Source organism: Hippoglossus stenolepis, chromosome 5 (assembly GCF_022539355.2).
Source record: "Hippoglossus stenolepis isolate QCI-W04-F060 chromosome 5, HSTE1.2, whole genome shotgun sequence".
NCBI classification, from domain to species: domain Eukaryota; kingdom Metazoa; phylum Chordata; class Actinopteri; order Pleuronectiformes; family Pleuronectidae; genus Hippoglossus; species Hippoglossus stenolepis.
In genome coordinates, this window is record NC_061487.1 from 8,268,945 (window position 1) to 8,411,494 (window position 142,550).

Here is a 142,550-nt window from a genome sequence, read left to right on the forward strand (position 1 = left end):
TACAGTACACAAGTTTTCTCCCACAGTCCAAAGACAATTGAATTGACAACACTAAATGGCCTTTATAGGTTTGTCCAAGGTGTTGTACCCCACCTACTGCCTGATGTCAGCTTGGATAGGCTCCAGGGTACTCATGACCCTCAAGGGATAAGCAGTTTAGCTAATGGATAGATAGTGCGTTATCCTTTTAGCAGACAGAGAATTTACGGGCTGAATTAGCAGGGTTTGATTCGAGTCACGAACACTGCACAGTAACCTCTCTGAGAAAATACAAAAATAACCTCTCTTATCACCACAAACTCTCCTGACATCTTTGTCTGTGTCCTCTATGTGTGTGTCACCGTTTTTCTTTTACTTCTGTGTCTGTTGCATTTTGGAAGCATCGTCAACCCTCCCAATCGCTCGCTGTGAAACCAGCGGGGATCCCCTGCTGTGCACTGACATTTTTTTTGTGGGGTAGTAAATTATATTAAATTAACTGTCACATCTTCTACATAGAATTATTAAATTCATAGAGAACTAGATTTTGTCAAGTAAAAAAACATGTACACATTTTATTCAAGTAATAAATGAACTGTGTGGGAAGAGTAAGTTTTACTATAGATTTGCACGTAGTATTTAAATATTTTATAGTCACTGCACATAAACCGAGATATAGAAAATATTTTTTGATCTGAAAGTGTTCATAGCACGTTTGAATCTGCGCATGCACCTTTGTACACAAAGATTTCCCGCGAATTCAGCATTGGAGCAGAGACGGTTCGAACAGTGATTTTCACGGAGGAGCTGCACCGGCTGGATTCTCTCTCTGTAATGTGAGTTATTGCCTTTCTGTTTCAGACATGTGATTGCTTGACCTAGCATACGTTTTAACTAACTAGAGGCATAAAGGTTGCCAAAGAAAGGGGACTTTATGAGGAGAGGAAATATTGTTAGCTAACTTCTATGGTGGCTAGCCGTGTTCCTGCGGAAAAAAATCACCTGGCCAAGTCAACGTAAGGGTCTGTGGGTCTGTCTGTCCATCTGTCTGTCTGTTCTTCCCGTCTGTCTGTCTGTTCATCCATCCATCCGTCTGTCCGTCTGTCCGTCCCGTCCATCTGTCCTACTGTTTATCTGCGTCTCAGATACACGCACACTCTCCCATGTGATGCAAATACTGCCCAAATCCTCACACTCAGTAGCTTCTGTTCACGCTCCATCCTTCCATACATGGCTCTTGCCCCATGTGCTCAAATCACTGCACTTTGCACATGTATGATCTTGTGTTTTCACTTGACAGTTCATTGTGTATGATTAACAGTTAACACAATATTAATCTGTTCACAGAACCAAAGCATTGAAATGAGATGCAAAGTTGTTGTCTTTAGCCTCATACTGTACCTTGGCAAAAAAGAAGAGGAACTTTTTGAAGATTGCCTGGTAGGTAAAGCATGTAAAAAAAAAATATATTTTATGGTTTAAAATGTTAAAGAGTAACTAAACCCGAGAGACTGCGATGAAGTGCCTCTACCCTGGAAATTAATCACAAAAGTTAAACATGCTCTGGGGTTACAAAGCCATAGGGCCAGCTTATTGTAAAATATTTTTGACTCAATTATTATATTGTAATTTATTGATTGATTCATTTTTTCCAAATAGTATTTTCTTACTTTTTTCTTGTACATTGTATGCAGATGGTCAGCCGCTGTGACACAATCCTAAAGATCCTGCTCGGTTATGGGGCTGATGGAGAGGATCTAGTGAATGTATCCATCCTTCCTGAAGGCAAGGAGATATTGCTAGGATGCAATCTCAGCTGCTGGTACAGTAGACCCATACTCAGTTTTCCTTCTTGCAAATGACTGTAATCACTACTTGCAAAGACACCGTCGGCTCCATCAGACCCTCCGCTCACATACACCAGCTCGTCTTTAAATTGACACATCAACTTGCATTGTCCTCCTTCCCTTTTGACACAACAAAAGACTGTGTTGGATGTGGTCAAATATATCCAGGACTTTGATATGGTTAACTTAGAAAACTATTTAGCTGTTTGTAAGATGCATCAATATGAATGTACAATTTCCATGACCTGTCTATATCAGTGGTGTATGAATGTTTTGTTGATTAATGCCTGCATGCCACTGTTACAATTATGTTTATGGCTGCTAAGATTTCACTTGTTTATAAAAATGGCTCCAATCTTTGGGGGACATGTTTGTCTTTCAAAACAATTTTACTGAAGGCCCCTTTTTAAATGAATAACTTTTTAATAAAATAAATAGTCTAATAGTATTTTTGTTGTGTGATTTGTTGTAACATTTATCAAAATATAATTCTGAAATGCAATATTTACATAATTATAGTGAGTGAAATAACTTTGTACAATAAACTCTACTAATGTACTTCATAACAAACATTGCAAGATTAACTTAATATTTTGAGTACAGCAATGTTCCTCTCTGAAAAAATTTAATTAACTTTACCTAATTATTTTAAATAAATATAACTTATAACTAAAAAACAATCAAGTAACATTTACTTAATATCTTCACAAATGTTGGGTTTAGGGTTAAGTACATTTTACTTGACACTGGCAATGAGTTGTACCTGATATTACAGCAGTAAACTTTACTTAGGAAATGCTAGCTAAGTTATTTCTTTCAGTGTGTGCACACGTCGACTTCTCTTGGATTTCTACAGACTTTATACTAGGAGGCCAGAATGTGATGTGATCAGCCAACAGGTTTTTATTCCAGTGACAAAGGGAATAGAAACGAGAAAGAGGGAGGGTAGATGTTCTTGTATCTTTGTGAAAGTATGTCTTAACTCTCAAACAGTCCATTGAAAAAGTGAGGACCGGCCAAAATGTCCTCACTCTGTAGGGTCTATGCTTAAATGGTCCTCACAAACATATAAATACAAGTACACACATATACACAGTCCCACGATCCTGTTAATTGGAGCGTAAAAACAATATCATCAGTTACTTTGATAAATACTTTTAAGCTATTTAATTACACGGAATGGCAGAGCGAGGTATTAAAGACTGGAGAGAGAGGGGGTGAGAGAGATGGTGGGCTGCTCTTAGTTGTCACATGTGACAATGAGTCAACAACAAACCTATCACTGTTGTGGGCGGACATTATGCACTGAGTGAGCATCCACAGCACTGCTCTTTGTTCTATTTCTCTCTAATAACTAGGATGACACTCTATGTTCAACTACACAGTTATTAGAAATGTACACTGTTGTTGCAGATGTTGGATGTGTTTGAGCTCTTTGTGGGACAGCCAAGTTCTTTCATATTAAAAAAGTGCAAACCATTTCTTTACCGAACTAACAGTGACACTGTCATTTGGTCACAGGAGTAAAAAGGCTTCTTTAGAGGAAAACCAATTTGAAATGTACTTTAGGATGTTACAGGTGTATTTATCCTGTTGGGGCCCCTCTTACCTACATAGCAAAATTGTTGTGCCCAGATTTGGTTTACATCCTTCATCCCACACATCCCACATCCGGCCCACATACCATGAGGAATGATGGCACCTGGGTGCAGTGCTGTGCCAGTTCATACTTTAAAAGAGCTAGTTTAAAGTTCAGTTCATGCAGATGAAAGTTCATAGTTCCAAAAACGAACAAGTTCACGTTCATTTGTTCATTTATGTTTATTTTTTATTGGGATGATTATGGTTTAGATGGCAAACTTACCATCATGTATTTAGTTATTAATCGATGGTGTTGGATCATGAATCTGTCGCTTTAATACTGAGTCCTGGCTGTGTGTGTCATGTCTCATGTTGTACTGAGAACAAAATGTTGACGACTCATTTTTCATGATGTTTAAATCCAGCCTCATAAACTCTGGAGCGAATCAAACAAACACTAATTAAACACAGTGTTGGTGTTACCACTTAAGGTTCACATCCAGATTACACCTTGCCTAGAGTACTGCTTGTTTGTCCAAAAGGGCCCACACTAGCTTTGGGATATTTGGGCCACATTTCCTATTTTACAAGTGGGCTACTTTAGGCACACATCCATTTTGTGCGGGCCACAAGATGGCCAGAAGTGCTGCATCATTGCTTGAAGTGACCCTATCCTATCTGGCTGCCATTGAAATGTGATTTTGATAGTTTGGGTCCAACAATGATTTCTAAGGATTTTGGTGAGTCCCTCATCGTTTCTAGTGCCAGCATTAGTACAAAATGTGACAATTTTAGTTGTCATCATTTTTGGTGGCATTAGCAACTGTCTCACGTGATTTGCTTTGCTCCTGCGTATGAGCCTGTACAGAATAAGCGGTGATGTTATGTACCTTTCCCCACCTTTATTGAGACATATAGCGGGACATTACATTTGCATTGTCATGATGTACCTGATGGAGTCCACATCTAGTTAAAAGTGAAGTTCATTCCTATCTATACCCCCCTATATTATTACTATCTTTTTCCATACAGTCAGGAATAACAATCTGACATAGTTTTATGTGCTTTTTTCCTGTGTCTTGTTTAGTCTATCAGATTTGACATAGAGAGGTAGCTTATATCCTCACATCATTGACGATTGGCTGACAACATATGTCTTTATTAAGCGCTCTGTGGTGTGGTGCATAATACACACACACACAGACAGACACACACACACACACACACACACACACACACACACACACACACACACACAGGCACGCACGCACACAGACAGATAGACCTGCTCCTCTCTCTCTCTGCTCATAGAAGCAGTGCACCCACCCACACCGCCTCGGCAGTGAATGAGTTAGTGCTGGTGCAGTGTGAGTGTGGTGCGCCCCTCCCTGGTTGGAGCTGGTTGTCTGCAGACGGATGTTGCCGCATCCCGGCGCGTTGCATGCGCTTCGCTCCGCCAGCAGGTTGCGTTCAAATGTGCCATATCTCCTCCACTGTGCTCCCGTCTCTGCCTGACGCACACGCACCGCCGACGCTGCTCTCGGGGCTTCTCTAGACACACAACTCTCCGGGAAAGTGGCTCATCATCCTCATCGGTACGTAACCTGTTCATGAGATACACAGCTCCAACTGTGTCATGTATGTTCTACTCTCCTTTTTCAATCCCGCGGAGTGGATGGCGACCGTATGTTTCTTCAGTGGGCTGATGCGTATTTTGGTTGTTTATTCCCAGCTCTGATTTCTCTCTTTCCGCACAGACCAGACTTTTCCACCTAAAACCACTGACTGTCGGTCGCTTTTCTTTTTGTTGCGTAATATCATCCAAGCATCCAACATCCAGGCAACGAAGCATTTACTTTTATGCGCAGTGTGTTGTTGATGGCGTGTAGTGGAAAGGGACATGTCTGGAAGAAATTAGGGCATGAGACAGCATAAACTCCTTAAACAATCAGTCCTTTTAAATCGACCATGACATAAGAAGAGGCACGTAAGGTTCAGTCAGGGGATTTGAGTGAGTCCGTTCTTTATCCATGTAACGGGATTAATGAAGGTGATCGAACAGTACGCGCATGATTAGCGTGTTTTCACTGTTGTATTGCACTGTATACACGAGCCTACAGATCAGTTGCAAATTTGCATGAGCTTTTATAGTTATAACTGCAGCCTATACTTTTATTAAAACAAATATTATATACTTAAATTATTATTATTATTATATGAGTCTTATTCAAAGGTTGTTGTGCTGATGCAAGGACACAGGATTGGTTCCAAAAATGAGCCCTTTTTTGCTCAGTCATGGTGAGTGGATCTGGATAAATCTGAGGAGTATAATAAATGCAGGTGATGCAGATGAACCCAGTGCCCCTGCAGACATGGCATAGTGTCATTGCTATGGTTTCCATTTGGCGTAGATGGTAATGTAATGGGATAAAGTCAGTCTCAGGCTGTGTTTTGGTTCAGAGGAGGACAAATGACTGTGCAGGTTCAGGTTTGAGTGTGCAAAGAGGTGGTGAGGGAGCAGAGACAGTGATTGTGTGTGTGTGGGTGGTGGGCTCTATGTGTTTTGGTTACAGTAGAACCGGTCGTCATTTCAATAGATAGATCTGTGTTTCTGATGATTCATTCATGCCACAGATGTTGCTGTTGGTGTGTTGAGGTGCAACCAACCGTGTGTGTGTGTGTGTAGTGGGCTGTCTGTGAGATGAAATGGCAAAAAGCCCTTTATTTTTCAATATCAGTAAATTTTCATCCTGTGTTATTGAGTTATTTGCATGTAATAGACTGCTCCAGTTTCCTGTATGAGCCAGGTACTGTGTGCGTGTGCGTGTGTGTGTGTGTGTGTGTGTGTGTGTGTGTGTGTGTGTGTGTGTGTGTGTGTGTACACAGGATTATTTCGGCTCTTGTAATATAAACTCTGATTGTACATGGCCGTTTCTCCATTATTATTCTTTTGCATACTAATCTCAATTTTAATTTTGGGGTAAAACTGAGCAATCAGTTATTTAGTCCAGTGTTACAAAATATTTCCTCTGATGTGCAGTTTAGATTATGGTTGGTGAAGGATGCTGCATGTCAGGCCATGACTCTACTAAAAAAAATATATATATTTTGGTATGTCCTAAAATGAGGCTCTTTGGGGGCCAGGACCTGAGTTTAACTCAGCTTAGTTGTGTACCACTGTAATAAACTGTGTGTGTTTCTGTGTAGGCCACAATTGTGAAAAAATGTCCAACTTAAATCCAGTTTATTGTCCAATTATTGGCCAAAAGCCTTGATCACCAATTGGGGCAAAGCTGGTTGTAGGATCGATGGTAAAGGTTAGAGGTAGGGTTAGCTAAAATTGCTGAGTCACAGTTTGACAACGCATTTCAACATACAGTTGGTTTCACTTCTTGGCCTGCTTCTGCTAGCTGCAGTGAGAGTGCTGAGTCACTTTTGGACATTTAATGCCCTCGATTCAGTCCTCACATTGCACACTGGCTCAAAGGTTGAACTCTAGAAAGTGTCCTTGATGATAAAGAAGCATGCTGAGAGGAATAACTGCTTATTCATTTATTAAGCTGTAATCAAGCGTGTGCACAAAACACACTAATACTATTTTCATGTTGTCTAGAATTGTTTTTAAAAGATGCATGCCATCTAACAAATAGTTTTAGTGCCCCGGGTTTACATGGACGTTCATGGCAACAAAATTACAACCATTTCTGGAAACGTGAAACTAAGTAGTTTTAAAGGTATGTCAGTGAGATTTTGGGGGCGTAGCTTTGACAAGAGGGCCAATTAGTAGTACGTTCATCCGTCCGTACCATTCCGGTACTCGATTTCTCAAGAAAGGTCAAGGTCACATGACCATGCGTTGTTTTGAACTCAATATATCAGGAATGCCCGAAGGGAATTTCATCACATCTGGTACAAATATTCACTTTGACTCAAGAATGACCTGAATAGAATTTGGTGGCCAAAGGTCAAGGTCAATGTGACATTACAAAGTACATTGTTTGCCTTTTGAATGCAATATCTCCAAAACAACTTGAGAGAATTTGGCACAAACATTCATTTTTTTTAATTAATTGATAAGTTGACTAAATGTCAGAAAGAAAAAATTCTTTGCCGGTTCCCACAGCACATTTGTTTTTGTCTGAATAGGAGTCCAAAGTCCAACAAAATTCTGTTTGCTATCATACAGGACAAATTAAAGTTGCTTTAGAATGTTGGGATGTTTGTTTTCAATAATTTATAGATTGTTAAAATTGTTGCATATTTTTGTTATATTGATGAACATATCAATCAATCATTTTAGTTGTAGTTTGGACTCAAACTGGAAACAAAATTGTTTATATATTAGAATTTTTTTAATTTTTTTTAGGAAAACTGGCGGGTCAGTTCAGGTCAGGTCTGATCTGGTGATCTGACTTTATTCCACCATTAATTCAAGCACACTGGTGATTACCACAGTTATTCGACCTATGAATAATTAGCTTCAACAGACCCAGCTGAAGTTCTCAAATCACCAACTCCCACCTACTCGAGAGGGTGCTTATTTGTTAAGCTGCAAGGATTTTGGATTTTGATGGATACAATGAACCTCGCTCACTCTCCTAGATTAGCCACTGGGCAGCTTAGCGCAGCAGAGGGGAGGTGAGTATCTTTGGAAATGATCGCAGCAGAGGTCACAGACCTCATTTAGATGAAGTTCTACAAAGCCCCTTTGTCAACTACTTTATAAAAAAGATAGACACTCTTCATTCTCCAACTCAACTCCTGAAATTACCTTTCCATCAACCACATCTGCATCCCCTACTTTATCCTCTTTTACCCTCTGTTTCCAAATGAAGTTATTACCATGGTAACCCCGGCCCAACCACCTGTCCCCTTGACCCCATCCCTTCTCACATTCTCCAGTCTATTACCCTCATTGTCTCACCCATCTTATTAACACTTACTTATCAACTGGCTGTTTCCCTAACTCTCTTAAAGAGGCATGAGTGAACCCTCTCCTCAAGAAACCCACCCTCAACCTGTCTGAAGTAAACAACTACAGACCTGTCTCTTGTCTTCCTTCAAACCTTAAAAGGCACCTTCCTTTAACCTGACCATTACCATCGACAACTCTGTGGCTGCCGCCATCCAGACCGCAAGGAACCTGGGTGCTCCTCAGCTTCCTTCACTGGTTACCAGTGGCTGCCCGTATGCACTTCTAGACACTAGTGCTTGCGTAACGTGCTGTGAACGGATTGGGTTCAGCCTACATCCAGGACATGGTTAAAACTTACACCCCAGTCTGTCCAAATCGGCTTGCTGCTCCCTCACTGCGAGGGACACCTAGCCACTCTCATGACTGTTTGCTGTCCTGTCTCCTAAATGGTTGAACGAGCTCCCCATTGACATCAGGACAGCAAAAAGACACATCTCTTCCGACTACAGTTTGGCTAAGAAGATGGTCTAAGTCAAGTTGCACTTATATGTTGCACTTACATGTAGCACTTTGTAGTTTGGCTTTTTTGAAGCTAATGTACTTACATGATTCTTGCTTCCTTGGGTTTGTACCCTCATGGTTGAACGCACCCTTACAGACACACACACACCCACACCCACACCCACACACACACACACACACACACACACACACACACACACACACACACACACACACACACACACATCCTATTAATGATGTCTCTAAATTACTTAACCACCGTTCACCGGAGAGCCTCAAAGCCTTCATGACTCTCCCAGGACTTGGCAGAGCCTGAGATGCAGAGCACTGTGATTGTTGACATACCTCATTATGCTGTATTATTAAAGTAGTAACCATCTTATTTCACTGGGTAAATGCTCACATGGGGACATGAGATGGTTTTCAAATTAGTGACCGACTCAATCATTAAAATGGAGTTGGTTGAAATCCGCTTGAACTAGTTTCTCTTGCATACCAGCTGGACTTTGAGTGATCCTCTTGGGATGTTGCCAAAGACCTGCTCTTACTAGGAAAAAAGATTTTTTTACTTTGCGCGACTTCTGAAATAAAGAGAATAGACCATAACGGTCTTTTAATTGCACATTTATTCATTGGCAAAGAAGGTCAAACAGATCTCACAGCATGCGGACATGTGAAGATGGGTAAGACAAAGAAGCATTCTCAGGCGTGCTCTTTTATGCAGAAAGAGGTGATGTATGACCATAAAAAGCAGATATGTGTGTGTGTAAAGATAAAGTATGTGTGTGTAAGAATGGAGTACGAAGTTAACCCCCAGAGGATAAGATTGGAGATGTCAGCAATGTGATTCCCAGTGGCTCCGATGTCCGGATCTCTCAGAGGCCGGTGCCTAGTAAATCTAGTGGATAAAGGTAATGATAAATCTGCCATGAGGCAGGTCACCAACGGACGTCTTGTCAGGTCACACATGGTACAGTCATCTTGTCAAACATGATATGCATAAGCACAGATAATAGTGTGGTTACGTAAGCATGCATAAGCACAGATAATACATAGTATAGTATGATTATATAATTTTCCATTACAGGACCTTAAGACTTTTTAATGTAGTCTGAACCAAAACTGGTTCGGACCATGTTCTGGACAAACGGACCAAAAGTCAGTCCGACCAAAAGAGGTGGTCTCGGTCCAGATCAAACTGAACCATGGTTAAGATCATTCATGGCAGCATGAAAACACTTTTTTTGGATAGTTTGGACTTTTGGATCAATTGCAGAGAGTGAAGACAGCATTAAACAATAGAAGAAGAAAATACACAGAAGTGGCTTGCAGGATTGCTTACAGTCTTTGCTTCTAAATTATTAGGGATTCACAATATTATCGGCTCGATAATGGGAATTTTATATTATTATTTATTTATCGGAATCGGAAATAAGCTATATAAGCTATATATATAAGGTTTGTCAGTTTTTATCAGGCTTTCAGCTATATAATAGCCTTTACTTTTAAATGCACATTATTTTATCTGAATTACTATTTTAATTCATTGACATGTCTTATTTGAGATTTCAAAATATTTAATTAAAATTCTTTTGAAGGAGAAAGTTTCCTCCTCCACCTAAAGTTGTTTGAAGTTTTCTGAAGTACTTCACAAAAAAACTAAACAAACACTCAGAACCGAGTCACAACTGTTTTTGTTCTGTTAAGAATGGAATATCAATTCATCCATATTTACTTACAATATTTTGCAATTTTACCCTCAGGTGTGCATAAACTACAGGCTATGAACTTCTTTTTAAGAAACGTGAAATTATTATCGGTATCGGCCATGTGAAGCATGTAATTATCGGTTATCGGTATTGGCTGGGAAAATCCATATCTTGCTTCCCTACAAATTATATGAGGGGTGAGGTCACACAAATAAATGCTTCTGTTAACATCTGCGTACAGATACAAATTGGAAAACTGTGTGTTAAACTGAGTGCTCAGTGCTTAGTTCCCAAACATTGTGTGATGCTGAAGTTACACCTTCACACCTGAATCTCATTGGTCAATGACAATAAAGTCGCAAAGCAGAGTCCGGTTTTAGAAGATTCCATTACCTGAAAGGTGTAATAGATTTTGAGCACAGAATTTTACAGTTTCTTGCTCAGTTCACAGATGCTCACAATAAGCCCTCATTTTTTGTCTTTGTGTATCCTCACCACTGATCTTTACAGTCTTTATTTGTTTTACAAATCTTTTCTGCAAATACACAAACTTGAATTTCTCATAAACAGGTTTAGAAAGGCTGATACTTGCAAATTACTTATTTGTTTAACAACACTTTGCCAGCTCAGGATAATTTTGACCTTAATATGAGTTATTTACCTTATACAGCAGCTGATCTGCCTAAAAATCTTTTAGGTTTATAAAGAGAATTAAGTGTCCCACTAAAGGAAGTTATGGTATTTTGGTTCTGAAACAATTTTTATCTTATTTGCTGAAATCCTCCTCACGTACTGATAGTAATCAATAAATAAAGTTGTGTGTAAAGAGAATGTAAAAAAGCTGGTGTCTGTAGCCCTTGCAGTAATGTAATAAACACGGCCAATCATTTTAGTCAGACCAAATGAAATTATTGGTTAGCATACATATCTGTCATTCACCAACCTGCCTGCCTGCGTGCACCCTGCCCATGCTCTCCCTGCACATCTGTGGAGACATACAGTGCTGAAGCAGGGATGATAGTCAGAAGTTAGCAAGCGAGAGTCACAGAGAAGTTGCAGTTGTCAGTCAGTGCACGTTCATGTGTTTTGGGGGTGTAGCTTTGATGAGAGGGCTGTTGGGAGGAGGTGGGATGTATTGGTTGCATGTTTTCAAAGTGTAGCCTGCTTTTTCTAGCTTTTTCTAGCTTTTTTTTTCTAGGATTACCAACCCTAGCTTTAACTAGATTCATTTTTGTGGTAGACTTAATAGTGAGTAGGCTACTTTTATTTATTTTTTTGGGCAATACAATTTCTCTGTATTGCCCAAATACAGAGAATGTAAAACAACATCAAAGCAGAAAATGGCTCTGAACAAGAGAATACAAAGATGGATTTGGTTGGTTAGGAAGAACCCAGTCTGGTTCTGACATGTTAACCACATAACAGAGAAGCTCAGTGTACTTTTTAACCAACACATCCCCCAATCAGCGATTTAAAAACTTTAAAAGGATTTACAAGAAATCAAAAAGAAAAAGGGGTTTTAAAATATAACACATGGAACATACTACCATACTTTGGTTCAGACTTTCATAAAACCTTGTGAACAGCCTTGCAACAGCGTCTTGATAATTGCTGCACAATTGACACATCACAGTGAATCATGTCTACTGGTGATATTTTTGTTCTAGTTACATGAAATAGAAGCAGGCACAATTCACCATCATCTGTGTATTATTTCTGTGTCTAACAAAAGAGTAGATCTAACAAAACGAGGAGGGAATCAGGGGGAACAGGTACTGAGCCCAGAGTCTCAGGACTCGCTGACAATAATGGAAAGAAAAGAGGGGAGGTTCTGCCTTGGATAATGCAGCAGTGTCTGTCTTTGCAGTTTTGTACCTCCCTGTTTGCTCTACTGCTTTAGCCAGTCCTCCCTGCTTTTACTGTGTGTGTGTGTGTGTGCGAGAGAAAATGTACAGATACATGGTATGCTGTGTTTGTATTATATTATCGTAAACAGAGACTGTCTCAACACTAAATACAGACCAATGTGACGAAACGATGTGCCCCTCCCTCCGATCCCCAAATACCCATTGCTGAGATTAGATTTTCTGTTTTTCTGAAGAAAATATAGTCCTTATAGGAGCAGAAGCCGCTCAGCCACAGTCTCTTTGTTCTGCTTGATGAGCCCACTTCTTTACAGAAGCTCTCCCTCTGATGTTTCTTTTTTTAAATACCAGTGCAACCGTGCAAACCCCATACCATTATTCTTAAACATTCCAGCACCAGCCAGTAGATCGAAATAGGGACGGAGGAGTTAAAAACCGAATGGCTTAATTTCGTTCAGTTTCTCTTCTCCTTTATGCAGCCTGGGGATAGAGAGGAATAGATGTATGAACAGAAATAGAGTAACATCATTATGCTGCAGCAGAGGAAGTCAGAATGACAAAGCAAAAAAGCAAACGGGAGAAGGAACTAAAATAGTATGACACAGTGAGAGACAGAGTGACCAAAGGAAATAACAACAATAACAGTCTGAATAAGAGCGAGACTCTGAACGACAGTAAATGACATCGACGGACAGACGGATGGACTGCACCCAGAGTGAGAGAGTAGTCACACTGCAGAGAGGCAATTGTCCTGACAGCAGCCATATTGGTCTGGAGTGTGGAGGTGAAGCCTTAGTGTCTAACGCCATTCCCCTCTCTGATGGTGCAGAGCAGCAGTAAACATTGATCCCTCCATCAGGGGCTGATCCCACAGGCCCCATCCTCCATCCCTGTGTCCACTCCGATCTGCTGACAGAGGCGTCGCCATGTAGCCAATGTGTCTGACACACCCAGGCTCTGAGGGGACTGACCTCAGTGAGCCAGGCAACGCAAGGGCAGTGTCAATGTAACCTTTTACTATTTTCATCTTTTGATACATGGAAAGAAAAATACACATTAACACAAGTAGACCTTTTATCAAACAGCTATTAGTGACACTACTATGTTTGGAGGGAGCTTTTTGTTTGTCATGTGATCCATGCTGGTTGCAGCTTTCTTTTCTGGAAATTTAGAAGTGACCAGCAGTAATTGAGCTGCAGCAAGTAAAGACCTGCTGCAGGACTCTACGGAGCCCTGAAGCTGCACCACCGCTGCTGCACAAAGAGCTGTTCACCTGTTTATTCAAAGTATTCAAAGTTTAGATGATGTGGTGCTACGTAGTCCAAGGAGGATCTTGGTTTGTTATAACTTGAGTTTTATTTTCATAGTTGGAGCCGTCAGTTATATTAACAACATACTGTTAGCATCGAATCAGTGGCTAAGATCCTCAGACACAACAGGAAGATGAAGTTCAAGAAACACCAGCAGTCAGATGATCGAACAGATTTTAAACAAATCTGTAAGTTTGCCCTTCCAAATAAAAATGACTTGTTAGATGTTAGACGTTAGACAATCATTTGGTCTATGTGGAGCCTGATTCTTTCCCAAGCTCTTAGCGAGCATTTCTCCAACAGTCTGCCTTCCCAGGGGGTTTCGCTTTTTAAATTGGAAAGTGGAACAGAAACAAGACTGTGGCTCCAGGAGACCAGAAAGCAATATTGTAAAGTTGCTGTTAGTTTTTTCACCTGTATGTACATAATAATCCACAGCTTAAATTTGTTCTTTTCTCAGGGACTGGGCCAGTCACAGGGAAATAACAATACATTTTATGATCTATTAAGAATGTTTATTTTCTAAACCTTTTGGAAGCACAGTGTACTTGAACAAAGAACAAATCGTTCATAAGTATATTAGAAGATATGTGGCTCATTTGCTCAAAGCTATAGGGCTAACATAAAACCCGGAATGACTTAAATGTGCACCTTACTGAATCAGGAACTGTGCATGGATGTAGGACATAGAACCATGGGTGGCCCTGCCCCCTTTATGGCCCCTTGATATGCCACATGTGTTTTCTGGAGATAAAACATTGAGGAGGATGTGCACAATGGAGGTCGAGAGGTGAAGTGAAGTGGATCACAACACCTCACAACAGATTAATTGATGAGAGTTGGACTGAATGAGTGTTGCTTCAGGATCCAGTAGAACAGTGTTTTACTGGATCCCTTTAATGGAGCGATGCAGTGAGTGATCTTTAGTCAAAACATGGACAAGAAAACAATGTGTGAGATGATGACGAAGCTTAACCTGAGCGCCTGCATGTTGCTGAACAAAGCAGGTTTAAAATGTGCACAGCAAATGCAAATGAGGAGGGAGACAGTATCCAATGAGGGGCCGGTGTCCATGGTAACCTGTCCTTCACTTAACCGTAATGTCATGTGAAATAACTTCACTGGCTTGTGTGCTGTGATAAAGCTGAGACAGACATTATTTTCAGAATACATGTTGAGTCCAAAAATATCTATACTAAAACAACTAAAGACTAGCTTAATGCTTCATTGATCTGTTTTATCAGTGTCAGGGTTACATTTTTCAAACATCATAGACCTTATTCTTCAAATCCTCTTGCTGACTCATAAACCTTGTGGACAGAAAAGCAGAATAAAAAAACCTCCACCATGCCAAGCTGGAATAGTCCAACTGAGCCTCAACTGCAACATACAGCATTATATAAAAGAAGCTTCTGTATATGTTTGTCTGGATCAGCATCCAAGTCACCCTCCGACTAAAGCCACAAACTGTATCTATGTGGCTGTACTTTCTGATAGGCTGTTATTACAGACCAGACTGAACCCACACGCAGGCAGTTTTAAAACCACCTTCAGCTGAGAGTAAATCCCTGAGGACCAATCTCTCTTATCCGAGAGCTGCTGCAGGAAAAAAAGGCTCCAAACAAATAGCAGTCTATCTGCGGCCAATTTACCAGCCTGTGACTTCTGATGGGCATTTTTATTTCACCTCTCCACACCCATTTTTTTTTATTCTCATGCTTGTAATTTATCTTGAGTCTTCTCTGTCAGGGGACGACAGCCTCTTCTCTCCATTCTCCTTTGTTTTGGCTGTTTCCACCTTGAGGGATTGAATATTTCGTCATTGTGCGAGGGAAGGTCACATTCACAATTATGTTTCTAAGCCCTCCTCTCGCTCGCCTGCATGTGTCTGACCCAGAGACCCTGTCCTCTATCCGTCATCGTGATGAATGAGATGTCCCTTCTTGTCAACATGTTGCTGACAGCCAGTTTGTAATCCGTGTGCCTCGCTCCTGACACCGCAAGACCTCAGAGATGTCCTCTCTTAAACAGGTGTGGGCATTTAGTATGTATGTGTGTGTGCAGGTTTCCTCCAGAAGGTGACGTTCTATATTGGACATGCACCACAATTTGCAGATCTGTCTTTCTGCACTTTCTTGCAACACATCACAGATGTTATCGTTATGATTTCCCTTCTGATCCACAGAGTCCCTCTTGCATAACTGCTCTCAGTGTCCTCTAAGGCAGTGGTTTTGAAACTCTTTCTGCGCTAGACACACCTGGATTCGTATTCATGCAAAACCCTTGTTATCATCCATTTTTACCCACCTTTCTCTCTTTTATGGGGTTAGGGTTGTTAGAGTTGCTCTCTTTCACACTGGCAGTCAGTCAAGGTCTTCGATGTGTCACTAATATTTCCCACCATCTGACAACTGCGCCAACAGTGAAAATGGGGGTTCTGAGGGTTTTTAAAAAAGATATTTTTTGGGGTAAAGAATTTACCTCTGTATTGAGAAATTTGTGCATAAAAATAACTGCTATAATAACTGCTATAATAACAATAATAATAATACATCGTATTTATATAGCGCTTTTCAAAGCTCTCAAAATCGCTGTACATGGTGAAGGATAAAAATAAGGAAACAATAAAATCTTTAATAAAATAAAAAATTATGATAGTGAGGTACTAAAAAAATTAAAACAAAATTCAAGCATGGGGTGGGGGGGTTTAGCTTGGGAAGGCAAGTCTGAAGAGGTGGGTTTTGAGGGCCTTTTTGAATGATAGCAGTGTGGAGGCATTTTTGATATGGGGTGGTAATGTGTTCAACAGAGAGGGGGCGGCGACTGAAAATGCCCTGTCACCCCAGGTTCAGCGCTTGGTCCTAGGGACCTGAAGGAGGTCCCTAGGAGGGGGCCAGGTTGTTGAAGGTCTTGTAGGTGGTGAGTAGAATCTTGAAGGTTATCCTGTAGGGCAGGAATGAGAGGGTTCGACCCCACCCTCTCATTCCTGCCTCAAAGGTTGCAGATTTGGGTGGAGGGGGTGACAATGGAGCCATCAATATTGAGTTTGAATTCCAGAATGGGGCGTGTAAGGGGCCAATAATTAGAATTTCTGATTTATTGCAGTTGAGTTTTAGAAAGTTTCTTTGCATCCATGTTTTAATGTCCATTAGGCAAGTGGTGAGGGTGGAGTGTGTGGCCGCAGTCTTGGAGGAGAAGTAGAGCTGAGTGTCGTCAGCATAGCAGTGGAACTGGAGGCCATGGTGACGGAGGATCTGCCCAAGTGGTAGCATGTAGATGATGAAGAGAAGGGGACCAAGCACCGAACCTTGGGTGACACCATGGGTGACAGGAACTGTGATGGATTTGCAGTTGTTGATTGAGATGAATTGATGTCTGTCGGAGAGGTAGGGTGGAACCAGGAGAGGCCAGTGCTAGTAATGCCGAGGGTGGTTTTGAGGCATGTGATGAGTGTGGAATAGTTAATGGTGTCAAAAGCTGAACTGAGGTCGAGTAGCAGGAGGATGCTGATGGAACCGGAGTCTGAGGATAACAATAGGTCACTTGTGATTTTGATCAGAGCAGTCTCAGTGCTGTGTTTTGTACGGAAACCAGATTGAAAGGGCTCATATAGGTTATTGGAGTCAAGGTGGGATTTGATCTGATTAGATTCTGGACTCTCCAGTGCTTTTGACAGGAAGGGCAGGTTGGAAATTGGCCGGTACTTAATGGGGGAGTCGGGGTGGGGAGAGATGTTTTGACAAGGGTGGAGGGGAATGGGTCCAAGGCGCTTGTAGAGGACTTCATACTGGCTACCACTGAGGATAGGTCAGATGAAGAGATTTCAGTGAAGGATGAGAGGGTGTGATCTGTCTGCTTGGGGGGGTCAGGTTCGGGTCCAAGTGGGGTGGGGGAGGCCAGCTGGTTGTGAATAGAGTCGATTTTATTTTGGAAGAATAAAATCTTTTGGAAGAAATGTACAATTCATTGCATTTGTCAACGGTGAAGGAGTGAGAGAGGTTGTCCATGGGTTTGAGGAGTTTGTTGATGGTGGAGAAAAGGGTTCTTGGGTTGTCACGGCCAGATTGGATTAATTAGTAAAATGCAGAGCTGGTAGTGTTGAGAGTTGGCGTCCCTTTGATTTCAGCTGGTGCAGCTCGTCAGAGAACCAGGGGGTGGAGTGGGTGAAGGAGACAGAGCTGGTTTGAATGGGAGCTAGCTGGTCCAGGCAGAGTGTGGTGTTTGTGTGAGTTGACCAGGTTGGTGGGAGAGACGTTCTGCATGAGGGTGAAGTCTGAGATCCTGTTTCTGATCAAAGTAATTCATGACTTTTGTATCAGGGCTCCAGACTAACTTTTAAAATTGGTTGCATTGACTTTCTTTTTGTCATTTAGGTGCACCAGCACAGAATATAGGTGCACCTAAAATATTTTACTGCGCCCTTTGGCACCGCAGTAATACACTTATTATACCTTTTCTTAACAGTTCCCAGATGCACTGGTAATTTCTGTATAAGGGCTGGGTTTGATTCCATTTGATTTGTTTGAATATCGATTTAGTTTAGGATATTTCAGTGTACAATCATTTTTGCCTGGATATGAAAGAAATGATTGCCCTTCATCGTAAGTTTCACTTTCTTTATTCTCCAAACTCAGATATTACTTTCCTTTTGGAAAGATGGACCAAATACTCTGTTGTAGAAATGCAATATAAATATTTCAGGAAACAGTTTTTAAAGTTTCTGTTGAAATATAGAATGTTTGGCTGTCTGTAAACCCTGTGTTCATATGACACCTTTCACTAAATGCACTGTTAAAAGTTTTTGAAAATAAGCTTAATAAGGACCTTTACATTAGAGAGAGGTTGTGCATTACAGTTCTGATCTAGAGGCTATTTGCTTTAATAAAAACATATTAATAACTCCCCTTCAAAGTAACAGTCAAAAATTGTAAATGCTCAACATTCGTTGTAAAAAGCTCATTATGCTACCAATAAAGCCGACGTGTCTGAATGTGACCTCTTGTCCTAGAGATGCAGAAAAGGACAGTTACTGTGGGTATTTATACTGTTGGACAGTGTTTGTCGTGGCCTTAAAAAGATGGTCCGACACATTTTAGTGTGATGTTTTGGCAGCATGACTTGTAGTGTGTGTGTGTGTGTGTGAGAGAGAGTGCATATTTGAACTTAGACTGCTTTCAGTGCCTCTCTGGGTCTTTAGACGTGGGAGGACTACAGGGGGAAGTACTGATGTCATGGTTGGCACGATGTGGACCGAACTCTAAGAGACAGAGACACTTTGCCAATATCCCGCTGCCCGTTTCTTTCAGCAGCTCTCAGTGCATTTTCATGCCTCTCCTCACTCAGGGTGGTCGGTAGGCTTTTCAATCTATTCTCTCTTACACTCTGTTTACTTCTTCTCCTACAGGTCTTTCAACCAACTGGTTTATTTGTCAAACTATTTGCAAATGTTACTGTAAGTCCATCAACAACTTCAACTTCAGTGTGCAGTTCTGTCTGTGTACACTCAGCTGCTTGATTTATCACACTACCATTGATTCTTCAATATTTATCCACCCAATATTGATCTGTCTGGGCTTTGGCTTCATTAAAACTATGAAATATGTATTTTAATTGATCATGTAACTGTTTTTGTGTTCTCTGGTTGTGTTAGTATGGATTTAGTTTTTATTGTAACTGCAGTTTTGGGAAAGACTTAGTAGTATACTCCCTCATACTGTATGAGGGAGTATTAGGGCAACTTTGAGGTGAAAAAATATGAGATATCAAGAGTAAAGTTTAAATATTACAAGAAAAATGTTGTAATATTATCAGTGTGTTAAAATCAGGAATGTGGAGCATCTTTTTACATAAGTAAGTACTCATTTCACGAATAACAAAATACTCATAATACAAAATACACACATAAAGACTTTGAACAGATTGAGTGAGAGGTTGTTTACTCCAAAGAAAGAACCACACAGACTCAGAGGCCTTTTTTGTGGAGGAGGAAATGTTCAGTGGTAGTCGACTGTGAGGTTATCATTGGTTACATCTGTGTGATATACAAAGGAGTTCCACAGTTTCTCAAGAAACAGTGAGGTTTTTTTTCTTTATTCTTTATTTGTAATATTATCAATATTTTCTCTTTAAATCACAATTTTATTCTCTTATTATTATGTCATTATTCTCGAAAACTCTGATTTGTTTTTGGCATGGATTTAATACTCCATGGTAATTGATATTTCAGCATTTTAAAAAATCTGATCAGGACTTTTTGGCTGATATTGATAACACAACATGACGCATGTGTTTTTGTCACAATAAATATGCATGTTAAAGAATAGGGACAAAAATATCCTGTATATTTTGTGTGTGTGTGCGTGTGCGTGTGTGCGTGCGTGCGTGCGTGCGTGTGTGTGTGTGAGAGCAAGCTGTGGGGCAACACCATGGCAGTCAGCAACAAAGACTGAACAGACTTGTGAAAGGAGCTCAGAGGCCCTTCCAGGAACACATGAAAAGGAGGTGATTGGGACGACTGGTGTTATGTGAGGTGAACTAACTCTGGATAAGTCTAGCCTTAAATACTGTGAATCTTACACACTGAAATACCTAAGAGCTCTGACTCTTTTGACACTATCCTCTCCTTCTATTCCCATTGATTTCTTCCTTTTAATGTCACAGAGAGGATGAGGGTGAGCTAATACTTCAGGCATGCGTGAAATCAGGTGAAAAGTTCTTCTGAAAAGACTGAATAAGTCCGTAAAGAGCTTGGCAACCAGTTGGCCAATGTTCTTTCTCTCTGAGTGGAAGCTATTTTAGAACACAACCTGAAGGACTGTGGACTCTGTTACATTTAAAGGTCCAGAAATGAAAATGCACTTATTGCAGAACTATGGCTGTTAATAGCATAAAGTCTTATTTCATCAGATTATCAATACTCACAAACAGGGTTTGAAGAAAGTTCAGGTTTAGGTCGGGCTGGGGTCTTGGATTCTCCTCGGTTTACCTTTGGGCAGTCTGGCTTCCCCCCACAGTCAAAAAACATGCATTTAGAGGTCATGGGTTAATTGTACTCACTTGGAGACTCTAAATTGACTGTAGGTGTGAATGTGAGTGTGAATATTTTTTTGTCTCTATATGTCAGCCCTGAGATAAGCTGGCGACCTGTCCAGGGGTGTACCCCATGTCTCACCCAATGTCGGCAGGGATTGGCTCTGGCATCCCCCTCGACCTGCAGAGAATAAGCAGTACAGATGATGAATGGATGGATGCAAACATGCATGTCTTTGTTTTTGTGTTTCATATGCAACCTTTGACTTGTGAATTCAAAAGTACAACTAAACTTGCTTAAAACTAATCTAAACTAAAACTAGACAAAGTTATTGGATCAATAACTGACAATGTAAACCCACCTGCAGCTTTAGGCCTCAGAGCGGCCCTGTGCAGTGCTCTCAGTACCCAAACAGACATAACCACGTGTTTGTTGGACGTTGATGAGTTTTCAGATGTGGCCTACTTTCTTGCAGATCTGTGGCTCAGTGTTGACCCAAAGCAAGATGGAGCTATCAGCATGCTCGCCTAGTACACAGATAACAGACTATTTATCTGCAATGATTTACCATGGTGTGTATTTGGGAGAGGGATTAGCTTGGAGGAAACCCACCACTGATGTTTCTGTGTACAGACTTAAGCTGTGACAAAAGGGACTTGAGTTTCATTTCTTAAAGATAAGATACACACCAGCTGATTCTTCTAAATCAGGATGGATTTGCAGGGGTTTGGATATTCACTGTAATCGCTCCTTACATTGCATTACATTACATTTCATTTAGCTGACGCTTTTATCCAAGGCGACTTACAATAAGTGCATTCAACCATGAGGGTACAAACCCAGAACAACAAGAACCAAGTAAGTACAATTTGCTTCAAAAAAAGCCAAACTACAAACTACTACTTTTAAATTTTAGGTGTAGTCAGAAGAGATGCGTCTTTAGTCTGTGGCGGAAGATGTATAGACTTTCTGCTGTCCTGATGTCAATGGGGAGCTCGTTCCACCATTTAGGAGCCAGTACGGTATAATGCTTGAAAATAATAATACCTGCTTAGTATTTCAGTCTTATTTAATCCACAGTATGGTCAGACTCAAGCACATCTCTAGTATTTTTCTATTGGGAACAGTAACTTATCCTCACACCCAAGACTGATTTCTTAAAACTAGACCCTGACTGATTTATCGGTTGAGCCTTTTACAGACAGAGAGTTCTCGTGAACCAAAGGGAATGAACATGATATCTCAAGTCTGCCTTTAGGTAGTTTTACAATATATTGACGGGTTGTCAACTGGACTGTAAGATGAGTTGTTTCGATTTTAGTGGTAAAAGGCCACTATGACCTATTATGAGTGTGGACATTTTTGTTGGACTTAAACTGCACTGGTTGGCGGATGCATACAACCACAGTACGGTATTTCTAGTTTATTTTTATTTACAATTATTTATTATAAAGTTTATGCTTAAACTGTGGAGTATCAAACCTCAGTTAACATCTTAAAATTATCTTTGTATATAAGGGCCACTATATAAGTTTCAGAATCTTTTCACTCCTATATATCGTAACAAGTTACTAAAAAGTATGAGAAAATCAAAATGGTGTTTACGTGGAAACAAATGCATGAACTTTCATTGTTTTTCTATCTGACATCACCGTAGTTGTTATGGATGATCAAATGTAGTTTTGAGAGAGAGGAGAGAGAGACCAGGAACACTTGTGTCCCTTATTTGTTAATATTCTGGGGTGGTCATTTGAACCATTTATTGCCATGTAAATTTTTTTGACATTTGTAAATGTTTCATCAAGATCAGTTGCTTTGTTTAATGTATTTATTACATACTTTTATGGCGGACGCTAATCAGGGTCAAATTAAACAAACAAATCAATCTTGAGGAAGTTTACTTGAGTTCATTTGACCACTTCAAATGGATAGATACTAGTTTTTTGGGCTTTTACCAGACAGATTATCAGCTAGTGGTTAGTTGCACAGAGGCTTTAACTGGCTTATCAACCCAATCATTCAGCACTGCCAAATCACAGGACCAGGATTAGCATCAGGAACTAAGACTCTGGCTTCCTGTTGCTGTTGTGAATGCCCCAGGTGCACAAGGTGTAAATTTGAATCCTGGGAATTCTTGAGATCTTTGATAAAGTTGAGATGCATTGATTTATTTTGCATGAGAAGTTTGAAAACAGTGGGTGACATTGACAAATTTAAGCATCTATGCATTTATTACAGTAAAAAACAGGTTGCAATTAAAAATTGTGTCTGCCTGCTCATTTCTTCAAAAAAGCAATCAAATATAATTAACAATCCATTATTTTTAATATATTTTTTTATTTGTGCACAATTTGACATAATAACCGTGGAGACCAGTGAAAACGCTGTGATTAAGTTGACACGTTTCAGAGTTACAGGAGCTGCATTTTAATGGTCGGCACTGCAGACTGCAGCAGTGACTCAGCAGACACTTGATGCTTTTAGACACAAACAAAAGGTTGGACTTGTAGTTTTGATGCATTGCTTTAGTGCAGTGCTGAAATGAGCATCGAGACAATCGGGTCTGTAGTGGCTCCTTTAATTTTCCATCCCACTTCACATGACTTTATCTCTGAGCTCAGACAATAGAACTGAGCCGTGGGGAAAGAATGAGCTCACATTGGGAAAATGAGATTAAGAGCGGGGTAATAACGTTTTGATGTCAGGTTCAATCAACATCTGTTGATCTAACGTGAGTATGGAGATGAGGCCTGTGGCATCAGTTCAGCTTCATTAATCAGCTCATTGCATTACTTGACTTAACTTTACCGGATTAACTTTTAACAGAAACAAGGAGTTACAGCTGCAGGACATTTAGACGACCAGTGAGTAGAAAATATTTACCAGGTGCAACAGAGTGACCGGTGTTGTTTGTACCTTGTGTGTTTGTGTGTGTTTGTCATCATTGCTAAATGTGGTCCTGGAGGCACCAACTCTTCAATGAGACAGTACTTTGGCAGGTGTTTATATGTCTGTGGGCAGATTTTATCACCATTTTAGCATCACAACTGTGAAAGATAGTTACAAAACTTTAGGTGTGCATAGCTGACTTATAACCTCAATTCAAAGATGGGTTGGTCTGATAATAATGTAGTGTTTCAGTGTTTCAATTCAGTCAGACCACTCACGTTAAAATGTTTATTACAACAGTAGAACATGTTAGTGTTTGGCGTCTTCATCATTCCCCTAGATATGATTGCATAGATATGATTAGAGTGATGAGCAAATATTTACAAACTCACGTCGGAGCCTACAGGTGGATGCTGGGGTGGTGGAGGGGCTGAAGACACCCGATGAATGTCACATGATTGGAGCAGCGCAGCTCGAGTTGGCTGCCTGAAGTAGCTCGCAAGCATCGCTCCATTGAAAGAAACCTTATTTTTTCACCTGCCATATTTCTATTTCTGCGAACCTCATTAACATTCTTCCATGTCATGTGTCAGCAATACATTTATTGCAAGTCATTTTAAATAAACTGGGCTTTAGTGCCTTATATCCAGAGGCAACACTTATGTGTCCCTGTGGAGGTAAATGCTCGGTAAGCTAGGTATATTAGGACTATGATATACCTTTCAATGGCAAACTAATTGACAGGGCTTCAATCATTGGTCAAGTCATCAGTTAGTTGATTGGCAGAAACAGCTATTTTGTTAAATGACTTTAGTTAAAGTCATTTGTAGATGAAAAATGTATCTCAAACATTGAGATTTTATGCTTCAGGGTACATCAGAAGCCTTAGACCTATACTTTTCAATGGGAATCACTGCTTTTATTTTCAATAGATAAAAATGAACTCAGCTACATACTGAATCTGTCTCCCTAGAAGCAGCTTCTGCTGTATTTTTGTTACCTATAGTCTTTAAATTCCTTAAACCATCTTCCCACCACCCGCCTGTCACTGTAAATGTGGAACATGCTATCTGGAGCAGTGCAGGGGCAGTTTTTTCCGACTTTAAAAAGAGTGTTCTCGTTTTGGGAGTTCAGACGTGGATATTTATATCAAACAGGTCAGCTGAGTAAGCTCTGTCTGACAAACGACCTTCCTTCCTCCGGGGCCTCTCAGCTATGAATGTGCAAACGACCAAAAGGGAGCCAAGAGTTCACTTCCACAACACCAAGACCCAAGTCAAGGGACTAAAGCGGAGCAGATGATGCACAGTGTCTACTCTGCCACCAAAGTTATTTTTGTCAAGAAAGTGGATCATTGCAGATGTGTGACCTTGTTTGACACAGATGCTCCTGCTGGATGACACATTACTGAACATTTCTCTGGACCAGGACATGAGATGAGACAATGACAGGACAAATTCAGGTTTAAGGGTTCAGTATAGGGTTAGGGTTAGGGTTAATAACCCAAAAAGTATAATTACAAATCTAGAAGTCAAGGACACAGAGCAATGAATGGAGCAAATTAATAAACTGGTTCACTTTGTTAATAACTTTAATATCATTATGTTTCTACTAACAGCAAAATTATCTGCAATCCTTCGAACCACTTTTTTCCTATTGTTTTATGTTGTCTCAACTTCCTGCAATTGTTCCGAAAGTCTGAACTAACCAAAAAACTGCAAACGATCTGAACCATTATTCAGTTTGATCCGGACTGAGACCATCTCTTTTGATCTTTCTAAAATTCAGAAAGTTTCAGACAAAACACTGTTGGCAAATACTAGTCTAGTCTTTTAAGCCCAAATTCAGTTTCTTTGTCTAATGCAGTGGCCTTAGTGAACTGCAGAAGTATGTCACAATGAAATGATAATGATATGTAGAGTTGTGTTGAAAATCCCAGATATATAAACAATATACAGAGTTGACTGATGTGACTAGAAGCTGAGAGTTCAGTTAGGATTGATTTAGCCCAAACAGAAAGCAGTGAGCCTAAAACAGAAGTTTGCAGAAATTAGACGCATTCAAGTAGAAATATGAACATTTTTATCTGTCTCCTTTTTTTACTGTGATTCTCAAAATGCCCTCGGCTGAATGTCTCCTCATCTGATAGGACGATGCCTCTTCTTCACTGTCTGGGATGCCAATGAAGCGAAGCCACAGGGATGAATAGTTGGGGGCAACTTGGCGGAACGTAGTCTGTATAAACAAACACATTTGGCCTGCCTGAGGATACTTTACTGTAATTTTCAGTAACAGCCTTGGTTTTTCTTACATATTGCAGAGCACAGGGTTTAAGCTGCTGGTTCCATCAACATACACGTCAACTGCAAAGCTTGTCATCCACTGAGTGCTTGAGAAATGGCAAAGAAGGTATATGTTTTGATATTTTTGTTGTGTCTACCACAGAGTTTTCTTTGTCAGCAAACAAATTTCCCTGGACCAAGGGATGTTATTTATTTAAAAAGAGCTCATCTCAGACTTCTATTAAGTAGTTAATTAATGTTGCGTTCACTTAAGAGAGTACACAAGGCTGACTGCTGTGGAGACTTGTAGTAGGTGGATATGTATTGAATCAAGCGTGTGTGACGCACTGCAGAGATTAAAACCTTGACTTAAGTCTCTGAGAAAATCCATCAGTCTTACCAGTTGACAGCTTCCTGTAGGCTGAGCACATTTATAATTTTGTCAATAAGCAACTTTAACAATGATGCAGATAAGGTAGCATATGTCATTGACCTACATAAACAAATAGCTATTAAAAGATACATTAATATGCAGATATACAATACATTTGTATGCAGCAGTGTGGCTCAAGGAATGACACAGTCCAGTCCTTAACACTTTGGCAATCCCTACAAGGTTGACATTTGTGGGTTTGAGTAAGGTTGGGTATCACTGCCTAACCGTTGCCAGAACTGATACTTTTTCCTTAAAAAAGCACAAAACTACAGTTGACGATAAGAACAGCTTTTTTATTGCTAAAGCAAACTGTAAATCGAATGCCTGTGGCGTTTTAACATGTATCAGGACATGTTGTATTGATGACACACAAATACACGCTGTGATAAAACCTTTTTTAACAGTATAGCACTGTCGCTAAAAAGTACTGTTAATGAGAATTAAGAGAAAATAAATACGTTTTATTGCTGCTGTTTTATGTCCTCAGTAGGAATGATGACTAAACACTGAGCTTTAACATTTACTCGCCTGCAACCAACTCAAGCCCTCTGCTGTGTTATCGTATCCTACATGAGCACCAAGCAGGTCTTTGATTAAAACAGACGAGGTGGGTGTGGATCCACACAATATAAAGAAATGACTCATCTATAGTCAAATCCTTATATAAGATGAATAGTTTGGACCCTTTCAAACCTAATTTTGAATATATTTCATGTGCCAAGTAGGTTAATAAAATCAGATTTCCTAACCTGAGGTTCACATTATCATTCAATAGTTCCATGCTATATGAAGCTGAATTTCTATGTCATGCTGTGCAGTTCGTCTGTACTCTTTCACTTTACCATGTCCATCACAGGGCATTAGGACAACTAAGTATTTATTTGATTGTTGATTATTTGCCAATATATATATTTTCCATAAAATACCCCAAATTTTTTAAAACTGTTTAAATTTAAATTTCCATAAACTAAAGTGACATCTTCAAATATGTTGTTAGAACATGAAGTTCATGTACAACAAAGGAGCCAATTCACAAATTTAGCATATATAACACGTTTTGTATTTATTAACAATTATAGCTTCTCTGTTATATATGAAGACATTTATAATCACACATTTTGTTTTACTATATTGACAGTCCAGATAATGACTGTCAATATTCTAAAACAAAATTATACAGCAGACACCATTTCTGGGTGCCCACTGGTGGAGTTGTAGTAGTTGTTAAGAAATACATGATAGGGTGTTAATCATTTCAGGAATTAACAAATAGTGCAGCTCTTGATCTAATATTAAATTACTCAATGTCAACACTTTTACTTGCAATTACATAAATTACATTGATTAAGAACAATTCACTGATAATGTATAACCACACCACCAGAGTCACATACAGATCTCCGCCCATTAGTTGTGTGTGGTAGTGAGAGTGAACCTGACCTGAGAGACGTCCGGCCCTCAGTGACAGTGACAGCCCTTTCAAATGCTCCTTATCGTTGAGGTCCTCTGACCTCTGGGGCCAAACAGCAGTGTTTCCGACTGACTCACTGTGTCTTTGTTGTTGTCGTATCACGTTCCAGTCTGCAGCGTTAGCGAGCAGTCACCCTGCAGGAAGCCATCAACAGCCGCTAATGCAGTCTGCTCTCCTCTGTTTCACCTGAGAAAAGCAGATTGGGAGGTCAAAGGGACACACCGTCTCTCGGGGCTTCATTCTCCTGAAAGGATTCGCACATTCATAGCTGCATGACGCCAGCGTTTCCGGCACTTGTATCGATCAGGTTGCCTCTGTGTTATCGTTTTGCACTTGTCAGCGTTTGAAGTATAAAAGAAAAACTTGCAAATCACCCCTCCCCCCGCAGCTTAGTCATGATGCTGTGAAAGTGGACGCGTCTGTGGGCAGATCTGCTGAAGCGTTAGATCCTCCTGACTGCTGCAGCTGTATTTTCATCTGAACACTAAAGGGTATCATTCCACCTCCATCCACACACCCTGCAGTCTCCTCTCTACCTCTGTGCTGCAGTTTAGTACAAATCATTGTTTTATATCTCATATTAGTGATGTAACTGCAGTGTGTCTGCAGGCCATCAAAACATGGGCGTCAGTTTCTATGGTAACATCAACAGCCACATCCTCTGATTTGTTTCATTGACGCTCTCTGAATGTTTGAGTTTTAATACATTTCATTTAGTTTTGCTTGATTTTACTGGCAACATTGATTTCTTGGATTCTCAGTTTCTTATTTATTTAGACTATTTTCATTCTCTGTTCAGACAGTCGTATCAATAAGATTAAAGAGTAAAGAAATATGTAGAAGATCAAAAATTATATAAACTTAAATGAAACAGGATTCGGTTAGCAGTCAACAACTCAGTTTAACAGGTTTTAGATTAAAACATGTTCACATATGGACAATGCCAAAGATCATCTGGCCAGTTATCCTGTGATGCTAAATAGCAAAATGTGGGAGTCATCACCTCATACCCATGTCGTACCCATTTTAAAACATAGGACAAGATGGTGCGTATCCCTTTTAAAGGTCATCCACAGTAGTTTGATGATGCAATTTCAACCACCAGCAGGGATCACCATCAGATGTTAGGGACATATCATCAGCTGTGCACCTCAGCATCATCTGGTGTTTGGGCCGTTCTCCAGTCCCTAAGTTTGTCTTTGACTCTTTGAGCAACCTTATGGTGGCTGTTGCGAGAAAACCACTGCAGCCAAGCTCCACTTGGAGAACTATTGCTTTCCAGCCTCATTGTTCTGTCTTAGATGCCATCCCTGCATTCCAAAGCCACTTCATCATAACATCTTCCAGTGCTTTTCCATATCAACGTCATCTTCGTGCTGATAAATGTCCTCACATGTGACAAAACCAGGAGTCAGCCTGCTGTTGCATTAAGTTGACTTCCCTGACTGCTCAGTAAGAGCCCAGATTCTCATGTTTATTGCTTCTCTGGTAAATCCAGTATTCTTCCAACATTTCTTGAAGTGTGAGCATCTATAGTGTCACACCTCAGCCAGGGGTATTTACATTTCCATTCCGAAACCAGAAACCATTTGCTGGAATGGTGCTTTACTGGCTTCGCATTCAATCCGAGCATGTGCTTTATAGGCCTGTGGCATTGCATCTAAGGGAATAATGAAACAATGAAATAAATATTGTTGTTTTATAGATGTCACACATTTATGAAAAGTATACATTTTTAAATAGAAGGATATATGGGTGTGTATTTTGAGCATTGTTTTCACTATTAGCATTTTCATTTTAGTAAGCGTCACAGCAAGACGGTTATGGTTCGAATCCAGGGTCGGCTGAGGTCTTTCTGTGTGGAGATTGCATGTTTGTGTTGGTTTTCTCCAGATTCTCCAGCTTCCTCCCACAGTCCAAAGACAAACTGTAGTTTCCTAAGGGCATTTTTGGACAGACCTGAGAAAAGCTGAATAGATAGCTCAGCTTTTGGTTTTCTGTGCCTATTTATTCTACTAACACTCTGTTTTTGTTGCCAGAAAATATGAAAAGCAGCGTTGGCACAAAGTGCTATGATCTGAATAGATTTGCACTGGACTGTGTAACTGAGAGAGCAGAAGAAAAAAACCGACATTTCATTTTTATGACAATGTCACTGATGGATAGTTCCCTGATAAGAGTGTGGTTGACTATAAAAAACAATCTGCTTACATTTTCCTCAGTTCCTCAGTGAAATAAATTATATTAACAATAATGTTAATATAATTTATTTCACTGAGGAGTAAGAAAGCATAAAGGGGCATGAAGGACAGTCATCCGCTACATAATGAGCACTTCTTCCTCTGACTCTGACTCTGGTGCAGAATTGTAAGCACCACTCTGATTGAGAGACACTGTAGCTGTGAAGTTTTTTTATCTTTTAATGTATGAAATTACTTTTCTTGCACCGTCTCCTGCATCTTAACTGTTGATAGTCCTTTATAATATGCCAATGTATCAGTCCCTCTGCCACCACAGCATCTGAGGCTGATTATATGATTTCTGCCAGCGATTATGACCAGATCCTAAAAAGATACCATTGGACCTCAAACTCAGGGGATGCACTGAAGAGTCAGAGATCCCACTATTATTAGACCTCTCTAATATTAGCGCCTGCATCTGTGCTGAAACAAAAGGGAATTAAAAACGTCACCTCTGAGTGGAATGAAGTGTTGATGCATAATGATGATGAATGTGTAAAAGGAGAATGGGAATGTGCTTTAAAATCGAATTCATTATGAGATATTTCCGTATGTGGTTTAGTGTTTATTTTTTCAAAGTATTGTTTTGGTTTTTTAATGTAAATCTCCTCCTGCAACACACTGCAAGTGGCACATATTTCTGTCCAGTGCGATAAGTCGTGTAAAGACAAATCCAGAAATCCAGTTTAATATCTAATATGACTGCTGAAATATTGGTCTTAACTAAGTGTGTATTGTTGTCATGGCTTAAATTTTAAACTTCAGCCAGCAGATATCCGTGACCTATTTCCTATTCCAACTTTTGTTCTTGTATTAATTTAAAAGTGGGTTGCCTGTCTCTATATAGTCATTGCCCCACATATGATAGAGAATGCAGTGTAGTGAATCTCCCTCATCACCGTCATGCCTTGATGAGGTTGGATGTTCATGAAAGAAGTTAACTGAATGTTTTTAATTCTCTCTCCTACAGGACAGAGGACTCTCTACCACAGAAGTGATGTCCTAGAGACGGTGGTGCTTGTCAACCCTTCAGAGGACACTGTTGTATCAGAGGTACATCAACATTCATATTCAGATGTATGGGACAAATCAGTGGACTGTATGTGTCAATACAATACATGATCTTCTAAGATCCCAAATGGATCCCGGTGGAAGAGATTCCTATGACCAATATTGCGCAGCAGGTGCAGTTCACTTTCTGTGGCACGAGCGCTCAGGCGCGACACTCAGACCATTGTAGAGCACACCAGGTGGCTGGTCAGCGCTGTATCTGTACCCTATATCTAACCCGATTCTCTATTAGATATTAATCACCAAATTCACCCAATATCCTTTTTGAGGAAGTATGAAACATTTTTTTTTTGTTTTGTGTACTATTGATAAATATTTCTTTGACACATTAAAGTGCATTTTCTTTTGTCAGTGACTTGTGTATTTGTCATTCTAATTCAGCATTCTTATATTTCCTTTAACTGTTGGTTGTCTCCCTCTCTCTTCTTCTGTTTGTGTCTCTGTCTCAGATCCAGTCTCTAGTCACAGACTCAGCAGGACACAAGCTTCTGGTCTTAAGTGGCCAGAGCTCAGATCACGGTGGCCTTCTCCTTCAAACCGGGGTATTCACCTACCAGAACATTTCACACGTTTTTACTGATCCTGGGGTGAGTCAAGTCCGTCGCCAAATTCTTGGGACGACATGATGAACGTTTTAAAGTTCATACTGTGAAATCATGTTTGTGGTTTAAAATAGTTCAATATGAAAGGATAAGTACATATTTTAATATATGTAAGTAATTTATTGGTTGGTCCATAGTTTTAAGGAGGAGGATTGCAAACACACAAGAGGAGCAATAATCAGAAAAAAACCTTTATACATTCTCAAATGAAATTGGTCGGTTGGTAATCTGGATCCACTGCTTTTGGAAGGAGAACCATTTTGGATATATAAATTGAACACATTCACCATGGAATGGACATTTAGATTCTAGGTTTTCTTACAGGCTAAAAATTTTTTTTATCTTGACAATAATAGCACGTTTGGAGGTTTTGTTGTTTTTTTCTATTTGACCACATGATGGTGCAACAATGAGAAAAGCAATAATAACAACGCAAAAGACACAGATGATGATTTGAATGCTGAATGATGTAATTATACTATCAGATGCTTTGTATTATGTTTATAAAGTGTTTTTCTGCTTATTACTGTTTGGCTCCTGATGAAGATGTAAACTTAAACGTTTGAGGCTTTAATTCAGCAGTATATTACATTACATTACATTTAGCTGACGCTTTTATCCAAAGCGACTTACAATAAGTGCATTCAACCATGAGGGTACAAACCTAGAACAACAAGAATCGAGAAAGTACAATTTCTTCAAAAAAGCAAAACTACAAAGTGCTATAAGTAAGTGCCATTTAAGTGCTACTAAATTGTTAGTTTAAAAATGTTATTCAAGGTATAGTCGGAAGAGGTGTGTTTTTAGTTTGCGGCGGAAGATGTGTAAACTTTCTGATGTCCGGATGTCATTGGGGAGCTCATTCCACCATTTAGGAGCCAGGACAGCAAACAGTCGTGATTTTGATGAGTGTTTAGCTTGCAGTAAGGGAGCAACAAGCCGATTGGCCGAAACAGAGCGGAGTGAACGGGCTGGGGTGTAACGTTTGACCATGTCCTGGATGTAGACTGGACCCGATCCGTTCGCAGCACGGTACGCAGGTACTAATGTTTTGAAACGGATGCGGGCAGCCACTGGTAACCAGTGAAGGGAGCGGAGGAGCGGAGTAGTGTGAGTGAATTTAGGTAGGTTAAAAACCAGTCGAGTATACTGTTGAATTAAACAAGGAGACAAGAGGAGCGCCTGTGTGCAATCCTCCTCATTCAAAGTGGTCAAAGGCTGCTAGAACCAGCTCAGATGTGATGGGGTTGAGGTGCTTCATCTTCTAAATGTTTGTTGGTCCCTTGACAAATAGAAACTGGTTCATATAGAAATGTGTCAAAAAGCAGAAGAATATTGCACAAAGAAAGACAGAAGGAGGGTTTTATTGATAATTTTTTTAATTAATCCAAGAAATTCCTTTGTTGTTGTTGTGAACACAATATGTTCCTGTCAGTATCCCTGATTGATGTGTCTGGGTGTGTCTCTCCTGCAGGTCAGTGAATTACTGGGCACAACAGCCCCCAAGCAGCGGGCTACACTCACTGTGTCCTGCCGCGGGGAGGTGGGCTGGACCTCCCTGGGACAGCAGCAGACCCTACAGGAGTTCCTGCAGTGTAAACTAAACCCTGAACCTGTTCTCCGCAAGATGGAGGGCATCACCGAGTTCACAGAGTACGTCTCTGAAACGGTCGATGTGCCTTTGCCTTTTGACCTCCTGGAGCCACCCACCTCTGGGGGCTTCCTGAAACTGTCCAAGCCATGCTGCTACATCTTTCCTGGCGGACGAGGAGACTCTGCTCTCTTTGCTGTGAATGGCTTCAACATCTTAGTGGATGGAGGCTCTGAACGAAAATCCTGCTTCTGGAAACTTGTCCGTCACTTGGACCGCATCGACTCAATTCTACTGACGCACATTGGCGCTGACAATCTCCCAGGTATCAATGGGCTTCTTCAGAGGAAGATAGCAGAACAGGAAGAGGAGCAGTCCCAAGGCTCCACCAACTACAGCGACTGGATGAAGAACCTGATCTCCCCTGAACTAGGCGTGGTCTTCTTCAATGTACCAGAGAAGCTTCGTATGCCAGAATCTAATCTCAAAGTAAAACGCAGCATCGAAGAGGCATCACTAACTCTACAGTACCTTAGCAAACTAGGAATCAAACCTGAACCTCTCTGTCGAGTGGTGAGCAACACTATTGAGCCCATTACTCTGTTCCACAAAATGGGTGTGGGCAGGTTAGACATGTATATTCTAAACCCTGTTAAAGACAGTAAAGAGATGCAGTTTCTAATGCAGAAGTGGGCTGGTAACAGCAAGGCCAAAACTGGTATTGTGCTGCCCAACGGGAAAGAGGGAGAAATATCTGTTCCCTACCTGACATCGATTACAGCCTTAGTCGTCTGGCTCCCTGCCAACCCTGCAGAAAAGATTGTCCGAGTGCTGTTCCCTGGGAATGCACCACAAAACAAGATCCTGGAGGGGCTGGAGAAATTAAAGCACCTTGACTTCTTGCGCTACCCTGTAGCCACACAAAAGGACATTGCCTCAGGAGCTCCTCCCTCTGTTATAAAACAAACCAAGTTAAAACAAAGAACAGACAGCAAGGAGAGTCTTAAATCCTCCCCGAAAACCACGGCAAAGGTTACAAAGAAAGAAACTGAAGGACAAGATGTTGTGTCAACAGCCACAGAGGTAAAGAGCGAGTCTGTGAAGGAAATTATATCAGAGAAAAAAGAAGAGAAAAAGCCAACTAAAACTATCAAATCTAAAACTGATGTTCCAGAAAAGAAGAAACTCTTGAAAGAAAAATCCTTAAAAAAGCACTCTAAGGAAAGGGTGTCAAAAATGGATGAGAAAAAGGACAAGGAAAAGAAAGAGATAAGGAAAATAAAGAAAGATGACTCAGCTAAAAAAGATGAGAAGAAAGATAGTAAATCCAAAGAGGACAAAAAGAAGGACACATCCAAACCTGAGCTGAGAAAAATTACAAAGCCTGACCTAAAACCACTGACACCAGAAGTAAGAAAGACATTACATAAAGCTAAAGTTTCGACTAAAGCCAAAACTGGGAAAGTTAAAGCAGCAAAGTCTGAACCTGCTGAACCCAAACCGCAGGAGCTGAAACCTGCAACAATCCAAGCTGAACCTAAAGAGAATGGAGCTGCTGAGGGCCTGTCTGCTCCCTCCCCACCCGAAGACCTCACCAAGGATTTCGAAGAACTGAAAAAAGCTGAGGTTGTACTTGTGTCAGCAGAACCACCAGAGAGTACTGAAGTTTCATCTGAGCAAACAGCACAAGAGAAGCAGGAAGCACAAGAAAATGTATCTGAGATTCCAGCTGGCACAAAGTCTCCTGAAAAGGAGGCAACAGCCCCAGAAGTGAAAGCTGAAATTGAGGACAAAGACAAGGAATTAACACAAGAAAGAGAATTAGAGGAGGCTCAAAAGTTTGAGGATGAGGGAGCAGCATCTCAGGATGAGGAAGAGGAAGAGGAGGAAGAAGAGGCCCCACCTGCCAAAAAGACAACAGAAGAGGAGGAGGAGGATATGGGAATAGGGGAAGAGGAGGATGAATCCAAATGGAAAGAGGCAAAGGATGATGGACTTGACAGGAAACATGAGCTTGAAGAAATGGAGAAATCAGAAACTCTCTCAGCTAAGGTTGTGACAAGAGAGGATCTGGAGATGACTCCACCCAAGGAGGAGGAAGAGGAGGAGGAGGAGGCAGGAGAGAAAGCTGAACTGGAGGAGGTGGAAGATTTAGATGTCATAGCAGATGAAGAGATCAATGTGAAACCTGAAGATGCGGTTGAAGAAGAAATGGTCACAGAAAGCAAAATTGCTGAAACCTCGACCACAGCTAAATATGAAGAAGAAGAGGAGGAAGGCTACTTGTCTCATGTTGGAGGGGCCACAGCTCCCATTACCTCGGTAGCTCAAGGGGCTGCTGCAGGTGAAGCCATGTCCTACATCCAAGATGAAACCATCCCTGGCTACTCTGAGACAGAGCAGACCATCTCTGACGAGGAGATTCATGAAGAGGCAGAGGAGAGGATACCACACCTCCAATATGATGTAGGTGCCTACGACATCTCTGTTCCAGATCAGACTGAATCATTCGTAAACATTCACGGCATGAGGGAGATGCAAGCTGCAGCTATGAGTGAAAAAGGGTTTATCCCAGCTGTGCAGGAACAAGTTTCTGTGTTCACAAACATCATGACCGCTCCTTTGGCCGAAGAGGAGCATGTGTCCTCTGCGACGTCAATCACAGAGTATGACAAAATGTCCTCCTTCCCTACTTCTATTGCTGAAGATCAATCTGTGGCATCTGTCACAGCACCTCAGGCTGATGAACCACCCAAAACATCGGATCCCCTGTCAAGCCCGACTGATGCTACACAAGGCAAAGAGCAGCCACTCTCTGCAGGAACTCTTTCACCACCTTCTTTGGAAGACGACAAACAACCCAGGTCTCCATCTGATGACGCACTGCCTCCTGCTGTAGAATTGAAGGCGCTGGATAAAGCTCATGATGCAGAGGAGGACGATGAGGAAGAAGATGAGGAGGATGAAGAAGACCAAACTCCTAATGTTGATATTTCACTTGAAAAACTCCAAGAGGGCTATGCTTCATCCCAAATATTACAGGATAAAGAGAGAGACATTGAAAAGCTAGCTGGCGCAGTGTCTCCTGTTTCAAAACCTACACAAGACATCAAACCAGTCCACCTGCCAGTCGAAGAGGAAAATATAGATGCAGTTTTACCGAAAGATATTTCATCTGTTGTTCCTACCAGACCTTTTGGATCGGACTCTGTGACCTCCGAGAGCGAGGAGCGTTGCTTCAGTCCCGATGACATAACTGTAAAAATGGCCTCACCTCCACACTCTGGTCCATCAAGTGCGGCTCCCTCTCCAATCCGTCAGTCCCCAGTGGAAGACAAGATAAAGGTTTTCCCTGGTTTGGAGTTGCAGAAGCCAGAAGAGCTCCTTGACATAGCAATTGAAGACAAAAATAAAAAGGAAGCTGAATCAGAAAAAGACACACAAAAAGCTGTTGACAAACAGATGGTAGATCAGCATCAAGTAGAAGCTGCAACATCCTTGGACAAAATATTTGACAAGGACCTTCAAAAGGTTCCGGAGATAAAGGAGACAGAAAAAGACACATCACCAGTGCAAAAAGATGAAGGCAAACAGACAGAAACAATCCCTGATGTTGCTGCATCTTTAACAGGCAGTCAGCCTCCAGTGTCAGAGAGAGACTCCTTCATCTCATTTGAACAACATGATAAAGATGGTGGTGTTGGACTCAAAGACAAAGAAACTAAAGTGCCTGTTTCAGGTAAATTGCCAGAGGGGGACAGTCATTTCATAGGTGATGATGATGATGGTGATGATGATGATGATCACGATGATCACGATGATCACGATGATCATGATGATCACGATGATAAATCTGCAGTTAAAACCATCAAGGTGGAGCATGAGAAAGAAAAGGACGACACCTCCGATGTCAAACAATTCAAGGATCAGGAGAAACACACATCTATCATTAAAGAAGATGTTTCCATCACTAAGTCTTTAATGGATGAAAAAGCAGAGAGAGAGGCAGTAACGGCCGACACATCTGATATTAAAAGTGTCAAAGAAGAGCAAACTGCAAAGGACACTGTCACCGTTGATAGACCCATTAAAGATGAGCCTCGACAAGACCACATTCCTGAAGTCAAAACTTGTAAAGCAGAAGAGATAAAAATAATTGCTTCTGAGGCCGAACAAGTTAAAGATGAGCAGAAGCAAAAAGAGGCAAAACAAGATGATGGTTTTGACTTTAAACCCAAAGGTGAGGTTAAGGAAACAGATGTTCAGAAGGACGATGTGTCTGATAGTAATATTTTGAAAGAAGAAGGGAAGAAAGAGGCAGATACATTTGATATTAGCTCTATAAAGGTTGAGGAAAAAGAGATAGAAAAGGCCAAGGCCACAGATATGAAGGAGCAAGAGGCAAAGAGGGATGATATGCCCATTATTGAGCCAAAAGATGAGGAGAAGAAAAAAGAGACAGAAACATCTGACATCAAGTTGATTGAAGATAAGAAACAGGAGAAAGAGAAGGAAAAGATCGATTTTTCTGTCGCCAAGCCCTTTACAGATGAGAAGAAGGAAAGCGAGAAAGAGTTGCATGACATCACTGTTACTAAACTCACCAAAGAAGAAATTATTGTTAAGGATGGCACATCTGCTGTTACCATGAAAGAAGAAAAGGAGCAGGAGATTTGTAAAGATGCTATCTCAACCGTTAGCCTCATCAAGGTCCAGGAAAAGGATGTGACAGTGAGTAAAGATGAGATTCTGGTTGCCAAGCCAACAACAGAGCAAGAAAAAGAGAAAGAGACAAGCAAAGATGATGTAGTTGATACTGCCGCGATAAAAGTTACCGAAGAAGAGGACAAAAATAAAATTTTAAGCAAGGAAGATGTACCTGCTGGTAAACCAACACTTGGAGAGGAAAGTAAAGATGATGCTGCTCACATCAAACTTATCACTATGGAGGAAGAGAAGTTATGTAAAGCTGATGATGATTTCTCTGCCACATCAACAAAGGTAGAAGCAAAGGAAACAGTTGAAGATGCTGTCAAACCAATCATAGGAGAAAAGGAGCAAGAGACGAGTAAAGATAAAGATGTCATTGCTGTCAAACTCGCTACGATGGAGGAAGAAGATGTAATAATTTCCACTGTCAAAACATCCGGGGACGAAACAAGCAAAAAGGCTGACATTTGTGCTGGCAAAACAGCAGAGGAAGAAAAAGAGAAAGCAGTGGATGAGGAGGAAACCTCTGAGCAAGGAGCAGTGACAATTCAGAAACACACATTACCAATTGAGGAAGAATTGTCTGAGATCAAACCCTCCATGGAGGAAGTGGGCAAATACAGTGCTGGTGTAACACCCCCCAAAGATGAGGAGAAGAAGACTGAGGTGAAAGAAGATACATCAGATGCAAAGCTTATCAAGGAAGACGTAAAAGAAACACCAAAAGAAGAAACCAAGGTGCAAGAAGAGGAAATGGAAAAAGAGAAAGAAAAGAGCAGTTTATCTGATTTGGTATCCATTAAAGAGCAGAAGGAAATGGATATTGATGATAAAAAAGAGGTGGACAAAATTGACATTCCTGACAAACAAATAATAACAGAGGCGGCTAAAGAGCAGGGTGACGTCTCTGACCACAAACCCATTTTGGAGGAACTTAAGCATAAGGAATCTGAAAAGGACATTGAGAAAGAGTCCGCTGAGCAGCCCGAGGATGTGAAGGAGAAAGAGCCATCTAAGGTTGAAACCATCGAGGAGGAAATGAAAGATGCACTCAAACAGGACAGTCGTGAAGCAGAATCCAGCAAACAGGAGACAGAACAGGAGATGTATACTTCAACATTTAGTGCCAAAGATGAGACAAAAGAAAAACATGATTATCTTTTTGAGTCAGAACCGAAGAAGGATGATACAAAAGAGGTCGATAAGACCTTGGAAGATGAGAAGACAAAAAAGGATGATATTTGTGACATTAGTGAACAGCACAAAACTTTTGGTGCTGCATCAATAGAAATGCAACAAGACCCTTCAGTAACCAAATCAAGCGAAGACCTGAAACCAGTGTCAGATTACATTTATGTGACTCCCCATTACATCCAGGAGGAGAAAAAGGAACAAGATAAAGAAGCAGAGGTCATTATTAGTCAAGAAGAGAAGATAGAAAAAGAAAAAGATGACACGCATGTTGCTGAACTGAGCAAAGAACAGAAAATGGAAAAAGAGCAAGAGAAAGATTATAGCTATGAGACTGAAGACAATAAAGATGAAAAGACCAGACCAGCAGAAGAAGAAAAGATGATTAAAGAAAAATATGTTGCTGACACAAAAATGGATGAGATCACAGAAAAAGAAAAGTTTGACTCCCCTGATGCAGATCAGACCAAAGAGGAGAAATGGGAGAGAGAGGAATTACAGGAAAAAGACAAGGACAAAACCATTAAACAACCTGCACAAACAGTATCAGGAGACGCAGTGACATCCAAGTCAGATTTCAAGCCGGTGTTTGTGGTTCAGTCCTCTGATGAAGACAGAGAAGACGAAGAGGAGGAAGACATCTGTATGGGAGGAGCTGGCTCTAGACCTTTGTCAGTGGAGCTAATGAAATCAGACCATGACATCTCCTCTGCAGATCTGCCTTCATACGAGACTGCACTGACAAGTGACCAAACTAAACCACGACCACCACAACAGATAACAGTGATCATTCCTACTCTCACAATGCAGGAGCCCTCTATTGACGAAGACGTCAAAGAGTCTGACAAAGAAGAATCCAGATTTCTACCTGAGGCAGACAAAGATGCTGTGAAAACAGACATCACACCTGCGCCTCTCGCTAAGCCTGAGTCCTCGTTTGATAGTGACACAAAGGAGGAGACGACCTTCATTCCAAAACAAGAACCAGTTTCTCATATCCCAGCTGCTAAAGCAGAACCAGTGTTAGACTTGACCGAGAAAGACCCTACGTTGTCAACAGTATCAAGCACAGACAGTCAAACCAGGAGCTGTACACTTTCGAGCACTGAGAGCCAGTCCAGTGTGGAGGAAATACCTGAACGAGAGAAACAGATTAAATCTCAGTTGAGTCCGGGAGTTAAAGCTACAGAAAAGACAAATCAACCTGAGAAACCAGGGAAGGAAGCAGAAAGGGAGATGGAAGGAGAACGAGAGGTGGCTTCTCCAGGATTTTCACGGCCTTGTGCATATTTTATGTTGGACAAAGAGGAGGCTGAGGATGCTGGACACACCGATGCTGTAAAACTAGACACTGCAAAAGTGGAGAGTGGCCAAAAAATAACCTCTGAGAAGGAGATAGGCAGTGGGGGCCTACAAGATGAAGAGCAAACCTTTGGTGCATCCAAGTATGATCCATATGAAAAGCCCATCCCAAAAGATCATGATCTAGACTCTAGAGAAGAGAGTGAAGTTTCTTTAGGTTTTGATCACACCTCAGATATTGACATTGATGATAACAGAAGAACAAGCCAGGCAGAGGCGGGAGGAGCCATGTTTCTCCTTGATGATCAGTACAAAGAAGAGCCTCTTTCATTTAGCAGAGTTGACTACAGCCCGGTGTCCCTCACAGAGAGTGAAAGGAGCAGTCACCATAGTCCAAGCACCTCCCCGAAATATGAAGACAGAGAGAAAGGCCAAGAGGAGGAGAGTGAGAGAGAGGAAAGACCAGATACTCCTTATGTTGACAAGAGCTTTTCAACCATAGACCTACAGGACAACAAAATGTCCCAAGCTGCTGAGTTTTATTCTTTCACTCCAAAAGAGGACAAACCGGAGAAATCTGAGAAAGAGAAAGAGGAAGGTGCTGCAGCAGCAATTCAACCTGGGGCAACAGGAGGAAGTGCAGCTACAGCTGTTCAATCGGCAGGCTTACCATTAAGACAAGAAGTACCCTCTCATTCATTGAAGGAGTCAGATCTTGGTACCCAAGCTTCAGCTCCTCCTGTAGCCTTTGGAGAATTCACAGAGAGGGAAAAATCCGCTGAGTCACTGAAAGTGAAAATCATGTCCTCTAATCATGAAAGAGAAGGCTCACCATCCGGTCGGCACTCACCAGCAGAAAAAGACATTTTACCTCAACTCTCACCTTTGGAGAGAATGGAAACATCCGCTGACTCAAGGGCTGCCCCTGCTACCACGTTTTTAGGACATGGAATAGACGATAATGTTCTTGCCTCTGATAACAGTCAAATTAGCAGCTCTGCCACTTGTAGATCCACGTTAGACCTCTCTGAGGGAAAGGAGAGCCTGATAGATAAACGGCTACTTGTAGAGGGGGAAGATTTTGATGATGATGATGATGATGATGAAGATGAAGATGAGGAGGAAGAAGAAGAAGAGGAAGAGGAGTTAAGTGATGTAGATATGGAAAAGGGTGCAAGAGAGCAGTCTGAAAAAGAAATATGCAGATGCAGTCCTGATGGTAGTGCCAAGTTAGCAGAAACAGAGGACTCAAATAAAAAATCTCAGTTGCCTGAATCAAGCTCCCTTAAGGAGGAAACCATGTGTAAACCAACACCTGATGGTGCCTCAGCTTCCAAAGTCATAGAGACAGACAAGCAGGATGCAAGTGAAAAAACACCATCTCCTGACACGAAACCAGTCAAAGAAGAGGATAGATCTGGTGATACAGCTACATCCAAACCTCCAGAGACAAAGAGTGAAGATGCAGCCAAAACATCTCCGTCACAGGGCCCCAGTGCTCATAAAATGGATGAAATCAGTTTTGCTACACCTGCTGCCCCAAAACTTACTGAAACAAAGAAAACAGATGATCCAGACAAAAAGCATTTATCCCCCGAACCAATCACAAAGAGAAGGTTGTCATCGTCAGAGGACATAACCTTCTCTGAAGTACTCGAGTCTTCTCCAAGCTTTATGTCAAAGGAAACTTGTCAATCAAAGTCCACAAGCAGCTCGACAGGCATCTCTTTGCAAACTGATCATTCAGAGCCCAAGCCTTCATCTAGTCCCCCCCCTCCGCTAACAAGCAGTTATGCTGATATCGGACAGAGCAGATCTGGAGGTTATTCTGAGCATTTGCACAGTGAGCACAGTCAAGCAGTACAGAAAGACGATAAGACACAAACACACAAGTTCTCAGATGACTTGTGTGTATCAAGAGACATCCAAGAACAAAGTCCAGATGAGAGGCAGACCTCAGATATCACCGCGAAACATGAGGAAACTACCTCATCAGCTTGCACATACAGCACATTAACATATTCTGCCACAACATACTCTTCCACATCTTATAGTTACTCGTCCTCAGCCTCAACTGTTGCCCCTGTTGCCCCTGTTAGCAAACAGCTTGGAGACAAAGTGGAAACTTTCACTACAATATCGAGCTCTGAAGTACCTCTACTCAAAGAGGAGCCTTCCTTCACGAAAGCATCTACAAGCTCCTGCTTTGGAGGATTTCAGAGAGATGAGTACATGGAGGTGACAATGAAACCTACAACAAAAGTGTCTTTACTCAGTCAGGTTGAAGAGACCACACCATCGTCTCCAGTCCAGTCTGCCACTGCCAAACAGACTGATGATCATATCGACTCTGCAAAGCCTGAAAGTCAAGTCACTGATAGTTTTTATACGCTAGAAACAAAGATTACAACATCCACCACAGTACCATCTCCACAGTGTGCTGAACCGGTGAAGATGTCAGAGAGCTTATCCACATTAGAGGCTCGCTTTGACTGCTCTCCCCTCCAAAGGGCTGACTCCTCTGACAGGGGGTCCCAGGGGTCAGCAGACGATGAGGAGCCTGATACACTTGAAATTGAGGACAGCACCCTACCATGTCGTATTGAATGTCAAAAAATCAAAGTGGCTGAGCAAAAAGAGACTTTTTCATCAATAACGGAGTCAAGCGTGGTAGAAAGCACCACACACTCCGCAGAGACTAAGACTGTCACAATCACCTCTACAACTGTTGTGTCTAAACCTGAAGTGGTGTCGTCAACCCATCAGACAGCCTCTGTAACTCTACTGAGTGATAGTGGAGCCAGCAAAACCGCATGTGCCATAACAGAAGTGTTCAAGACAGAAAAGGATAAAGAGAAAAGTGAGGAAAAATCTGAGTCAAAAGAGGAAAAAAGAAATGGAGCTATTACATTTGTGAAGGAGGATGCCAAGGTTAGAGTAGGAGAAACAAGTGATGGAGATCCAAAGACTGAGCAGAAAAAAGAGGAAAAGAAAGTAGAAGTAAAGACATCTAAAGACAGCACAGAAGAGAAGAATGCTACAGCTGATACAAAGATGTGTGAAAAAGCAGATGGTGGGGAGGAACGAGAGGCAGAAAGAGGAGAGGAGAGAAGCCTGTTGGATAAACCACCAGAGAGATTAGAAATTAGAAGAAAGAGTAGTATATCTGATTGGGAGCTACTACAGAAGCCTGATGACTGCCCAAGTGCCCCTCCTCCAGGATATGGTGATGATGATGATGATGAGGAAGAGGAGGTAAAGGAAGAGATGGAATGGATGGCCAGTGCCCACAGTACCTCTATATCCTCTTCAAAGGATTCTCATTACACAGAACCATCGAGTGAAGGAGCTATTAAGACTGATCGTCCCACAGACTTGAACACCGGTGCCACCTCCTTCTCTGCCTCCCCTCCAGGTTACTCCTCATGTGAGTATAAACATCGCAAAGGAGAACTCTCTCCATCGTTCATCAACCCCAGTCCTCATCAGCTCTCCAGTGACGAGGGCGAGGAGGACGGCTGCAGTGACCACTGCCAAGACGGGGACGAGGATGATCAAGAGCAGCACTCTGTGAAAAGGAGGTCGACCAAGCAGAGGCACCACCACACTCCGAGTTCCCAAGGAGACACTGGTCAGGGGGCAAATCTTTCTGGGCCCATGTCATCTGGTTTGGCTGTGACGTTAGCTGGAGAGGAAACCCCTCCCACATCAGCGAGCGAATCGCTGTCATCACAGTCGGACTCAGACGTCCCTCCAGAAACTGAGGAATGTCCATCCATAACAGCTGAAGGAAATCTGGACTCAGACGAAGATGCTGAACATCTGCCTGTGGACAAATCATCTGCATCTGGAGCTGGAGGAAGTCACCATCCTCCATCACCACGATCTGCTCAGAGGAGTCATGATCCCCTCCCCACTCCAATGAAGGACCCTCTTCCTCATCCTCCCCACCCAGATGTGTGCATGGTGGATCCAGAGGCTCTTCTTAACGACCACAGCAGCACAGAGAAGCTTCTCAAGAAGGAGCACAAGACCACCAAGGGCCTCAGAAAGGGTAAACCCAAGTCAGCCTCTCCTGCTCGTAAGGGAGAAGTCAGGAAGAGGTCCTCTACTCCAGTGAAGCAGGCTAAGGACTCTGCGTCACCACGATCATCCTCCCTCAGGAGGAAGGACACAGAGCGAAGCTCCAGGCTGATCAAGATGTCTGAGAGTCAAGGCTCCAGGACCGAGGTCCACAATCCAGGGAAAGGCTTGGTCAATGGTGTCAAGAGCAGTTCAGGTGGGTAACAGGCTGTAAAAACAACTTAACATTAACCTACCTTCCAACCAATTCCTGGTCTGATTCAAAGTGGTTCCACACCAGTATTTAACTAGAAAAATAGATTTAATTTGAAACAGGACTTATAATTGAGCCTTATATGATCAAGAACTGTGTACACTGAATTAAAGGTTACTGCACTTTTGTTCCCTTCATCGTATCATTTTCATATGTTTATGTAAATTAAACTTAATAACCTCTATTGAATTTTGTCTAAAAATGTTTTGTTAGATATCTCCTCAACAAATATCATCGGCAGTCAGGGATAATAGAGGGTGGAATTTCCAGTATGATGGATCATCTTTTTAATGCCAGAAAAAGCTTGATAATCTATAAATAGTAAAAAATTAAGTTCAAATTAGGTAAAACCTATAAATCTGATTGAATTTAGGCCATTAGCCACTAAAATGAAAAAATCCAATTATGTATTTTTTATTATATAACTTGTTTTTGTATGTGATCAAGCTCCTAAACTTACACAATCACAACATGTGTTTAATTCACATAAATAGATAGTACTTGTTGATGTGCTTTTTACAATACATTTTAAGTACTATTATTATACTCCAATGTCTTTTTATATCCGTGTTCCCATCCAGTTAACAACTCACAGAAAACAAGTTCAGCCGTCCCCACTGGACCACCTGTCTATGTTGATCTGGCCTACGTGCCTAACCACTGCAGTGCAAAGAATGTGGACCAGGAATTCTTCAAGAGAGTTCGGGCTTCTTACTATGTGGTGAGCGGGAACGACCCGGGCAGTGGAGAGCCAAGTCGTGGGGTCCTGGACGCCTTGCTGGAGGGCAAGGCTCAGTGGGGCTCCAATTTACAGGTGTTTAATTATTTTCTATCTCTATCTGTCTATCTACTCTGCCATTTTTATTATATGCTCTGCACAAATGTGTGTTTAATTCTAAAAAAAATCATATCCACAGTATTGGCTCCTTTTTACGATTGAGTAGTAGGGTGTGATCATGTACATCCAGCAATGTAAGGTGGAATCTCTGTTTACTTCTTCTCGTCTAACTATGAGCAACGACACCAGTAGCGTCACACACACTTTAGCGTCAGGACAGAGATTTTGTATGAAGTAGAGAGCTTCTCGCTTCTGGAGTTTCTTGATGGCCAAGACCATGTCGTCCAATAGCTGCAGGCTCCAGCTACATCAAATAGTTACTGTACAGACATGAGAATGGAGTCAATCTTCTCGTCTAACTCCCCCCAAAAAAGCCAAAATGTTTTTCTTTGATTCCTTCAATGCCCTTTCCTGAAGTTAGTGTCACCTGTTATCTCTCCTTGTGTCCCCGTCAGGTGACTCTGATCCCAACCCACGACACGGAGGTGACCCGGGAGTGGTACCAGCAGACCCACGAGAGGCAGCAGGACCTGAACATCATGGTTCTGGCCTCCAGCAGCACCGTAGTCATGCAGGACGAGTCCTTCCCCGCCTGCAAGATTGAATTCTGAGCTTCATGAGCCCTGTTTGTTTGTTTTCGTCAGTGAGTTAAATGCCTGCCCTAACACACGTCTCAAACTAGGACTAAGAGTTGTAGTAAAAAAGTTAAATCATCCAGGAAATAGACAAACATCATCATCATCCTACAAATATATTAATATTAATTATAATCAAGAAAATTCTATGTTTCCCATGTGGAAAATCTCCTATTAAATGGCCAAAAAAATGCCAAAACATGAGTCCTTACTAATTAACTTTACCAAAATATCTCCCAAATAATCTCAAACCATCAATAGTTGCTTTAGATTATACGCAGAGTGCACAGACAAAAAATGTTCTCTTTGATTTCCATCTGTGCACATGACAAAACTCATCCGTTGCTCTTCTGCTCGCACTACACTAGTGTTTGGATAAACTCAATAACGACAAAAATCAATGTTATGTTTCAAGAAAAGAAAGAAAAAAAACAAAATGTTCCTTCTTGTCATTTGTGCTGAAGTTTTAGAAGGTGTCTGAAGTTGCCACCCTTTGAAATGTTTCTTCTCGGCTTTCACAGCTTCGCTGGTGCATGATGCTTGTGTTTTAGCTCGGAGTCTTTCAGAGACACATGCTTAGGGTTAATGTTTCATTTAGCCAGTGCTCAAGCGTGGACTGCAGTATAGCGTAGATAGGCTTCTACACTGTTTGGCCATCTATGCTAAAGTGAATCCAACAGGCGGAAGGCAAGAGGACAATGTTTTTACACTATTCATATCTCTGCTTCTTATCATGGTCTTTGTTGGTTGTATGTACTCCAGTATACATAATATGATATATACATAAATGTTTGTATATCAATACAGAGGTTATTTATTTTGTGATGATGAAGCAAATTAGGACCCTGAGGTGAATGCAGGGTTTTGGATCGTGCATTTGATAAATTTTAATGAATATTTCCTTCATTTCCTCCTGTTCAACTACATTTTCTTGTCCCTGTCAAAATCACAAAGCGGTGGAAAAAACAAGCAGTGACCTGTGACAAATGTAGCAAAGAAAGCTTGTCTGTTCATCCCTTTGGAGGGAACAATGCTAGGACCTGCAATATCTGTGTGTACTGTTGGTTTTATTTTTCAGGAGAACATCTGTGTTTAATATGTTACAGGGGGCTTCTTTGATGTGCCTTTAGCTTGTGGTTTTGGAGGGAGCAAAATATTTCAAGGACATTTGGAAGCAGACCAAGAAACCAGGGTATATCGAGTACAGGACTTTTAAACAGAGGACCAATCAACTCATATAGTACAAATACAAACAGTATCCACACCAAGGATAGTAAACCGTTGGCACTATGTAATCCAATTCTTAACTCCACATCCTGAAATGCCATTTTGGAAAATTTCCAAAGCAACATGAATGTCGTCAAGCAAGGTATTGCACCAAATACGAGCGCACTTTTCTGAGGAGGGAGAGGAGGGTTTAGACTTCAATGGTTTGTTTAAAGTTGAAGCACAGAGAGTTAGTGTAGCAGCAGAAGTTAACTTTTTACTGTCATATGACATAATGTACGAGTCGTTCCTCCAAACTGAGCTCGCTGCTCTTGAAGGACGACATCTCTAATACAAAGCGATGACCTAATATTAATCCCAGAGTATTATTTATAGAACGAGCATGAATGTGATAATTATGATTGTACTGGATATGAAGTAGGAATGCTGTAGAAGTAGTTCTGTACGTGTGAGAGCATACGATGCACACTGAGTAGCTGTTTTTATAAACACAGCACGGTTCGTTTTCTGTAGGTTGTATTGCGAGTGACTTTCTTCTGTGGGTTCAGTGTGAAAGGTCTTTCTGCTTGTTCACTGCCCAATTAGCTCATATTCAATTCACATGAATTTTTCAGATTTACATTTTAAAACATCAAGCTCTGGTTTCATTTTCTGAGGCTCGAGGAGGGGCCAGGCTGGGTGAAGCAGGGCAGGCTTGGATTTCCAGACAGGACTTTGTTGGAGCTGTTGACGACAGCTCGTCAGGATGTTGCCAACTAAAAGCAGAGAGGATCCTCTGCTCGCACAGTTTAACTTCACCCGGTTCTCTGACTCAAAAAATGGAAGAACTTTCTTGAGAAGGATTGAGCATCTTGTTAACTTGTACAAGCCTGCATAGGATCAGTGCCAATTTCTTTTTGCCGTAAAACTCACAACACAAGCATTACTTTTTTATACCTCATCTTCCAAAGCCTCTGTGCTTTGCTCTGCCTGGCCTGCACTTTTTCTTTCAAATCAAAGATAGATCATTTTTTCTTTTAGTATAATACTTCACAATTATGCACTTTGCAAGCCTTGATATGCATCTCATTCTTTGGGATGTTTTAGAGGCTTCTTCATTTTAGCTGTAGTTTATACAGCTGGGTACTCACTCACACGTACAGACATATTTTACGGCACGGTCACACATACACGAACGTAGGCAAACATTGTGGGTCAAAGTAAACCAAAGCTGATCTCCACGTGAAGCCACGCTGCGAATTTGCTTCGCTATAGGCAGCAAAAGTTTTATTCACCACTGCTACATTCACGTATGATTGACCGTGCCCTTAGTCTGGAGGGAGTTAATTAGCGTAAGTGCACACGTGACGTGCACCCAGTGAAAGTTCAAAATTACTCCCTGTTACTTAGAAACCCAAATGTTTGTGAAACGATCAAGCAAAAAGTCCTTTCCACCCTTTTATTCGCTGCTGAATGGAAACGTATCCAAAAACAGGGAGAAGCTTTTGACGTATGGGTCAGATGTTGTGGATGCTCTGATGCGTCGTACTGTCTTTCAGTGATGTTTTTAAGTTGGCAGATTCCAAATACTTGGTCTTGAGATGCTCAACGCTGTGAATCACTCAGTAATGAAACTGTAAAACTATACAGAAGCTGAATGCACTATACAGGAGATATATTTTTCTGAATGTAGAGTTGGTACTACCTTATGAATGCTGCTGGATCAAAACAATAGACAAAAAACTAATAAAAACAAAAAAATATAAATAAAATACTCGCACCAACTTAGACAGAAATCAATTTAAAGGGAGCACAAAGGGGGGGTGGGGAGATACTATTTTCTGTTTTGGCAAATTGTCATCTCAGTAATAGTTCTTCTCCGAAGTAGGAGAAAACGACAGATTTTTCAACAGAGATCCCATAACAAACGTATATTAACAATAACCATGCAGCTGAAACTTTTCCCTTTCCTGAATATGACTTGAAAAACATGCAGATTCAAAAACTATCAATAAAATCAAACAAATTCTACATGTACACTGATGTACTGTGCATGGAAGTGTACACAAGACGCTCTGGAAAGAACACGTGAAAGATATAACAACTATCCATCTTGTGAAACGTGTTCATTTTAGCTGACTTTAGTGACAGTATACAATCAACACTGCTTACTGTTCTATAAACCAAGGAATATATTCAAAACGCTGACAAGATACAGAATGAAAAAAAAATGTGCATCTTTCTGTTCAATGTCATGAAGATATTATTTGATCACAATACTGTATCATCCGTCCATCTAATCTTTCTGCATGTGATTTATTTAGTTATAATCCTGAATGTAATTGTTTAACATGGAAATAATAACAAAAAATATGATGCTATTTTAAAGAGGTATATTTGAAAAAAGCTAATTGTCTTAACTGGTACTGAAATGACTTACAGTAATATAATACTGGGCTGTGCTTTCATTGTTTGCCCTATTAACATGTTGCTAAGAAGACGCTGTATTGGTAGTTCTGTTTTATTCTCTCTATCTCTCTCTCTTTTCTTTTTGCATTGTATTAATCTTACTTCTGTTTTTCTTCCTCAGCGCAATATTCAATATCTCTCTGTCTCTTTAAATCTAACTGGTTAAACTAGAACTACTGCAGATTCATTGTAAAAGGGAAACAGCCTGGTGATCATCAATTAAAGTACATTTAAATCTGAATGTGTTGTGGGTTTTCATTTTACATCTTTTAAATACACAACGGGGTAAAAGGTCTAACTCCATTTTCCCAAGTGCGGCTCGGAGAGAAAAAAAGTATAGGATATAGAATAAAAGCAAATTCCCTTTATTCATATGGAACACCTGCTGTCACCTGACTAATAGAGATATAATTGTAAGAGAGGAGTATTTGAGCATCTTTAAGTTCAGTCACACACTAGCTTTATTAAAGTGTAGTTTCAATCTATACATCTTCCACACTAAACCTTTAAATATGATGATTTTAATTTGTGTTTCTGCAACAAGCCTGTTTTTCATTGCACTGATAAAAAGTGAATAAACTATAATATGAGCTGGTTCAATTATTTATCTGTAATGAGACAGAACTGCAGTCTAAAGCGAATTTCAGCACTTAATCGAGAAACCAATTCTAGTTCATTGCTAAATGAACGAACTCTCGACTGTTTTTTTTTTTTCATTCTATTGCTTCATTTGGTCGTTGTCATTAACTCTGATTGGTTCTAGCTGGTGAACAAACAACCCTTTGCCTCTGTTCCAGGAAACAGTGACTCATCAATAATTTAGTTTTAATTGGCCCCGACTGCATCTTCAGTGTATGACAAGATAAAGAAAATAAAAGTACTCTTTCCAAGACAAAACACCTAAATGAAAGATGCACGGTAAAATACCTGGCTGAAAAATATAAATTTTAGCCATGCCACAACTATGGTCCAGAATAACAAAAATTGGTTGAATTATCATGATATTTGGTCCCGACATTCATTGTCCCCTGAGGATGAACTGCTCTACTCTTCCTCTAAAAATCCATTTAACAGCATAATTTGTTCAAACGTTTGTCCAACACTTTGATTTATGAGAAAGTACCTGCATAACGTATAACTCAAGTTAGTGTAGCAGATGTGACTTGGACAAGATTAGCACCAAACAAATAGATGAACAGACAACTTGTATTATGTCATGTATTCATAGCACTTCATTACCAAGTGAAACAGCTACAAACAAACGAGTAACGTGCCTTTACATTAATGGTTTGTACTAGTGTTAATATTTAATTTTAATGTAATGTGGTGGCACATTATTCTGTCAAGTTTGCTGACATGTCACAAAGCAGGAAATATTGTTGGTGTACAGTAAGTCATTCCTGATATTTCAGACTCTGAATTACAGTAAGTCATACAGCGTTTTCATTATGAACTTGCTGATGTCAGCCTTTAGCTTTAGGATGCTTGAGAACAGCCGCACTGGGCCGCTAGCATGACTTTACACACTTAGATCAGTTAATGAATAAATGTGGTGGAGGAAATTAGACAGAAATTTGGTTTCATGTGACCTTTCCTTTATTCTAATCTCACTAATCTTGTCGATCGAAGTTTTTATAAGTCTTACCTTATTACTTAATTTGCACTAATACAAAAACTGTAAATAGTCTTTAAACTGTACAACTTATCTAATATTACCCAGGAGTCTTATTCTGTATAGTCCAAAACATACATTAAATGCTTTTGAGTTAAAAATCGTACCTTTATAGGTAGGACATGGTATGTGGGACATTATGTAGTCATCTGTTCTTTTGAACACAATAACTAAAGAACCATACATACAAAAGTATAGTAGAAAATTCATACTTACACCACGGGTACCCCAAATGGAGCAGATGATCGGATTTGGAGATTGCACTTTAGAGATCCTTTCTGCATACATTTCCCAGAAACGGCCATAACTCCCTCACACTCTAAGCTAAGAATTTCAAATTGACAAATTGCAAATACATACATGCTGTTGTCAAAATCTTTGATAAAAAGCGTATTGGTGAACTAATTGGAGAAAGATGATTTATCCTATTTTTAAAGACTTGATAATAAGGCATAAGTCCAAACTATACAAGTGCATTTACTCAATAAAGTCTTTTGTACAAAACAAAGTTTTCTGAGTTAAACATGACGGAAGGAAATTTGATATTGGCCTCAATATTGGAGATAACAGGATTGATCAGGTCAGCTTTGATTCGTCAGGTGAAAGGATGAAAGTTATGTTTCCACTCCACATTTGTCAAAAAAACTGAAAGGATTTCTGTTTGATTGTTACACGACTTAACTGTGAGGTATGAGTGAGTATGACACAGCAAAGAAAAAACACTACAAGTGGGAGGGGTGGCAGATCAATGTGGGCTCCACAAACTAACTTGATGGATCCACATCTCCACCTGAAGAAGTCACATGCACACACGTTGCATTCATTACAGCCAGTGATGAATGGCTTCGATATTATCTCTGTCTGCCCTTTTATTGCAGTAAGTGTGTCACCCTGGAGCCTTTCTCTGTTTTGTATGAACGCACAGGAAGAAAAACAGTAAAACAGAGAAAGAAGAACCCCTTTGGTCTGTTTTTGACACACGTTGGCGGCCTCTCTCACCTTGGACGTGACACTATTTCATGCAGTTTGGATCTCTGGTGGGGTGAGACGCCACACATTGCTGTTCAGCTACCACACTGCCAAGAAAAATACTCCCCCAGTTGCCATAGCGACACATTTTGGAGGAGGGGAGTGGAGGGTGTGGGTGTGGAGGTGGCACTGGAGGTCTAACTGGGCACCTCCCCGTCTCTGTTGGGTTTGGATACAGAGACTCGAGGAGGGTAATTCTCTCATCAGGATGACTAATAGTCTCATCTCCTGCCCTCACCTCCCACTTCTCTCGTTGCATTTATGTTTGTATTTTAAGCAATTAGCGTGAGCTAGGTCACTGAACAGTAGATAGGTCAAGACATTGGGACACTGTGACCTCCTACAGTGGAAAATACACGTGTAAAGGAAATAAGGAAAGAGCAGCTGGGAGAAAGCCTGAATTGAAAAATATGTGTAAACCACAGATTTAAGTTTATTTTTCATTCCTTGACTTATCTCTCAGAGGGCTACGACTGAAAAGGGAATGGATAGTTGGACCAGGAAAAGCACATCCAGTGCATCTTTTAATCTTATTTCTGATAAGAGGCTTTCAGCGATACGTGGTGTCAACATGGTTCAGGCATGAGTCAGCAAAGCCACTGCTTACTTTTTTTTCCTAAACACAATTTCAAGTGCCATGGGTCTGAAGCACTGTAGGCTTATTCCACAGATTTTCATCAAATTCATTTATTTGTTTAATATCAGAAAAAATACTGTAAATGAGGCCAGAATTAGCTACATAAGCTAACTTTCATCTGTTGTCCCTGGCCAAAGCAACCTGGAATAAAATAAAATGACCTGTCTTATATAGTTACAAATATCTATGGATAATTCCTGTACATACCATCCAAACTAACTCTACAACAAAGGAGTGGTGTGGTGTGTAGATTTGGTGCAGGTGATGATCCTAGCAGCAGAGTTTTGGAGGGTATGGAGTCATTTTAGGAGTTTATTTGGAATACCAGTGAGAATGGTGTGACCGTCGTCAATGAGGGAAGGGAGCAGGGTATGAATCTGAACTTTGGTGCAAAATCCCAACAGCTCATGCGAAGGCATTTCAGACTTTTTCCTCACATAAAAAAAAAAAAGCAAAGCTGAAGGATGGAGAGTAGAAGGTTAAGCTCCTGTCCATAGAACTCTGAAAAAATGCAGACCAGGTTTCAAACAGCCTGAAGACTCAGAGGAAAAGAGCAGTCGTTTTCTGGGGTCAACACAGTTTCTTTTTGGTCGGCACCAAACCAAACAGGGCAGAACTTAGCTTCCAGACACATCACATACACAGTGGGTCCTTCACACAGAGACGTGAGCTGTAGGCTTTTTTCATTCAACTTTATATTCAATACCATCTCTTAAGACTGAGCTGTAACATTTATTTTACCCTACAGCATTAATTAAATGTGTGTGGGTGCTTTTCTTTACACTCTGATAAAGGTCACAAAACTACCTGCAGTCCGTTTCTCATCTTGTGAAACTGTAAATCAACTGTGTACGACGAAAGATGTGTGTTGATGAAAGTGTGTGTCTGTGTTAAGGGGCTTTTAAAGAGGTAAGACTTTGTTTAAGGGCATCTCACAAAGATAGAAATACATGTGTGTGTGTGTCGATAGAGACGGAATGAATGGATGTTTTGTGTTGAGTCTAGGAAATAAAGGCAGAGAAAAAGACTTGTCATCCAGACGGAGTGAATGACATCAGCATTTGGCTTCCAGTGAGTCGGCTGTCTCCGTCTCTCTCTCCGTTCACCCAGCGCCACTCAGGGGGAGTCTATTACATCTGGGGGCGCCGCCATGGCAACGCATGGGAGCAATAGGAGGAGGCATGAGTCATCGCTATTCTTAAAAGCTGTTTGGAGAGGAAAGGAGTGGAAGCAAAAGAGAAGAAGATGGGAGGAGAGAATAGAAAAAAATAACTCCACCGGGGAGGAGGATCATAAAAAAGGAGGGTGATGGGGATGAATATGAGATTAAGGTGGAGGAAGATGAAGTGAGGAGAGGATACAAAATGAGAGGAAACAAAAGAGGGGAGGAGCTGAGGGGCAGGGGAGTGAGAAAGGAGAGCAGTCAAAGAAAGTAGAGGAGAAACAGGAGGAGAAATAAAAGGAGATAAGCAGCAGAATAGGAAGAATCGGGTGACGAAAAACAGAAAAGCGGAGAGAATAAGAGAGGAGAGGTCAATTTCCAATGAGGTAAAATAGATGAGTGGGGATGAAATAAAGAGGAAGACAGAGCAGGGGAGGAGGGAACCAGGTGAGGTAAGGAGATAGAAGAGGAGATTAAAGTGACGGAGGAGAGGAGAGAGTGGAAGAAAGAACAGAGTGAAGAAAAACAAGAGATGAGTGGAGGAGGAGGAAAAGTTGGTGGTGGAGAAGAGAAAATGGGAGTTAAAAGGAGGGATAAAAGGAAAGAACCAAAGAAAAAGAGAAGAGTGGGAGGGGAGGAAAAGATTGATGGCAAAGAGGAGAAGGACGAGAGATAAAAACAAAAGAGAGAGAGGTGTTGGCACAACAGTGACAAGGAGCTTTGTTTATGGAGCAATAAGAGGCTTATGTGTCTGGACTGGACTTTGTGCCATTAATAACACACACACACACACACACACACACACACACACACACACACACACACACACACACACACACACACACACACACACACACACACACACACACACACACACACACACACACACACACACACACACACACACACACACACACACACACACGGCAGGTGTGAGCCCATGTGATTTGTTGTTCTTTACAACATATTGAACAATGTTTTCACTGTTTCACTTTTTTTTATTAACCCCCTTCCTCCCCTTCTTCTTTTCCAACATCACGTCTCGACCTAAACGTCCATCGAAAAAGAATGTTACAGAATTTGCACGTTAAACCGATTTTGTTCTCCAGCAGCCAATCTCGTCACAAAACATACACACCCCTCTGTGGCTGCCATTAAATTGAACATTAAATAATAACATAAATACACATACATACAATTACCTACATCAACAAAAAAAAGAATGGAAGGAAAAAGAATGAATCTTAATATTAAAATCAAACTATTTCTGGCTAAAATATACATGTTTGTTCTACAGCAGGAGTTTGGGCTCAGATCATTTTCAGTTAAACTAGGTTGAAATTAAAAAGGGAGCCATTTTATTTCTTTCATTTGTACTTTGGTGATGCTGACAGCACTGCCTGAATGCAGTTCTCTTTATTACCGCACTCCTAAAAAAAACTGCAAGTCACTGCTTTATCATGGAGCTTTGTTTTGGTCAAAGTTATAAAAGTATCTGTATTTATTTTGAGATTTTAATTTAACCAACTGAAGGTGAATTGACCCCTGGTTCATTCATGTTAATGATAAAAAAAAGTTCCACTTTCAGATTCCTGACAAGTCTACTTGAGCATCACTTGTCTTCACAAACTGTCACTTGATTAATTTAACACTAAAAAAATACACAAGTAATTTGGTGTGGTATCACACAGTCTGAAAACTGCAGTATTCAGGTAGTCGTCATATAGAATTACATTTATACTACTCAATCAAATGAGGTTTCGCTTTAAGTCTAAAATAAATCTAAACCAAAGATTTTCTTGAAATCAAACCTCAGTTGTGACCACCCCTCAAATAAAAATAATATAATACAGCAGGAAACCAACAGTGTGTGAAACACTTCAATATTTCTCTCACAAGTTATTTAAAGGCACATTTACACATTCATTGCGTTTCCATTTAACAGCAGATGATCATAAAATAATAAAAATTAAAAATAAAGAGTATGGCAGTCGAATCAAGCACTTTGTAATCCGAGTCCTGATGGTGCATGATGCCCATTCTCTGTATGTCACAGTGTCGGACACATTTAGGCTGCAGCTGCTGCTTTGGTGGACAAAAGTTTGAAAAGGTCTGAGAATAAAACGTTATTTCTAAAGGTTTTCAACTTCTGCCTTTAAAAACTAAATAATCTTTACAAACCAAATATACATTGTGAAATAATGTTCACGAGTTCATAAAGGAATAGTTTGACACAGGTAAGCACATCTTTGCTTTCTTACCAAGAGTTAGATGAGAAGATCAGTATCACCCTCATGTCTGCACACGGAATGTGAAGATACATTTTGCAAATGGGATATGACACATTATATCCAATTTATTTAATTCAGACATAAACTGCAGTGTAAAAGCTTCTGCAAATAAAACCAAACTGTTGTTCTTTACACTTTCAATTTTATACAAATCACAAACAGATAAAACGTGTCGATTAGAGGAGGTGTTTCATTATTTTTGGACAGACTTGTCGTTTACCTCCTCTCTCTTTGTACCGTGCAAAGCCAACAGATTTTTCATCATATTCAACTAACAGATCAAAGGGATATTAACACACTTATCTAACTCTCATTTCCACAAGTTTAAAGTATTTTTTCAAAGCTTTGATTCTCTCCCCCACTTCATGCTCAAAAAACTAATTTCTCTAAAGCTGGACAATGACTGGCTAAAAGTACAGCTGTAATGCAGCAGAGACATGTTTACCTTTTGTATTCTCAAATGTGACTATATGACAGCTGACTGGCAGTCTCTTGCATTTCAGCTGTAGGTGCAGGTAGTTTCATGAGGCAGCTGGTGGTTGAAGCATTGGGTTTTGATGTGGGCAGTATCAAAATGACATCACAGGCACCACTGGTCTGAGTTTTGGCTCAATGCACTGTTGAAGGAGTTGCAGCGGCTTGATGAAATTGCAGCGAAACTGAAGAGGAAGATGCAGGTGATGAGAGGTTTAGAACTGGTGAAGGTGCAGAGTTTTCTTACAGTGCGGAGCAGGGGTAGAGCTGTGGTCTGGCTGCACCAGAAGAGTCTGTGTTGAGTGTGAGTGGTTATATTAACAGTTTGTAATACCTAAGGCAGGGTTGGACTCCTCCAGAATCATTTCCCTCCAGTGTTTCTTTGGGCTCGTGAGCGGAGGGACAACAAGAAAGATGTAGAAAAGCACGGAGACGAACAAACCAAGGGCCTCATGTCGTCCCCTCTCAGATACCCAGAAGTCCTTGCGTCAGTCTACTCACTGAAGCTGAAGTTCAGGCCAGAGCTCTCTGTGATTGGCGAAGAGGGGCCCGCGCTGGACACAGCACTAGAGGGGATGCTGCCATCTGAAAAAAAAGAAGAAAGAAAGTTCAGTCAATTCTCTATCTAACTCAAAATACACGATGATCCCAACACATACAACAATCTACACAAATTAAACAAACATGTCTGAAAACATCTGTACAAATAATTTATTTTGAAAACCTCTGTCAGCCCCCGAGGGAACAGTTAATCTCTTTGTCGAACCGGAGCACCTGCTCCAGTCAGAGAGAGGCCGTGTTTGTTGTGATACTGTATGTGTGTCATTCTGAGGGGAGGAGCAACGCCATCCCCTCGCCGAATCATCTTCTGCTCTGTTGCCATGGAGAACATAATAAAACCATTTTGATACATCAAGCCAAGTGTATGCGTGTATATGTATGGGCATGAGCATGGGCCTTTTGACTTTGGATTTCTTTTGGCCTCAGCGTTTTGAATGTCAGACCAAATAGCCTCATTTTGTTCAGCAGCCGGTATTTTTTAAGAATCTGGACAACAGAAGGTTCTTTGATTTTGCACAAGATGTGTGAAGGGGTTCTGGACTTTGTTTCACTGAATTCTTTCATTAGAACATTGTGGAACAAAAGGTTTTTCTTAGAGCTGGTATTTCTACCACGCAGCATTCTCTCTGTGGTCTCTCTTGGTGATTCACATGGTGTGCTCTTCTGGGTTTTCTGTTTTATACACCATACCTACTTTCTGAATTTGAGCATTTCTGAGTTTGCTCTTTACATTTTGTATTTCTCTAGATTGTCTTGTTTTGACCCTCTCTCCTTTCCTCACTTTCTTGATTCTCTTTGTCTATGCTTCCAATTCTTTCTCCTTTTCCTCTGTTCTCTTACAGTCGAATCCTTTATTTGCTTATTTTTCCTTCTCTAACTCTCTGTCTCCATCTCTGTCTCTCCTGTCTTAGAATTTCTTCTTTTAATTCTGGCTGTGTACTGATTTTCTCTCTCTGCTTTTTTGATACTCTCTATTCCTCCTCCTTCGTTCCTCCAGTGACAGATGTTGCCACACAGGAAATATTAACATCAAGATTTAAAATACTATAAAACTATAAAACTTATTTGACCCTTTCTGCCCTAGATGCACTCTGCATAGTTGGAATGTGAAAATGGGTCTTTCAGAGTGAGTGCTGCCCCTTATATTGCCTGATTTTATTACATTTTAATGAATGTCTGACGGGGTTGAAGAAAAGTGGGCACACAACTTTGAAACCTTATGAAATATAAGATATTACATTTTTCTTTTTATGAAACAAGCTATTTTCAATCATTAAAAATATTTGTATCCATTTTATTGCACATTGATTGATTGAACCCTTCTGTGTGGACATGCTGTTTTAGATGTAGTGGGAAGACAGTAAGTGTCATAGATTTAATATAATAATTATTAAATTAAATTGAAGAAGATAATTGTGTTGAAAACATTCTATTCTTAATCCCTCAAAACATCTACATTTGAAAATATTTTAATTTTAAACCTAATAGCAGTTGCAACTGCTGGATGTGTTTTGTCCCATGTCTCAAGAATCAGTGAGTTAGAGCTAGGGTTGGGAATCCTGGAAAAGCAAACTAGAGCAGGCTACACTTTGAAAAAAATTTACAAATCGTCTTTGCTTCAGCAGTGTATGTCTTCCCGTCTGAAGACTCCAATCATGTTTATTACAGTCCTGCGAGGGCTACAGACGGTTTTCTTTTTTTTCAGATGACATTATTTATTGATGTCTATCAGGACGTGAAGACGATGTCAACAAATAAGATAAAAAAGGGTTTCAGAAACAGATTACCTACTATTTCTTCAATGTTTTATTTTGGGCCATTTTAAACGGATTAGTAAAATCATATCATCACGATTTTGACATATGAGATGATATCCAGTGAGAGTCTGGTCTTGCTGAGTGACTGACTGTAGCCCTGCTCTGACAAACAGCTGTAACTGCCACCATCAGCAGAACAAGTGTCCCATTCATGCAGCTCTAACCTCCAGCGTCCCTGTCTGTTCACTGTCTCATAAACAAGGCCTAATGAGTTCTGAGCAGTTTCAGCCGCCCACATCTGGAGCAGGTACCGATGGGACCGAGGACGACGGGGAGATGAACAGAGAACCGAAACACCCCCCACAGTGAGCCCCATGTAAATAACATACACAAGAGGTGGTGCACGGAAACGAGGAAACACAAGAGGAGATAAGTGAAAGAGAGATGAGCGAGCAGAGGCTTCATCAATCAACAGCAGTGGTGAGAGGATAAATTTATCTCCTCAGGACCTGGGGGGATAAGATGAAAACAAACAAAAACAAACAGAGTGAAGAAAGGAGGAGAAAGAAGAGAAAGGGTGACAACATTGAAAAGGGGGGTCAGGTTGTTAAAGAGGCTGTGATGTTCTCTCCAAGTCCTATTTAGGTTTAATAAAAGATGCTGATCCAACACGGTGGCCTGCCAAGCATTTACGCTCTGCTCCTATTTAGCTCATCCGACAGTTTTGGTGCTTTTTTATAAAATGCAACTCACTTTGTGAGAAGCCACCTCCTATTATCTTACTCAAGTCATTTTAGATGAATCTTTCAAAGCCTGCTCAGGTTGGTTTAGTGCTGAAACCATGCATCGTCATTATCATCATCATTAGGCGACTGACAAATAATATATTCTGTATATTTTTGATAAACATTTAAATCATTCAAGTGGAGCCTGACATTTTTAATCTTCACCTTGGAAACAGAAGAAGTAACAAAACAATCTCAATTGAATTAATAGCCATTTAAGTCATTTATCAAATAGTAAGGACAGATATTTACTGGTTTCAGCTCAAATGCAGTTAGAATCATTTGCTGCTTCCCCTGTTTAATGTTATAAATCAATTACCTTTGGGCTTGTTAATGGTTGGATTAGACAACACAAGCATTTTTGCCTCTGCCAAGGAAGTTCTGCTTTGGTTTTTTCTTTCTGTTAGTTTGATCTGATTTGTGTGCAGGATAATGCAAAAATCTACTGGACAGATTAACACCATCCTTGGTGTAAGAATGCTGTATGGGTCAGGGAAGAACCCATTATACACTGCTCCCTAAAAATTATGGGACTTAATCGTCACAGTATAGCACCATACGTGGGGTCGCAAGAGGGTTTGCTGTGTCTCCCAGCCCAGTGTCAAGAGCATGGAGGAGATACCAGGAGACCGTCCATTACACAAGGAGAGCTGAACAGGGCTGTAGAAAGGCATCAACCGAGCAGCAGGATCTACATGTATATCTGCTCCTTTGTGTGAGGAGGAAGAGGAGGAGCACTGCCAGCGCCCTACAAAATGACCTCCAGCAGGCTACTGGTGTGCATGTTTCTGACCAAACTGTCAGAAACAGACTCCATGAGGGTGGCATGAGGGGCCGACGTCCTCTAGTGGGCCTCATGTGGCCAGAGTGATGAGGCAGTTCCTGGATGACGAAGGCATTGATGCCATTGACTGGACCTCACGTTCCCCTGACCTAAATCCAATTGATCACCTATGGGATGTTATGTATCGGTGCATCCGCAACGCCAAGTACCGCCACAGACTGTGCAGGAGCTCACTGATGCCCGGATCCAGGTCTGAGAGGAGATCCCCCAGGACAACATCCGCCGACTCATCAGGAGCATGACCAGCCCTCAATGAGTTGATGATTTTGGTTTCCATTGACCGTTGTTACATCATTTTGTTCCCAACAAATGATACAATGTACATCAGTAAAGATTTTTTAACTTGAATAATTCATTCATCAAGATCTGATGTGTGATTTAAGTGTTCCCTTCATTTTTTGGAGCAGTGTATTTTGGTGCGGTTATGGATCAGGGGGCAGATCCATTACCTTTTATTTTTACTTTCTTTAACATTGTGTGATGTTTTTCATTATTTTTGTTTATTTGTCAGAAAATAATTCATGTAGCTTGATGAACAAATTCGGACAAATCCGACATGTTTACGTAACTGATATTCGTGTGTGTGAAGTTTTGAGCCGATCCAAATAAATATCCGAAACTAGTGAATTTAAATGTGGTTTCATAAGGGGTCTGTTGGTGGAGACATTTTCTCTACTGAGTGACATTTATTATTTATTATTTATTATATACTCATATTTGCTAAACTGAAAGAAGAAACAAGTTAAACCTGTGTGCAATCACAGTACACAAATTCATTTGTTTTTACATTTCACATTTTCAGAGCTTCTCATTGGAGCCCTATGAAGCGCTGAGCGAAAGGTGTCACTGTTGTTAATGTAAATGAATCGTTAATTTATTTTGGGAGCTTGTGATAAATATCACCAACACTGGTGGATTAGTTGTCAGCATCTAAAACTCAGCTGTTCTTAATATTCCTCCTCATTGAGAAAATTAACAGAAAAAAAAAAATTATAATCAGCAGACTAATAATTAATGGGAATAATTGATGGCTGCAGCTTCAGTTCTGAGCTCACTTCAAGGACGTTTGCCTCCTAACTGATGAGGGACTGAGATGTGACCTTTGTGTTATGATTCAGTGAGTATGTATAACCACTGGGTCAGCACAGATAACTGAATCTATCAGCTACCTTCAACATGAAGGTCATGCTGAATGTGAAGGAGGTGAACAAGGTTTTGCTGAGCCGACACCCTTTTCCGACGTCACTCTGTTGTTCAGTCGTACTCAGCTCCTCCTCCTCACACGTGGCAGCTGCCCAGGACCATGACAAGCAGCTCTGCTGGAACTACTGAGGAGTTTAGCCATGTTCAAGGCAGAATGTGAAACTGCTTGGTGACCGCACTAAATGAATCAACATGTTCATGTGTTATTTCAGGCAGTATGAATTATTCTTAGGGAGTTCATTCAGATTTTACCAGTTTTTACCAGTTATTATATTTATAGGACAATCAAAGCTGTGTTCAGAGTTGGCAGGAATGACATGGCTTTGTGCCGTCACTACAATCAAACACTGTGCGAAGAAGAACATGCACCACACAAGTATTTTGTTGTGTATAACATGTAGACCAGACCATGAAAATTTCATATAAATGGAATGATGATTGTGACATGAGGAGTACTTCTTGTTGCCAGTAGGTGGTGCTACAACTGAATAATAGCATGTAGATGACTTCAGACAGGGACTCTGTATAGATTCTACATTTGCCATGCTGCCGGCGCAACACCGTTTCCCAAAAACTCACAATTTTCCCAATAGAGTGTCATCAAGATCTTGAGACTTTTCTGATCAACTAAGAGTTAGATATTTAGCTTAACAGCAGCATTTGGATGTGGTCAAGTTAGTACTTAATGTAACACTCCAGCTGCACATAAGAACCGTAAGAAAATCATGATCTCGGTTCAAACCCATAAGTGATCTAATTTCTAAATGACGAGTCTACACCATATTATTTCCCAATACCCACCCATAAGTATTTTTGACATACATAACACTTACTCTGAATATTTTTTTTCTTAATGTCTTATGAACTGTATTGTGCAGACATCTACCAGAACAACTAAAAGGAGGTCATCATAAAAATCTTTAAAAACACTCACGCCACAGAGGCTGACTTGGCGGCCGCAGAGAAGTCTCAGATCCAGAGGAGGACAGAGGCTGCTGTGGGCTGTAGAGAGACGTCTGGCTCTGAGAGTCAAACAGGCTGGAGAGCGCTGCAGTGGAGACGCCACAAACACATTAACATCAGTTCCCAAATGTCACACACCAAAGCTAATTTTACTCGATGGAGCAAAAGCATCGTAAAGTTCTGGTGTAAGATCAAATCGATATCACAGGAACCTTCAGACTTAAAACAATCTACAATTTTGAATGGAACCACATGGGACTGAACAACTTATTAACTCAAGCAGTTGTCATATTTCATATTTGGCGGCAAACACTTTTCAGACACTGACACAACATTCAGCAATTTGTATCGTTACTGGTGATGATGCTGAGTCACTCATTCATTCAGCAGTCTTTTGTTATGAGGAATTTCTGCACAGTCTTCATTAATTGAATCCCATGATCTGTTGGATTTAGGTCGGGTGACTGACAAATGACAGTTAACAGCAGGGGTGGATTCAGAGACAGGGCCAGGGGGGCACTGGTCCTTGCTGAAATTATATTGGTCCCTGAAGCGCTCCTGTCCTATCAGTAGTCTTTTTTATAAACTTTCAAACAATACTAACAATAAATATCACATGTCATAAGCTGGTTACTAAGACCTAATGTGCCGAGTATAGAACCAAAACCGCTAAATTAGTCACTGTCTAAATACGCAGAAAGTTCCTCTTTACTTTGCAGCAGAAAAACAAAGTCTTGTTGCATTAATACAAAATTTCAATCTGAGTATTAATAAATACATTTGAATAAATTTGTGCGTGTGATTTTTTTTTTTACATGGGTAGCTAAGCTATTTAAATAATTTTAGTCAATTTGATTTAAATGTATTTATATCAATGTATAAGTAAAATACTAGTTCATCTGTATTTTATGATTAGTATGTAGTTGCTGCTTCACAGTGTGGACCCACCTTTCATGGTTTTGGCGTGGGCCTCGCTGCTGCTCTCACACACCGTGTTGAGAAACTCGTCCACTTGCTTCAATGACAGCGAGTTGTGCAGCGTCTCCAGCGGGTAGATAGAGGGCACCATGGAGCAGCCTTCAAAACCTGCAGCAGTGACAGGACAGACAGAAACATTGTACCGCTTCTCCATCAGACCCTGAAAGGAGGAGTGGTGAAATGACAGCTCTCTGTGCATGTTGGCTGTTCAATTCAGTTCACTCAGTGCGGCAGCCATTTGTATTTGTTAGCAAGCAGCGCAAAGTTTTGAGGCTACTGCAACATCTAAAGTTAGTGCCTTGTTACTTTTTTCAATAGTGGCTGATACAACAGACACATTCTGTAAAGAAGATAAATTCAGCTGCTAAAATATTTGTCAGCAAACGTACCATCAGCTATATGGTTGATGATAATTTCCTTCTGTGGTTAGTGACCCCATATTAACAAAAAATGATCACGTATCATTCATATACAGTGAAATGGTTGTGCAACCACAAGGAAGATCATTTCTTATCTTTATCATTTTGACATTATTGTAATATTGGACAAACATCTGGCTCCAGACTTGTAAAGAAAGTGATGGAGATTATAGCATATATTACTGTGTCCACTGGTTTCTTTGGTTGTTAATTTACAACCAGGTGATGCATACAGTGATCAATCATATAAGTATAAGTTACGGTCAGCTGCATACTGTCATTACAATGGCTGATATTAAAATGGTTACTTTAATGGTCAAGATTTCAGATCCCACATATTTGTAAGAAAAAAGTCAAAAATTAAGTGCTGCCAACAATAATAAAGGATCACACTCTGTTTCTGCAGTGTAAACAAGTAAAAACAACAAAGAAACATCACACACACTGCAGAACGCTGCAGCCAATGGCTCTGGATCAGGAGGAAAGATCCCAACTGGGCCCCAAGATGCTAGGGACATGCACCCAGGTCTGATCAGCCTGTGGTGGGCCTGCCTTAGAAGAGGGTGTCTTGTGATTAAAAGGCAGAAACACCTGATGACGCTAAGGTGCACAACTAACACCTGCTAACATCAACTGGTAGTTGGTAACCTAAATTGTGCAGAAGATCTTCAAACGTACAAGGGACCATCTCATCCTATATTCTAAAAAAATAAATAATACTGATATGCAGCTGAAAACTGACATGGGCCAAAAATCTTATTCCGAACAGAGCCCTGTATACAAACATATTTAAAAATAAACGGAAAAAAAAGTGTTTTGCCTTTTACCACACAATGCCACCAATAACAGACACAATGATGAAGTGATTCCATAAAAAATAAACAACAGGCGCAGTGCTTCGAATTCATCAACCTCTCCAGAGAACATGCTGATCAGCGCTATGTTTCCTCTACATGACTAATGTGCTACGACTGATGTGAAAATCTAGCGAGCTGCTAGAGGAAGGTTCAGGAGATACAGAGAAAAAGGCTTATTAATGATGCTTGGTGCATCCAGGAGAAGAGAGATGAAGAATACAATTTAATACTGTGTAAAACCACCCGGGTTTTATGAACAGGGAATTCTATCCTCACAGGGGCACAGACGTGTGTTGTATATCAGTAACCGACTAAGAGACTCACTGACCATGAGTGACTGATGCTGTTATGAATATTTACCTTATCAGTAATACCATTGCTGTTATATTAACAGTGAACAATTGTTTTCAGTAAATGATGAGTGTTACCTGTGTACAGAAACATGGCCTAATGCTAGATAGACCTCAAGAGGAAAGATCTCTGACAATAACTATAGATTTTTTCCCCTAGAACAACTCGTCTAATATAATGACACTAGTGGAAAGATCTGCAGTCAGCATTTAAAGGAAAAGAACCATCAGAGGACTTAAAGGGGCCAATATATGAATTCCCAAGTTGACCATTAGCTGAGTTGTTTAATGTTAATATTTCTCATGGGATCATCCATGTGCAGTATGTAGCATAAGCCCCAAGAAAGTAAAAAAAAGTATTTTGACAGTAAGCAGTTTTTCTGCATTCACTCCACTTTCTATACGTCTGCAATGTAAACTGTATTTCTACATGACACTCCTTTGTCGACCTTTGGCCAATTGTCATATCACAGCTGCAGCAGCAAGGTGTAAACCTTATTCTTAATGCATTGTTGGCCAAAGCATCTTATCTACTAGACTAAGCCATGGTTGTTGTTCAACATGAAAAGGTTGTCCTGCAAAGGTTTGGAAGAGAAAGGAAAAGCAGACGATGTGAATGTTGATCACCTCCGACGGTTTGCTCCGTCTTTGATTAGACTGTATAATTAGGCAGGAGTTGTATAAGAATAACACTGAAGATGACTTGGCATTCATCACCTTTCTCTGCTCCCCATCTCCACGGCAGCCTCTTCGTGTGGATCTCAAATTCAGCTCACATACGAAATGCAGTGGGAAACGCTACACTAAGCTACACTGCACTATCCACTCTTCGACACAAGCAAAGACAGAACGGAAAGGAAAGAAAGCACAATGATACATAAACCAACAAAAGAAACATGGTAATAAAAGTTTATGTGAGAAGCCTGAAACAAATCTCAACCTATACTTTCTTGTAACCAAGAAAAATATTTGTAATTTATTGCAGTCATCTCTGTTGACTGCACAGATTCATTAAGGTGACACAACGTGCCAAGTCGTGCTCTAGAAAAACTTTACAAAATCACTTTACACACAGGCCACCAGTTGATGAGCTAATTAAGATGAGGGATAAAATGACGACCCCCATCTCTTAACTGAGACTATAATCCCTGCCACCTGGGCAGGAGAGCACTTTGGGAGACACAGCGAAGCTCAGACCTGAGCTTTAATGTACCAAGGCCAAATTGTTGCCATCAACTCCCGACTCTAGTCTACACACAGAGCTCATTAGTGAACAAGCCCCCAGTTTAAATACCATTTTACCCCTTTATGACCACGGTAATCCTGATGCTACTGCTGGTCAGTTGCTGCAGAGTTGGTTCAACTTGTGAACCTGTTAAGACCCAGTTTGCTTTTCCATGGGCTAGAGTCACAATAGAGCCTCATCATTACGCCACTGTATACGTCTCTGATTTCCCAGCTACACTAGAATCGACTGGTTTTGGTTGGTCTTATTGGCCAAGACATTCCCTCCCACTCAGCCCCCTAAGCAAGCATTCCTTTCTCTAAACCAGAAAAGTGTTAGTGCCAGAGTCGGACCAGTTTTTCTGGTTGGAGAGACAGATCTTAAATATTACATTTGTGGGTCTCTCTCCCAGCTTGCTGCTGATTCGCAAGGCATTCTGGGCACCCCTAGGTTTGTAGTGAGGGTCGAAAAAATCTCGGTTTGGAGGGGTATAGAGCCCCACCCCTTGGCCCTACCCCTCTGTCCCAACAGGTATTGGGACAGGGGGTGAAATGGGATTGGGCCTTAGACTGTGGAAACACAAAGAACTGGTTGGACAGTAGCCAGTGGCTCCGATCTGGCTCTTGAACTGCCTTGGTGGAATAGGGGCACGTGACAACCATTAGTCAGGATGGACCATTCAAGAAGGCAGTTAGACCAGTCTAATACTCCTCTCCCAAAGAGTTTGTTTCAAAGGTCATCAATTGTCCACCCAGTATGCATAGAGCAATTAGTCCTCCGCACATTCTCATATTTCGAATCAAAATATAAAGGTTCAGCGACATTTGCCGGAATAATATCTTTGCAGTTTGAAAAACAACACAGCGTCTAATTTTGTATAAAGAAGGACAAGGGACAAAATGGACCCGAGAACTTAAAGCCACAGTGAAATAAAAACCTGTGTTTGTAGTAACAGTTGTAGTAGCTTTGCATTTCCCGCACACGTTTTCGTGCACATTCTCAATTTGCATTTAAACAAAGAATCATACTAGGCTGAGGTCTAAAAGTTGGCCGACCATTAAAAAAACTAACTTTGACAAAGTCTAATGAAAACAGGCTTAAAGACATCACTGCGATGGCATTCAGTTGAGCTCAAACACCAAGACCCAACAGTCCCCTACATTCAGTCAAGCAACACCAAATTTCAAACACTCATAGATATCAGTTCTGTAAATGTGTGTGATTTATCCCCTGGGAAAACAGTGAAAATGTTGAAAAAAGGGAAAAGTATTACTGTATCTGCACTATAATGTATTGAGCTCTTCACTGACCCATACCACATCTTTCCAACAAAATCCTTTCAGTTGCTTTTGTGTAATCTTGCTTACAAATAAATATAGTGTACTATTATATATTTTATAGACTTTTCTATTATATCACCAGTATATATACAGGCTGTACAATTGTCAACTGTGTTGCTTTAACCAACAAATAGTAACTGCTGTTTCACTGTGACTTAAAGTATGACGAGGAACATGGACTTTTTCCTGCTTTGAAAGCCACTGACATGCAAAACAAAATGAATAGGAACCGGTTTACAGTGGGACTTTGAGCAGAGCTGCAGATGTAATCATCAGGCAGAAAGCGGAGGATAAACGATCAATGTATGAAATCGCAGACATAAAACAAGACCGAAAGACAAAGCTCAGCTGGCACTGGCAGCGTCCCAATGGGGCTGGAGCGAGTCTACAGAGGAGGCAACAGGGCGTGAGCAAGGAGTACGGCAGCTGACCGTGGAGGGATTCTGGGAGCTCCTGACCAGACATCAGCCAGGTCTCGAGGAGGCGGAGGTGGTAGGGGCAGTGATGCAGGTGGTGGGCCGTGGCCCTGTCCACAGCCAGAGGGGCCAACTCCGGCAGGGCCAGCTCAGCAGGAAACCCCCCTGGAAGATGGACTACTTGGAGCTTGACTGAGGGGTCTGAGGGATGAGAGGCAGAGCAGGGACAGAGGAAGAGATAGAGAAAGTACAGTGGTGCTTGTGGAGTGACAGGAACCACAGATGAGCATGGAGCTATGAGCAGTGAGGCTTTATGTAGGAGTTGGAATAGAAACATCTAAAAACATGTTAACAGGGACAGAAAAAGGAGAAAACGCTGCAGATTCAACCTCTGTGACTTCATTTAACAAATACATGTGCTGACGTTTAGGTTATGAATGAAGTAGGTCAACCGTCCTTTCAAAGACTAGAAGGTCAGGGAGTACTAATGCCCAAAAAGATTGACAGGCCGCTTTATCATTATATTTACATGTATTGAGATCAGACACATCAACATCATGATCCAGATCCACCGCAAATTTAAACTCTTGATAGATATTACCACTCTATGCCTGACATCTGCATTATTTCTTAAGAAATTCAAAAAAACTTGCAATGTTAAGTAAGGTAAAAGAAATTCCAGGATCTGACAGTGTAATCGAATCTGCCCCAAAAGATAATGGATTCCTTCTTGGCCCATATCCCACTCCTGCACCAAGTTTCAATAAAATTGGTTCAGTAGTTTTTGGATTTCCTGCTTTATTCAACCCAAGCTAATAGAAATCAAACACCTATGAAATCACATGTTAAATGGAATCAGTGAAAAACAGTAGCAGAAACAGATCTTCACTCACTCAAGCAGTCATCAAAATCATTCAAAGACAAAATCTTCAACCATAACTTTCAGATAAACAGTGACAAGCCAGAAATTGACACATCAGCTCGGTAACCACAAAAACGCAAGAGCAGATGATTCTGGGTCATACCTGCAGTCAAAATGTCTATTTTAAAGGCTGTTATCATTTCAGTGTATGTGTTGTTCATACAGTGTGTGTGTGTGTGTGTGTGTGTGTGTGTGTGTGTGTGTGCGTGTGAATAAGAGTGTATGTTTGAATTACCTGCACAAATGTCAACCAAATGTCTGAGGTCAGGTTCAACTCTGATCAGTAGTTAAGAAACATATCGCTCCATAACACTGCACTGATTTATGACTCAATCTTAGAGAAAACAGGCGATGGAAAATGTTCCCAAAAACATTTGGTACCACCAAAGTCTGAGCAGAAGCTTTTCTAACACACGATTAGACATTTACAGTTAGACAATTATCTACAGAAGCCATTCTCTCTTTTAAAAGATAAATTCTTGCTATAATAACAAACCTTGGTATAATATGCATTACAATATCTTTTCTTTCTTACTGATGTGAACATTAAAACAATAACTAATGATGATTTATGTCATTTTATTACTTCAAGTCTTCCATTTCTACTGCCGACACACTGGCTACTTGAGACCAAAGTGAAATAAATACTCGTCACTGGTTCTCAGTGGTTGGTCCAAATGCTTGTCAACATTAGATCAGATTTCTGAATTACACGGACTCTGACACATGACCCCTGCACCGAGACCACACGTAAATTCTCCTGCTGAAGTGCAGCTGACACTGTTCAGACTGCCAACACACGCTGGAATGTTTCTGAGACATTTATCTCAACCCTCCACACCATTCAGTCATATCTGATTATCCCAACAGGACTCAGCTACGTGCTGTGCAGTAACTGTGTCCCTTCTGGGTCTAAATGATCCAATGGGACTGCTGTCAGTAAGCTACCCCATGAAAGATCTCCCTGTGCACAGTGGGGCTACTAAACTGCCTCGAACACATTTTAAGAAGGTTAAGAGTGAATACCATCAAACTGTAGCTTTGAAATTGACCTGAAATCTTTTCAGAAAATAAAAACTACTCTCATTAAATTCCCAACAGCTGCTGTTTCCAAAGGAAAACATCAAACTCATTGGCTACTCACTAGCGACAGTGAGGACATGAACAATATTCACAAACAGACTAAATTATGTTAAAGTATAAAAGCAGGAAACTGTACATCAACTGTTTATTTCAATCATTCATCAATCAAATAATGTTTGTATAGCTCATATTCACAAATCACAATTTGTCTCATAGGGCTCAACAAGGTGCAACATCCTCTGCCCTTAACCCTCCACAAGAGTAAGGAAAAACTACCGAAAAACAATTTTTACAGGGGAAAAAACCCAGTAGAAAGCTCAGAGAGCCACATGTGAGGGATCCCTCTCCCAGGAAGGACAGAAGTGAAGAAACAGTTTGTAACATAATGGAAAAGTGTGTCAATGTTTAAATTATTTATACATAAGAAAATGTCTAATAGAGATGAAGGGAGCAGCAATGAGAAATTAATTGAATATTTCCTGAGCCTTTTTCAGCCTTTAACAGTTACTTAAAACTGAAAGCTACGCTATAGGAGTGGATTACTAAGCCAACCAGCATGTTATGCAAATACTCACTATCAGGTGGGATTTTAATAAAACAAAGAGGCACTTGCAATTATAGAGCTAGAACTAACATTTTTTTCTTATTGATGAATCTGGTGGTTACTTTCTCACTTCATCAATAAATAATTTGATCGCTGAAATATCCCAAAGGTGACATAATCAAATGCATGGTTTCATCTGACCAATCAAACCTATTCAGTTTACAATGAGTGACAGATTTCCTTTCAGAATTTTTGCTTAAAAAGTACTGTGAAATGATGTGGAGATTATTGTCATTCAATCAATAGAACAAATCTATTTTCAGTGCTGATTAGGAAATAGAACAAATTTCATGAATGAGATAAAGTTGCAAAGTACAGTCATGTGATCCCACAAAAAAAAAGAACCGAGAAATCAATCAATTATGGGTGTGCAGACACATTGTGTACATTTTGTGAGGAGCTCCTGATCCACATATTGTAATGAGACTCACCGCCTGAAAATGTTGTTTTTCTCCCAGTGGTTTAAAGTGACATAGTGGAAGCACTTCAGTCTGTGATCACCACTGTTGAGCATGGTTCCAAGTGCAGGAAAGTAAGTTTCTGATCACACCCATCAGTGAAGCTGAACGTGGAAACTTTCCACCAGAAAAGGCAGCGACAGACCGTTTTACAGGCTGGGCTTAAGTGACTCTTAGCCAACACTCAGAAATTTATGGAATAAATGATTTCAAATGAACAAAAAGTGCAGGAGATTATCTACACATGGAAATATAGAGGAGATACATCCATCCTGTGAAGAAACAGCCGGATCAGAGAGGCAAATTAAACAAATGCAGGCAGAGCAGGTGGTGTTAGAGGTCAGGGCCGAAAACAACACAAGGTAAAACAAACACTGAGGATGTGTGGAGAAACAGAAACCCGTGAGAGTAATTTAATTATTTTTTTAATCCTAGAGACGTTCACTGTAATTAACGCAACCAAACGTCAAACTCCCAAAAATAGAAAAAACACATCAAATGTTTTCCCACAAAAAAGGCCATGCAAGATAACAAGAAAAACTGGAGGAGTGTCGAGATGAACTTGAATAAATGCAGACATACCATTAGTCGGATGCCTGGCAAACGACACAGAAAATCTCTTTACTGCCGGCATAGAGAACAGCTCTGAGGAGATAAGAAAGGTAACTGGTGTTACTGGGACTCCTGGTACCTGTGTCTGCCTGATTGCCTGTTTGTTATGTGTCATCATGAGGAAAATATAAGATGAGAGAAAAACAGAGAGAAAAAGAGGGAGAGAGTTGGACGTCCATTCATCAATGTCCGTTTGCCAACCAACATGCGTGAGAATGAGTCATCTCTGAATAGACCAAGAGGAGATAGGCTATCAGAGAGAAAGTAAATGGAAAGGTTGTGGAGATGATGGCGTAAATGTTTTGGTTAAATAGTAAACATGCAGGAGAAGTGATGAGTCTGTGATGGGAAACAACCTAACAATCCACCCTCCCTTTATATACATTTGGTTGACCTACACTCAACTGTCTTGAAGCTGCATTTTGACATTGTGGGAAATCATTTTACCCACTTTCATTCATCCAAGAATGATACGTCTAAAGCTTTCTTGTTTCCTCAACCTATTCAAATACAATTCTTTTAGCTCTGTTTTTGGTCTCATCACCATCTCCGAAAGGAAATATCTGGCTCAGTAGCTGCTATATGTTCAACTATGATGACTAACTTTGTCTGTACATTGTTTGGTGCTGGACAGGTAGGTAATAATGGACTTTTGGTGCACTTTCCCCAGAAAGAGCAGCCGGCTTAGGCTGAGAATGATGCTTTGAGAGCAGTGACAGTGAACCAGAAGAGTAAAGTTGCAGAAAACCATCATGATGAGCTAAAAGACATTATGGAGCTCCATAGAGCTGAGGGGAAAAGAAGAGTCAGGTGATGGTTCACTGTGGTTAGAAATCATGTGATCGATTGTTAATGTGAAATATGTAATATATCTACTTTAATGTGGTAAATACCTCGTTGAAATGAACATTGCTTCTGTGACCCAACCAGTAGTGACACAAACTTTACCAAAACTGATGGGGAAAAAAATAGCGTTTAAACCTGATCACTTTTCAGGATCACTACAGGTCTGTTGTGTTATGAAAATAATTTTTGTAAGAATAACCACTTTTATATTATTAATTGTGGTGAATTGCATCTGAGTTTTACATCCATTCAAAAGAACATATTTGGAACATGACAGTTGGTGTTGAGAAAAGGGTTCTGACGTTCTGACAGGACTGTGGATGTTCGACAAAAAGCAAAAGCACCAACAACGCTGCTGGTCATTCTCGGATTATTCTCAAAAGAATAAGATGTCGTCCTGAAGAAGCCCTCTGTCTTCCCTTAAATGAACAGTGATGATATCAATTCAAACCCCTCAACTGTGCGTCACAGAGCAGCACATAACATGATGTCAGAGAAGAAGAAAAGGATGCGTCACCTTGCAGCCAGAGTGACACCCAGTGGACATATTGAACAGCTCAGTTTCCTGTGTTTTTAATCTGCAGTGAGGAAAAGAAACTCCCTGCTGTTTAGGTCTGGACCATATGCATACATCTAATTTGCTGGGGGAAATTATCTACTGCTGATTTAACCGTGGCGTCATATTACTGATTGGAAGCTGCTAAACAAAACTTGTGTTACTAAACCTCTGTGACCATGAGACAGATGTTCAACACATATGTTTGGGATGATTAAACCTGATACAAGGACCTCTGGTGGCTGTGAAGGGAGCTTCCTTTTTCCTCACCATTGTCAACATGAAACTGAGCGGGAGGGGAGGGAGAATGAGACTGGGGATTATTTAAAGGTGGATTATTGTGTCTTGAAAATATATCTGTTCCATATAACAGGCTGAGTTTCTTAATGTAAGGATTACCATAATTTGTGATTAATGAGAAAAGCCAGGCACACAAACGACTCCACTGTGGATTATTGAATTCAATTTCCTGAGAGACGAAACTGTACTTCCAACACAACAACATGCACAGAGAGAGTATATTTCAACACATTCGAACCCAAGAGTGGGTGATCAGTGAGCGGACATGCCGATCTGGAAGAACACCCATCTCTGATAATATCACACAATCCGATGCAAGGTTGCATGCTCAGCATCTGCAGCACAGCCAATCTCTCATTGGTCAAATCAGAGCCATTATCATGCACACTGTGAAGTAAAATATACTAAAAAAATGTGATGCAACAGTTTGAAAGTGCTGATTTGTTTCGGGAAAGGGAGCTTTGATCAAAAAAACAGGGACAGATCTGAAAGTCCCAAATAAAAAAAGATCAAAGTATCTGAAGCTAAAGAGGAAAAAAGAAGAAGAAAAAATATATTTTGAAAAAGAAGGTTTGATAAAAAAGGAAAAAAAGACCCGCTTTGTGGAGGAAGAGAGACAGCGGTGTGAACATACCAAACATTCCAATCTGGCATGGCAGGCTGCCGGGGGACAGGGGTGGCTTTCGGTGGTGGTGGTGGTGCGTGCGGACGTAGTCCCGCAGGTTGGGGGCGCTACAGGACACCCCGAGGGCAGAGGCACTGAAGAGCCCAGAGCAGAGTGAGCCTGTGTGAGGAGGAGCCAGGGGGAGGTGTGCAGGGCGAAGAAATGGATGGAGATGTGAAGGGTTAGCATTAGTTTTCATCACACACCATGCCGTTATTGTCATAACAAACTGTGGCTATGGGGAGTTTTTCTTTCAAAATAAAACAGTTTATGGTAATATTTATGGTAAAATCTGACAACAAGGCTGCAAGTTTCTACATGGTTTACACAACAGTGCATCTGTATGACCTGTGTAAGTTTATGTGGGTGTATGTATGTGTGTACACAAGGATAATAGTGTGTGCACATGTGTATACAGAATGTGTTGGTTTTGTATGCAAAAAGCAGCATAGGGGTGATGAACAGGTCGTGTGGAAGTAGGATTGTTACTGTGCAAAAAACATCTGAAGTTGCAGTAATTGCTGCCAAATTCTCATATGTTTTTACAGATTATAGATTTATTGCAATATTTCAAAACAATGTTGAGTTTTAAACCACACAGGAAATACTTTGTTTGAAACAACAGAGACAAACATTTTTTAAGTGCATCAATGTTAAGTCTGCTCATTCCTTTGTTCTATAAACAGTCCGACGGTATGAGAAGCAGCTCGCTGACAGAGGTCGTCCGTGACACCAGCTGCTCTTGTCCGTGACCTGAGCTGTCAGTGTTGCCGGTGTTGGACGTGGACAGGGAGGGATCACTCTGCAGCCTCGCACTAACTAACAAACCGACAGGCTCCACTCAGAGGAAACAGAGGCTTTAGAAGGAGCTATTTTGACATCGCACTGAAACAACAGCTACATTCTGACGTGTGATAATTAGGCAGCATTATAGCCTCACTGCCCTTTTGTACTTTTACCTGCTCTCATTTGCACTGTCTCGACTGCCTGGCATTAATGATTACACTTGATTGTATTAGATTGTTTCAAACTTGGAAAGGCTTATTATTGCCTTCTTTCCTTTTTGCAAATATTTCTTTTAGGTCAAAATTGAGAAAACAAAAGGAAATGACCAGCATTGAATACCAATGCAAACAAATCAAACAACCAGAAGGACTATATTGTCCTGTTACTGTAATCACAGTTATATTTCTGTAAAATAACATACAATATTGTTAAAACTATTTAATCCTCAAGCACAAGACAGCTAAAGAGCTGCAGATTTTTGATTATTATTGAGCAAATAAATAATTTTCTTTTAAAGCTCATCACATATGCTTTGGTAATATGGAGCTATGCAATGACGCTGTTTCGAGCATCTCAGTGTGATACATCTGTTTCAAACATCCAGTGATCCGACCGTTCACACATTCATGGTTTTATGGTTTCCCCCACACGTCTTGATTTAGCTAACGACCTTTCATGCTCGTGTGAGTGTCAAGGTGCAGGTTGTTGGAGGTTTCAGGCCCTTGTTAACTGTACATAAAGCAAAAAAAGAAGCCTTCGAAGGAACTTGGACGGACTTGTGTTGTGCTGTTTTCACAGGGGGAAGGTTATATCAGATTCAGCTTCTCGGATACAGGTGATTTAGAACATTTTCTACACGCAATTCATTAAAATTATTATTTTATCAGAAAGCAGACACAACCTTGTTAGACTATGGAACATGCTGTACTAAACTGCTGTTAAAAATACGGCGACCTTCATACGTTACTTAGTAAATACTGTAACTAAATAAATCCTTACATAATGAAACAGCTTATTTACTGGACAACAACACTGTTGATAAGTCATCCTGCTCTTTGGAGCACCCAAGAAATCTAACCTCAACCTAATGGGCATATTACATGTGAAAGACTGCAATTACGTAACTTCTCTCTTTGTGTGCAAGAGCTAACACGTTCCTTCAAATACAAAGCTACAATATGTATTTGTTTACACTGCCTCAGGTTTTGAATTGTTTACTATATAAACATGTTTTTTAATCTAAGAAGGAATTGGAGGAGCTATTCAGACCCGAGTAAATAAAGTTAAAGAAACTGAACTTGTGTGTTCAATCTTTGTAGAAAAATGTTTCATTCTATCTGTTAAATTATTGTTGACTTATTACTTTTAACTTCACACATCAGTAAGATTTGTTGATATATTTTTTTTATGAATATTCATTAATACTCATTTATTGCTGAGCAGTGTTAGAAAGTCTGTCATCAAAATCCAGTCAAATGATTCAGTGTGATCATGTGAAGCTTGGTTCAGTTCCTGTGTTGACATAAAAAAAATAACAGATGGAAACACCAACAGTATGTTCCCTATGTTGTCACCTTATCACCTAATCACCTAGTGGGGGTATCGGTACCTCTCTGAACACTGCAGAGATCCTGCAGTTGGCTGCGAACACTGCTCTCCCCACTGACCTCTTGCCTACATAGTTTGGAGTCTGATCCTGTTTGGCTGCTGCTAAGCTAAGCTGGGTGGAAGCTATGTGACCAACAGAAAGCCTGTGGTGGGGGGGGGTGATGGAAAGAAAAGAGGAAAGGAAAAACAGACAAAGAAATGCATGAGACACAGTGAGATATGAAAATGGGTGGGAGGGGGGTTTGTAATGATGAGGAAGATCAGTGAAGACAGCTGGTAATTAATGTGTTGTGAGGTCGGTGTCTGTGGGCATAAAAGTTCTCTAACACACCTACTCTCAAACACCCACATACTCTCAAACACACACACACACACACACAAACAAACAAACAAACAAACAGTACATACATACAAACAAACAAGGTGCCCACCTAGGCCAATGGTTGGTTTGATCTCAGGAGACTGGTGTGAACAGGAGGGGAAGAGTCGATGGGAGGTGCCGCCCTTGGAGGATGCGGTGGGAGGGGTCTCAGAGAGGACCTGAGTAGGGTCATGGAGACATGAGATTAATGGGATAGTTCACAGGAAAATGAAAATTCACTCATTATCTAACCACCACTATGCCATTGGAGGGGTGGGTGAAGTGTTTGAGTCCACATAACACTAAAGGAGTCTTAGGGGTAAACAGTGTTGAACCCAAGGCGACCCCTTCTTGAGACGAAATAAAACAGAAAAAAAAACACAACATGCCTCCGTACTGCTCGTGTGGTGTCATCCAAGTGTCCGTAAGCCCCGACATTCATATTCGACTCGAAACGGCTTCATTTACACAGAGTTTTTAAACTTCACCCACCCCTCCATCCTTATAGTGGTTAGTTGATAATGAGAGAATTTTAATTTTTCTGTGACCTGTAAGACTGAGATGGTTACCCCAGTTTATCAGGTAATTGATGGCTCCCATTAATTTACACAACATAAACAGTTTGATATGAAATAAAAGAGAGCATAGGCAACCTCCTCTGTGAAAAACTAAAAATGAAGAAAAGACCCAATCACATCCACTCAAGGTTTTCACATTATTAAGGCGACATCCATACAACTACGTTTTAGTTTGAAAAAGCATCAACTCCGGAATACAATCTGATACAGAGCTGAAATGCTTGTGTGTCAGAGGTAGTTTTCTAACTCAAACATAGTAGTATGAATGTAGCCTAAGATTACATTGCCTGTTGTTTAATCAATGATCATTTCCGTCTGGTACCTCCATGGAGCCCGTCTTGCGGTTGCGGATCATGGGAGACCTTCGCTGGATGTTGATCGGCTCAGAAATAAGAACTGCCTGGTCTGGCTGGTCCTGGGAGAGGTCCTCTAGACTGCCCTGATTCGGCTGTTTGTCTTGGTTCTGATGTGGTCAGAGAAAACATGAGGGAAAGGACTTTGACTATGAGCCTGCATGCAATGGAAATCACCAGATGTTATCCTCAAAGTCAAAGTCCACTTTATTGTCAATCCTGTCATATGTACAGGACATAGACAGGATTGAAATGCTGTTTCTCTCTGATCCCCGGTGTAAACATAAAAGCAGACAGAAGTTAACATAAGTACGCAACTAGAATTACCAAACTGTGGTTGTATGCCTTCCTTGATGGCGTTCCAGAGATATTACCTTCACAAGGCGAAAAATGGGCTTTGTGAGGTCACCATGACTTTGATCTAATCAGTTCATCCTTGAGTACAAGTGAATATTTTTGTCAAATTTGAGGAAATTCTGTAAAGGTATTATTGAGATATCGCGTTCAGAGGAATGGTACGGACGGACAGACAACCCGAAAACATAATGCCTTCAGCCACTGGCTGTCACCGGTGCGGAGGCATAAGAAGAGAATATATAAGTATGCAACATAATAAGTACTCTAAACATACTACACACTACGACATAGTATGCAGTCATAAGGCACACGGTGTTCGTTGAATGTCTGTTTGAATATAATTGATTACTGTCTTTAGATTTAACAATCTGTATAGCTTTAGGATGTCGACTGTGGGCAAACCTGCTAGACCACCCCACACCTTTACATACCTCAGAGGAGGCCGGGCGGAAGCCGAAGCCGAGAGGTACATTCTCCTCATCGTCACATCCTTTGACTCCTGGGCTGAAATGAAGCTCGACATGGAAACGCTCTTCTGAGGAGGGGTCCTGCTTGCCACACATATTTTAAAATACAATGATTTATAAATGATAAATCTGGTACAATATAAGTAAGAAAGAGCATTGCTACACAGTGATGCAGCTCTGTGTAGCCTGACCTTATTGTTGTCTTCATACAGCATGATGACTATCTGTGTCATGTAGTTAAGCTCAGTCACAGCACTCAGGTAGTCCATTGCCTGTTTCCACTGCTGGTCCTTCTCCTCCTGATGCACGCACACACACACACACACACACACACACACACACACACACACACAATTTGTGAGACATCGGCCTGAATTATACAGCAATTATGTAATGCTTTAAAATGAACAGTTATGTTAAAATTGTTGCTGAATCACCAGTTATTATCAAAAAGCTCATTACTATCAAATGAGTTGTGAACGACTGCATTACATTTCAGGAGAGTCACCTTTGTAAGAAAAGACAAATGAGCAGATGCTATTCAATTTCAGAGTCCATTGGCTATCATCGTTTGCCGTATACCGTTTACAGTCGGACTTGTTTCTTTTATCACACAAGTCAAGTGTTTTAGGTCCAGACGATTTTTGGCAAATCTCTGTTGGCAGCCATCTGCACATGAATGCAGAAAATTAAAAAGCTGTTAGCTGATCATTTCGCTTAATGTGTTCCGCCTCTTTTGACTGTTTACCTGCGGGAAACCAAAGCCGGTTCAAACTTAATAAGACAAACTAGAAACAGAAACCAGAAGGCTTCTGTCCCCAAAATCTGCTTTAAGCAACTTCATCAAACAAATCTTTCTCGTCATTTAGTGAAACTGCAATTAAGTTTTCAGAACATTTAAAAAAAAAAAAATAATCTGTCTCTTTTTAATCCTACTGCAGATATATTCATTATATACAACAAGCTGACTTCAACTCCAAACAGAAGTTTATAGATCTACTCTTTTTCTGCCAAATCAGCATCATAATCAGACAAATAGAAGAAAGAACACCATCTTTCAGAGGATAAAACCAGAGCGTACATTCAGCAGGCCTCCGTAGCGGAAGACGCTGAGCAGGGAGTGGACGTGGCTCTCGCTGGTGAAGTAGAGACGTGTGCGGACGTGACGACCAGGAGACATCACACCCCGAGAATACCTGAACAGCAGGGGACAGGAAATGACACAAGAGATCATCGGTCAGCAGTTACTACAGAAACAAACACAGATACATTTGAACATGTTTGGGCTTCAGTGGTAGTTTTGAATGCTCACAGGGGGTGCAGCTTGTTAACAGCCTCATCCTCATGGGTCCTCTGAAGGTCGAGCTGGATTTTCTTCATTAGAGGAACACAGTAGGCCTGAGCAATGTCCAGCTTCTCAGCTTTGTTGATGCCATACTCCTGATATGAATGATGGGGAGGAATAAAAAGCCATTTGAATAGTTTTATTGACATGTTTTGAATCTACTTGTACATGACATTGAGGAGATGGACCATATTTTGGGGCAAGGAAACAAAAGCATTACAGGATGAATGAGCGTATTCAGTGGCACATTCTCTGAAAACCTGGTAGAAATTACTCTGTTTTGCTTTCACCTGTGGTATAACTATGTCAGCCAGGGCGCGGGACAGTCTGAACAGCTCCAGCGTGTCCTCCAGTCCTAGGGAGGCATTGTGCTGTGAGTCGTATTTGATGCAGTCGTAGATGTCGGGGATCTTGCTGATGTCGTAGCGCCCATTCTTTGTGCGGAAATCTCTCTCTAATTTGGACCAGCGCTGAAGCATCAGCTCCAATGTCTCGCTGTGGTAAAGCTGCAGGTCTGGAGCAAAACACAAAGCATCTTCATGATCTTTAACACTGAATTAATGTCTGGTTTAATGTTTTACAATAAGGACATATTGCACTTTTGCTACATCTGTCTGGAACAAGCCTAGATTCAGGTACTAAGGGTTCACACTACCTGCAGACTTGGGGTCCTCCAGTCTCTTTCTGATCTGTTTGGTGAGACTCTGGATGAGGGTGTAGACCTTATCACAAGTGTTGACTGGATTCTGAATGATCTTCATGGAGTTCACCAGGGAAGGACTACCTGTTGGGGCCAACTGCAAACCAGTGACAACAGAAGGAAATTGATTAAATGTTCTACATGATATCAGAGGACAGACAGGAAGGACTTTGGTTAACCTGCTGCCAATACATGCATAGGTAGTATATATTTATATTTGGATAAATATTAATACTTCAGCAATGGAGAATTGAGAAGCACACCCTGTTTCAGAGAAGTTACTTGCAAACAGGACAATGCACAAGTCGTCATCTTATCAAATCATCTGCAAAGTTTCATTTCAGGATCTCACGTTTTACAAATACCTTCTCATAAGCTTCAGCTGCAAAGTCCTGATCCTTCTGCATGATTTCATGTAGCCTGGCCTTCACCTTCTGCTGGCAGTCAGTCAGAGAGTCGCTGTCACTGTCCAGCAGTCCATTCATGTTGGCACTCTTCACCATCTGGACCAGGATCGGTGTCAACTCTCCTTCCAGAGCCAGCAGACCCTGCAGAGAAACCAGAGAACCTGAACTGATGCCATTGTGTCTCATCTACTTATCCCATATCCTGTGGGAAAAATACATAAACCTGCTGAATAAACTTTAACTGTTTAAAGCTAGGGTCAATCTGAATCAGGTTTTTTTAAAAGCTTTGGCACATTAATTATTTTAAAAGATGTAATAAAATTAATTGTAGGATTATTTACTCAAAAAAGTATTTATATATATGTATTTATAACCCTTTGCGACAATTCAAGCTGAACATGGTGTACTTTTGTATTTATTTGCATTTAGCACAACTTCACATACCCAGACTGTATATTCACTTAGGAGGACTGGAAACGTTCAGTCCATCAATATTAAATGAATCAGTATCTATTTTGATTATCAATGAATTGTTGAAAATGTTCAATTCAATTGACAATTCAGCTTCTCAAGGTAAATATTTGCTGTCTCTCTTTGTGTCAAAGACTGGATTCTGGACTGTTGATTAGACCAATCAAGCGATATGAAGACATTTCGGTAAATTTGACTGCTTTTCAACTGCTTATAGTCATCATATTAATTGATACTGACAACTTCAACCGACACTAAGCAATATACTGTAACTTCAGGAGAACCACTGCAGCTGATACCAAAGCAAAACATGTATGCACTATGATAATACATAATATTATGTATACACTATATATATTGTGTACACAGGTTGGACATTTATAATCTCTGCCAAGGAGTTTATGCTTTCATTGCTGTTTGTCCATAAGCAGGATTGTGTAAAAAAATACAATATGAGAGTTGTCCTCACAAAGACAGCATTTCAGATCTCCAGTATGTCCTGTTACAAAAGGTGCACATGATATACTGGGACTCGAAGTCTTTCACTAATTTGTTACTGAAATATGAATGAGTTTATCTCATAAGAGATATTCTGTCCCAGAGATTCTTACTTAAGTGTTAAAAACAACTTCAGTTACACATAAAGGTTTAGTCTTTCAGGCACAGAGGCAGAATTACCTTGGCAAACGCAGCAGCTGTCATCTGCACTCTGCCTTCGTCAGAGGCGTAGATCTTCAAGTCGTGGCGGTAAGTGCTGTGCAGGCGCAGGAGGCCACACCCAGGAAACCCAGCATAGTCACCTGGAAGATTGAACAACGAGTGAAGTATCACAGTTAACTGAGCTTTTTACAGCACTGAGATTCTGTTCATTGAAGAAACAGCTGAGTCACAGGTGAGGTGGTTGAAAAGAAAAAGAGGAAAAAAAATGTACAACAGTATATTAATTGCATGGTTGAATGCACTTATTGTAAGTCGCTTTGGATAAAAGCGTCAGCTAAATGAAATGTAATTGTACCCAAAAATGTCCATTTAAAAGTACAGACATCACACCACCTGTGCAGGTGCAACATCATTTTCAGTTCAAATACATAGACCTCAACATATGTAAGCTTTTACATGGCTCATTTCACCTGACTGTGTGTTTTAAAGTATCAATAAGATGAAGTGAAGGTTAAGTGAATAGATGTTAAGTGAAACCCAACAGTGAACAGCTTTTCTGCAGATGAGATGAAAGACTTTAGATTATCTAACTGAATAGAGACAATAAGCATTTCTTAAATCCCTTGCATCTTTTAAAATTGTAATATATTTAAATTCATGTAGCTCCATTTGAACAACAGACTAAATCACACTGATGCATCATGCATTTCTTTAGTCTATAGCCAATTAGTATGACGTTATATTGTTGACTTTGGTTATCATGCCTTATTTAAGTTAGACCTGGCGCATGTTGGGGATTGACCCCTGTTCTAGGATCTAATACAGGCTAAGACAAACTGGCTCAAACAATCAACAAGACAAAAAAATGCTGTAGGATTAGTGTGAGATGACCTGTGTTAGCTTACAACACCAAACAGCCACTTTGGCTGCCTGTGTATGTACCAGCAAGACATTGGATCACCTCGGGTGACAACAAATCAACGACGACACAAACAATACACAGCAATTTCAGCGTAGGACACACAGGACTAGTTGCTACATTAAATGAATCAAAAGGTCATAATGAGAGGAGAAATCAGAGCGCGTTAGTGGACGAAGCGACAAGCGCGCAGAACGGGGAGAGAGGCGTGGAGGAGCGGTGACATCCAGGCGACCCTTCTCTTACCGAAGTCAATAGGGGACTCGCAGCCAAGGGACCCGCGGTTACCGGCTAGTGGTTTAGACAGCGCAACAACAGGTGAGAAGAGAAGAGCAGAGTTAATAGACAAACCTTTTGCTGTTGAAGAGGAATGAAAACTGTAGCTGCGGCAAGAAAATAGACTTCTTTTCATTAGAGAAAAGAAGCAGCAAAGGACAGACTGCATCTACTAACCAATACGTTTAGTGCAGCTTCAGGTTGTTTTTCTGCACAGTTTGCATGCATGATGAAACAAAGCAACACAGAAAGAAAGCCTGTAAAGAATGATTGATGGACAGCATCAAGATGTTACTTCAGTTAAATCCTATTGAGGATATAGATATGCTTTTTTACTCTTATCTTCATTCAAGAGTGTGGCCTTTCAGTTGGAGGGTAGGACTTTAATGATTTCACATTCAGATTTCATAATGCTTTCACTCCGCGATTGCACTCAAATGGCTCCTGCTTCTGCTTAGTCTTGCTCTGCTTGTGCCCAAACTGTGAGCTTAAACTTGGACAAATTTCCTTCTCTCAGATTTCTACTCTGCTCTTAGATTTTTTGGTGCAACAAGTCCGTCAATCCCCAAACCAATAGAACGTGTAAAGTTGACAAATGAAATTGTCCAAATAGAGAGGAGAAAGTCCTTCATTTAACCAGCAGGCTTGTACAGTCGCTCACTGTATTTGACTTAAAGGAATAGTTCACCCAGAAATGAAAATTCTCTATGCCGGTAGGGGGTAGGTGAAGTGTCTGAGTCAACAAAACACATTTGGAGTTTCAGGGGTAAACAGTGTAGCCGATTAGTGACCTATCTTCAGAAGTAATAAAACAACAGAAAAAAACATGACATACCTTCATGCTGCTCCTGTGGTGTCATCCAAGTGTCCACAAGCCCAGACATTCATATTCAACTCGAAACAAGGTAATTTCCACTGTGTTTTAAGCTTAAAAGTCCAACAAAAGTGGCTAAGCTAGCGGACGTTAACATTTCCGACAGTCCCTGAATGCAGCTCGCCGGAAGATATCAGAGGACCTTTAGGCTTAAAACTTGGTGTAAATGATGTGGTTTCGAGTAGGAATTGAATGTCGAGGCTTCCGGACACTTGGATGACACCACAGGAGCAGTATCGGCATAGTGGTGAGAAGATAATGAGTGAATTTTCTTAGTTCAATTTTTGGATGAACTATCCCTTTAAGTTAAATGGGTCAGGGTAGTTGTGCTGTGTGTTGTCTTTTAATACATTAAAGAGCAAACCCACAGTTTTGAATGGTGAACGAGGTTTTGATGCATTCTTGTACTATTGCACTTTGAAAGACACAGAATAGCATAGCTGGGTGTGGTTAGGTGTGCTTATGTCCACACCCAACTGGGATGGAGTGTTTTCTATAGTGAGTCTATAGTTTCTATATAGTCTATACTATGTCCCAACCACTGGCTGGCAGAGCAAGCAGTACTTTCAACCTGGGAATAGTTCCCCTTTAAAAGAATGTTATTCGATGTGTTAACTTTTTTTAATTTAATGTAACACATCCACTGAGGAGGTTATGTTTTCTTCTGCTTCAGTTTGTTTGTTTGTTAGAAGGATTATGCAAAAACTACTCAACCAATTTAACATAACATTTTGTGGAGTGGTAAAGCATGACCCAACAATGGACCCAGTTGAGCCCTGGCAGAGATATCACTTTACTGAGTGTCATCCTAGTTTGTCTTGTTTCTCAAACCATTTTACAGGACATAAATGTCCAATAATTAATTAATTAATAATTAATTCAAGCAGGGTTTTCAGCAGGTTTCAACAAGTTTGATTCTTTATCAGACATTTTTGACCTTTTTAAGACCATAATGAATAAATGATATGACCTATGTCAATTACAACAGATGAAGGAATATCAGAGTCCCAGAGTTACGCTTCAACATAATAGAAGTAGCCTTGTAGTGAATAACTACCGATCTTGCAAACTGCAAGCAGATACAGTAGGTACTTATAGTCTTTCCCACATACAAGCACAGTGTACTGAGATAAATTCAGACCGAGGTGTTTGTAGACAATCAGTTATCAGTTCCACGTTGGTTTTGTTTGCAGTTTGATTACAGAGTGTGAATATCTGTATCATTGAAAAAGAACAAAACAAAACATTTCTCATAACAAAGTTATTATCATGAATAAGTTTATGTGAAGACAGTGATTATAAAACATCACTTTGAAGAAAGCAAAGAAAGCATGACAAAAATATCAAGACTGGATATGGGCTCAAACTAGGTTAAAAAAAATGGCAGATTGTTAAATTATAAATCAACATTTGTAAACCTTTAAAATAAAGCTGGATTACAAATTCAAGTTTGTGCATGGGTAGAAAAGATTTGTATTTGTAAAAAAAACTAAAATTAAAGAGGGGCCATGTATAGACTAATAAAAAAAATATATATATTTGACACCATAGAAGAACACGTTTTTCACACGTTGAGTGAGTGAGTGAGTGAGTGAGTGAGTGAGTGAGTGAGTGAGTGAGAGAGAGACTGGTACCTTGACCTCCAGGATACATGCAGCGAAAGGCCCTGCCCAGCTCCTCAGCCTGAACCCGGCCTGCAGGCGTAAGCTCCCCGCCCCACTTCAACACCAGCAGCAGAGAAGGACCGTCCCTCTTAGAGTCTGGAAAAACCACAGCGGATTTGCAATTTTTTATCAGAAATCACTGCATAAAAATACATAAATAACCATAAAATGTTGTATTTGGCAACTGCAAAAGCATAGTTGTCATTCAGCCATGTCAGTGGAAATGGCTCTACACCTTCTATTTCTTCCAACCAAGTTAGGACTCCCTTTTATAAATTAGCACCTTTCATTTGCTAAAATGTTTTATTTGAATCATATGTTTCTGGCTTTTTAAATGTTTTGCCGTTGTTGTAAATATTCCCAGACTGCAATAGTTTTACTACCTGTGTGAGTGTGTTTGTGTTTGAGTGTGTGTGTGTGTGTCTGTACCTTCTTCTTCGCTGGAGGCTTTAGGTTGGCCGTTACGTAGGTAGGTGAGCTGGACTTTCCTGTTGATACCTGAGAAATGACCGTACCTGGTGGGCAGGAATAGACAGACAGACAGTAAATCACAAATAGATACAAAGAAACAAGTCATCCGATCCTCAACTATTTTAACACCAAACACACATCTGACTTAACCTGAACCCATTCTAACAAAAGCTTGACAAGGAGAACAGAACAAGGCAACAACTTCTTCCACACGCACACAACACAGTAACCGTATTAGCAGTTGGTTTAATGATAATTCAGTCACTCAGTTGTTACTTAGGATTGAAGCAGCTAAAGACCAGTAGCTCTACTAGATCTCCACTTATTATTTCAGCGTGAGTTTGTGTAGGTCAGGGGTCGGCAACCTTTACCAAAATGGCTCTTTTGAGCCATTTTGCCACGTTTTTACACGCGCAAACCTTTAGTAAATCAGACCCTAAATTACTTCATGAACTGATCAGGTCCTAAAAACTAGTGATGAGTGTTTCTTAGTTAAAGTGAGAGCAGGTCAGAGTGGAGGAGGACACAAACAACTGCAGCTCGGTACAAATCAACTGCAGCTTCTGCTCTGATCACTGAGCAGCTGTGACCAGAGAGAAACTGTGTTTTCACTGTTTCCACTGTTCTTCAACAAAGTCACTGACCGGCTGCTTCATGTGAACGAGCTCTGAGCAAGTGAGTGGGGGCAGGGGGCGGAGCCCCGGGGGCCTGTGTGTGCGCGTTGTCTGGAAGCACACACGCATTTTCTCTCGCTCCTGGTATTTCACATGATGGCCTGATACGATTTAAAAAATTTACGTAAACACGAGTGACTCATGTTCATCAAATGAAAACTGATTCGTTCAGTTCATCGTTCACGAAGATGACAATGAACTCTTTTGCAATAGTGCAAGGTGAAATTCAACATCAATTATATTCCTCTTATGATTCTCAAAAATCAAATGCAGAAACAAGGGCCTCTACTTGCCCTGCATGTCGTGTTGTCATAAACATCCTGCATGACTAATGACCGCATAGTGTTCTGTATTAGGAAAGGCAGCTGAACGGACGACTCACAAAGCCACATGATGATGGACACTGAACCACGATAAACAACTCTGGCAAGGAGCCAGAGAATTGAAACTGTTGTCACAGAGCCGAACTTGAAAAAAATCAACAGCACACAAAAAAGTGGTGGCTTGGTATGTATTTGATTGAATCTATGGGGGCATCAGTCAGATCGTTTACACTTTCAGGATCGGGTTTACTAAGAGTAAGGGTCGACACAAGGGAAAGCACAGGTTACAGGCAGGTCACAGTCACGGGCTTTAAAGTCTCTGAGGTGTACATGCCTATGGAAATAGATTGAAGGGATAAAATATTTTTGCCAGCTGTTCACAAGAATCAAGTTGTCAAGATGTAAAGTATAAATATAGATCATGCAGTGAGGTGAGCCCACATCTTTAAGACTACAGCTGGTGATTTTCTTTAATATGAAGGACAAAACCAACAAATCCATTAAAAAGACATTGATAGGTGTAGTGTTTCTTCATTAACATAGAATGGACACTGCAGCTTATTCAGAAACAGATTCTCAGGAGCCTGGTGTTGCTGGGGTCAGCGCTATGTGATGCTAACAAAGGCACAGCCCTAAGTTCAGGTCTGAATGCACCCAAATGTTTCCTCAATGCGTCTGGAGATTGGTTCTCTCAGGACGGATATTAATACCAGGTGTGAACAGGACCTTACAGCTGTTTTAAAAGTAAACCAACTATTCCTTTGACTTAGATTTGGATCTTGATTGATAAAAACAATTCGCTGCATCCTTCCTTTGGTTTTGGTGACTAGTGCAGCAGAAACTAACCATCATTAGTATAAATGCTAAAACGGAAGGTAGGAGAAAGGAAGACATTGAGAGTCTAGTTGATATGTGGTGAGGACGGCATGCAGACACAGCACACACAGAAACACAGTGAAATCCGAGACATTTGACTGTGTATGTGTCCAAATGGATGTTAATGGAAATGATTCACTCTGTGTACAAAACATTAGGAATATCAAATATTAACTCAAGTGCTTAAACTACCTTCTTCACCCAGTTTATACGCATTTTCCGACAATTTTAATGGTTACCATTGGCGAAAAATCAGTTTTAACATACATTCCTCTCGGTCTGTGTCAGGAAGAGACAAAGCATTCCTAATATTTTATACATAGTCTATGAAGACTAAAGAAAAGGAACGTGATAAAACCTCATCCTTTAAAATGAGAAGGGAAAAGGGTGCGTACTGAGTGTCATTCAAGCTGGATTCCCTTTTGGAGAAAAAGAAAGAGGGATGGTTGAGCAGGAGAGAGGAGGGATGGAGGAGGGAAGAAAAGATAAAGAAAAGAGTTAGAGACAAGAGGGAGGGAGTGAACCACAGTAAACATGTGTCTGGCTGTGAGTATCAGGAAGATGATTGAACCTTGGTGAAGCGTTGACAGATGGAGCTGGATTTGAATCGAGAATCGCGGATGAGAGTGGAAGACTGTCGATGAATGGCGATGGCAGAAAACAGGAAGATAATGACTGATGTTGTGCGTTTGTGAGAGAGTGTGTGTCTGATGTGTGCGTGTCACTCACATCTCCAGGACGGTCTTGAGCTGTTCCAGTTTAGATTTCTTCTCCTCGATCTCACAGTCGTTATGCTGGCCCAGTTCAACCAGCAGCAGGCGGGCAATGTCCAGCACTTCCTGAAGACAGAGGCAGCTATCCTCAATTTGACTTCTCTTTAAGTTCACTACCCAGACTGAACACACACTAACACTAGGTCCTGTACAAATGTTCTGATTGAATATTATGTGAAAAACGAGACTGACAGTGAAGAAATATTTTTTTTATAAAAAGATGATCCAGGACTTGAGATAGCTATTAGATTGATCATAATTGTTATAGAGCCCAGTACTGTAAGGATTGACTCATAATCTTAAGAGGAGAGCATGTGGGAAAAGAGGAAACAAAAGATTAAATTAATCTCACTCACTTGTAGCTGTTTTGGCTTTTTTAGCTTTAGCTTTCCTGATTTATAGCCTCCATGCTTCTCAAACAACTCGAAGAACCTGTGACAGACAAACAGAATAAAGTAGAAGGATTAAGGGAGATTAGACAAGAGAAATGCTTTTGAAGTTCAATGCATTGAGACATGTTAAAATATTTCCCAAATGAACTTAAAAATGTGGGGCAGCATCAATTGGCAAGGCCATTTATACAGAAAGATAATTTAGTTCCTACCTGTATTTTATATAAAAATAAAACAGACTGAGAAGAGTAAGAAGACCAAATCATAAAACTGAATGCAATCCAGACTTACAGAGGATGTCGGACCTCCATTTTCATCTTCTGCTTTGGTGTGCGATCTCCATGACGGATGATGGCAATAACACAGCGCAGCTCCATCCTGAGGAAGAGGAGCGGATGGAACAAGATGACAATGCAGCAGAAACTCAGGTATTTCACTGTTCATCTCGGTAAATCTCCTCTAAGGCCTTGTTCAGACCCCGTATTAACATCCATCTTGAGTGATCTGATCCCAAGTTGTCAGCGTTAGGTTTGTCTGTGTGTATAAAAATGTGTCCTGAATGGGTCTCCTGTGACAACTTGCGATGGGATCTAATTTTCCTGATCTATAAGCAAATAATCACGTACGTCATTTGTGTTTGCAAAGACCAAATTATGTTGGAGGAGTCCAGAGGGGCTGAATGAATAAATGTGCACAGCTATGGAGAAAGATTTTACCATTTTCCAGTCATTATGTGGTTGTCAAATCAACGTACAGACACTGAGAAGCACAAAAATATGTTTTAACTGTAGTAGGTTAGAGGTGTCAGCTGAGTAGGTGGTCCTTCATATGTGGCCCAGAGGCTTTTTGCGTTCACATGGGGAAAATGAAGTGGCCACGTGTCCCAGACCACCTCTGAATGTGGTTTGAGTGATCGGACCTCAGATCGCATTCAGATCTTACCACTGACCACTTGTGATTGGATCACTCAGGACAATTTTGATACCAGGGGGATCCAACGGGATCTATGACCTTTTACAGCCTTGAAAACCACATTGCTCACTGACACCAGCGACAGAGATGAGATTTCAGTGAGGACTCAGTGAGTGTCTGAGTGTGTGTGGAGGTCAGTGGGTCAGTAAACCCTAATAACCCTGCGTTCATGTGTGAGGGCTCATTTCCCCCCACCTTATTCATCAAAGGAAAAGTGTAGGACATGTCAGGTATGAAATATGACGCCTGTGAGGCCACATGATTGTTGAAAATTAAGGTTTAGTAATTCAGGAGAAAATAATATATTTTAAAACTGATCATTTTATTTTGGTTGAAAAATTTTGCTCAATAGTAATAGCTTATAAAAAGCGTTGAAGATTTCATACAACTCTTAAATCCACATATTTAAAAAAGACAGTACAGTATGAGGTCTTATCATCTCATATCACGTGTCATAGGCACAGGAGCAATATCCCTCGGATTAACATGAACATTTTCCCTATTGTCCCTGTCAGTACGTACATGGTTCCTGAGGTGGTTGGGACAATGGGGATGTCTTCAGCCTCCATTGGAATGGACCAGGGGATGTGGAACTGGGGGGCTAACTCCCTCATTACCATGTTCCTGGTGAAACAGAGGAAAGAAATAACAACGATGACTTGAAATCATAATTGAGTCAGGTAAATAGGTAAATAAAACAAAAACAATAAACAAGTATTATTCATTCAGCACATGCCTCCCTGCGCCAATCACTTTCATTGCAACACCTTGATTCAAAGTCTAAATCTGTCTCAGATTTCACCTGAAAGATGTTTTATGCAACCAACAAAAACCAGGCACATTGAGATCATTAAAAAATCGACTGCAGTGCAGATCATAAAAACCACAGTATATGAAATTAAACGCTAACGCTTTGATATTATTGGTGCTTGTTTTGTGCCATAAAGAAACTAATGAAGACTTGCTGCTTGGACCTGAGAATTGGACCTTGAGGAATTATGCTCATGCTATTATCATTACTGGAGGGAAAGCTTCCTCCGTCTTTATATTTGTAACATTTTTAAGTCTTCAGTCATGCAGCTTCAGCTTCGAAGGTGATGAATAAGAAACAAATTACGATGTAAAGCTGACAACAGCATCCTCAGAGCTGTAAAGAGCTGTGGATAAACTACACCTGCCACACAGCCACAGCAAGACAATGCTTCAAAGACAGTCAGGCAACATCAGAAACAAAAAGAGCCTGCTTCTTCATTACATGATCTACAATGATGCATATCTTTCTTGCAATAAAGTCTGATAGTAAATGCAATTACAAAGTTCTCCTTCAAAAGTCCTGCGATCTAATGACGTAGTAGAAGCCGTTTTCAGACATGAACTCCAGAGGATGCCCGCACAATTGGGTGTGGACTTTCTCCGGAGTTTGCCTTTCACACACAAACAACGCAGCAGGACATTCTCCGCTTAGAAGCGTTCACAACAAAACAGAAATCTCTGCAGTCCTCAGGTGAGGGGTGACACAGCAGGCAGAGGCAGGAGATCACATGTTTTTGTTTACAGCAAATCTACAACAGTGTCGGCTCTTATCACCAAAGGCTCTCTTGACACCTTTGTCAGTGTCTTCTAAATGTATGGCGCCACTTTTTTTAATAGTACGTAACTAACGGCATCACCACGCCCATTCGCTCGTGGTGAATCCTGCGGAGGACCTCCTGCTGTTTTTTCACATCAGTTCATTCGGACATTCTCCGCAGATATTATTAGGAGCCTGGCCAGAGAAAGTCTGGAGCCTCTAACTCAGACATTGGCATTCTCATGTGCAGTCCCTCCAGAGAATGTCCAGAGATCCTCCAGAGTTCAGTGCATGTCTGAAAGCAGCTTTAGAGATCAGTATTTAGTAGTGGGTCTGTGAGCTAAAGTCACTTACCCCAGGACTTTGGCACAGTCGTCGTAGTACTTCATGGAATTTTTGACGAAGCTGAAACCGTTAACATCACAGACAAAGGAGTGGCCATTGGCTCTGAGCAGATCAAATCCACAAACTGTTTGCTAAAGAAGAAAAAGAAAATTTGTTAAAGTACATCATATAACATATATAGAAAACACTTACAGTATGTTTTAATTAGACGGACGTAACATGATTATAAAACAAGAATATAAAACACAACTGAGGAACACACTATAACAGAGCGCTCCATACAGTATGTACTTTTAAAATGAGTTTGTGTATTTGATTATCTGTTCTTTAAAGAACACAGGATCATTTGTTTGCAGAGGCATTGTCTTATTGCTGATAAACTATTTTGTCAGCAGTAACTGCAGCACTTTGTTTATGGAAGTAATTATTATCATATTTATATATTTTCAAAGTAGCTAAATAAAACTATAGCACACATCTGTTATTCAGTCACAGGTTTATATTTATCAGGCTTGTAATGGAACAAAATCTTATGGTCTTGTGCAAGTTGATGCATTGTTTGTGTTGGGTACAAATGGATTACTGCATTTTATAATTGTCCCCAGCGGAGTTTTTCCCACCACTATTGGGTGTGGGAGGTAAAAAAGGTCAAAAGGATGACCACTTACTCATAAATAATGTAGTTTTCAAAAACAAAAGGCTGACAATCTCAAACCTGGATCTTTTATCTTTGATCACTGTGCTGAACTTCGCCGCATGATGACGCAGGTTTACCTTGAAAGCCAGGCAGACCTTGCGAGCCACCAGTTTCTCCATGGCAGTAAGCATGACGGGGTAGCGGATCTCCTTCCCCTCACTGTCCCTCTCTACCTTTCCGTCCAGAGCAGGAGACTTTCGTGCCTCGGCGTGGGCGTAGTCTGGACCCACCGTGTAAACCTGAGATTTCCAGGACCAACACATAATAAGAACACATACAGAAGACACAAACAAGGCAACGTCGACAAGCATATGATAACGGTTTCTATATTTCATTAAAACTGCTATAAGATCTGCACTGAACACCAAATATTCTCATGAACTTATCCAAAGGGGCTGTATGTGAAGACACAAATGTCTGAGTCAGTTGCTGTGGACAATTTCCAGAGTTTTTCCTGCCAGCCCTGTAGTAAAATATCATGAAAATGTCAGAGTGAGCCCATCTCAGAATACAGCAGGAATAAGTCTGAAAAATCCACAGCGAGCAAGTGCTTAGGATGTTTCTAACACACGACAGACGCAAAAAAAAAAGAACACAAATAGCTCACGTAGAAAATGTGGACGAATATGCATTTGCATCAGTTCAAAACTGTTCCCTGAGGTCTTCTAACACGGGCTTACTCAGTATCCCAAAAACGAACCACAAAATGTTTGGGGAAGCAGCTTTCTGTTGCTATGCATCAAAGGTTTAGAACAAACTCCCACCGCACATCAGACAAGCAACTCTGTTGATAGTTTTAAGAAACAACTCAAGACCCCTTTCTATGATCTTGCTTTTAATTAATTGGATCTTCCTTTTTTAACACCATCGTCTTTATTCCATTTTTTTATTTTTTTTATACCTTTTGGTAGTTTTATGTTTTTTATAAATCCTAAGTCTTTATTTTATTGCTAGCATGTTCTTATTGATACATCTTATTTCATGTCTTTGATATTATTGTAAAACACTTGGAGCTGCATTTTATGTATGAAAGGTAAATGAAATGAAAAAAAGGTGCTAAATAAATAAAATGTATTATTATTATTATTATTATTATTATTATTATTATTATTATTAAGTCCTGCCTCAGGCGCTGCTCCTCATCTGAACACTCCGGAGATTTTTCTTTTGTTGTGAACACGTCTGACCCAGACAATCTTGTGCTGAATTATTCTTATGTGAAAGGAAAAGTCCGGAGAAAGTCAGCTCTAGCAATAAAACAACTCCACCAATGGCAAAATGAACTTTGACTTTACCTTCACGTCTGTGCCATCTGTGGGCATGAACTCCTCGTAGATGTAGGATCCAGTCTTTCGTACGCTGCTCTCTGGTGAGTATACACTACTCCGACTCCCAATCTATAGGAAAGAGACAGAGTTTTAAATAATAAAATAATTTAAGTTTACCACATTTTCTTTTTCTCATCAAATAATGGATGAGCCTTAAACAAAAAAAGTGAGACATCGAATCAACATCACCTTCATTAACATAAAGAGATGGGGAATATTTGTGTTGGTCAACATTTAAAACTTATGATTGTCCATGAATGGCTAAGTTTAGAAATTGTGGGACCTGAAGCAGCTTCCTGAACTCCTTCCTGAAAGTATCTGCCAATGACTGAACATTTTGTTGCCAATTTGCTCGGTAAGAGTTACCTTTCTGAAGAGTCTCTGGCTGCCTCCTCCAGCAGATGTTGGGTAATAGATGTAGACGTTGTGGTCTTCAGCACACACAGGTTTCTCCACAAAGGGTTTCGGGAACACCTCCCCATTCACTTCCACATGGTCCTCCCCCTCCACAAGGTTACACTCTGCATATGGACACATTTTGTTTGATAATTCTTAACAAACAGTGATGGTACAGATATATGTTTGTTGCTATAAAACTGTGGGGTTCATATTTTATCAATTAATCATATTATATTTTTAAAAAGAACTCTTGCACACCCTCAGGATTGTCGGGATCTCGGTTTAACACAGCGTAGCGAGGTAGGTCAATGCCCTCTTCTCTTAGGATCCGGTAAACTTCTCTCCTGACAGGGAATCAAACAACTGTTATTGACAACGTCATATGTGGATTAAACATATTGAGTCTACATGTGCAGCTTTTAAAGGGATAGTTCACCAAAAAATTTAAATTCCCTCCTAAAGTGTTTTGTGGACCCCAACACTTCACCCTTCCCTCTATCAACATAGTGGTGAGTAGATAATGAGTGAATTTTAATTTTTAAGTGTCAGTATGTGGGTGTTGATAGGATTGGGTGGTAAAGCAGGAAAGGGTTACACACTTTTATTAGTGAGCCAAAGATAATTTTACACTTTGGTGGACAATAAAGTTCTGTTCTTTTCTGATCAACCACAACATATAAACCATTTACATGTTTTAATGTTGTGGCTGATTTGTGTATAAATCTGCGTGAAAATAGCAATAAGGTCACTGTCATTCCCAGAGTTCAGTGAGCTTCTTTCCCTGATCTCCTCTATCAGGTCATTACTGACCTTTCAGAGGAGCTTGGAAAACATCTGACTACAAAACCTTAGTTGCCCTAACACCTTTGGTTTTAAGGTATGCTCCGGAATGACTGGGAATTATTACAAGGTCTCAGATTGCATTCGGGCTGGAGCAGGATCAGGAGTTTAACTTTAAAATGTAAATTCCCACTTTACAACTTGACTGGGAACCAGTGAAATTACTTTAACACCAGAGTAATGTTTTCCCCTCTGTTAGTCATGGTTATGAGCCTGGCAGGGACTATCTGTGTGTGTCTGTGCGTGTGCGTGTGTAAAACGTACCTGTCCTGTATGAAATACTGCATATTGAGGTCATTGATGAGCAGTGGATTCCTGAGCTTGGCATACTCCACAGCTTTGTCAAGAGGGAATCCTGAAAAATGCATTAAAATTTATAAAAAACTGTGTCAGCCCTTATACCTTAGTCCAGTATGTTTAACAATCCAAGCCCAACCAACAACTAAAATTGAGTGTGCTGATGACGTTGTATCCCACCAGTGCAGCAACAATAGTTAATTTATTTGAACAGGCTTGCAGCCCCATGTGCAGGATAAGTTACTTCAATATAATTAGCCAACCACTAGGGCTATTGAGAAATGATATGTTCAAGTTCCTTTAATGCCTAAAAACACATGTTCCACATGAACAAGTTCCTCTGCAAGTGAGTGTAACAAAAATCCACGTCTGTCGGAAACAGTTTAGGAACATTATTTTCCTTCTTTCCAACAACACGACTCATACCAACACTCAAAAAATGATATTCTATAAACAAACACAATAGTAGTCCCATGTGATATCTGACTCAAATACCCACAGAAACAGTAGGCAGTTGAATAGTGTGTGAATGTCCAGTTTCACACACTACATTTATAAAGATGCTGTTCAGTGGTTTCATCCTTTTCTTTTTCAGTTAACTGCCAGATGAAAACATAAATAGAGCATAATATTTGAACCTTCATAGTAAATGTGTGTGCAGTGACATGTGTTAAGTATCACTTAAGATGGAGTACATTATATTGTAGGCTGAGGTGTACAAATAGTTAAACATTAAATAGTTGTTTCCGGTCTGACATTTCTCTTAAGCTGCTTTCATGCAGCACAAGAACTACGTGCCAAAGATAACCTGGAGGAGCTGTATATTTGAATGCAAATGTCTGGATCATTGAACCAGACATTAAACAGACTTTACTTAGCCAGCTCCCAAGAAAAAATTCTGTGATGTCCAATTAAGATGATGTGGGATTCATTCTGGTCAATGTCCAGAGAATTCACAGTGAGCAACTGGTGCATGTTAATGACGTCCTGCCTCCTGCATCATTTCTCGCCTAAAACAAACCCGTTTCCACTAGGTGTGAATGTATCTCACACAAATGATCTTGTCCATACTTTATATGTGAAAACAGCTTTTGTTTCCCACAGGCACATTTCGTCTGGTTTCTTACAGAGGAGAAAAGTGTTTGCTCCTTTCCCAGCTGCACTTGCCATTATTCCTCATATCAACTTTGGAAGTGATCGCACACACACAAAAAGGCTAGCTGTCCCTCACCCCTCCTCTAAAATATGGAAAGGCTTTTGAGGTACTTGCATATTTCTATTTAACTTATTGAACAGATTCATACAATGTTGCAGGAAATGACATTTAATTTCTGTGAAAATCTGATTCCCATCTTAGTCTGACCCAACTTAGTCCCAACTGGTTACTGGAACAGGGAAGCATCATTTCCCTTTTGTTTCCACCAACATAAAAATGAATTTCAAAACAGAGGTTTGATAATACTAAGCAAAGAGTGTTGATTTATAATTAGTTTGTTTCATTATAGGTGGATTTTTTATTTCAATAAAATAAGATGCATTTGCACAGTAGTACAAATGAAAAGCTTAAACCAATTAAAACTTCATAGAGGAAATGAAAAACTACTTCTCAAACACAGGTGTAGCCCCAAAAATCGACATCCTCCAACACCTCTATGCAGAGTTAAGATACCAGGACCAGTTTCCCTGCCCCCTGTCACCATTTGTCATCACACAGCAAGATATTCCTTATGATCTTACCTTTGGAGTGGAAGGAAATGAGGCAGTCACAGAGGGGCCATTTCTCCACAGGTTCCTCCAGGATCACCTCCTCAGGAAAGATGACCATGTCGATGTAGTCAAACTTACAAAGGCGCTCCAGGATCTGAGTCATGGGCTTGGATTTGGACTTCTTCATCATGGCACAAATGCCGACCACAATCTGTCGCTCCGGTGGCTGGTGGAGAGGACCGGGGGTGGAGACATGACATAAGGACCCAAAAAAGAGTCAACACAGATAAACATTTATAGATCCTACGGCATCATTTGAACTGCCGTTTCAACAGTGACCACTACACTAAGTAGTGGCACAGCCCAACACCATCCCTGTGATCTTGGTTAAATACAAAGCCTGGACTTTGAGTTGAATGCTAACATACAGCACACACGGTTTACAGTGAACCTGACAAACTGAGGCTGAAATATCTAAAAATGGACACTATAGGAAAACAAAAACTTTTGATTTAGGCATCACAGCATCACCTTCCCTATGTGGTTGCCAGGATTATCCACTTTTCACCCATACTTCAATTTCATATCTGGTTCGTAATGAACTGTACAGCTGTTACCGTCCGTCTGTTTCGTGTGGTTTTTGGGGGTTTGTTTTGTTTCCTTGTCCTTCCCTTTTGTATATTTAGAAAGATCATAATTATATTAGTATTCATTATTATTATTGAATTATTGTTATTAGTTGTAGTACTATCAGCAGTAGTAGTAGGAGTAGCAGTAGTACAAATTTAAAAGTGGAAGTCATTCATAAGTCATATAGATGCAAGTTGACTATTTGGGGAAAGAAATAATAAAAACTTTAAAGCCTAAAAAAAGATTTATGAATGTTGTTGACAGCATTATTGATTGTTAATTCATATCAGATCAATGATTCAGCTTCTAGTTTTTAAAACCTGTAAATGTAGCACTTTATTAAAAACAATAAATACGTTATATATCTTCAGAAGAAGAACACAATAATCTCATTCATAGAATTACACTTAGTTGTTTTTGTCTTCTTTTTTTCACATATGAGAAGTCTCTGCTGCTGTGGCATGGTTGCAGTGACCACTTCATGAACTGAACATTTACCTCTTCATTCAATGTTACTGAGTGTCTAGATCTGAATCAGCTACTGTAAATGACAACCTTTGTATATTTATTTCCACAATCAAATTCCAAATAAAACATAAAAATGTCCAGGTCTGTTCACTTCCAACTGCTTAAATAGTGTTACTATAACACTATTATATGTTAAAATAAAAATCTAATTTAGAAGAGAAGAAACCATAAACTAGTTTGTAACTTGTTTGAGACTTTTCACCACCTAAACTGCATATGATAAAAAAAAAAACGATTTAATAGTTACAGTATAACTAATAATATCAGAACAAAGATCAATCTTAATACCGTAAAAAAAAAACTGAGGTACAAGGTACACCTCATTATACACCTTTAAGATAGGAAACCTTTGACACACATGCTGCACACATGAATAAACACCTGTAACTTACCGACTCATCTTCATCATCCTCCATTTCTTCCTCTCGAAACATCTCGTTCCTCATGCCTGTCTCCACTTGACCCATGTCCTGCTCATCATCTTCGCCGCCAACCACGAACAGAGGAGCGTTCCTGTCACTCCGCCCAAGTCCTTCCCAAGCTCCTGGTGCTGGTCCGTCGCAGGGCTCAGACATCACAAACCCATGCCCAACATGGCTGCTCCAGGAGGCACCTCCCGACACAGTGTCAGATAGTGATTATGTGCTGCAAAGCAGGAAGAAACCCAGTCAACTGTTCCACTATCGCTGGATGACTGAAACCCGAGAGCACCGGTGATAACGTGAAGGGTCAGTTGGACTTTCTGACGCGGTTGATAAGAGCTATGTGCATTTACAGTACATGCTGAGGTAGAGAAGGAGTAGGGGATGTGCTAAGAGGTAGAAGCGAGAGGGTGGATGACACATGTGTTGAGGTAGACTGTCAGGATCCTGTTTGTCAGGACGGAGGAGGTAAGGCTATGAGGTATGACATGTCCCAGTCTGGAAACGCTTCTTCACTCAGCAAACTCCTTTTTCTTGCCCTGCGAAGAAATGGTACAAAGAAAACATGGAGGTTCAGCGGCTTGATCTGAACTCACAGGGCCTGATCTCCGAAAGGTTTGGGCTTGTACAAACGTGTGCAAACTTGATTTCACCTGCAAAAAAACATGCAAGCTGATCTACTAACGGTGCGCACTGAGCATTGCGTGCAGAATAACACGCGCTGTCCATTTAGTATGTTTGCCTTAATGAATATGCATTATCGGGCATTTTTACCTAAGTGCGGAAAATACTGGGAGGAGTAGATGCAAATACTTTAATTTGAAAGTAATTGCGGGGATTGTGACTGTGTCTATATTTAATACGTTTGAAAGGTAGGTGCTAATCAGCACAGCGCCATCTGTGGCTGCAGCCAAACAAAACTGAGCATTCACAGCCACTCATTTAAATACTACTGCCTCTACCATGCTTGCACCTGTTATCATTTGCGCAATTATTTTTAGCAGATCACCCGCAAAACGGCCAACAACTAAACGTGCAATCTGTTATAATGCAAACGCAATTTAGCACTCTTTATTTGGGATCTTAGTAGATCAGGCCCACAGTGATAAGATGCACTTAAAGGGATACCGAAAAATTCAAATTCACTCATTATCCACTCTCCACTATGCTGATGGAGGGGTGGGGGAATTGTTTGAGTCCACAAAACATTTTTAGAATCTCGTGTTTTCTCCATCAAGATAGTGGTGAGTAGATAATGAATGAATTTAGATTTTTCTGTGAACTATCCCTTTTAAGTCTGAATGTTTACAAGTTAAACAACAGTTGTCAGTTGCACAGACATGAAACAGTTAAAGCTGTGTGAGCTCACTGGTACAAATATCTGGATGACCACACTGCTGGTGCAGTGGTGCCTCATTCACCATGAGTGAAATAAATGTCAGGGTTTGTGACATGAGCCACAGAATAGAGGTAAAACTTGTGTTTCTTGAGGAAACACGGGTATTAGCTTTTATTTATAAGTCTGACAGTAGATGCAAAGGTGAAGGATTGTAGGTTTATATGTCACTTATAAATACAGGACTGGACATTAATTGGGTTAGTCTGAGGTTGCAGCTCCTCCAGGTAAGACGAGCCACACTTCATTTTCACATGAATATCAATCCTCATCATCGCCAACTAAACCGCTTTATTATACATATCATCATCGTCTCCTCCTCGAGTTCGTTAGCCTGCTGCTGACTCAGCACATTTAATTCTCGCAAGAGTCCACGCTGCTGGGTGTTGCCATGGAAACTGTACCAGAAGAGGAGCCAGTCTGTCTATCTATTGTGTCCTGAATGTTTATGAGAGAGCTTCACATTACTCTGGTTTGCATTTCCACTTATGAAACATCCTTGAATGACACAGTCTTAATGATATTTTAAAAAACATAATCATTATATCATAGTGGGCTGGCCTCTGGGTTTAGCTTACAGTCAATTTATTGATTAATTTTATCTCCAAACATATTGATAATCTTTGTGTCCTTGTACAAGTAATTTTTGTTGTTCTTTCACTGTCTTTATCCTCTTAGGTTTTCCAGTTATCGCACACCATAAACAATTTGTTGCTATGTGATACATCTGCTGTATTACTGTGTGAGCAGTTAAATATCATGCCTAATTAACAGACCATTGAAATACAGCTACCGCTTTCTAGAAAACTACAAACACACTGTTCCTTGAATCAATTTTTGACATTTCATTTAGCTGATGCTTTTATCCAAAGCGACTTACAATAAGTGCATTCAACCATGAGGGTACAAACCCAGAACAACAAGAATAGAGAAAGTACAATTTCTTCAAAAAAGCAAAACTACAAAGTGCTATAAGTAAGTGCCATTTAAGTGCTACTAAATTGTTAGTTTAAAAATGTTATTCAAGGTATAGTCGGAAGAGGTGTGTTTTTAGTTTGCGGCAGAAGATGTGTAAACTTTCTGATGTCCGGATGTCCATGGGGAGCTCATTCCACCATTTAGGAGCCAGGACAGCAAACAGTCGTGATTTTGATGAGTGGTTAGCTCGCAGTGAGGGAGCAACAAGCCGATTGGCCGAAGCAGAGCGGAGTGAACGGGCTGGGGTGTAACGTTTGACCATGTCCTGGATGTAGACTGGACCCAATCCGTTCGCAGCACGGTACGCAAGTACTAATGTTTTGAAACGGATGCGGGCAGCCACCGGTAACCAGTGAAGGGAGCGGAGGAGCGGAGTAGTGTGAGTGAATTTAGGTAGGTTAAAAACCAGTCGAGCTGCTGCATTCTGAATGAGCTGCAGAGGTTGGATGGCACTAGCAGGTAGACCTGCCAGGAGGGAGTTACAATAGTCTAGGCGTGAGATGACCAGGGCCTGGACCAGAACCTGCACCGCCTTCTGAGTGAGGGGCGTAATTTCCCGAGCAGTGAAAAGATTACCTAACAGAACACTGTAAATAATCACACACACCAAAGCAATAGATTAAAATTGCTTGCCTGCCAAAAATCCAAGGTGAGATAATTAAATTGAAGTGTGCTCAGATTTCACCATGCATTTGCAAACCCGGTGCTTTAATATAATGGGTGAGTTTGGCCGCTGCTTATCTGTTATCTGATACCACAAAATAAAGAAACAAAGCTGTTATGTCATTCTCTTGTAACTGAGCCAAAGCCTAATAGTGATGCGTGAAATGGGGCCCGGCTACATAATCAGCAACTTGCTACTGTAAACTAGTATGTCCTCAAACAGTAGACTCAGCCAGAGCTTGTTCATGTGTCTGTCATCAGTATAGTCCAACACCCCCTCCAAAAAACACTTCCACCAGCACATACACACGACAGCTGACTAAAGGGGAAAAGGCTCCAGAAACAGATGGGCAGATCATATCACCTTTCAAAGACGGCCCACAAGGCAACCGTGCTCTCCGTGCCACCTTTGAAGGACCGCAAGAACGTAGTCAAAGTCACTTACACTCACACCCAGCTCAGATTATTTCATTGGCCCCATAAAACTTTGTGGCAGCTAAAGAGCAGACAAGGCCATCTTGCGACTTTCTGCCAGGACATGCCCTTAACCAAAGCTCACACACGACCCAGATTAACCTTGGTACCCAGAAATAACTGTGCCCTCTGCTATGTTAGGGGATGGGGTGGAGCCAGGCCACGAGTGTTGGATGACAAATACAACTTATCATTACTAACCCCTGAGGCGATGACAGGCTGCACCGCCCGGGGGTTGAAGAACACTTAAAAGAGATAAACTCGTGAAAAAAAACACCTGTAACTGCTGCGAGCCTACGTTTATTCAGTCGTTACTACGCAGACATGACCTTTACTCTCCAGACAGGATAAGCTGACACTGCACGAAAAGGAAACAGTGTCATGATTGGCAAGAGAGGAAATATACTCATAGCCTTATAATTGCACATGGCTCAGCTTTGCATTTCATCAATATTTCCTGGTATTTAAATCAAACAGAAAAATTCTACATGTCATGTTCATTTATTTAAGACACACCCCGACCAAAACGCAGCCATAACATATTTGGCATCTTTGGAAACTTTGGGTTCTCTATCGTCTTGAGACGATCTCTCCACCAAGATACATAATCCACATGTACGGAGTCATTCCCCGTACATATGGAATATGTATCTGGGTGGAGAGACAGTCTCTTCACGCAGAGAACAACGGTCACAGTGTAAACTACAGATCTCCAATAGAATTTAAAATGACTGAAGAGTCTGCTGCTTGTGAAGGATGAAGGTTTCAGCAAAAATGTTTCCATATAATCATGTTAATAATTGTCATATATCTTAACAATGAAGCCTCAGTCACATTCACGGCCTCGAAGTACTCCTCTAATTAGATATTTCATATTGACATAGCTCTTATACAGCGGCTTGTGGCGAAATAGCATTAAACACTAGTGCACTGAGACAAATTAATTGTAGATGAGCTGCAGATGCATATTGGTATTATGTGAATATTTGTCCCAACATGTAGACGACAGAAACACTATAGATCCGTTTGTGGTTATTGAGGAGCTGTGTCGCCATGTAGTCCACTAGAAAGCACTGACAAGTTGATTTTTCAACTGTTCAGAACATATCTGAAAAATCCAACACTGACTTGTAATAGTCAATGGTGCTGTATTCATTCCCACTTCTCACCCGTATGTCTGTTCTTCTTACTCTATGTAACTTTGGTGAGTGGGTACTGTGAGAAGTGTGTAACTGACTAATAGTCGCAGCTTGAATTTACACAATCAGGCCTGGCAAGATAAAGAGTAATATCGAGCTTTTAGATCAGTTAAAAAATACTTTTCAGTTCAGTGGGTGGGACTACTCAGTCAGAGCTCTGGTCAAAACATCGAAACTTAGTTTTTTCTCGACATGAAAACGTAATTGTTCGGTCATGGAGCCCAATAGAATTAACTACCACATGTGGCTGCAGTAACATTTACATGGATTTACTCTAAGGGATCCTCATCAGGAATGTTGGTAATGATAGGTATTAATGAAAAACATTAGTATCTGCCATAATATTCTAGTCAGATTTTTTTAACTGTAAAATATATGTATTGGCCTTAAAAATATATAGGTCAAGCTTCTCAAATTAAAATTCCACATTCCCACTATTGCTAATGGTTGTCTACAAAGTTTTATGTCAAAGTACTATAATGAAAGCATGACTTTCACATTTCTGTCCATTATACGTGAACATGAGCTATGCCCAGGGCTGAGTAGTGATGTTGCATTTAGTGTATGTCACCAAATGTTGACTAATGTCATAAATTACTAAATGTCCCTTTCACTGAGGACAATAGAAAGAAGAGAAACAGAGTAACCAAACATTAAATGATTGTGCAAGGCTAAATCTAGAGTGTTACCCTCCAGAATAAAACCCTCTGTCCACCATGAATAAGTCAGCAGGCTGATTTAAGAATCTTCATCTGCAGTCCCTCATCCACGATGAGTCACCTCGGTCATCACAGCAGAGCCAGAGATCAACAACACAACACTAATAAAAAAGCTTTTAACCTTTGAGACTGTTTGCCACGGGAGGCCTGCTGCGCCTTTTTGAAGGGGGTAGTCAGTAATTAGATCCTTTTCACCATCACCCTTTACCTGATTAAATGCTAAATGAGACCCTAGACGACACGCGGTGGGAAAACGGTCAGAGTTTCTGTTATGGATTCACACTTTGTGGGTGGACTGAATAAGAAAAATAAATAATGAGTGATATTATGATGTGCTTGTGATAGAAATTCCACCAAGACGTTTTGATTATTTTGGTTCCTATCTGTTCTATTGGAATGAAGAGTTTGAGATTAAATCATTATTACATTTATTGTGAGCAATAAAACGTAATCCTACAGTGAGCAAAGTTATCGAGGATGGACACAAACAGTAGCCATGACTATAAATTATCAGATAACATGCTGGTGATGTTATCGGGGTAGAACTACCGGTGGGACAACAGCTACAGCTGGTTCTACAAGATTATAGATTCATTATGGACTGAGCACTCAAGAAATGAGCTTTGTTTGCAAATACAACAGAAAACAGGCCATAATCAGCCTGCTGGTCGACCACAGGCCCACTACCTCTTCTCATTCATCAATGCAAACAGCTCTCCCTGTAGAAGACGAGACCTCTGTGAGGTTAACAAGATGGTTTATGGATTGTGTAAAGATACACAACTTTAATTTCCTGACTCTGAGCATCTAATAACTTTAATCAAGCACACAGCTTTCAGGGTTACAATAAATTTAAACTTTAAAGGGATAGTTCACCCAAAAATGAAAATGAATTCATTATTTACTCACCACTATGCGGATGGAGGGGTGGGTGAAGTGTTTGAGTCCACAAAACACTTTTTAAGTTTCAGGGGTAAACAGTGTTGCAGCCAAATCCAATTTAATTGAAGTAACTGGGGACCACTTCTTCAAACTTCAATTTTGACTCGAAACAGCATCATTTACACAATTTTTCTTTAGCCTTTTCGAGTCGAAAACTTCACCCACCCCTCCATCAGCATAGTGGTGAGCAGATAATGAATTTTCATTTTTGGGTGAACTATTCCTTGAATGGTTGCCTTCAGAATGGCTAAGGTGCAGCAGCAGCAGATAATACACAATCACAGCAGTAACAAAACAGAGGATAACCAGGATAAAGTGGAATACAAACAAGGATACAACTTTGTTGAGTTTATATATGAATATAGTGCAAAGGGGACAATTTCAGCACCTGAATGTTGTAATTACAATTTTTGAAAGCGCAGAAAAGAATAGATAATAGCAGTTTATGTATAAATTAACTAGAGTGGAACTCAGTAGAGTGCATACCTCCAACAAGGCCCAACAGTCCCTTATTAAAAAAATCACATTTAATTTCCCTAGATCAAGATTTTTACTTGGATCGCATACATTTACAAATATCAGTTCCCTTGAAAACTCAAATTTTTTTCATCAAGATCAATTATTTAATCTGAACAATCAACGAAAGTGATGAAACACACCCTGTCTCATCATGTTACCAGCTGGATCCAACTGGCCTGTGTGCACTGACCACGTTGCTTTACGTTAAGTTTGTTACAATAAGTGCATTCAACTTCAACAAAAGCTGCATGTCATTAAATTACATTAGTGATTGTTTGATTTTTTTAATGTGATTATAGTAATTTTTAAGAAATCATGCCATAGTAAATCATAGCATGTGATGTGTAGTCTGAAAATTTAATGATACATCAACCATTGATCACTTTTTCACTTTCTTTCATTTTCTCTCATTTCAACTATATTGTCTGTAGTTTTTGTTCAGACTCTCTGTACTGCAACTAGGGTTCTTCTATTTATCCAGAAGTGCAGACATAACATGGAACTCTATCTGTCTGTGACTCACTTATACCATTTGTGATCTATTATTTTGTCTTTTCTTCTGCAAAATGTCTTAATGTTTACAGTATTTCATTATTCCTTATTCCTCATTCCTTAGTATTTCATTCCTTATTTTAGACATAACATATTAAAACAACAGACACTGAGCCTTTTGTAAGATCATCTCTGGTTAGGCAACTTCCTTAATTTGCACATTACTTAACATTTTCTTGTTTTGGGAACTTTTGAACAAGACAAAATAAGTAATTTGAAGACTTCACTTTAACATTTAGGAAAATGTGCGGAGCAATTTTCATTTTAGTTTGACCATTGGTGCGATTATTGGATGAAATAATCAGATTAATACATAATGACAATAAGGGCAGCAATTTAAGATTGTTTTCATTATCCAATAATATGCTGGTTATTTTTCAGTTGATCGTTAGTGTAATCGGTCCGCGTCTTGTACTTGACCTTAAGTCCAAGTAGAAAAACTAAAATGTTCAGTTTACATTGAAGTTAAAGAAGGGGAGAAAATCCAGTGATTTTAGAGGCTGGAATCAGAGAACCTTCTGACATCATTTCACTACTTTCGATTGATAAAATGTCTGAAACGAATAAGTGATTATCGAAATAGTTGACCATTAATTTGTGTATCGATAAACTGGGATTAATGTTTCAGCTCTAATGACTGTAAGTCTGAGATATTCAAAGTTGTTAGCTCTGGAGCAAGGGGGCACATATAGTCTTACTCACAGCAGCTACACACACTTACACACACTTACACACACTTACACACACACACAGTTTCAACAACACAAGTTTCATCTTAAAATCAAAAAGTTTAGTTCAGAGCTTTGACAACAACGTGATGATTGACCTCCTGTTCTCTTGGTGACTAATACAAACAGAACGACCGCATCAAATCACTGACACACAATGAATGAGTCAAACGGAGGTCTGGTAGGAACACACGGCTCCAGTGAGAAACACACAGACACACACACACCCACAGACCCACAGACACACACACACACACGCACGCACACAGAGACACGCAGGTGAGTTAGAACACGTTAAAAGCTTCCACAGACTCCACAGCTGAGCCTCAGCACTCAGATCCACGCGGTGACGAGACAACATGTCCACAAATGGAGGAGACTTACCGGCGGAAAACAAAGTGAAGTCCCTCAGCTGTTCACTTCCTGAGCTGGACTCTGCTCTGTAGAGAAGCTGCTGCTCGTTGCTGCACTTAGTTTTCTTCTTCTTGTGGTTGTGTGTAACAGTAAAGTTGTGACGCAACAGCTAAAGGTCCAAGTACTAGTACCAGTAGTACTACTAGTAGTAGTAGTAGTACTACTGCTACTGCTGCTTCTGCTGCGGCTGCTGCTACGGCTTCCTTCCTTTTCCTTTCTCTTCTACTCTTTTGTTGTTTTTTTCAAACACGTTTGTTTCACAGCCACGTCGTTACTGCCATCTAGCGGTCAAGATCGTGCATTGCAGGATAGATAGATAGATTGTTATAAATACTGCAGGTTTATATGTTACAGGACGCTCACTTACTTTTTTGCCCTTCCATTGACACTATGTACAAACCACAAACAGACACACACACATGTTTGTACTTCTATCTTAGTGAGGATAGAATTATGTCAATGAGGACAATGTATCGTTGACATAATACATTCCCTAGCCCCTAACCCTAACCCTTAAAATTGTCCTCACAAAGATATAAGTACGGGAACACACACACACACACACGCACGCACACACACACACACACACACACACACACACACACACACACACACACACACACACTCACCTACTCTCTCTCTCTCTCTCTCTCTCTCCTCTCTCTCTCTTCTCTCCTATACACACACACAAACACACGTGTCATCTGAATAATTTGATTGTAAAACTTCTTACAGCTTACCTGTGTACTATAAAATAACACAATCAATGATGCTGCTGTTTTGTAAGCTGGGCCCCTGTAAAATCAGAGACTATAGATGAACATATGTGTTAATAAAATAAAAAGTTTCATAAAATGGAAATACTTTAGTGTCAAACCATAATTTATTATTTCTGAAATAACGTGTGTTTATTTATTAATCCCTGTAGCACAACTCTTTCTATATATGCTGAGGTTTAATTGCCACCTCTGATGTTCCGCCCTGTTATACTAAGCTACTAAGCAGTGGGGAGACTGTTTCTTTGGCTGCAAAAAATAAATAAATAAAAGTTATTGCTTTTTTTGCAGGATGCAGACTTGACCACAGACTGTACACAAGCCCTTTACATTTTTTTAGTTCATAATCTATAAGAAGAGGTTGATGTGATTGGGGCCTATGATGCAATACTGTTGGTTCAGTTCTATTTTACAATCTTTCCCTTGGGTGAAATCTAAAGGCTGCAGACTGTAGACCTCCCACACACACTCTCTGTTCAATAAAGTAGCTATGGTCTCTGTGGCTGCCAGTGGGTGTGTGAGGGGAAGGCTGTAAGAGGGCAACAACTGTGTGTTAAGCAACAAAGTGTGTTAAAATAAAGAATTTAAGAAATATATTGAATTAAAGTTTCTAGACAAATGTCTTTAAAATGGGGCAGTAGGTCTATATATTCTGTGAGGCACAATAGGATTTTGAACATGATTTTATTTATTTGAACATTATTTTGTGGAAAACAGACGTCAACTTTAGTTTGATAGTTTTTACATTTTCAATCAATTGTGAAAACAGTGTCGCTCTTTTCGGCATGTAAACAGCTCAGAACTCAGCGAACCTGCTCTGTTCCCCTTAAAGGTTCAGTGTGTAGAATTTAGTGACCTCTAGTGGTAAAGTTGCATGTTGCAGCTTAATACCCCTTACCTAGTAGTTGCTTTATGTGTGCTGCTCAGTGCTGCCATCCAGAGGATTTGGGGGAGGTTTTTTTTACTGTCTGCTGCTGCTGGAAATGATGTTGAAAGTAAAACAAAACAGTAAAGTTGGAGCCATGGAACCAAAACACTAGGCTCAAAAACCCTAAAAATGCTCTGTTGACATAAGAATAACTACAGAGTCAGGTTGATGATTGTTTACAGTTTTGACAATAAGTGAAAACTGTCAAGTTACACGCTGTGATTTGAAACATATTGATTCTATAATTAATGATTGCCTCTGATTGCATTTAATGTAAGCTTAATATAGGGGCTTCTACCAAATACTTCATATATATATATAGCATCAAATGTGAATCAAATTTCTTTCATTTGAAGAATATAACACATGCAACCTTTTTCTTTCATTAGCTGAATTTATTCATCAGCCCTGCTGTCTCACACAGAAACCACACACAGTCATCGCAGTTATAAAAACAAGCCTCACATGGATTTCCATATTCCCACAGTTCCCTTTGCTTCCCTTTGAGCCATTCCCAGCATCAGACCTGCCCGGTGTGGCTGAGAGTCTGGCAACCTGTCAAGAGAGTGTGGAGCGGCTCTCTGTCCCATCATGCAGCAGGACATGAGAAGCCAGTCTGTGCTGCAGTATAAGAAAGTAGTGTTCGCGTTAAACCAGTAACCACCCCTTCCCTCCCTCTCCTCATCTCCTCCCTCTCACCACCTACGCAGCATCCAAAAATCTTTTTTTTTCAAACACCTGAAATTATGTAATACATTTAAAAAATAAATTGAAATGCTCCCAGAAGCATCCTGTCTTCACCGATTCAATGGGAACACTATCATAGACGGCCATTTTGGAATTCTAACGGCTGCTGACAAACAGGCCCTTATATTACCTATAAGTCACATTCAGCTTCTACAGAAACAGAGACGAAACAGGGTGGAAAGTGTGCATTAGACAAACAAGATTATCAACAGTCACATTACTGTAGATACCTATGGAGAGGACGTTGTTAAAACGAGTCTGCAGTGACCAGTTTAGCTCCTTAGCTAAATATCAAAACAGGAAACTTTTCCTGCATATAGTTTCCATAGCTGAAATATGTGTACATCCACTAATGAGGTGAACGGGTTCTTCAAATGTGTTTCTGTGTTACCTCCTCTTCTAACTTTCTTCCAGAGGTTTTGCTGTTATTATGGATCATCAACTCTGCCACACTTACTGACACTAAGATTGATTGTTATACGAGATCACACTGATATTTCTCATGGCAGAGAATAGCTGCTGCATGACAGAGATACAGAACAATTATCTTAAGTATCGTCTACCATTTATCGAAGTCAGAAAAAAAATCATTATCATCATCATTATAATAACTAGAATGGCACAAAGAAAGCACATACATACAGCAGTCCACATTTACTTCATATATGTACAAACCAAATTTAGATTCACTAGACTCTGATTTTTATTTGGATCTGCACCAAGTTCCACACACTCATGAATATCAGTCCCCTAAACATGCCTGGTTTTCTTCATCAAGAGCCCTGAATTATTGTCTGAGAAATCAACAAAAATGTTGAAAAACAAAGTTTGTGAAAGTGAAAGAAAAAAAGTCCTGGATCCATCAACTGATCCAGGTCTGCCTGTAGTTTTGAATAATCCTGTTAAATAACAGACGAACAAAACATGCATGGGGGATGTGTCAATGCAGTTTAACTTTCCAACATGTGGGACAGGCCGCTCCAATGGGCTGCTGGGAGACGAAAGAAGAAAAAGGGTAGGATTCATTGGACTTTTTTCATTTTTCATTTTTTGTTGGGATATTTGTTGGTTTGACAATTTAGGCCTACAATTAAATGAAACCTTCTGAGAAGTTTAGAGGAGAATTTACTCTTTGGTGGAACTTACTTTTGAATAGTTAACAAGGGTCACTAGTCGAAAGAGTCGAGACCATTTTTGTGGCTTTTGAAAATAAAAATTGACTTTTCTATTACAAACAGTAGAGCAGTATAGTAATTCACTGTTGGATAAAGAACCTGCAGCTTCGATTGTACAATGAATCTTTGTTAATAAACACACACACACACACACACACACACACACACACACACACACACACACACACACACACACACACACACACACACACACACACACACACACACAGTAAATATTTGTATATAAAGCCACCCGGTTGACATGTTTACCTGCTTTGCAAACGAGTGAGTCATCAGTTTGTATGTCTTCTCCCAAGTATAGATAAAACATCATCAACTACAGTTAGACAATCACAGAAAGATGAGAAGGCGATCTTCTGTAAATCGCTTACATTTTTCACATATACACATTTATAATTAGTGGGCCATAAAGCAGCTATTCACTTCAGTGCAGCCTCCCCACTTAGGATAGACTGCGAGAGGCTGTGTCAACACACACGCACACTCACACACACACACACACTCAACTTCCCTTCCTTAATGGATAGCAGGAGGAGATGCCGAGCCAGGACTGGTTGAAAGAACACCTTATGACACGACACACACATGCACACACAACCATATGCACCCACACGCATTACATGACAAGCAGAACTCATTTTCATATAAATAACTTCTGTTACCTCTGCCCTGGCTGTGAAGAAAGGGAAAACCTTATACCACCTTATATTTTTGAGGTGGGGCCATCTTCAGGTCAAGGGTAGAAGTTGCAGGATTGACTACAAAATTGTTTACAGGATACATAGTTATGGCTAAACAATGTTAATAGAAGTGAAGATGCATTTGAATTCCTAGTTTTGTATGTAAGTGCTTTGTATTTTTTTCTGGGCTCTTGTTTCAATAAGATATCACAAAGAACAAATACAGATGTCTTTATGATAAGAGGTCAGTGACTGGTGATTAGTACATGAAAATTATGTGAATCATACCTTTTATGACCTTTACAGTCACCGCATCTCAACTCAGCTGAAGGCTTGGGGAAGATTTTGGAACCATGCGTTTTTGTGGGGGTAACTAAATATGCACTTACAGATATTAGGTTAGTGAGCAGAAACTCCAAATCACTGTGATCAAGCAGCTACAAAATGCAAAAGTGAGACTGTCTATTTCAGGCACATTTTAAACACAGTGTTATCATTTTCTGGCATCTACAGTATGTTTATGTTTCTCAAGCCTGTATCTGTATTTTACTGAGACCTGACATGTTAAAGGATTTAAACTGCGGCTACAGTAAGTACATGTGTCATCTCTCTCTCGCTCTCTCGCTCTCTCGCTCTCTCGCTCTCTGTCTATCTGTCTCTCTCTCTGTGCTTGCGCGTGTGCGTATATGTGTGTGTGTGGTCCAATTATTACTCAAGTTGTGCAGACATAAATCTCTTAACACAGTCACATTATGGGGACAAAAAGAAAGTCCCCATAAAGTAAATCATTCAATTTTAAGGTAAAGACATGTATTAAGTTTAGGTTAAGGTTAGGGTTAGGTAAGTAGCAATTATGGTTAAGGTTAGAGTTGGTCTCCAGGAAATCAATTCAAGTCAATGTAACGTCCTCTGAAGTTATGGAGACATGACTGTGTGTGTGTGTGTGTGTGTGTGTGTGTGTGTGTGTGTGTGTGTGTGTGTGTGTGTGTGTGTGTGTGTGTGTGTGTGTGTGTGTGTGTGTGTGTGTGTGTGTGTGTTTGCGCACTGATTTATAGTTTACAGCGTGTGCAGAATCAGGTTCTACAAATTTGACTCTGCAAGCAGTGGAGGCGTCACAAGTTTTGATGTACAGACCACTGACATTTATGAAGTCATATATTCAATGACAGAATATTTGCAAATGCAAATTTAGTGTATGTGTACACATATACATGTGCATTTCTACTAGATACTGGTTGTGTATATTAAAATAATATGTTTATACGTACTACTTTCCAGTAGTTTCTAAATCTGTAAGAGTAAGTCTGCTTTTTTAAAAGTATGTCTTTACATTTCCTGACTTCCATCCTCATTGGCGCTGCCAAGTTATCACTGAGAAACTTTGTGTTAAATTACATCAGAAAGAATTCTATTTTCAGATAATAAATAAGAGTCAGCTCTGTGGCACAGTGGTGCTTTGAGCTAAATGCTGACCCATCTTAGTTTAGTATTATAGCACACGACACACTTTTTAATTGGGTCTAACACAACACAAACTGCAGCTGAGGATGATGAAAATGTCGAAAGTTAGTTAATCAAAAGTTTTAACCCGTTAACAGTTTTCATCCTGTGGGGAAATTAACATTTGTACTAAAGATCATGGCAATTTGTCAAAAAGTAGTTCAGACATTTCACAAAAAAAGTCAAACTGCTGGTGATGCCAGGTCAAGGGTTCACTTTAGACTGTAGGATTCATCCTCTTGGGACCATGAGCACCAAGTTGTTGTGATATTTCAGTGTGAACCAAAGTGGTGAAGGGACCAGCAAACAGATGGAAAGAGCAACATTGACATCCCTTGGACAATGTTGCATGAATACAATTTTTTATGTTGTATTGTGGTTTGACTACTGTGACATATGTAGGGGCGGACGTAGAGGTGGGGTCAAGGGGGTGCACAGGGCCCAACTGAGAACTGATTGGCCTCTAGAATGCCCCAGTCCTGTCAGCAGTCATTTTTACTTTTATAAACTTGTTCCTTTCAAATAATTCTAACAATTAATGATAATTTATTAAGAATGTTTATCTTCTACGTTTTTGTTTTGAATTACACGATGTGCTTGAAGAATTTTCAAAATATATTCAATGATGTGTGGCTTTGCTGAAAGCTATAGAATGATGTAAATGTGCAACATGCTGAATCAGGAATTGTGCACGGATGTTGAACATAACATTGGCCCCTCTGTGTAATTTTTTAAAGAAAAATCCCAGATCAGCCACTGGATAAATGACTGAGCAGCCAAGTCAGATTCCTTGGTCAATAACTGATTCTGTCGCTGCCATGCGTTTATCTCTGCACACTGGATAGAACGTGCAAGTGTGTGTGACGTCTTTGTGTGAACGGACAGTGCATCAACCCATCCACTGACAGAGACACCTCAGCACTTTTTCAGAGCTTGAAATTTGTCACCCTGCAAGAAAAAAGCGTCAGTGTGGTTCCAGTTCCCTTCCAGCTCCCTGTGTCAGCAATATTTCAGCAGCTTTCCACCCTGTGGCTGCTCATATTTGGATAATTTGAGCCTGAGAGGAGAGAAAACAAGTGTCTCTGTGTGCTGACCTCCCTCGTCCACTCTGAGAGGTCTTTCAGGCGCGCTGCACACTGAGTAATGCTTCCAGTTGCAAGTTAGGTCTGTGCTCACAGAGACTGTTAATGAGCTGAATCCAGTTCCTACAAGCAACGGTTCAGGTGTGTCCACAAAGACACAGATAAACACACAAATACAGAATTAACTATTTTAGATGAACTTAACTCAATAGTGTGATGTCATTTTTTTCCAACAAAGGGTTATTCATGGTCAATCTAATACGTTATATATAAACCAGTGAGTAACAGGAGCCATTTAAAAGGGAATATTATTGATTTTGCGAGTCAGCTTTACTCTGTATCCATACACACAATCACTTTACGACCCAGACTGTGAAAACACATTTTCTAGAGACTCCTTGTGTGCTTGAATATATAGTTCGGCCAACACATAGAGCTTGGACACTCAACACTTTTAACAACCTCTGTGCAATTTCAGGCCAATGACACTATAACATATACAGGAGGGGTTTTTCCTGCCGCCACAGACAGAACAAAAGAGCGGTTCAGTTCTTCAAATTTGTTGCTTTAGTAATGGTCATATCAAAAACCAAACTGGAGGAGAAGTTTAATCTTAAATTGCACTGTATGTTTCAGGTGAAAAACAGAGTAATGTTGAGCCATTATCACGTTGAGAACAGATTTTTTAATGGACAAAATTTTTTTTAACGCAAATGTCCGAGTGAGAGCCTTCTGAGTTTCTTGCCCCCGAGTATAAAATCTGCAGAAAGTGTGAGAATACAGCAGGAGATCCTCCGCTGGATTCACAGCACGCGACAGATGCAAAAATGAACAAAAAAACTACAAAACGAATATCTTAGGATAAAAAAGCAGTGCCATGCACGTATAAGAGACACAGATGAAGATGTCAAGAGAGTTTGTGGTGATAAGAGCAAACACGGGTGTCGATGTGCTGTAAATAAAATCATGTGATCTCTGCAGCAGAATGATTATGTTACATCCTGCTTCTGCTTGCTGCAAGACCCCTCCCCTGAATCTTCCAGAGGATTTGTTGCTATTGTGAACTCTGAGTGGAGAATCTCCCGCTGTGCTGTTCATGTGTGAAAGGCAAACTGTGGAGAAGTTTAGACCCAATTCTTCAGAGTTCCTCCGGAGGACATGTGTGAAAACAGCTTAAATGACAGTTAGAGGCGGTGATGTTCCTTACACTTAAACAAAAGTTTCATAGAAATACATAAATTAGCAAGTATACTGAGTAATTTTTTGTTCCTACTGCCGCATTAGATGTTAAACTTTGTTCTGTGGGTGGTAACAGGCCATGGAACGATAACAGCCAACAGGCTTTCATTGTCCGGGCAACAAAAGAAGTAAATTTCATGGCAGATCTGAAATAGTCACTGTCAAATGTCATGTACAGAATATATAATAAATGTGTTGATCACAGGACAAAAGGGGAGGACTCCTCTGTGACTGTCTGTAGCAGGTTTTCTGACCAGGAGCTGTCCACACATGCTTATAATCTCGTCCTGTCCTAAGGCCTTAGCACTAACAAGGGAAAAAAACAAAAGTACACTTAAGGTTTACACAATGTCCAAGTGAAATAAAAAAACTTAAGTTTAAACATTTTCAAACTAAATACCATTTATTACGCCAGCAGTAAGCGGTGAGTTCCTCAAATGCCTTTAAGTCTTGTGGGTCAACGGCTCCCGTGACGGAGTGTATAAGCAGAGTGTGAGAGGTCGCAAAAGTGATTCTAACTCAGAGATAACACTTGTGCAAAGCTATCATTCATAAAAATATAAAGGTTTAGCATCTCACTTTTGGATTTAGGTTGACATCTTATTTATTTTTTATTTTATGAGGCAGTACAGCAACAAAAACAGCACCACAGACAGGAAGAAAAAAATGTATAGTAATACATCTAATAAGAAAAAGGCCAAGAGGAATGGGAGACTCTGTTTGGAGGGTGGATTGTAGCTCATTACATTTAAACCGAGAACAATACCTGAAACCCAATCTGCCAATCTTTGTGCGCATATTATCTAGGGTTAGATCATAACTGGATCGTGTACTGTAAAACTAAATGTGAAGTAGCTTGGAAGCTGCAACAGTAGAGCTTTATAAATGAATAACATTAGGTGGCAATGTATTCTTACAACCTTCTGGTACAGAGAACAAGGGTTAGTACCAAATTTGTCATTAGTTATTAAGCGTGATGCACTGTGATACACAGTACTGAAGTGTTGATGGGGCATCATGACAACACAGAATATCTCTGTAGTCAAGGGTGGACATGAAGATGGACTGCACAATAGTTTTACGGTTGGAAGAAGACAGGTAACCTTTCATTCTGCTACATTGATTTGAATAATTTCGGTCTATATCAAAACCCTGCTGTAAGATTGTGAGCAGAACCGTGCACTTGATGACTCAATAAAGTCCAAATCATACTCTGAGGAGTCGGCTTGAATTGGTCCTTTTGTTTTATGGAATTGTTTTGACTATACTCCAACAGACAGTGAAAGAAATTCTTACATAGACACAACCTTGTTACTGATATTTTGACCATCTGAGTCAGATTTTGAGAAGCTGAATAGCTCTCCCTGTTTCAGAGAAACTTATGGACTTAGTTTTTCCACGATGTGTGAAGTGGAAATGGAAAATGGTTGCGTAGAAGGAGCCTTGATATTTTTCCTTTGTATGACATTCAGTTTCTTGTGTCACAGAGTGGCTGCAGGGTTTGACTCAACACAAGTCTTGGCTATACCTTGAGAGAGACAAATGAAACAAATTAAAACATGCTTGTCTGAGATCACAGCAACATCAAATGTGAGGTTCTCTGTGATTATTAATAGATTCTGCAAGTAGGAAAACTGTGAATGTCACACATTTCTCAGAGAGACATTGTTTCTTGGAGTTTTGACTCATATGTCAAAGGTTTTGACCTAAAATGCAGATCACTGGTTTAAATCTCCACACCTTTTGGCTTGAACAGTGGGAAACTCTGACTTGCCTTCGCCTTGCAGCTTTCCAGTGGAGCTGCTCAGCCACAAACAATAGAAATCTGTGCTTGTAGAGGCCGTATAACTATGAATGTGCACAAGAATGTCGATAATAAAGGGCATGTGCTACCAGGCAAACTTTCCCTGTGTAAAATAAGCTGCAGCATAAATCTATAAAATAGATGTTTGGAGGTGGCGAGGTTTAAAAATAATCTGGCGTCTAACTTTCTGTGCCGCTCTTTGAGATACGTTACCCAGCAACAGCTGACTGCCATGAATGATGGTGAGTAAACCTGGTGTTTCTATTTCATCTGTGTGCAGCTGCTGAACAAACAGCAGGTCTGCAAATAATCACAAAATTAGAGTAAATCGTCTCTTAATACTTTTCCCTTTGAAGACGTGGACGGTGACTGTGCGTCAGTGAGTGCACGGAGCACACAGCCAGTATTTACGGGTCTGAATGGAGTTTGGTGGGAGACGAACAGGAGACACGCCTTTCCTCAACCTCAGGTCAACATTAGCATGTTTAAATGAATGCACAGACACTAGCAGCAGACACATGTTGCAGTTGAACATACAAGCACAGTGTTCACACACACACAAATACATACACATACTTGAGATATGATATTTGACAATATGATCAACACACTTAATTTTTCTCTAATATTATTTTCAAATTTGCTGTTTTTTTCCCCATTCAGTTAGTATCCACTTTCTTTACTGCAGCACTGTAAACGTATACATATTTCAACTTGATGATGTAGAACAGTAGAGAAGGAGGACCGCCTTTGTTCTATCAGTGCAGATGCAAAACATTATCTACAGTATCTGCTATCTCAAGATAATGTCTGATTGAAAACTTTGAAAAATGCCTTTTCTCGAAATGTTAAACCCACTTGTACGAGTTAATAATACTTTTAAATGGTTTCACTGATAATAAATCTGAAATAAATGATATCTGTCAGCTTATTTTAAACATGCACACCCACCCATGAAGGTTTTGGACTTCGACATTCGACTACAGTTTTTGTAGTTACCACACTCTGCTCTGCGTGTGTAGCAACATCAACCATAATTTAAACCAGAGTGACCAATAACTGTAGAAACACTGGGATAATTAGATCCTTTCTTCCCCCTTCAGATTTTCTCTGGTTCTGCATTCTGATATTGGAGGCTGTTTGTATGACCTCACCAACTGGCAGGAGAGGAACACTCTCTCTCTCTCTCTCTCTCTCTCTCTCTCTCTCTCTCTCTCTCTCTCTCTCTCTCTCCCTCTCTCTCCCTTCCCTCCCTCTCCGTGTCTCTGTCCAACATCTAAATGTGCAGCGGAGTTTGAATAAAGCTTCTTTCTGCTCTCCTACACAGGCAGGAGTGAGAGGCCCCTGGAGTCGCTGGCACTGGGAGCTTTGGAGCATTAACGGTACGTTTACGACTCACCACTGAAGGAATACTGTGAGTGGGTTTCAGGGGGAAACTCTGACTCTTCTTCAGCCTTTGCTTTGGTGGATAGGTATTGATTCAGGTACTTTGTCAAACTAAAGGTAACTTTTGGAAAATTCTTCTGCAATATCAAGCAGTTCTGTTCCCTGGGAAGTTACCTGTTAACAAATGGAAGTCAGGTTTGATGTAAGACTAAGGAAATGTGATTTGATTCTGACTGTTAACAACTTTAAGTCCATTTTTGTGGACATTTTATCGTATAGGAGATTTACTTGCAGGAAGCTCACTTGGTTTCTGAGTATGGCAGCGTTGATTTTATGAATAGAATCCACTTTGTTTGCAACTAATTGTCAGTGTTTGAATTGTTGGTCAAATTTCAGAACACTATAACTATGCCAGGGAGAGTATCCTTGGTGATTTCAAATGTGCAGTATAATGAGTCTAAAATAAGAGGAGTAGAGGTAATACATGGAAATGAATCCATATTCACAAGGTCAGTTTTTCTGGATGGCTTCTCTGGATGAAGAGTGGCATGAATGGCACTGCATGACAATACAAATGATCACTCAGTGTCTGAATTCAATGTGTTTGTACAAGACAACTGATCAGATAATGACAGTACTCAATGAACTCCCATTTATCGATCGTATGTTCACAATATTTTTGATTAGTAAAACCGTAAAATTAGGCAACGTCTACTTGTCAGTGGTTGCATTCATGTCTAATTATTTTGTCCACTCAAACCAAACAGCGAGGGGTTTTAATCTTTTTTCTGAATGATCTTTTGAGGCGTGGAAAGGTCAAATTATCCAGCAATGTTTAAAAAATGTTTTATTTTGTATGACAGAATATGTTTGTTCTACTTTCTTACATCATAATCATCTAACAACCCTGTTAGATTGATCTCACGGCACTTAGTAGACCCTGCATGACATATGACTGAGCTAAACATGAGTAATACAGCTCAGTCACTGCTTTTCTGATCAGTATAGAGAATCAATATATTGTCACACAAGCTCTAACATACACCATTGCCACGTTGGAGAGAGATCTGGCATCCTTCCTAAATTGAAAAGGAGGGAAAATAATTTTGAATTCAGATTCTGAGTGGAGCACCTGAGCGGTACAAAGCGGCGTTTTAATTTTGGGAAAACAATGTTAAATAGGCAACTACTTTCAAAAAGTGACATCCCGTAACTATGGTAACATCAGGCTGTGTGAGCACATGAGAATTACAATTCTCAGGTGTCAGTCAAAGCAAATAACTAAACTATCTTTGAGAATTAACTCTCAAGCGAGAGCTTAGATAGACTTGTTGCATCCATCAGTGTGTGTGTGTGTGTGTGTGTGTGTGTGTGTGCATGTGTTTGATACATTTAACTGAGTAATGCTGATCATGGATGTCTTCGGTCGTAGTCTGCTGAGTAAGTAAGAAGACATGTACTGCACTAATGATCCCATTAGCATCTATGAATATGATTTTTCCTCTCCACCCATCTGACTGTACAAGTGTCGTCCGTGTGTGTTCTCAAACACAGGCCTTACAGTGTGTGTCAGTGCTCATATATGTACACACACTCTCTCTTTACCAGGGGCATCAGACGTGCGCTCCCACACATCCCCTTGGTGATCCATGAGTGTTGGTCTGTGTTCCTGTGTGTGTGTGTGTATCAATGTCGACTCTGTTCTGCTGCTCAGGGACTTTGGAGGGTTGCAGGAGAGTGGGTGGAGGGGGGAGTTAGTGAGGTGGTGGTGGTGGTAAAGGGTGGAGGGGGCTCCCCTGGATGCCTGCCTTGTGTTTACCTTGGCAGGGTTGCACCCCTCCAAGACCCTGCCCCTGTCCGTTGCTGGAACAGACCAAGGCCTTATTGCTGTCCTCCTCAGCTGGGAGCGGAACATACCACAGCGACCGAACAGGGGAGCTGCAGCCATCCCACTGAACTAAATGGGCGCACTGTGGAGCAAGGGCTGATTGACCTGCCCTGGCGTGGCTTGCTCACGAATGCTGGTGCACATCACGAAGTGGCCGCAGTTTAAATGATGCATTAAAGAGAGCCGAGGATCTGCTCAATGATTGGATAGAGAGCGACGTGGAGGTTTTGGTTGGCTTGGTTGGAGAAACGGGGGAAGCTTTTGCTGGCGTTCTGTGTGTATCAGGACTGTGTGAGCAGAGTTTGATTGACTGCCTGATTTTTACCGTCTTTATCCCTTTTTGGTGAGGCCCAGTGAAAATAGGGCTTTTTAGGCAAAGTCACGGCAAGAAAATATATGAATGAATCACCTTTTCATAAACAATGATATATTCTAATTTAACCTATTATTATATTATTATTAAAAGTCATATTTGGCTGAAAAGCACAGTTTCAATGCACTTTCTAGTTGAAATTTTAAAATCTGACCACACCCAGCATGATTGACTGATGGCAGGTTGGGTGTGGTCAGTGTTCAAGTAAAATCAGGATTGCATAAAATTATATCCAGTTGCTATTCAGTGAAGATAAACTTTATATATTCCTTTTGTTGGCTGCACATTTAAATATTGATTGCTTCTACCTCCGAAACACATTATGTCAAGACATTTTTCACAGAGTAATCCAGAAAAGGCTAGGAAATCAGGAATCATCAGCAAGTTACAACAATGGCATTGCAATGCTGCACTGAACATTACAGTGTGATAATAAACATATTACAGGAAGTGGATTTCTCTCTCTGTCTACACATACTTTGCGGTATTTTATGTTTCCGCTTAAACTGGGCCAACATTCACTCTCAGGCACATCTTAGACAGCAGCGCAAATATTAGTCCTACTGTACTGTGTGCTGGATCTGTGGAACTCTAAGAATGCTAGCAGCCCACAGACACACACACACACACACACAGACACACACACACACACATGAATGTGACTATAAAAAGTTAGCCATGTGGAAACAGTTTGTATCCATATTATCAGCTTGTCTGAATTACACTAAGCTGTATGAAAGACAACATACAAATAAAGCTTGAATGCTTGATTGTGTGTTAAATACAAAATATACACATAATGGTGTTTTTTAATGCTGAATTTGAGGGGTTAGTGAATAGCTCCTTTGGACCTTCACCACCGTGGGCTGCCAACCTCAGTTCAGCAACTGCAAACGCTCTACAACTGTGAGCTTCAGGTTTATTGGTTCAAAAGGTCTCTCTGTGGCTGTTAGGAATGAACTGCAGCCCGCCCCAGGTCTTGTGAACGCCTCACAATGAGTGTTCAGTTGGGACTTCAGCAAAGGTTTGGTGTGTTTGACTGTTCTGCACGTCACAGCAGTGGAAAGTTGAGAGAAAATAAGCAATGTGGTTATCAGGGTTTGACAGATGTGGGTTTGTGATATTGAAACTTTTTGGTTTGAAGTTGCCAGTCTCTGATTATAGTTTGAGGAAGAAACTTTTTTTGACAAACAAATCCTTCAGAGGCAGCATTTGGACTATTGAAGCTTAATCAATTACACTTTTTTTGGTGCTTGCAACCACGTTAGCAGCTCTGTGACACTGTCAGCAGCAATAGGCTGCTTAAGGCTCATTTATGCTGCAAGGACGAAAAGACACATGACCATTTCAAATGATGTAACCATCACTGCCCACGTTCTTCCAATGTGTCCTTTACAACGGCAAATTGAAAAAACAACAACAAAAGAAAACAAATATCTTCGAGCGAAACAGTGGTGGTACACACGTAGAAGATTCCGACGAAGATGTCAAGAGAGTTTGTGGTGACTAGAGCTGATGCCATTGTTGATGTGCTGTAAACAAAAACACGTGATTTCCGCAGCAGAATTATTACGTTACCTCCTGCCTCTGACATGTCTGACAATGACTTATGACAATGCAGGCATAATGCTTAGCTTTTTGACCATCTTAGTTTAGTAATTTGCACTAAACATAAAGCACAATCGTACAAGTGTGAACTGTCTCTGTATGTTAGACCTGTGATACGCTGCTGACCTGTCCAGGGTGTTCTACGCCACTCTCTCCCAATGGCAGCAGGAATTGGCTCCAGACCCAGATAATGGATAGTAGGATAGAGCACAACTGGCTGATGGGAATGTTTTTGGTTTTGCCGTTATTTGGTCACAAACTAATGCATTCAGCAAATTTTAATTCTGACCTGGAGAAAATGAAAGAAAAGTGAGGGGATCACAAAGTCATGAGGATTCATACTCTGGGTGGGTACCATGGATACCTGTACAAGACTGCACTAAAATTAACACAATAGCTCTGAAAATATTTCATTGTACATAAAAGCTGTGGACTGACAGACCCAACACGACAGACAATGACATTTCATCTTCAGCGCAGGTTTTTACTATTTTTGGGAAGGATCCTCAGTCTCAGTCAGAGTGGATGGCACAGGCCACCCTGTATGGTGTATTTAAATTTATACAAATCGTATTATATTTGACAGCAGCATATAGCATTACCCTGTATACACGCAGTGTAAATATACTGTCGACAAAGAAACAAAGACACACTGTGCCCACTCAAACAAACACCCACACCCACACCCACACACACACACACACACACACACACACACACACACACACACACACACACACACACACACACACACACACACACACATACACACACACAAACAAAAAACACTAGGACAGTTAGTACGCTGGAAAAACTAAACCTCACTTCAACAGTCATTTTGCATTAACAAACGGAAAAAAGCATTTCAGGTGAATGAATCATACTTCACCCTTTCTCTGCCTGAACTTATTTTAGCAATAAAGACATTTCCTGTGCCCAGAGACAGAGAGGGGCTTTCATTCCTCTCCAAGCATCTATGATATTTCCAAATGATACAAGAGACCCTTGACGTCCTATTTGTTTTAGCTAACGAGGTTGACGTAATCACCAAATGCGCTGGAAACCACAGATAATGAATGTTAAAAAACTTGGAGGTAGAGAACTTAGGGATAAATAAATCATTCATTCATTCATTCATTCAAACATTCGCTTCAGTGTTCATTCAATGAGCATTTCTGGTGAAGATAGGTTAGAAAGTTTGTTTCAGTTTAAAAAAAAGTTTTACTTGATTCCACTGTTTTTTTAGGTAACGATGACCCCCTTGCTTCTGCTGTGTGTGTCCCTGCCCCTCATCCAGGCAACAATATCATTTGACAATCATGATGGTAAGTTTGAAAAATCAAATGAGCACTCATTGCATTTGATTTTATTATTAAACTAAGTCTTTGCCTTATCATCTGTTTGTAAAAATTACCAACTTCTCTCCAGATGCCTTGGAAACAAGATGATAAGATAAGATAAAGATGAGATGTACCTTTATTGATCGTCCATAGGGGAAATTCAAAATTGACAGAGCAACACAAGGAAGTAGCAGCGCAAGGGGAAATGTACTAAGAAATTATAATAAGCATAAAGACAGAATATAGAACAAATAAGTTGAAAATAGAAAAACTCCATACAATATTATTATTATTAAAGATAAAAGTTGTGTCTTATGAAACCTACTATCTGATAAAAGTAATTAAATGTGCAGCAGATGTATTGACTGATGTATCAGTCTCTTGGGGCTTTTGTCTTTTTTGTTCCTTTTTTAAATTTTAGCATATTCAAAGTCATAAGAAATACTTCCCCTCCCAAAAAGGTAGCAAGCAGTATAAGCTGGGAAGAAGTAGATGTTTGAAATAATTATTTAAGTTTTCTTCGGTTGGTAGAACAAATCATCCATATATAGTAGATATAGCTGGTGGATCAATCCCTGGCCTGTCTTTAAGCAAAAACCCTTAACCCCTGTTTGCTCCTGCCTCATTTGTAAGTTCTGCAATCATTAGTGTGTGAATGTGTGTGTAGGTCACACTAAAATCATGCTTTGTCATACTAAGGCTGAGAAGTCCAACCAAAGAATTTACCATTTTTATATAGACTGTGCTACGGCCCATGTGACTGAGATTTTGCCAAAACATACATCTTCACCATGAATTAGGTTGTATCCTCATCAAAAAATAAGAAATAAACCTTGAAATACCATTTTCACAGACATGGACGGCACATTGCGTGTCAGCATCCCGATGGAGGTGCCTCTCCGTCCTCTGATGGGAGCGAAGGTAGTGATACCGTGCTACTTCCAGGACAACACCATCAGTGACCCTGGAGCCCCAACCATTACCCCACTCTCCCACCGCATCAAGTGGTCCTATGTCACCAAGGAGAAAGTCACCACCATTCTGGTGGCATCAGAGGGAAAGCTTCAGGTGGAGACAGAGTATTTGGACAGAGTGACGATGGTCAACTATCCCCTGGTGCCCACTGATGCCTCTCTGGAGATAACAGAGCTGAGGTCCAAAGACTCTGGCACTTACCGCTGCGAGGTGATGCACGGTATCGAGGATAACTACGACTCTGTGGACATCCTGGTTCAGGGTAGGCTACAGGAAGATAAACAATGTTATTCACTTTAGTTTACAAACAAAATTAAAGTAGTATGTTTCATCACTTTTTGTCCAAACTGAAAGTAAGCTAAATTCCAGTGTGTTTTCCAGTTCAAGTATTGCAAACTATTTCGACCAATTCTATCTTTATGCACATGTACAACATAATCTGTAATCTTACACAGCCATATGTTTCTCTATTGATTAAGAGAATCTGTAGAAAACCTCTGACAAAAAGATAAGGTTAAAGAAACCTTTGAATTTTCTAAATTCCATCCATCGAGTTCAACTGGATGTAAATTCAAACCCCCCACCTCTGGAAAGAGTTGGCAAAATGGCAAATATTTTAATACAGTTCTTCTGTCCTCTGCTCACTCTCTGTATCTCACAGGTATTGTGTTCCACTACCGAGCCATCTCCACCCGCTATACCCTGACGTTTGAGAAGGCCAAGGCAGCCTGTATCCAAAACGGTGCCACCATCGCCACTCCAGCCCAGCTCTTGGCTGCCTACGATGATGGATACCACCAGTGTGATGCTGGATGGCTCTCTGATCAAACTGTTAGGTAATTTTCACCCCTCCAGCTACTAAACTACTTATTCATTCAGGGTCACTGTGGACAGTTTGCAGTCAAAGAAATTCACACTCACATAGGGGGAAATTTAGACTTTCCAGCTGACCTGGTGAGAGAAAAGCCTCACAAACACAAGAGGAAATGGAAAAGAATAAAATAATTAATGCGATTGCAGACCTTTAATGTAAAAAGTGTTATGTCTTTGAGTTAGGTTTAGCTAACCCTCTTAATCTTTCAAGATACCCAATCCATGAGCCCCGCGAACGTTGCTTTGGAGACAAGGAGAACTTCCCAGGTGTGAGAACCTATGGAGTGAGAGATGTCAACGAGACCTATGACGTGTATTGTTTTGCTGAGAAGATATCAGGTACTCATCAAACAAGGCCCACGTGAAACCTCTATACTGTACTCACCACTGCTCCCTGTCATGTAAATGTGTTTGTCTGCACGTCTCTCCTCCCAGGCAGAGTCTTCTACTCAATGTCTGTGGAGAAGTTTACTTTCTATGAAGCAGGAGATCAGTGTGCCAAACTTGGCGCTCGGCTCGCTACCACTGGAGAACTGTACCTGGCTTGGAAAGCTGGCATGGATGTGTGTAACGCTGGCTGGCTGGCCGACAGGAGCGTGCGCTACCCAATTAACATCGCCAGGCCTCAGTGTGGAGGGGGGCTTCTGGGTGTGAGAACTGTCTACCTTTTCCACAACCAGACTGGATACCCCTACCCAGACTCTCGTTTTGATGCCATCTGCTTCCAAGGTAAATCCTTTAGGGGAAATAGGTATTTGGTCATGGCTATATTGAATTTCTCGATTAAGTTTCTGACTAATGAGGCGAGAAAACGTGTGAGTCATTACAATCTGGTTTCTTCAGATGGTGAGGATGAAGACGTCATGCCTTTAAGGACCACGCCTTTTCCAGACATCATCCGAATGACACCCACCCCTGGGGTGTACCCAGGTCTGTCTCCCTCCCCTGGGGGTGAAGAGATCAGGGGCGCAGGAGTGGACACGCTCTCCCCACTGCCCATCCCCCCCAGTGTGACAGACACATACACCAAAGTGACTCCTGTTGTGCGTGTGACTGGACTTGAGCTGACAGGAATAGATGCTGCCATGGCTCCCACAGGTGAGCGGGTTTTGTGGTCGATAACAAAATCGTTGTGATATATTTCTGTTTCTTTAGCATAAGAAAAAAATTGAGCAGCACAAGAAAAAGTTCACAACAGCGAAAAGAGTATATGGAAATTTGGCTCTGGTATTAGAGTAGATTTGTTGATACTTTATCCTTAAAATGGGCTTTTGGATTGAGACTGCCAAGTTAAACCATTCAAGGTACTTGGTTACCAAAATAGGAGAATAAAAATCAAATGCACGCATACAGCCCGTTTATTGCCAGATCCATTATTTCTGTTGAATAAATGACCACAATCTGCATCAGGAAATATGCATAAATATGTTAGTAAACTGGTAAAGCTTAGTAAAAAAAAAGAAATAAAATACAGTCAGATAAAACAAGACAACATGTCTGTAAGTCACCACCAACTTTCTTATTTCTCTCCATCGATTTTCCCAGGTGTGGTGTTCCACTATCGGCCCATCACTGGTCGGTACACTTTGACCTTTTTGGATGCTCACCAGGCTTGCAAGAGTATTGGTGCGGTCATTGCCAGTCCTCTGCAGCTGCAGGCAGCATTCGAGAAAGGCCTTCACCAATGTGATGCAGGCTGGCTCCGTGATCAGACTGTCAGGTGCGACAGATCAATAGACTGCAGGGAATAACATCTAGAACACGGAACTGGAAATGGTTCCATTTTGCATATTAAAGTCAATCCCTAAAGGAATATACAACAACACAAAGCCTTAACATGATGTATCTTCTTTCATTACCAGGTATCCAATTGTGTCACCCAGAGATAACTGTGCAGGTAATCTGCCACATCTTCCAGGAGTAAGGTCCTATGGCCTGAGGCCAGCCAACGAACATTATGATGTATTTTGTTACGTGGAACGTTTGCAAGGTGAGCAGCATTAACCATTCTCACACCCTACAGCAACTGTCAACTTTTATTTTAATATGTGTCGTATCTGACCTGTTTGGACTCTTATGGATGGTGCTAAATGCTCATTCTCTCTCAGGTGAGGTCTTCTTCACCAGCGACTATGACAGCTTCTCCTATGATGAGGCCGTGCAGCACTGTCAGAAACTGAACACCAGTCTGGCCACCACCGGGCAGCTGTACGCCGCCTGGAACCAAGGACTTGACAAGTGCCGTCCCGGCTGGCTGATGGACCGCAGTGTCCGTTATCCCATCACAACCCCCAGGTCCCACTGTGGAGGCGGACATGTGGGGGTTCAGATCATCTACGCCTACCCCAACCAGACAGGATTCCCTGATGAGCACTCGCGTTATGACGCATACTGTTTCAAAGGTAGGGATGGATTCTTTTATATTCAAGATATTATTAACATTATTAACTCATCATCAAGTGCTAAATTGATACAGAGAAGACTTTGGTAAGTCTGACGATTTCTGGATATTGAAGTTTTCCTATGCACGGCTATAAAAGCATACACATTGCTGGCTGAGACCTAATCAGAGTTGGTTTTGGACCAGCGTCTCACTACCCAGCTACAACTTCAACAGGTACAATGCATATATACTGGTTGACATCCTTTGTACAAAAAGTATTGGATGGGAGAATTAGCCAGATTAAGTAGAACAATTGTAAATTTAATAATCTCAGTTTTAAACCATTTTAAATTGAATAACACATTGCAACATTAAGAGTTGGGATACATCAGACAAAAATTTTACCAGCCATTTCTGTAATGTGACTTATTATTTACTAAATATAATAATCCAATTTTCAAAATGATATGATGGTGTCTGACTTAACGAGTGGTATTTATCTTATTTTGTCTGTTTTTCAGCTGAATTCCCAGTTGTTCACGGTGAAATTGAAACCACTGTGAATATGACAATAGTGACAGTGGATATTATCAATAAGACAACAGTTACAATTGATCACCTTGCGCCAACTGGTGAGACATATTCATTCAATATTTGCTTTTTTTTCTAACTGTAATATTTGTCAATGTGCATGGTTCTAATGACCAAACTACTTTGTTATTTAATATTATCATTGTGAGTCAGTTATTTTCCTATTTACTAAGTTAGTATTAACACCCCTGTGTTTGTTTTTAGGTGAAACTACTGTAGTCTACAATGAAACGGAATACAGTGTAAATATTACTGAAATAGAGGAGTTTATCAACAAGACAACCATCACAACTCACCAAGTTGTTCCTCCTGGTAAGACGGCCAGAGACATGTAAAATTGTCTTTGTCTTTTACGATCCTTGAAATCATCAAAATGTATGTTTTTTCTGTAAAAGTGACCAAAGTAATGAAACAATTCAGCTTCTAATAACAAATATTAGTTGTTATAAATTGGAATTAATGCCACGTTATTGTTAAAAAACATTAACTAATACTTTATAGAAAATCAATAAGGCATTAATAAGAACAACTTTTGAGTTACCAGGTGGTGAAAACCCCTGTGATTGGTTTGGCCACTTAACTTCTTACCTTCTGGAAAATGCTGCGGAAAAGAGGCTACCAATAATCCTAATCCAACATATCTCTTTGTTAAACAAGACAAAATAAAATACAATAGCTAATGTGTCCTTTTTACCATATTCTGAATGTATCCTGCAGTGAGAGCCACTGTACCTCCAGTCGTTGTTGATGTGTCAGGCTCAGGTTCCGCTGATCACTCAGCCAGCGGCGAGACTTCAGGGGAGTCTGGCATCTCCAGTGCCAGTGGTGACGCCTCTGGTTCAGGACGAGACATCACCTACAGCGGACACACTGACGTCTTCTCTGGAGACCAGTCAGCCTCTGGAGATCCCCAAGAGGCAGGAAGGGGAAGCGCAGTCCCCTTCTCGTCTGGAGACTTGGGTAGTGCGTCTGCATCTGGAGAGGTGATTGATGGACAACAATCTGGCTCTGGGGTATCAGGATCAGGTTTTACCAGTGGCAGTGGGGACATCAGTGGCAGTGGGGACATCAGTGGCAGTGGAGGAGACTTGATGATCATCATGGTTGATGGAAAGATGGTGGAGGTCTCAAAAACGCACAGACCCGATGAACAGTTGTTAGGCAAGGAGGGCATCTTGATAATCGAATCAAGTGCATCCGGATCAGGAAGTGTCTCTGGGTCGGGCTCTGGTGGATTTTCTGGCATCTCATTTCTTGACCACAGTGCCACTGACCTGACAGTTCAGCCATCAGGTGAGCAGGAGGTTTCTGGATATCGTCCTTTCGGATCAGGGTTCCACAGTGGCTTTCCCAGTGGTTTTCCTTCTGGTGTTTCAGCCAGCGGCTCTGCCTCTGGAGATGCTTTCCAGCACAGTGATGATGTCATTTATGTAACAGATGATGAGATGATTGAAGTGACTGTATCTCCACTGGAGCGCCAACCTCAGCAGGGCCGGGGGGTGGTGGAGGTTAGCGGGGCAGGAAGTGGGTCAGCGATGCACCATGAATTCAGCGGCACTTTGGAGCAAAGCTTGCATTTCTCAGGAAGCGGAGTCCCTCATGAGAAACCAACGACTGAGCGGCTTTCTGTCATCCTGCCGCCTGACTCTACAATAACTTACTCAGAGTACATTGCTAGTCTTGCTCAATCTGGATTTGGGGAGGACGAACAAGAAGGCCGCACACTTTATGTTGTGACTCCAGACACAGCCTACACCACCCCAACCACAGCACCATCAGTGTCATTAGCAGTCCCTGCTGTAGTGGAGGAGCCTGATGTTGTTGAAAGTAAGTTGTTTAGGTGTTGACTTTGCAGTAATTCATCTGCTTTCACCATATCATATACTTTTATATATAAACTGGATGAACTATTAAGTCTCTTTCCATTTGTTGCCGGGCTCTGTAGATCCTTGTGATCCAAACCCCTGTGGCTCAGGAACCTGTTCTGCGCAGGGAGAGATCGCTGTGTGTGAGTGTCCCAACGGCTTCACTGGTGAAGACTGCTCAACACGTGAGTCACCAACCACCACTCACAGCCAAACAGCTGAAACACTAAAGTTTTATTGGAATAAACTACAGAGATTCAACCTTTTTTCATTCATTTGTGTCCATATTTTGTGTCCAAATGTGTATGTTTGTGTGTGTAGCGGTGCAGGGCTGTGCTGAAGGCTGGTTGGAGTTCAGGGGCAGCTGTTACCTGCACTTTGAGGAGAGATATACCTGGACTGAGGCCGAGCAGCGCTGCCAGGTGCTCAATGCTAACTTGGTCAGCATCAGTTCCCAGGAGGAGCAGGAGTTTGTCAACTGTGAGTTGCTGTTTGAGAGATAACCACTGATCTGCAGCATTGGTATTGATTCCCAATTTTGATTTAGCTTTAGTCTTTTGAGGACAATTTATTTAAGCCTAATTGTAGCCAAGAAAAACTAAAAACATTTTAGTTTAGTTTTCATCAATGAAATGTTAATGTCATGTCATGATTTAGAGATACTGAAAGGAAAAGAGAGCGAGGCACGACATGCAACAAGGTTCCCCCAACCATAGGTCAACAGTCGATGTTGTTATGTAGTATAGGCGTCAACTTTTAGGCCTTTAGACTGACTCTAGACGTGACTTGACTCTAGACTTGACCTTGATAATTATATATATTTATATATTTATTTTGCGAAAATCCAGAGGAAGATTTAAATTGGACCAACTACTTATTTCTTATAACAGCAATACACCAATATGTATAAAACAGATAAATCAACTTCTGACAAAGGTAGCAGGAGATATTGTTTTACTCATTAGGAGCTAGGCTACAGTTTGTCCATTCATCAGCATTTCACACTATCATTTAATTTGTATTGGTTGACCGAACATATTTTTTACATTATAATTGTTTTCAAAAGTTAGTTTCAATTACGTTTTAGTCTCACTGTCATCATGAAAAAGGGTAGCATATTTCCTGGGGATGACATGTTTGATTGGTGTTGAAGCTAAGATCTCTGTCTTTGTGATACAGCCAATGGTCAGGACTACCAGTGGATCGGGCTTAATGACAAAGATGTGCAGAATGAGTTCCGCTGGACAGACAGAAGTCCTCTGGTGAGTGTGGCTGGAGATTGCTGTTCATAGTCTGTTAGATTTTGTTCAGTGGAGGTTGAACTTCTACCACTACCTTTTGAGGTTTACTACTTTCTTTATTGCCTCTACACACATATTCATTGTAGACTTGTCATTTTTTACTTCAAGTATTTGCTTAACGAGTGATTTCAAGTGCTCATTTACTGAAATATTACAATGTTCAGACCTTTGTGAACTGGAGGCCAAACCAGCCCGATAACTACTTCAACTCTGAGGAGAATTGTGTGGTGATGATCTGGCATGAGGGCGGACAGTGGAATGACGTGCCCTGCAACTACCACCTTCCCTTCACCTGCAAGACTGGACCAGGTAGGCTTACTGGGTTGGAATATGTGTCGACCCAAGACCTTGTCTACACTACTGTATGATTTTGACGTAGAGAAACCATTATATAACCGCCATTGATGTTGTTTCTGGCACATGCTCATGACACAAAGCAAGAGTGGGCATACGTGAGGTAAACTGTAATGTCTAAATTTCTCAAACTCTCCAGTTTACATTGTACACGTGGTTACACTGAAATCTTTGGAAGGCGTTTGTCAAATCTCTTTTTAGTGCCTTCTTTACATGTGGACGAGAGGCCCAAATGTACAGGAAAAGGTTTATCCACATTAGTTTGGGCAAAGCGCACAGGGCCATGACACAAAACTAAATCTTACTTGGGGTCATGGGACAAAAATGAACCAGTGACCTCCATCAAGACAAGCTTTAACCATCACCTGTCATTCAATGTTGCAGTAATGTGTGGATCTCCCCCTGACGTGGAACATGGCCGGCCAATGGGCAGCAGCAGAGACCGCTACCCTGTCAACTCTATAGTCCGCTACCAGTGTGATGCAGGCTATACACAGCGCCACCTGCCTGTCATACGCTGTATGCCAGATGGACAGTGGGGGGAACCACAAGTGGAATGTACAGATGGTAAGGTTGCAGCTTGGAAAAACTGAAATATGAATTTAAAATCTATAATGAAAAAAATGTTGTATCTTAAAAACTAAAGCACATCAGTGTAACCCACACCACAGCTGAACTTTGCAGGCTTAACAGAAAACAACAAAACAAAAAAAGACCAGATACAGTGTAAAATAATATGAAAAAAAACACTATGAGCAAAATAATATATTATAACTAGAGTGGCACTCTACCAGTCCCCTTAAATTCAATCAAGCTGCAAAAAATGTCCCATATTCATAAATATCAGTCCCCACACATTTATCGTAAACACACACACATACGACATACCAATTGGCCTGCTAAAACCAAGTTTAGGTTGTATAGCTTTGAGCGACAACTCCTGTAACAGCACACACTAGGTGGCATTATGAGTAATGTTCAACTCATAAATGTAGATTATTTTTTATAAATTCGGCAATAATGTGATATTAAAACCAGCATCATCAAGAACAGTCATATAATTTAGTTTACAGCTCAAAAAACACATTAGAGTGAGGTATCTATTTAATGTTGGAGACTTCACCCTTCCATCCTTTGAAAGGTTTTCATATCCGAGCACCTTAAGGACAAAAATGTCCCTGAGGTTACATGAGGATTAAACCTTAGAAAAAATGTTAAATGCATGAAACTAAGTATCAGTGAGCCAGGGGTAATATTTGCACACAGCAAAGACAGTTCTGTGCATATCAAACGGGTCCTTTAGCCACTTCAGGGTAATTAATAAGTCCTTCAGTTTACATGATATCATCAGTATGCGTACCTTTTCCCTCCTCAGCTGGCGCCAACAGTAACAGGCTACACAAAAGATCCCTCAGGAGAAGAAGTAAAGCGGTCAGCAGCCAACAGGAACAGAGGAAGCTGCTCTGAGCAGGACTGAAAGGACATACAACAGAGAGCCACAAAGGACCCCTTTTGCAAAGAAGCATGGACACCAATGCAAATGCCCGACCAAAAAGATAACATTCTCCTCTTATGTATATACACATACTTAAGCACATTTAGACACTGGTAGTGTAATTGACAGGTGTTTTGGATGTTTGAGTGTCACTCTGCACCTTCTGAAGGCAGTTTCTTCTTCGTATTTATAGCATCTAATTTATAGCTTTGATCCAGTATTCTCAAGCATCATTAATGCACAAGTAGAAATTTTCTGCAATCCCTTACCAGCCCTGCACACGAGGTGAGGTCGATTAAACACTGTCAAACAGTGAAAGAAGAGTGACACACACAACGTCTAAAACAGTCCAACAAAAGTGTTTTCAATTGCAGCTGGATTCTCTGACACATTGTTACATAGACTTTAGCAATTCTTAGGGTATTTTTCTAGATCTGTGTTTGTTAGCATTTCTTTCTTTTTCTTTTATTGGGTTGTAGAACTACAACTGTGTGCTTTAGACTGGTGAGAATGAAAATAACGTAAAGTAAAGTAAAGTATCTTACATTGCAGGTCCAGACAATGATTCTCAAACTTTTTGGTTGTGATTCCTGAAATGACAGCGATGAGTTTTGCTTAACTTGAATCATCACAAGTCTCTGATCCTTTCAGCAACTCAAGATTGTATAAAAGCACAGTCACAGCAGATGAGAAGTACATACAAAATATATTGGTGTGGTAGAAATTGAATTTTAAAAAAACATTAAAGTATCTTTCAGGAGACACATTTTGTTTTTGTCACAACCTCAGGTTTGAGAACCGCTGTGCTATGACGCCAACACAGCAGTATCAGACATACTGTCATGATTGTGCTGTTCCATTTTATGATGAATAAAAAGTTCAAGACGTGATTAAAGTCACTGCAACAAACCTGGAGTGAAACAGTCAGCACTCATGCACTTTTGGGATTCATCAGTCACTTCTGTGCTAATCATTTGAATCCAGTGCACCTTAAATAGTAATCAAAATAAAAATTAAAAAATCACCTGTAGCTGACACACGGCAAGGAAACTATATTAAGTTAACAAGTGAGATTTATAGTAGGACACTGAACTGGTGCAAAACTCCACCTCATTAGGTCGTTGAAAGTTGCAAATCATTTCATTTTTATATTTGCAACTCAAGAGCAATCCATCATCTATATCAGCACTGTCTGATGCCAGAATCATATTTTTATTAGATTAAGGGTTTGCAGAATAATGAGTATCCATCCATCCATTTTCTGTACCGCTTATCCACTGAGGGTCACGGAGGGGAGCTGGAGCCAATCCCAGCTCACATTGGGTGAGGGGTGGGGTGCACTCAGGACAGGTCGTCAGCGAATCACAGAGCTTGAATGATGAGTTTCTCACTGTAAATATTCTCACAACTTTCTGAACAGCAGGATCTGTTGATAACTTACACAGAGCAAACAGTTTAATTCATGAATTCATCATTGTTGATTTGTTAGTTTAAATAAATATCAAATGGACATGACTGATTTAACAGCCGGCTGCACATGTGACGACACAACTGGATTTTATATTTAAGCCTTATATGTCTTTGTGGAGGTTTCTGGTTGTGTTTGATGTGACTGATCGAGAGAAATGTACTTGACAAATGACATTTTAGGGAAAAGGAGCTGTGAAAGCGGTGGCGTGTGTTTAAAATGATGACAAAGGAGATGGAGAAGGGGCTAAGAGGAGGAAGAGGAGGTTATAAAATGTTGACCATGACCTTTTAAAGGTCAAGATTAGCTTCAACTTGGAGAGCAGACACTTGTGTCCATGTCTGACTTCTCACAGACCAACTCAGAAACACTGAAACAGCAATTCACACTCATAATTCAGTGAACATACAACCAAATGTTGACTTAAATGAGTGAATCTGATCATTTGCCACAAAGTAAAATGTAATTGTTGCTCAAATATTTGTAAACTTTTTTGTTTGTGCAAAATTTTAGACATAATGTGCTCAAATTTCAGCATGAAGTCAACATGTGGTGTAACGGTGTGGGCATTTCGAAAAAGAATAAGTTAGATTATGGGATCTCCTGATTCAACAAACTGAAATGCTTTTTGACAGAAAACCTAAAACGTGTGTAATGTTGATGTCACCTCTGTTGTGATTTTGTTCTGATCCCGAATCCTGATGTGAACATACAGTATACGTGTACTGTGCTGGGCCAAATAAAACTTGGAATCATCTGTCTCTGAAATTATTGTCCTGTAGTGAGCAAGACTATAATTCATCACTCCTTAGCTACTTGGTATCAAGCATTACAGAATGGTATATTACCTGACATATGGAAATCACATTTTTCTCAGCTCTCTGGAAACACCATCTTTGCTTGGAGCAGTTTAATTTGAGGGGAAATCTCAGAGCCAGAGGAACAAACCTGGTATTTAGCTTGGTTTGTACCTTCCTGTGGAGGCCAGCCGTGAAAAGAACACACAGTAAATAGCACCTTTATCAGCCTCTACAGTGACTACCTTCATCACTACACTGTGTATGTGTGTGTGTGTGTGTGTGTGTGTGTGTGTGTATGTGTGCGTAACAGGAATACCAGCCCTGCATGTATATTAGTACATATGTGGTCTTGTGTGTATATACGTCTATGTGGTGTGTTTGTGCATTCATAATGTACATTCCTCTGCATATGAATCCAATGTGTATGTGGCAGTGTGTGTAGGACTGTAAATCTCTGTGTGTGTTAATGTGTGTGTGTGTCCACTCATGTTTGGCCAACAGGTGTAAATAGGATGTTTATAAAACCTGCAGGCCATATAATCACTGGGACGTCTGTTTGCATGCGGAAGCAGGAGGGCGTAGCGACGTGTTTGACTCCAATCATCTGAAAGTGCAGCACCCCCAGACAGAGTGGCGCGTGTTAGCTTTACATACAGTGGCTGTTCTGTGTGGGTCACTCACCCATCTCACCTCTCTACCCTGGCATTCCTGTCTGAACAGTGAGTGAGATTGTACCAACTTGTGAGCACAGGTCGTTCAGCGGTGATTCAGAAATGCATTTAATAAATCTGATAAACGAATTTCAGGAGGTTTTCTTAACATGTCATCTATTTAATTAATGACCATTAATAATGTTTCAGCCATGACCCAATAATAATGTATGCGTGTCAGTGTTTTCATTTGTGTATTTGTGTCTTTGGATTGTTTTTTTTTAGTATAGGTAAGTTGATAATAATGCTGCCTCAGATTTACCGTCATTTAAAGATTTTCACTTTTCAAACCCTTCAGTTGTGGTCGGGTTGACCCACATCTCACATAATTGTGGCCAAAATAACTAATTGTTCACTTACCCTGTAAAATACACTCAATAGTTTACTCAGTGGTGAGCAGTATAGGGCCACTTAGGATTTCTTAATTTGTATCATCAAGTGCAGAGTCGCAAACCCAGATAATATGTTGGACAGTAAATTTAGTGCACTATAGGTAATGTTCAACATGCCTGTGGAAAGTAACGCTTGCTTCACTACACTTAAGAACAAGTTGTCCTTCAATATTTACATTTTTATTATTTATATATTTACTTTCCATTTCTTCTCTACTACAGTTCAGAGGCAGATACTTTTACTCTTCTACACTAATAGTAGGGTAGGGTTAGTAAGTTGTTTCTGAAGCACTTCCTATCTCATTCGTTGAAATACTGAAATTCTTATGTACAACTATTATAGAGCCATGGAAGAAATCTTACGACAGATGGGCCAACAACAAAGTTCAGGACCTCCGGAGTATTTTTGCTGAGGAGTTAGTTGTTGTATAGTCTTCTGCATTATCACCACCTGGTGGACTAGAATGGAACAGCATGTTGTAGCCCTCAGTTGAGCACACATCAGGAGGCCAATTTCGCAACTCTGTCCTGATCTCTAGTCCTCGGTGGAAACATAGGTGAAGAAAATGGTCTACAGGAACCTTTTCATTCCTTGAAAAAAGATCCCTGGACAGTTCTGGGTAATTTGCGTCGAAATGCGGCAATAGATGTTGTCCATCTTAGTTTCTAAGATGGACAATACACCAGCTCCAAAAATTGAAGGGAAATCCTCTTGATTGCCACCTGGTGGCTGGTTGTAGTATAGGCCATAAACCCTACTGTGTCAATGTCAGTGAATGCGACATGGGCCAAACTAAAAGTATATAGTAAAAGTATACATGTCAAATTAACTTTGATGGTTTTGATGATTTCTATATTTTTCATAAATTCTTATTATACAAATGTTTGTTCAAGGCTTTGTCTGGTAAGTTTGATTTAATTAGTTAATTAATGATATAAAAACATTAAGATTGACAGCTGAGACTGACTTGCAATTGGTTGAGCATGTGTATCAGTGGAAAATTACATTACATTACATATCATTTGGCTGATGCCTTTATCCAATGCAACTTAAAATAAGTGCATTCAACCATGAGGGCACAAACCAAGAACAGCAAGAATCATGTAAGTACATTAGCTTCAAAAACCTACAAGTGCTACATGTAAGTGCAATATATAAATCTTAATATATATATTTTTTATATAAACCAGAATACCAAGGAGCTACTCCACCATCATTTATTGTTTTTATGGGCTTCCAACAAATGTATCTCATATAAAATTGTCACTTCAGAATGTGTTTTTATTAATCTGTAGAAAATAGTACAAATGTGTGGACATACAGTATATAATGAAAAAAACCCAAAAGGTACTTGTGTGTCAGGCAACACAATTTCTTCTTCCACAATGGATGCAAACAAGGTAGTTTAAATATTACAACAATACACTCCTAACTTCTCCATCACAGAGTACTACTCTTAATCATCCTCAGAAAAATGAAAAAGAGATGCATTATACTTTATGAACTCAGATACACAAACATTTACAATGAACAGACTCAGAGACAGAGAGTGTGTGGTGGAAGTAAACTATGGTTAGTGAGTGTGCAACCAAGATGACAGTTCTGACACAAAAATAATGAAAGACACTCTCCACTCCCTTGACCATCAAGGTGCCCTTTAGGTCTGCAGATGTAGTACCAAGGTTGAAAGTGAAAACGTTTGTTACTGTTTGACTGCAGTGTTCTGGAGGGCACAGCTAGAAAAAGACAAGGAAAATGTTCTTGTTGAAGAAAGACAGGGAAGGTGAAGGACTGAGGTGTGGTTGGTGAGTGGTTTTTATTAGAATACCTTCCCTGAGTTTGAAATCAATCATATGTGGATTAAAGTCAGTGCTGTTGGTGGAGAAAAGTCAAAGCCGTATTTCAAATGGTTGCAAAAAAAAAGTTGATTTGATCTGTGAGGGGTATATGCAGCCAAAATAACTGAAGGCAAAAAGCAAACCATGCAGATTGTTGTAGTGGTTGAGACTATATGGCCAGTAGTATGTAGACATCCCTGTCCATGTACTTTTTGTCTGGGGCTGTTGTCATTGTCAGGATTAGGCCTCTTCGATTTTTTTCAGGGTAATCTTAATGATACAATAAAAATACATAATTTGCTCAGTAGTGTGTTGCTTACGGCAACAATTTTGGAAAGGTCCTTTCCAGTTTCAACATTACAACAATACACCTTGTACAAAAAAGAGCCATGGAGTAATGGTTTGACTTGACTTGCCTGCACAGAAATCTTACCTCAGTCTCATCCAACACCTTCGGGATTAACTGGAATACTGACTTTGAGCTAGGCTTTATCACACAACTTTAGTGGCCAATCTAAGTAATGCTTTTGTGACTGAAGCAAGAAAATCCTTGCAGCTAGGATCCAAAATATCTTAGAGAGAACTTCCAAGAAGAGTGGAGGCTGTTACAGCAGCATATTAATGCCCTCTGTTTTAGTATTGAGATATTCAGCTATAACACATGTGTGTCCACATACTTCTGGCCATATAGTGTTGCCATGCCAAAGCACAAGTGCAAAAACAGTTGATAACCTTAAGTTCAATACTGAGACATGAGTTTCAGTCTAATGGAGGTGGAGAGTGATTAACCCAATGGTTTCACTTTAAAACAGCTCAGAAATGAACAAACTGGCTAACTGCTAATTTGCATCCAGGCTACAGCTAATGCTAACCCCCTCGAGGAGAGCTTTAAACCAGTGTGCTGTAAGAACGGTATGTTTTTGTCTCCTGTTGAGTCAGAGCATCTACCGATAGCAGTAGACACCAAATTTAAGGTACAGAGGGGGGAACCCGAAACTACGCACCCCTGGTTCAGGCGGGCCACAGTTAGCCCGGGGTTTTGTGATAGGATAACGCACACTCCCATCAGCCAACCAGCCAGCATCACAGCGGTCAAACCCCATCATCCTCCAGGCGGCGTACAGCTGGCCTACTTTGGCAATCTGACTTCCATCAATGGCACATGCCTGGACAGCCTCAGTGAAGTTAAGCTTGGTCAGGTGCTTTAAGAAGTACACACCTCCTAAAGCAGGAGAGAACTATAAATTAAGACATTGTCAAATTTACATTATTAAAAAAATCACAAATCTTTATACTGACCCTTGACAGAGGCGGAGAAGCAGAAAGCATCATAGCTGTGGAAGAGGCGATGGCGCTGACCATAGCTTCGCAAACCAGGAGCTAAGTCCATGCCCCCGCAGCCATCTCGTGGGACTGTGATTGGATACTGCACTGTACCATCAGCCAACCAGCCGGCGTTACACCAGTCTAATCCCTCTTCCCACGCCACGAAGAGCTGCTCAAAAGTAGCTAGAGTGGCAGCCTGATCCTGGCACACTTGTTGGGCCCCGAAGAAGTTAAAAAGGTAGCGTCCTTTCTGAGAGTAGTAGGGAAACACCACGCCTGTACATAGAGGAAAAGGGTTTCAATATAGTCCAATACATCAGATCTGAAATCTGTTTGATGTTGCATCTCCAGTCTGAATGTGAAAGTGGAAATCCTGATTGCATGCTGTATGGTAAAAATATACTTTTCACATTTGTTTTGCACATGGTGGGACTAGTGTTGGCATGCAGTACATTCATAAAAAGAATGATAGGATATGGTGAGTGATACGTATCGAAATTAAAGGGATAGTTCACAGAAAAATTTAAATTCAGTCATTATCTATTAACCACTATGCCAATGGAGGGGTGGGTGGAGGAGTGTTTGAGTCCACAATACACTTCTAGAGTCTCAGGGGTAAACAGTGTTGCAGCAGAATCCAATACAATTGAAGTCAATGGTGACCTAGACTTCAGATGTATTAAAACTACAGAAAAAACATAACAAGCCTCCATACCGCTCATGTGGTGCCATCAAAGGGTCCACAAGCCCCGACATTCATATTCGAGTCTAAACAAGGTCATTTACACCGTGCTCTAGACCTAAAAGTCCACCAGAAGATGCTAAGCTAGCAGACGTAGCCACGCGATGGTGTGTGCGAGAGTTTGTGATGGCACCTCGTAGGCTTAAAACACGGTGTAAATGACATTGTTTTTCGTTTTACTTTGAGGGTCAGAAGGGGAG

At 40.5% G+C, this 142,550-nt stretch overlaps 4 protein-coding genes across 11 annotated transcripts in view; 2 read left to right on the forward strand and 2 right to left on the reverse strand.

The window, feature by feature from the left end:
• Positions 1-31,051: 31,051 nt before the first annotated feature.
• Positions 31,052-50,268, forward strand: LOC118109920 (microtubule-associated protein 1A). The gene is made up of 5 exons (XM_047339956.1): positions 31,052-31,129; positions 31,597-31,734; positions 33,224-44,822; positions 45,461-45,693; positions 46,173-50,268. Exons 3-5 carry the CDS (start codon positions 33,377-33,379, stop codon positions 46,326-46,328), a joined length of 11,835 nt encoding a protein of 3,944 aa, XP_047195912.1. The 5' UTR covers positions 31,052-31,129; positions 31,597-31,734; positions 33,224-33,376; the 3' UTR covers positions 46,329-50,268.
• Positions 50,269-55,504: 5,236 nt separating this feature from the next.
• On the reverse strand, positions 55,505-108,897 carry ppip5k1b (diphosphoinositol pentakisphosphate kinase 1b). Of its 7 annotated transcripts, none has more exons than XM_047339828.1 (31): positions 108,660-108,897; positions 100,076-100,644; positions 98,556-98,751; positions 96,786-96,876; positions 95,940-96,025; positions 95,649-95,803; positions 95,250-95,351; positions 94,032-94,193; positions 93,267-93,388; positions 91,865-91,966; positions 90,662-90,748; positions 90,335-90,410; positions 89,935-90,044; positions 89,601-89,624; positions 87,291-87,376; positions 86,832-86,957; positions 84,294-84,338; positions 83,147-83,268; positions 81,956-82,138; positions 81,546-81,687; positions 81,181-81,404; positions 80,858-80,985; positions 80,627-80,741; positions 79,737-79,844; positions 79,510-79,626; positions 78,691-78,831; positions 77,861-77,969; positions 69,006-69,191; positions 64,354-64,491; positions 63,377-63,490; positions 55,505-57,877 (listed from the first exon to the last, which is right to left on the reverse strand). In XM_047339828.1, exons 2-31 carry the CDS (start codon positions 100,256-100,258, stop codon positions 57,786-57,788), a joined length of 3,672 nt encoding a protein of 1,223 aa, XP_047195784.1. In that variant the 5' UTR covers positions 100,259-100,644; positions 108,660-108,897; the 3' UTR covers positions 55,505-57,785. The 7 variants fall into 7 exon arrangements, with proteins under 7 accessions (XP_047195784.1, XP_047195785.1, XP_035012323.1 ...); XM_047339829.1 differs by lacking the exon at positions 69,006-69,191 and adding an exon at positions 72,640-72,702; XM_035156432.2 differs by lacking the exon at positions 69,006-69,191 and adding an exon at positions 75,006-75,155.
• Positions 108,898-119,890: 10,993 nt separating this feature from the next.
• acanb (aggrecan b) lies at positions 119,891-137,298 on the forward strand. The gene is made up of 19 exons (XM_035157878.2): positions 119,891-120,023; positions 125,143-125,221; positions 126,090-126,473; positions 126,873-127,047; positions 127,296-127,423; positions 127,520-127,813; positions 127,928-128,182; positions 128,630-128,804; positions 128,947-129,074; positions 129,193-129,486; positions 129,989-130,099; positions 130,263-130,370; positions 130,776-131,885; positions 132,004-132,108; positions 132,245-132,403; positions 133,103-133,185; positions 133,389-133,533; positions 133,963-134,145; positions 134,954-137,298. The coding sequence occupies exons 2-19, from the start codon at positions 125,149-125,151 to the stop codon at positions 135,043-135,045; spliced, it is 4,002 nt and encodes a 1,333-aa protein (XP_035013769.2). The 5' UTR covers positions 119,891-120,023; positions 125,143-125,148; the 3' UTR covers positions 135,046-137,298.
• Positions 137,299-139,704: 2,406 nt separating this feature from the next.
• The window catches only part of hapln3 (hyaluronan and proteoglycan link protein 3), a 36,164-nt gene continuing 33,318 nt past the window's right edge, over positions 139,705-142,550 (reverse strand). For both annotated transcript variants that reach the window (XM_047339926.1, XM_047339925.1), the window contains exons 4-5: positions 141,582-141,884; positions 139,705-141,504 (exon numbers count right to left, since the gene is read on the reverse strand). In XM_047339926.1, the coding sequence (XP_047195882.1) occupies positions 141,227-141,504; positions 141,582-141,884 (581 nt within the window). In that variant the 3' untranslated portion in view covers positions 139,705-141,226. The remainder of the gene's footprint in view (positions 141,505-141,581; positions 141,885-142,550) is intronic.

Coding starts and splice junctions, on each gene's coding strand:
- acanb (XM_035157878.2), top strand. CDS start 125,149: ATGACCCCCTTGCTTCTGCTGTGTGTGTCCCTGCCCCTCATCCAGGCA. Junction 132,109..132,244: donor TGGTGAAGACTGCTCAACAC/GTGAGTCACCAA, acceptor TTGTGTGTGTAG/CGGTGCAGGGCTGTGCTGAA. Junction 132,404..133,102: donor GGAGCAGGAGTTTGTCAACT/GTGAGTTGCTGT, acceptor TTTGTGATACAG/CCAATGGTCAGGACTACCAG.
- ppip5k1b (XM_047339828.1), bottom strand. CDS start 100,258: ATGTCTGAGCCCTGCGACGGACCAGCACCAGGAGCTTGGGAAGGACTT. Junction 95,352..95,648: donor GCCAGAGACTCTTCAGAAAG/GTAACTCTTACC, acceptor TCTTTCCTATAG/ATTGGGAGTCGGAGTAGTGT. Junction 82,139..83,146: donor CAGCTGCTGCGTTTGCCAAG/GTAATTCTGCCT, acceptor GTTTCTCTGCAG/GGTCTGCTGGCTCTGGAAGG.
- LOC118109920 (XM_047339956.1), top strand. CDS start 33,377: ATGGAGGGCATCACCGAGTTCACAGAGTACGTCTCTGAAACGGTCGAT. Junction 44,823..45,460: donor TGGTGTCAAGAGCAGTTCAG/GTGGGTAACAGG, acceptor GTTCCCATCCAG/TTAACAACTCACAGAAAACA. Junction 45,694..46,172: donor AGTGGGGCTCCAATTTACAG/GTGTTTAATTAT, acceptor TGTCCCCGTCAG/GTGACTCTGATCCCAACCCA.